The following is a 137718-nucleotide window of genomic DNA, read 5'->3' as shown; positions in this document are numbered from 1 at the left end:
CAGCTAAAGCAAGTGCCCTCTTTCATCCTCAGATAACAGTTTGGGGGGGGGGGGGGGGGGGGGGCGCAGAAAAACACACTATATGTCAGCACCAGGATTATGTATAATTGACAGTAAGAAATCAGGTTAAAAAAAGACAGGGGTGGAATATAAAAGCAAAGGATAAACTGAAACCCAAATAATCAAGTACCGTTTGGTTCATTTAAAAAAAATAATGAATTAAACAAAAGATTATAGATTAAACATTGATTTATAAAAACACCACTCGTCAAAAAAACTCACAAGACAAGTGACAAACATTGTGGGACAGAAATGGGAGCTGCCGGCTGGAGTGGACCGCTGCTCCCTCACCGGGTACAAGACACATTAATGTAATGAGCAGAGGCAGAGGAATCAGCTCAGAACCTCTCTGTTAAAAATGTTTGGAAGAGGTCACAGTCCCAGGACTGCTCGACACAAAATGAAATATTGACAAGTGCCTCAACTACACTGTGAAGTGATCGAGACTACACGTCTTGTTTTATACATCAGAGGTACTGGCCAATACTCACACTTCCAATTTAAAATCATGACTTATAACAACAACAAAAAAAAAGCTCTGTGTTTTTATTTTATTTCAAGCTGTGCTCATCATAGTCAGTGTTAACGGATTAAATATTTTCCTCACTTTCTGCCCTCAGTGTCAGCATCAAGCAAGCCCAAAGCGGTTAGGGTAGGGGTTTGATACCGAATAAAGCTTCTGCTACTCTACCTCAACAACACGCCTTAACCCCCACCCACAAAATATCTCCGACCGCACCAGTGAGACATTTTTCCCTTCCCACATCCTTCCTCATGGCTTTTACGAGCGAGTGCCAATTTGCCACCAATCAGTGCTGGATTACTGGCAGATCTGTGGGCTCACAACCCCATGGAACAAGGTCCGTTCTTATAAATAGAGCAATCATTTTCATTTCTTCTCTTCCCCTCTCCTGGGACCCCTGAATCAAGCACCAGGTCCTCAAGCGCAGTGGCTGGAATGTGTCTTGATTCTAGCCCCTTGTCATCAAAGGGAAAAAAAACACAAAATCAGCACAGCAGAAATTATATATGCGGTTCTACTTTTATGACTGGTCGGTAATGACATCACTGGCATTGACAATACGAAATATAAACAAAATGACAGGTGGGTCACGGCTGTTGGTGTGACAGGTCACCCGTGAGCAGAGATAGTTATCACACCACACAGGTGAGCTGCTACAAACTCCAGGTTCAGTCCTCGGGATCAACGGATTCAAATCCAGGCTCAGCACAAGGGAATCGATTAAAACTGCTTTACGATGTTAATTTATCATTGTGAAACAGGAGTTAATTCTCAAGTTAATTTTCCATGGGCAGGAGGTGGGTGGGGGGGAATTACAGCAAACCTTCGAGTATAATCCAATCTCTCATTGCTCGTTAAAAAATATAAGATACTTGTCAGACTTAGTGGAACTCAAGAAACTGGGCAGAGCATGGTCTGTGTTGGACCTTTTACTCTCAGCCGTTTCCCTCCACACCCCCCTCTGTCATCTCCCCCCCCCACCCCGCTCCGAGAGCAGCAAGGTGCTGGTTCTCGACTGCAGTTTCCCACATGGCAAGTTTCAGCCGTGCCATTATGGGTAGAAGCTGTATGGAGGGGCAAGTACTACTCCCCCATTAAGTAAGGCGAGGGAGTGGAAAAGGAAACAAAATAGATGGACGGATGGTTACCTCAGCCCCCAGCCCCCACCCCCCTTGCTAGTGCTCAGTTACATACTGGCATTGTCAGAAGCTTGGAAACAGGACACCTATCCACCCTTAGCCAGGGAGCTCTGAAGGAGGGAAAGAGGGAGCAAGGGGAGAAATTTTTTTTTTTTAAAAAGGAACTACTAAAAATTCTATGCATGTTGACAATCCACTGGAAAGGTCAGACAACCAATATAGAAAATCCAAACTTCTGACACTTCATTCTCAGTCAGGTACAGTCTGACTCTTGTCAATGTACCTGTAGTCACAGTGTGAAAACAATGCCAGGTCTACAAATTATATTTTAAAAGTTTTGCATTACTTCAAAATGCACACTGCCATTGTCTGGTAGTTCTCTCAATCCCACCACTATTATTTCCCCATCCCAATATTCTGCCTTGCTCCTTCCCCTTAACTCATTAACCCCTTGCTGGGGTGACAGTTTCACAGATGTCAGGTTCTTTACCCGGCCAGTCATTTGTAGACTGAGCACCAGCAGGCTATCTGGCCATGGGTGGCGTCACAGTCCTCACCCAACATTCACACATGTTCTTTCCAGCAGGGGTCACTGGCCATTGACCAGGGACAGGAGTCCCTGACTGATTTCCCTCCCCTCGTCCACCCCACTTTCTCCCTACTCCAGGAAGCACTGTCGTCACTCAATCACTGCCCCAGCTGAGATCGGTTAACTCAGTAGTCGGGGATTGGACTCAGGACTCTCCTAGCCCCGTTGGCTCAGCACCACACCACATGGCTGCTTCACGATTTTCAGCGGGAGAATAACATTTCAGTTCAATGACTGTTCCTGTGGAGGAAGTGTAGCATCAAGCCGGTTTGTCACATCACACCTGTGCAAATAGGGTTTTTATTTGCAGAAGCATCAGCTCCCCGCCTCCCAGTGACATAAAACTCTAACTACTGGGTAAATTGGTTAAGACATTATTTTTACATTTATTTCTTTACTTTTAGTAGTGTAAAATCTATATACTTATCAGCAAGCAGAGAAGCACCATTGAAAATACAATATATATATATAAATTTTTTTTTAAAAATCAGAAATAAGTTAAATGAAAGAAAAACAAAGGAACACAGCACTGTGTACTGGGGAAGCTGCCTCTCTATGTCTGAACCACCTTGCTAGTTCTAAACAACACCCGACAGTGATTCCCCTGCCCCAGGTTTGGGATTTAAAGTGAAGCCTTTTGCTGCAATTAAAACTCACCGGTGTGGTAAACGGTAAGTTGGAGCTCAACACCTTAACTGGAAAGCGATGAACAGCACACAAAACAGGGAGTTTCAACACAAAGTACGACTACTACCCCAACACATTTAGAGGGCAAAAAACACACCTTTCTGGAACTCAAGACAATGCTTGATGAACCCGGTGCAAATAAAAAAACTCCCCTCTACCAACATTTTTTCTATTTCTGCACAATTTCAGACACCTTAAATTTCCAAACGTTTATTTAGAACAAAAAATTTGTTACAAGACACAAATCTTAAATCAAAAAAAAAATCGGGAATCATTTTATAAATTGGGTTTTGAAATGTTAAAAAAAAAAATCATGATTGCACCCAATTACTATCGAATACATTGACAACAGCCCGTCTTGGAAAAACAATTTTTTTTTTTAAAAAAGCACAAGTTTAGAAATAAGTCTTTCACTAGCAATGGTCAGGACATCAAGCAATTCGCCCGTGATTTCAGTCACCACACAGTTCTGTTGGGAACGGTCACTTACAATAGCTTACATGGTCAGTGTCGATTCCCGTCTGTAGACAAACGATCATCCTCCTTTCACAGTTGGGTCACACAAGGTGGCTGCAATCGGGGTCAATCTTATCGACCAACTGGATCAGGGAAATGCAGCACGGTACATCGGGGGGAATGCAGGGATATAGGGATATAGCAAGCGGCCCAACACCATTCGCTGCCGTTTGGTCTGGTTTATATATTCTGCTCCTTGTGGGTATACGGCAGTGAAATTCCACCAAACCGATAACTAAATCAAAGCCCTGTCACTCCTCCTCTAGGTTACTAACCTACAGACGCGGAATGTGATCACCCCATCGCCACCACTGGATTAGCGCCTCTGCTAAAGTAGCAGCAGAAGGAATTTCAGGTGGTTGTGAAGCATTCATATAGGAGCATCCTGCAGCAGAATTCGAGAGCCTATGTGCTATTAGATTAGTTATTCTTGGGCTTTAAAAACAAAACTTTCAAGGTTAGTTTAATGCTTTGTGGTAACTCCTAGTTTAAGTTTAGAGGGTATTTGATTGGGTTTAATATCTGTGTTGTGTGCTGGTGGCGATGGTCACTGCCATCAGTATCTTTGTTACTCGAGGACTGAATGGAAGTCTAGAATTTACCATCGATCGCTGGGAAATTCGATTCCAGTGCATCTCATCAAAAGCGCACTTACTTCCTGCAAAGTAAAAACAGAAGGGTCTCACTGTTATTTTGGGTATTTAGCTCAGCGTTCTGGTGGTCAAGTGTTGCCGGGTGGTTTTATAGGCCGCACAGTCACTCCTATCAAAGTGACAAAGCCAACAATGTCTGAGGGGTAGGTAAACAGAATGCTTTTCTGCTTTTCACCCAGGGACAGTACCAGGTGTGGGTGTAGCATATGTAACACATTGGACTAAACTCGGAATAAAAGCCAACCACCCCCGCCCCCACCCAACCTCGACCCCAGAATAAACTCTCCCGTTTCCAACAGCTCCGCACTTTTATACATCAGCAGCCAGTCTGCAAGATTAGTGTACGAGTTGAGGTCAGTTTTGTACAGGGCGGACTTATGCCCATTGGTTGCAGAAACGAGGCTTCCCCAGACTCCCCACAATTAGGATCCTGAGAAGACCCAATTCTCCTCTACAAGACCCAGGCTTGCTTAGCAACAACCCAGGCCCCAGATAAAGTGACCATGTCCTAAATACACATCATCTGACTGTCAGTTTGTCAAAGGGTTACCCTTTGCACAAAAGATCATCAAATCAAAAGAATCAGACTAAAGGTGCACAGAGCAACAGGAGAGGGAGCAACTGGGGAGGAGAGGGGGAGGGTGAAAGGAAGAGGGAGAGGGATGGAAAGGGGGAGGGAGCAACAGGCTTCTACAATCCCCATTTCCGTTTGGCTCAGTGTCGCTAATGTTAGAATGTAGAATAAAGAATTTCTTTCTTTTTGGAAAAAAAACAAAATGCCAATATCTGTTTGAGTTCTCAAACGAGCCAGTTGTTCATCACAGATCTAACTAACCAGTGAGAAAAATAAAAATCAGCTTTTACACTCACATCACGAGTGTTTTTTTTTAAAAAACGAATTTCTTTTTCTAAAGTGCAACATGATCCCTTATAATCTCTCTGGCTGCTACGGAAGTAACCTTTCCATGTCAAATACCTGACTGTCAATTCCCGAACTCTCTCCTCCCTTCCAATTTTTTGTTTAAACCTGTATCATTAAAAAAATCTCACGCTACTACAATTTGAAAGAAGGTCCCTTTCCGTACTGCCCCTCCCTAAAATAAAAACCAAGTTCCCGAATCAGATGCAATAATGTCACATTTCACTGGCACTGTGTTTAAACTGGTTCAGTCCAGCACCCACACAATTCTAACATGCAGTAGAAAGCTAACAGCAAGCTGCGTCAACACTGACTGTTGTCACAGGGGGGGGTTTCTAGGCTATCGACGTGCCTTTGACAGTCTGCAAAAAAAAAATTAATTGAATTTAAAAAACGTGTTTTTTTTTGTTGTTTCCTTTTCCACTCCTTCGAGGTCCGCACCAAGGTCGTGTCCCCAGTGAAAAATGCCAACTTCACATCACTGCATTTTGGTGCCCAGCTTCCGTTGTCTGTTCCTGAGGATGAAGGCAAATAAAAAAAAAAGGAATTTAAACTCAGCCCTGGAAATCAGGCAGCAATCGTATTTTCTTTTTTTTGATCAAAGCTACAACAATGAGGAGGAAGTCAGGGGAACCTGGAGGGAAATAAACACTCAGAGCATATAAAACTCCTCAACCCTCCTGCCAATTCGAGTAGAAAGGTACGGTATAACAACAACTTACATTTATACAGCACCTTTAACGGAGTAAAACGTCCCAAGGCACTTCACAGGAGCGTAAATCAGACAAAAATGGACACCGAACCACATTAAGAGATATTAGGACGGGTGACCAAAAGCTTAGTCAAAGAGGTAGGTTTTAAGGAGCGTCTTAACTGAGGAGAGGGGGTAAGAGAGGTTTAGGGAAGGAATTCCAGAGCTTAGAGCCTAGCAGCTGAAGGCGCAGGTGGGGCAATGAGAAGAGGAACATAACTTTAAATCATGTGCTTGAGAGTCCAGATTCCTCAATGGCAGTGGTGAGGTGGTCAGGGAGAACAGGACAGCACACCCAACGATACAGAACCCAAACAAACAAATGGGGCTTTAGGACATGGCACAGAAATGCAAGGAGGAAATCAGAAAGAGCGTGTCACATGGCTACATAACCCCAGATGCTACCGTGGAGTAAGAATAACCGATAGATGGGGAATTGGAAAGTTTGGCAAGATGCAGGATCTCACCTGCAATTTCTAACAAAGTGAGTTGTAAACCTCAAACAGTACTGCTGGGAGACCAGGCCTGGCTGGCCTCCCACTTTCCACCCTTCATAAACTTTAGTTCATCCAAAACCCTTTTGCCCATATCTTAACTTGCACCAAGTCCCGTTCACCCATCACACCAGTCAACGCTGACCTACAATGGCTCCCAGTCAGACAACGCTTCGATTTTAAAATTCTCATCCTGGTTTTCAAATCCCCCGTGGCCTCGCCCTTCCCTATCTCTGTAACCTCCTCCAGCCCTACAACCCTCAGATCTCTGCACGCCTCCAATTCTGGCCTCTTGCACATCCCCGATTTTCATCGCTCCATGGCCAGGCCATCAGCTCTGGAATTCCCTCCCTAAACCTTTCTGCCTCTCTCTCCTCCTTTAAGACGCTCCTTAAAACCTACCTCTTTGACCAAGCTTTTGGTCCAACAATGCAGCACTCCCTCAGTACTGCACTGCAGTGTCAGCCTAGATTACGTGTGCAAGTCTTTGGAGTGGGACTTGAACCCACAACCTTCTGACTCAGAAACGAGAGTGCTACCCACTGAGCCACAGCTGACGCTTCTGTTTTGTCCCATTGGAGATCGAGGGTACAGTCTGTAATTGGATAAGTAGAAACACAAGCCATGTTGATTTCTCAGTTGCTTGGTTTGTAGATCCTTAAACGTGGGGCGAGTTTCCATGTGAGTCAGACACCCGACTGACCAAAAACAAAAGTGGCATCTGAGTGATACTGACAATTAAAGTGTACGCCTTTAATATATAAAAGATTCCCCTTCCCAGCAAGAAGAATCTTGCAAGCAACAGTTGGTTTCCTTTACAACAACTTGCATTTAGGTAGCGTCTTTAACATAGTAAAACATCCCAAGGTACTTAATACAAGAACAATGAGTTTATATTATATAAGGGTCACGGAACCAAGGCAGGTGGATGAAGTTAAGATACAGATCAGCCATGATCTAATTGAATGGCGGAACATGCTCGAGGGGCTGAATGGCCTACTCCTATTCCTATATTCAAATCAGCAAGGAGACAGGTGCGCAGAGTTCACCATTCTTACCGTGCTTCTGACCTTGTGACCGTGTACTCAAACCAGAGGATGTTTGGAATCAGACTCGTGTCCCGTATCAGGAAAAACTCAGAGATTGGCCTGAATTGTGAGAAAAGGAGACACGAAAAGAAAGTGTTTGAATCATTGAGGTCTGATGCTAGTCTAAAACGCAGCAAAGAATTCAACCTGATGAAGACAGTTCCAATGAAGGGTTACACCCGAAACATTAAACCATCTTTCTATTTCAGGCGCTATCAACCTGCTGTGCTTTTTGACATAATCAATGTATTTTTCGTGGGAGGGACTTTGACAGTCAGTGGCCCTGAGGCCTGGTTCTAGCCCAGTCCCTTTTATATACTCACTGCAAAGGAGAGCTAAATAAACAAATTCTGGGAAAGGGGGCAAAAGTGTATAAGATTTTAAAAATATATTGTTCTAGTGTGCCAATTTAATCAGGATTTCAAATAAAACTGGAGCAGAACATGTGATTATAATGAAGTCCGAACATCTAAAATTAAGAGCTTCTTATTGTCTCCATGTAATACGTAAAGGTTAAGGACACTTACCATGAAGCTATCCTGGGGAATAGTGGTGTTAGTACCTCTTGTGTAAAGATAAACCAGACTGCTCCCATTACCCCACCTGCTACAACTCCGTATATCACCTGGCTCCAGGAATGGTACATCAAATAGACTCTGCAAGACCAAACACAACATTCCTTTAAAGAATGAGTCATAGAATCTTACAGCACAGAAGGAGGCCATTTGGCCCATCGTGCCTGTGCCAGCTCTTTGAAAGAGCTGCCCAATTAGTCCCACTCCCCTGCTCTTTCCCTATAGCCCTGCAAATGATTCCTTTTCAAGTATTTATCCAATTCCCTTTTGAAAGTTATCATTGAATCTGCTTCCACCACCCTTTCAGACAGTGCATTCCAGGTCATAACTCACCGCGTAAATTTTTTTTCCCCTCATCACCCCCTGGTTCTTTTGCCAATTATCTTAAATCTGTGTCCTCTGGTTACAGACTCTCCTACCAGTGAAAACAGTTTCTCCTTATCTACTCTATCAAAACCCTTCGTGATTTTGAACACCTCTATTAAATCTTCCCTTAACCTTCTCTGCTCTGAGAGCAATCCCAGCTTCTCCACATAACCAAAGTCTCTCATCCCTGGTATCATTCCAGTAAATCTCCTCTGCACCCTCTCCAAGGCCTCAATATTCTTTAGAATTAATATAGACATGGTATGTATGTATGTATGTATGTATGTATGTATATATATATATGCATATATGCTGCATTTGGTCTGTCACCCTCCAGACTGCACACTGCTACAAATGCAAAATAAATCTTTAAACAAAAAGGACAGCAAGAAAGCCAGTCACTTAATGTTGGGTGCTCCTGACCTGGAGCCTGAAACTCCACAATTCCCAGTCTGCTCCCTCACCAAGCAATTGAACTCTGACTGTCCCAAGACTGTGTTTACTTAACAATAAGGCTTTGTGGCCTGAAAGGGACACCACTGCACCTTTAGCTACAGAATAATACATTGTCCATCACATGGTATAACACCCTTACCCTTATAAAACAGTGCGACACCCAACTTACCGTGAGCAACACCTCGGGGAATCTGCTGGTATACAAAAGGAAGCACTACCTACCTACTATACGACACAAGCAAGGCCACAGTCAGCAGACATATGGATAAAACGTGCCTCCACAACAGGTCTAAACATCTGGCGTTGTTTGTTTGGTGCATTCTGAGAAAAGGAACAAATATGTTTTTTTTAAAATGTTGACATTTTTCACCTCATAATTTACAACAACTTGCATTTACACAGCACCTTTAACGTAGTAAAAAATCCCAAGGTGCTTCACAGGAGTGTTATCAAACAAAATTTGACACCGAGTCACATAAGGAAATATTAGGACAGGTGATCATAAGCTTGGTCAAAGGGGTAGGTTTTAAGGAGCGACTGAAAGGAGGAGAGGTAGAGAGACGGAGAGGTTTAGGGAGGGAATTCCAGAACTTAGGGCCTAGGCAGCTGAAGGCACGGCCGCCAATGATGCGCAAGAGGCAGAGGCAGGGTTGTAGGGCTGGAGGAAGTTACAGAGATAGGGAGGGGTGAGGCCATGGAGGGGTTTGAAAATGAGGATGAGAATTTTAAAAGAGGCATTCTGGGACCGGGAGCCAGTGTAGGTCAGCGAGCACAGGGGTGATGGGTGAATGGGACCTGGTGCGAGTTAGGATATGGGCAGCAGTTTTGGATGAGCTCAAGTTTATGGAGGTGGAAGATGGGGGGCCAGCCAGGAGAGCATTGGAATAGTCCAGTCTGGAGGTAACAAAGGCATGATTGAGAGTTTCAGCAACAGATGAGCTTAACTCTTAACTCTTTTCATAGAATCTTACAGCACAGAAGGAGGCCATTCAGCCCATCATGCCTGTGCCAGCTCTTTGAAAGAGTTATCCAATTAGTTCCACTCTGCTGCTTTTTCCCATATTCCTGCAAATGTTTTCCTTTTCAACTATTTATCCAATTCCCCTTTGAAAGTTACTATTGAATTCCTTTCAGATGGTGCATTCCAGATCATAACAACTCACTGCATTAAAAAATTCTCATCATCTCCCCACTGGCTCTTTTGCCAATTATCTTAAATCTGTGTCCTCTGGTTACCGACCCTTCTGCCAGTAAAAAGTTTCTCCCTATCTACTCTATTCTAATTAGTATCTTATACACCTCTACAAAGTCTATTATTCAATTTCTTTCAAGGCTGAAGAGTTCACATTTTTCTAACCTTCATACAAAGCAGAGAACGTGTAATACTGCATCTTAAAACATATGCAAGAGACATACATACCTTAAATAAAGGAAAAGGAGTGAGTAGATGGAAAAGAACCATATGAACTGGGAATGACTGGAGGGCATCCCATACTCTGTAAACACGTTACTATGGCCACCTGCGTGTAAAAGTAATTAAGGAACATTTACAAAATATGAAATAATAGATCCTATCTTACACGTGTGCATAAGTTGAATGCTCATTAGGGAGAGCGCTCAGTTAGGATAAAGTACTCCAAGTACAGACAGGTCCATCCCCCAATAACGTGCCTAAAGCACAATGTTAGAAGACTCCACCCCACACTGCACGATGATTGAATGGAGCAGGGGAAGTAATGGAAGATTGTTCAGATTTTCAATCTTTCCGGTATTTGGTTTCAATAAACATTTTGACAAAAGGTTGTGTCTGAAAAGGCTGCCTGGCTGTAATTATTCTTCACTCTGATTTTACAAGGTCCTTTTTTTTTTAGGATCCCAGGCAACGAAGGAAACAGGCAGCCCGGTTATAATTAGTCTCTGAACACACAGGACACCCACAAAACATGAACATTTGTGTTTTGTGACTTTGATCGGATAATATGACACCATGAAATTCCACTCCACAGATATCACCACCACAAGTAGCAGACTGCCAGCAGCACTGCCCATTCAGTGTGTGTCAGGAATGGAAATTCCCCAGTGTCACATTAGGGTCAGCTGCTCAAACTGCCTCTACACAGCCATTTTTAACAATACAGAAATTTATTACAAGGGGAGGTGATAGAGACACCAAATAGATGCTCAGGCTAATCTTTAAAGGCCCAAGTGTGTTACAGAATCAATCCTAGAAGGGACTGTCCACAGCCAACTCCCAGCCTGGCTGTTGTAGAAACAACCCGTATTAATAACGGTGCTGTTCAGACAGAAGGTGCTGTTCTGCAGAGCAGTTTAAAGCCACCCTTTGCAGCTACTTTTTGTTGAGCACCAGTCTCTTTCGCAATTGCTGGCAGAGATAAGGTGGGAAAGTGGAGTTGAGGTAAAAATCAGATCAGCCATGATCTTATTAAATGGCAGAGCAAGCTCGAAGGGCCAAATGGCCTACGCCTGCTCCTATCTCTTATGGTCTTATATGCACAGGCCTGCATTAGCAAACCAGGAGGTGGCTGAAATCCATCTACTGTGGAGGAACACGGTGCTACATTTGCATCAGGAGTTAACCAACAGCAGTAAACTCCTACTCTAAATGGGGTATAACATTATGTGACAACTCAGTAGAATAATACTTACCCCATTAAACATCCTTTCAAAAATATTTTAATTTGAATATGGATTACAATAGCTTGAAGGAGTTACTAAACCAATTGTAAGGCAGCAGAATTAACAGAACAGTCATGCCAAAGTATGCCAGGTAAATAACTTAATCTCAGGTTAATCTCACTATCACCATCGGACTCAGTATCTACTCTGAGCCAATCATTATTCAGTTTTTAAAACAAAATTTAAAAGGTGAAAACTCTTGGTACCATAAATTCTGGTCTACAAGTCTATCCCGTATATTTACAGTACATTCAAATATGCAAGAAGATGTGACCCGCGCATCAGAAAGTACAACAATCTGATTTTCAACGAGAGCTCATTCCATATTCAGGAAGGATTGCCAACATTAAGTGCAGTGAGTGGCTCTTACCTTGGCACGGTCTGGGCTCTTTGATAATATTCTTAATTACCCAGTTGAAGCCTTCGTTTAGTACCAAACCACAGAGAAATGAAATCTGAAACAAACGAAAGTTGCAAAATGTAAACACTTCCAATGTTTTCAATGCACATGTCTTTGGAAACATCTCATTAGCCAACACCAGATTGATGTATGGCATGGCATTTCTTATGTTATTATGGTTTGGCTGCAGGCAACTTACTCTCTCCCACTGCTACAATTCTTACCATCCACTAATACATCCATAAAGGGAAAGAGACACTTACCAAAGTCCATCAATATCTGTAGGCAAAATAGTGCAAACTAAACAAGCGATTCCACAAAGGAATGTGAAATAGAGGTCACTCAGAATACTGAAATTATTAGTAGCCTTTATCATACACCTCGAACAGCCCCTTTATATTATAGCACTACTCCTGAAGCTTGAGCTTTAAGATAAACGAAGCACACCATTTTATTCCTAGCCGCTGGCAGGCTGGCTGGGCATTCACCCTACACGCAGAGCAGCAATGTGGGTTTTCGATCTCCGTCCTGTGCCGATCATCTCCAGCCATTGGGGAAGGTCCAGTTGCCGGAAAATTAATTTGTGAAATGCATTATTTTCAAACCACGCCCTCAGTTTTGTCTCTTAATGCCACTGCTGGAAAATCTGCCCCACAATGAGAATAGGATGGGAGTCCACATCAGTAGAACCTCTGGAGATTATAAAACAGCTTCTACATAGTTCTGTAGAGTATTTTTGTGTGGAACACTCATCATATTACATTGGAAAATGACCTCAAAGCCTTCATGCCACTATTTTGTTTTAAAAAGTACAGTGTGCGCAAATTTAGATTACTCCAAACAACTATTTCTAGTGCTACTCTTAACCCACTTACCTGCTCTACAGACACTCGACTGATAAGAATTTCCATATGGTTTATTTGGGAAGAGAAGAGCAATATGAACTGGTGCGCTGAATCGTTGAGTGCGGACCCATTCGCTATGAACGCGATATCAGAGACCCATGCACCTTCCATTTCTCTCAGTTCTTCACGTCCCCTCATATATTCCTCCTACAGGGAACGCTGGCAAGTGATCCATCCTCAAGCCTCTGCTGTTCCAAGACCACCCACTAATGAAGTGCAAGGAGGGGCCATTCATTTATAACAGGAGAAAAACGACTCCCACCAGTTTAAGATTGGGAACTCACTGTGTGCAGAAATCAAGTGGAATACAGTATATGAGGGCTATTGGTGACTAAATGAACTACATCATCTGAATAAATCAGATTTAGTAAGCTTTTTTTAAATTATCAAAAATTTATATTTAAGAGTTTATATTAGAAATTGCATTCATAAGATCAGGCATCATGTATAAAAACACAGACAAAAATCATCACTTTTAAGCAATGGTTGGGGAAACCAACATACACGCACATGGGTTGCATGATGCCAACACACACTGCAACAGAGCAATGGAATCAAAGCATTTTCCCTTGGCCCCACAGTGCAGGTTTATGATCTCAGCAGCTTCACAGTGGTGGAGAAGCAACTCGCCCAGACTCCACACCTTCCTCACCCCCTTCCTCCAGAGAACAAGGGAAGAGGGTGGGAACATACTGGAACCGAGACCATTCCATTGGTAACATTCGGAGTAACCATTCCCATTTAACAATGTGAGAAACATTAAAATGCAAGACTTACAGAGTGCAGCTCCCTCTTGAACACAATGAGCGTGATGAAACCAAAAAGGATAAATACTGGTACGAGACTTAAATATGCAAGAACCTTTCCTGTGAAGTCACCTGGAGAGCAAGAAAAATTACAGTATGTTTAGGGTAGTGCAACACAGCAATAAGGAAAAGAGACTGCAACTTTTAAAACATTATTTAACCCCTGCATTTTCTCCCCAGGATGCCTCGGATGTCCCATGACCAAGTGGGTAGATACCAGCATCCAGGGATCCAACAACGCTGCTCTGGGCCAGATCCTAGGAGTGAGACACCGATTTGAGACAACACTTTGATTGCTCCCTCCTCCACACTCTCCAGTGTCAGCCTAGGCTCAGTTGGTAGCATTCTCGCCTGAGTCAGAAGGTTGTGGGTTCGAGCCCCACTCAAGAGGCTTGAGCACAAAATCCAGGCTGACACTCCAGTGCAATACTGAGGAGCACTGCACCGTCGGAGGTGCTGTCTTTTGGATGAGACGTTAAACCGAAGCCCCGTCTGCCCTCTCAGGTGGACGCAAATGATCCAATGGCATTATTTCGAAGAATAGCAGAGGAATTCTCCCCGGTGTCCTGGCCAATATTTCTTCCTCAACCAACATCACTTTAAAAAAAAATGATCTGGTCATTTATCACATTGATGTTTATGGGAGCTTGCTGATGCATTTCCCTTCATTACAACAATGACTACACTTCAAAAAAGTAGTCACTAATAAATCCAATAGGGAATTCAGGAGAAATTCTTTACCCAAGAGAGTGGTTAGAACGTTGAACTCGCTACCACATGGAATAATTGAGGCGAATAGCATTGATGCACTTAAGGGGAAGCTAGATAAGCACATGAAGGAGAAAGGAATAGAAGGGTATGCTGATAGGGTGAGACGAAGTAGGGAGCGAGGAGGCTCGTGTGGAGCATAAACGCCGGCATGGACCAGTTGGGCCGAATGGCCTGTTTCTGTGCTGTACATTCTATGTAAGCACTTCATTGGCCGTAAAGCATTTTGAGACATCCTGAGGTCGTGGAAGGTGCTGTATAAATGCAAGTCTTTCTTTCTTTTCCCAGCACACCACTGCAGAGGTTGTGGGCTCTTATATCTTCCTGCATCAGCACAGCTGAGATAGGGAACTCAGCCAAGGGGGGGGTTCAAACCTTCATCCTTCCACTCTGGTACGCTATATATGCTACCTCACCAACCTCATACTGTAATCCTCTTAAATAACTTCTCAAAAACAATCCCAGTTACTGCAGTACTGATAACCAATTGCAGTGCATTTTTCTCTTGCCTCTGCCCCTTCTCGTATCACAGTTAACTCAGCCCTATGTCTCAAAGACAAAATTAACAGGGCAATTATACTGCTATGCAAAAAGAAAGATGGTGCAGTTGGTAAATGCACATCCAAGGGTGGAACCGAACTTTTCATTCAAGGAAGGCCCCAGGTTTGATCCATGAACTGTACTGAAGGCAACAGGGGTGCTGCAATTGCCTTTGGCAGCCCTAGGCTGGATAAAGGAAACACATAAATTGGCTAATGTTTCCACTTCCGGTCACTATCTAATACCATGTGCTAGAAAGTGTAGATGTCAGATGAGGAGAGGATCGGGCTTGGTTGCAATTCAATCTCCCGCCCCCAACCTCTCCTCCCCTCCCCCAGTGACTCTTGACAGGAGAGGGGAGTGGATGAGAGGAGAGAACTACAGCAAACAGAACTCATGACCAAAACTGCAGCAACTTCTCCCAATAAAAGCACGGCAATTTCTCCAGCAAAATGCAGTGAGTGGAGGATAGTTAGATACAAATTATGTGCGTAAAATCAATCCCAGTCACTTTAAGTAGTAAGCGTGATTGACGGGGGAATTACCCAATCATCTCCATTCTGGCCGGGGAATATTGGTGTCACTATACGCAGTCATCATTTGCTGCACCCCATTACATAGCTGAGAACAGATAACTCAGCACAGACCAGCAATCAACCTGGGGCCTTCCTTATCTTTATGGTTTGGTAGCACACTAGGAAGATGTTTTACCCACTGAGGTACAAGTTAACCTCTTGAAAATGTATATGAGTGCCCAGTGGTTGTGCATTCCTATACCCCATCTTTTAGTCGGCCAAAGCACAGGGAGTTAACAGTGAGGCTATTGCCTCGTCATGGTACCACCCACGGCCTGAGAAACTGTCAGACTGTGCAAGTGGCCGGGAATCTAATGCTGTAATTCCCCTTTTCAGGTAGCAGGCACACTGCTTTTCTTTTAACACTATCTTTCACGACTGCATATAGTGACACCACTATTCCCCGGCCAGAATGGAGATGATTGGGTAATTTTCCCGTCAATCACACTTACTGCTTTAAGTGACGGATTGATTTCACGCACATAATTTGTATCTAACTATCCTCCACTCACTGCATTTTGCTAGAGAAATCGCCGTGCTTTTATTGGGAGAAGTTGCTGCAGTTGGTCATGAGTTCTGTTTGCTGTAGTTCATACTCTTTAAATAGATTCTGTAGACTGTTTGCTGAGTAAATAGACTTTGTTTACTGTAACATAGAACATTTGCTGTGAATCATGCCCTAAGTCCCACCCGCCTCCAACTCGTTGGCTGACACAGTGGTGTCACCAGAGTCTGGCAAATGACCTCAAAACCCCTGTGCTAGGGAAGAGAAAAATCAGGCCCAATGGCTGTTCAGCGACCCTTGCAGGAAAGCATCATGCGCAGATGTTGGGTGAGCAGCCAAACAGCTTCTGACACTCACTGTTTAGGCTCATACCCAAACAATGGTCACTTAGCTGAATTGCTGGCAGCTGCACTGGACCATACCCCAAAGTATTTATCCAATTCCCTTTTGAAAGTTACTATTGAATCTGCTTCCACCGCCCTTTCAGGCAGTGCATTCCAGATCATAACGATGCACTGCTTAAAAAAATTCTCCACATCTCCCCTCTGGTTCTTGAGAATTTTTTTTACGCAGCGAGTTGTTATGATCTGGAATGCACTGCCTAAAAGGGCGGTGGAAGCAGATTCAATAACAACTTTCAAAAGGGAATTGGATATATAGTTGAAAAAGAGAAATGTGCAGGGCTATGGGGAAAGAGCAGGGAGAGTGGGACTAATTGGATATCTCTTTCTAAGAGCCGGCAGAGGCACGATGGGCCCAATGGCCTCCTTCTGTGCTGTGTGAGTCTATGATTCAAAGATGGAATCCCTCAATTAACCTAGATTCTGGCCGTAGTCAAGCTGCTATGGGGAGGCCCAGTGGTTGGGGCTGTATCATTAATTCTGTGGCTCCCACGAGGGCTGGGGAGGAAGTCCAAGGAAATTTCGGAGCAGAATCTGTGTAGACGAGACTACAGGTCACCTACCCTCTCAGGGAGGCCAAAGAGCCGAAAAATAATTAACGGGCAAACAATTTTTTTTAAAAACAAAACATATCCTCTATAGGCACAGCTTCTGAAAATGTTACGTTTCACTTTTTGTTTTTAACCCACTCAATTTTTTAAACTGATACGTTTTCCCCTGCTAAATCAAACCTCCGAGTTCATTCCTTCTCTCTGGGGCAAACAGTGCTAGCTGAAATCAGAGATAGACACACGCACACAGTGAAAAAGGTCCTCCCACACAGAGTGCTACAATGAGATTCTGATCCCTCTTGGCTTTCTCCCTCCACGTTTCCCTTAAAGACTTTTCCTTTGAGCAAGAGAAATAGATTCTCCTATCCTTGCACTTCCTTTCCCAATGGTCTTCAACTACCGTTAATTTAATCAAAGCTTTGGGCCTACTACACAGCACCTCTAATGAAATTTGCAGCTTTGCATTCAGCCTCACAATATATGAGAGGATTTCAAAATAGGATCCCTCTACCTTTTAAACTGTGATTTTAAAAAAACCTTATAAACATTTTATCACCATCACATGATAAGATTTGGATCATTGAGTCTGCCTATTCCTGGATCAGCAATTGTTGCCCAATTACGAACACCAGTTACTTCTTTCTGTGCAGGATTTACACAAGGCTAGGAGTGCTGAACTGAAGGTTGATTGACTCGCTGCCAGCTCCCGCCCTTTGCTAATCATTAAGTGTTAGTCCTGGGCAGGTTTAGAGATTACCCGGTTTGTGCAAGGGAGAAGGCAGGGAGCTTTCTTTAGAACTGTCCATTCCCACATTTGTACTTATTGCTAGGTTCTAGATCACTAGATGGAATGACTGTCAACAGGCAAATGATTAGTCTGTGCGAGTTGAATCTAAAAACCCAGTGAAGAGTAGTAAAATCACATTTGAAAGTCAGGTCATTAACCTGCTACCATTCAAGCTCCAGCACATTAGTAGGATGTGGATTTATGCCAGCAACTCCCCACAGGATGATTCCCTGTATAACAACTAGCATTTATATAACGCCATTAACATAGAAAAATATCCCACGGCACTTCATAAAGATGTAGCAAGACCAGTATTTATTGCCCACCCCTACTTGCCCCTCGAGAAGGTGGTGGTGGGCCTTCTTCTCGAATCACTGCAGTCCATGTGGTGAAGGTGCTCCCACAGTGCTGTTGGGTCAGGAGTTCCTGGATTTTGACCCAACGACGATGCAGGAACGGCCGATATATGTCCAAATTGGGATATTGTGTGACTTGGGAGGGGAACTTGTCCTTCTAGGTGATGGAGATCGCAAGTTTGGAAGATGGTGTTGAAGAAACATTAGGAGAGGTGACCAAAAACTTGGTCAAGGAGATGGATTTGAGGGGTTTGGGGAGAGAATTCCAGAGTGTGGGGCCTAGGTTGCTGAACACACGGCCACCAATGATGGGGCAAAGGGGAGGGGGGAATCCACAAGAGGCCAGAGTCATAGAAGTGGAGAGTTCAGGTGCTAGGTAGTAGTACTGGAGGAGGTTACAGAGATAGAGGGGAGTGATGCCATGGAATGATTTAAACACATTAGCCAACCTGCAGTAGGAAGACACATGAAGGCCAGACAATTGCCCACAGCGAGGGAAGGTTGGGAAGTGGGCAATAAGTCACTCAGCCATTTTCATGCACCTCCCCATGGCCAGTTACAGAACGACGCTGTCAAAGGCCTGGGAATTGGCTACTCAAGTTTGTTCTCAAATAATCAAAGATGGGAAAGGGGGGAAAGAAATGACTTTTAAAAAAAAACCTTTGACTAAATAAAACAAAAACTGACAAAGCAGGAACATTTACAAACTGGACAACTTGTTGAAATACTTCAATATTGTTAATTTTTCTCTGATTGTGTTAAAGGCTTATGAAATACGAGTGTTCTATGGTCTACTGAATCATTAAAAATTACAAAACAGAAGGAGGCCATTTGGTCCACTGAACCTGTGCCTGCTCATCAACTGGAGCTATCTACTCGAATCCAGCTTTCCTCTCCCATATCCTTTTAAAGTCTTTCTTTTCAAATACATGTAGTCTCTGCCAATAGGCACGTGGTGAACTATGCCAAGTTCTAATAACTCTTCGTGTGAATAAAATTCTTCCAACTCCTGCCTTCGATCTGCTCCCATGTTACTGATTTGCCAACCAGCATAAACAATCATTCACTATTTACTGTCCCCTGAAATTCTGAAAAACTCAATTAACCTTCTCTGTTCCACTGAAAATGCCCCAATTTTTCAAGCCTTGCTTCAAAATCATAATCCGTCATTCCTGGCATCATTCAAGTGAACTTTGCAGTACCATTTCCATGGCTCCAATATCCTTCCTACAATGGGATGCCCAGAACTGCAGGCAACTGTGGACGAAACAATATCTTCTACAAATTTGACATCACTTCCTTGTTTTGGTATCTAATGCCCCCATTGTTTTGGATACATTAAAATATACAACGATCTGCTATGCTTTGCTGCGCTTTCACATTTTATCTACACATTGTGTGTACTTATTCTAATTGCAAGGCCCAACTGAAAATATGCCTTGGGGGGGGGGGGAAAGAGAACAGGGGCGGGGGCAGGGAAGCTGCATACAATTCTCTTTCCTTCTCAGGTCGCCTAGAGGGGAAGCATCATCATGGAGAGATATTAGCCAGAATTCCTCCCTCATCTCAAAACTTTTATCTGTTTTGTTTTCAGAATCGTCATTTACTGGGCTCATCCATGTGGGGGGGGGGGGGGGGGGGGGAACAGGCAGACTTCATCCTTCATATCACCATTTTCTCTTCAAAATAACTATTTACTCCCACACACAGCTATGAAAATTAACAGCAGAAATTGGCTGTGCTCTTCTGAACAAAATCTCAATCTATAAATCATACCTGCAGCTGGCTAGTCAGTATATTTATGAACAAGTCAGCTTGCTACTCATTACAGTTTACACCCATAGCATGTGGAGCAGCCTAGAAAAATGCAGGAAAACTGAAGCAATTAGACATCATTGGCGAGCAGACAGAAGTGGTGGATGAATTTGTATACCTAGAACTTTTTATCCCAAGGGGACACAAGAATGAGGTGATCGGATACACTGCTCTGCCTGGAAGTGTTTATGATCAGCTACTGACCCAGAATGCTGGATGCTTTTTGAACATGCTGTACAAGCAACATGTTAGGTATCAGCTGGGAAGACAGAGTAAACAACAATGAAGTAATGACAGGAGTGGCCTGGATCCAACAAAGCAAGTTACAGCAAAAGCAGTGACACAGGTAGGGATGTACAGCTGAACATCAGCACACTGAGGAGGTAATGGAATCGGCCTCAGCTAGCAACACATGGTAGGCTAAAGATGAAATTGTCTATGGGAAGAAAGGAAAAAAACTTGCATTTATATAGCATTTTTCACAATCTCAGGACATTCCAGAATGATTTACAGCCAATGAAGTAATTTGGAAGTTTAGTCACTAGTAACATAGGGAAACACAGCAGCCAATTTGCACGCAGCAAGATCCCACAAACAGAAATTAAATAAATGACCAAATAATCTGTTTTAATGATGTTGGTTCAGGGATAAATATTGGCTAGGACACCAGGAAAACTCCCCTGATCTTCTTCGAAATAGTGGGAACTTTTACGTCTAACCGAGAGGGCAGATGGGGACTTGGTTTAACATCTCATCCATAAGACTGCACCTCCGACAGCACTTCAGTACAGCACTGAAGTGTCAGCCTGGATTATATGCTCAGGTCTCTGGAGTAGGACTTGAACCCACAACTTTCTGACTCAGATGCAAGAGTGCTACCCTCTGAACCAAGGCTGACAACTAGACCGGACAATAGGGAGTCCATAGTGATACGACGTCAAGATCTTGTGTCTATGTTCAGACTGGTTCTAACTGACTGATTAGGTTGGTTGACGAATTTCTGTATTTATTTTGCTTTATAAATAAGATAAAGGCTCTGAATAGGTGTTTTGGGGCGAGTTTTATTTATCTTCCTTCCCTTTTTCAGACCTCTGCCACACTACACTGCTGTGAAAGTGAGCAAGCAACCTACTCCCAAACCTACTCTGCAAATGAATTCTTACTTGGCACTTCTCCCAACCCTCTCCACAGTGCAGCAGAGACTGGAAACTCATGTTGGGGAATCAGTGTGTCGACCTGACCTCCTACTGTTGCTTGGTGTAGCAGATTGTGCACCAAAGCTTTACACCACTTAAAACATTCAAACCCAATTAAGGTGTATTATTGCTGTTTATTCCCTTTTTTTTAAAGCTTCAAGTGTAGTAAAAGCCACTCTCATTTTCAACACCAAGGGCCAACAAATCAATCACTAATTTATGGTCAAAAGATTAAAATTTCAAACTAGTACATCAAGAGTTACATTTGGTTAGACTTCTGCCAGTATCTCAGCCTCCACTGAGATAATACAATTAAGCTCAGATTGTTCAAATGTGTCAGCTGTGGCTCAATGAAAGCACTCTTGCCTCTGAGTCAGAAGGTTGTGAATTCTGTCAGAGGAAACGTCTTGTAGATGAAATGTTATACTGAGGCCCCGTCTACCCTCTCGGGCGAACGTAAAATATCCCATGGCACTATTTCAAAGAAAAGCTGGGGCGTTCTCTCCGGTGTCCTGGCCAATATTTATCCCTCAACCAACATCACTAAAAACAGATGATTTGTCATCATCTCATTACTGTTTCTGGGACCTTACTGCGCGCAAATGGGCTGCCACGTTTCCTACACTGCAACGGTGACTATATGTCAAAAGTATTCAATTGGCTGTAAAGCTCTTTTGGGACATCCTGAGGTCAAGAAAGGCAGTGTAGTTCTTTCTTTCTTATAATTATACTCTCCAAGTCCATAAAATGTTGCAACACAGAAACAGGCCATTTATTCTGCAGGGGGTTTTCTCCACATGATCCAGTTGGGCTAATCCCAGTCTCTTGCTCACTCTCCCACACCTTTTACTGTTCCACTTTATCAAATTCCCTTTTAAAAATTACAGATTTCAATGAGACTAAGGCTTCAATATATTCAGTACAAAACACTAATCAATCTTTTTAAGATTATAATATAAAAGGCAATAACTGACTCCTAAACCTCTAGCAATGTAGTCACTATAATCTCTCACATTTTAAGTCCTTGCTATGAATATTTTCACCATGACAGCTCCTTGCTGCCCCAGCGCTCGGACGCACTGCGCATGCGCCACAGAACGGGCCGCCAGCCCGCGCGTGCGCTATAGGGGCCTGGGCCCTGCCGAGCATGCGCACCTCGGTCTGAGTTCGGGACAATATTCGGCACTGATGCGCGAGTAATTGCGAGGCTGGACGGACAGAAACGAGGAGCGCATTATTTTGCAGCAACCACCCAGCGGAAGCGCTCATTCTTCCTCCTCCTCTTACCCCCCACCCCCCAAACAACAAGGCCTGCAAACAAGGCTGCGATTTCTCCCCTGCACCGCTCGCTCGCTCGCTGTTATTTTTCCTCGCTCGCAGAAATTTCTAAAGGAAGCCGAGAAACGTTCTTGCGCAGCTCCTGCAAGGAGAAGGTATTTTTTTTTTTTACCTGGGGGATATTCGACGTGTGTGAGGGAGAGCGGCTGCCACCGCTCCTTCTCCACAGCAACCGAGCACTTTCCAACCGCCGCCATCTTTACCGCATCACGGCGACCCGCCGACAGCCAATCACGCAGCCCGGGCTCTGCCGGATCCCCACCAATAGCAGCTCAGTAACTAGGGAGGATCGAACCAATCACGGCGCAGGAGAGCGGCTGCTCCCGCCCCCTTGCCGGCCGCTATTGGCCAGGGGAGAGAGTGACTGCAGGATCGTCCAATCAGAAGGGCGGAAGCCCGTCCAATCATAGGACGGACAACGTTTAGAATCAACTTCCAGACAAAGTAGTAGAGGGAAAAACGCTGAAATCATTTGGGAACCAATTGGGAGGGAAGGAAGGAATGAATGAATGAAGATGGGCCCAATACTCCTTCTCATATCTAATTATCTTATGACAAATGCCTAATTTGGAATAAATAAGACAAATATGGAGCAAAACAAAACTTGCATTAGTGTCAGACTTGGCTCAGTGGGCAGCATTCTTGCCTCTGGATCAAAAGGTTGTGGGTTCATAGGCCCCACTCCAGAGACTTGGGCGTATCACCCACGCTAACGCTCCCCGTGCAGTACTGAGGGGGAGCGCTGCACTGTCAGAGGTGTCGTCTTTCGCACAAGACGTTAGACTGAGGCCATGCCTCCCCTTTCAGGTGCATGTAAAAGATCCCACAGCACTATACGAAGAGCGGGGAAGTTCTCGTGACGTCCTGGCCAACATTTCAACATTTATCCCACAACCAACATCACTAAAAGAGATTATCAGGTTGTTATCACATTGCTGTTAATGGGATCTTGCTGTGTGCAAATTGGCTACCACATTTCCTACATTACAACAGTGACCACACTTCAACACTTTACTGTCTGTGAAGTGCTTTGGGACATCCTGAGGTTGTGAAAGGCACAATATAAATGCAAGTTCTTCCTTCTTTATCAAGCTCCCAAAGTGTCCAATGGACTACTTTGGAATGCAATGACTTGTTCTAATGTGAAACAGCTTAGACAATGCAAGAACTTGAATTTATATAGCACCGTGCACATCCTCAGGATGTCCCAAAGAGAGCTTCACAGACTATCAATTAATTGGGAAGTGTACTCACTAGGGTTCCAGGATTGTCCTGGAGTCTCCAGGAATTAAAGATAAATCTCCTGGACACTGCAAGCAACAAATCATTGGGGCATGAAGTGTTTTTTTTTTCATTTTCTTTGAACACTTTTGTTTATTAGTTATAAAGATATAGAAGATGGGGAAATGCTGTTTGACTGGAGGTCATGTGATGAAACCTCCAGGAATATATCCAAAAGATTTGGCAGCCCTAGTATTCACTGTTATATAGGCAAATGCAACAGCCAACTTGTTCATAGCTAGGTCCCACAAATAGCAAATGAGATTAATGACCAGTTCTGGTTGTGTTAGTTGAGGGATGAATGACGGCCAGGCCACTAGGAGATCTCCTTTGCTCCCCATGGGTTATTTTACATCCACCTGACCAACCAGACGGAGTCTCAATTTAACATCTCTTCCGAAAGTTGGCACCTCCCGTAATATATCACTCCACCTGTACTGCACAGAAGTGTCAGTATGGATTATGTGCTCAAGTGAGACTTGAGAGGAGGGGGCTGTTAACATGGCTGTCATGGTAGGAAGAGAGGTAAGGAATGCCAGGGTTTTGAGGAAAGATGTATTACATATAGGACATGGTGATTGAATCATGATTTCAACAGTGAGAATTTAAGGAAGAGAAAATGTGTAGGACAGTGTATTTGGAGCTTGGGAGAAGTGAGCAAAGTTAGAGAAATATTATCCTTCATAATACTGACAAAATAGAGAAATTATGAGCTATTGACAGGTTGGAGGTTAAAAGAGAGAGAAGGATCATATATCAAAGAAGGATTTTCATTTACACAGTGCTTATCACGTGTCCCAATGCATTTCATAGCTAATAAATTATTTTGAAGTCCAGTGGGTTTTGTCAGCAAAGGTAGCAGTGATTTTGTGCAAAGCAAAATCCTACAAATAGCAACGAGATGAATGACCAGTCAATTCATTTTTGGTAGTAGTGTTTGAAGGAGGAATCTTGGCCAGGACTGGGAGGACTCCCTGCTCTTCTTCAAACAGTGCCATGGGATCTTTAAAATCCACCTGGAATAGCAGATGGGGGTTTGATTATTTCTTATTCATTCATGGGATGTGAGCGTCGCTGGCAAGGCCAGCATTTATTGCCCATCCCTAATTGCCCTTGAGACGGTGGTGGTGAGCTGTCTTCTTCAACCGCTGCAGTCCATCTGGTGAAGGTTCTCCCACAGTGCTGTTAGGTAGGGAGTTCCAGGATTTTTGACCCAGCAATGATGAAGGAACGGCGCTATATTTCCAAGTCAGGATGGTGACTTGGAGGAGAATGTGCAGGTGGTGGTGTTCCCATGTGCCTACTGCCCTTGTCCTTCTAGATGGTAGAGATGGCGGGGTTGGGAGGTGCTGTCGAAGAAGCCTTGGCCAGTTGCTGCAGTGCATCCTGTGGATGGTACACACTGAAGCCACAGTGTGCCGGTGGTAGAGGGAGTGAATGTTTAGGGTGGTGGATGGGGTGCTAATCAAGCAGGCTGCTTTGTCCTGGATGATGTCAAGCTTCTTGAGTGTTGTTGGAGCTGCACTCATCCAGGCAAGTGGAGAGTATTCCATCACACTCCTGACTTGTGCCTTGTAGATGGTGGAAAGGCTTTCGGGAGTCAGGAGGTGAGTTGCTCGCCGCAGAATACCCAGCCTCTGACCTGCTGTTGTAGCCACAGTATTTATGTGGCTGGTCCAGTTAAGTTTCTGGTCAATGGTGACCCCCAGGATGTTGATGATGGGGGATTCAGCGATGGTAATGCCATTCAATGTCAAGGGGAGGTGGTTAGACTCTCTCTTGTTGGAGATGGCTATTGCCTGGCACTTGTCTGGCATGAATGTTACTTGCTACTTATCAGCCCAAGCCTGGATGTTATCCAGGTCTTGCTGCATGCGGGCACAGACTGCTTCATTATCTGAGGTGTTACGAATGGAACTGATCACTGTGCAATCATCAGCGAACATCCCCCTTCTGACCTTATGATGGAGGGAAGGTCATTGATGAAGCAGCTGAAGATGGTTAGGCCTAGGACCCTGCCCTGAGGAACTCCTGCAGCAATGTCCTGGGGCTGAGATGATTGGCCTCCAACAACCACTACCATCATCCTTTGCGCTAGGTATGACTTCAGCCACTGGAGAGTTTTCTCCCCGATTCCCATTGACTTCAATTTTACTAGGGCTCCTTGATGCCACACTCGGTCAAATGCTGCCTTGCTGTGAAGGGCAGTCACTCTCACCTCTGGAATTCAGCTCTTCTGTCCATGTTTGGACCAAGGCTGTAATGAGGTCTCATAACATCTCAGCCATAGGAAGGTGCCTCTGATAATGCAACATTCCCTCTGTACTGCACTGATTTGTCAGCCTAGATTATGGGTACCAATTCTGGAGTGGGCTTGAACCCGCAATCATCTCAATGAACTAAGATAACATGTGTTATCACAAATAGAAACAAATGGGTATGATCTCGTGGCCATTACAGAGACGTGGTTTTGTTGCTGCAATTTCGCTAGATGTTTGAAAGATCGAACAAATAGGTTTGCAACCTTTCTTTTTAGGGTTCAGATGTAAGTTTGGGCTGAACAAACACACCAGTAACAGATTTCGCATACAAAGATTTATCTTTAATAAATGCTTAACAAACACCGTTCGTAGTTTAAAGTACAATTCCAAAATATAAGACTCACAACTTATATTGATATTACCCGATTTGGTCCGAGGTGATCAATCTCTGTCCAAACCTCTACGTAGGGTTTCTGTCCCCAGGTCCCTGCTGTCGAGTGTTGCTCCGATCTGGGGTTTTTCCTCCTGGTTTATACTATCCTATAATCTGTCCCATCTCCTTGATTACACATTTGTTCCCTTTTCCTGCGCCCTGATGATTAGTTTATCCTATTCTACAACCTGTCCCATCTCCTTGATTAGTTTACATCTTACTTCATCCATTGACTCATTGTTTGTTTGTTAATTGGCGTCTGTAGTGACCTCACCCATGTCTGATGAGGTTACCTATGAGCCCTCTGTTTCAGAACATTACTGAACCTCTGCATTATTTATCCACTATCCCTTACACATGGTGACTCCTTCATTTTATTTCAGTTTTACACTACTTCTTCCATTTCCACAGTTGCAAGGTGACCAAGGTTGGGAGCTAAATATTCAGGGTTATTTAACATTTTGGAAGGATAGGAAAAAAGGTAAAGGTGGTGGGGTAGCTCTGTTAATAAAGGATGAAATTGGTATAATAGTGAGAAATTACCTTGGCTCAGAAGATCAAGATGTCGAATCAATTTGGGTGGAGATAAGAAATAGCAAGGGAAAGAAATCATTGGTGGGAGTAGTATATAGGCCCCAAACAGTAGGGCAATATATAAATCAGGAAATAAGGGGGGCTTGTAAAAAAAGTAATGCAATAATCATGGGCGATTTTAACTTTCACATAGATTGGACAAATCAAATTGGCAAAAATAGCCCTGAGGAGGAGTTCATAGAGTGTATTAGGGACTGTTTCTTAGACCAATATGTTGTGGAACCAACCAGGGAACAGGCCATTTTGGATCTGGGAATGGGTAACAAAACAGGATTAATTAATGATCTCAAAGTAAAGGATCCCTTGGGAAGCAGTGATCATAACATGATAGAATTTCACATCCAGTTTGACAGCGAGGATCTTTGGTCTGAAACTACTGTATTAAACTTAAATAAGGGCAATTATAAAGGAATGAGGGCGGAATTGGCTAAAGTGAACTGGGTAAACAGATTAGATGGTATGATGGTGGATAAGCAGTGGCAAACATTTAAAAATATATTTTATGACTCACAACAAAAATATATCCCTGTGAGGAGGAAAGACTCCACAAAAAGGGTGAACCAACCATGGCTAACTAAGGAACTAAAGGATGGTATCAGGTTAAAAGAAAAAGCATACAACATGGCAAAGATTACTGGTAAGCCTGAAGATTGGGAAAACTTTAAAAACCAGCAAAGGATGACTAAAAGAATAATAAAGGGAGAAAATAAATTATGAGAGTAAACTATCAAGAAATATAAAAACGGACAGTAAAAGCTTCTACAAGTATATAAAAAGGAAGAGGGTAGCTAAAGTAAACATGGTCCCTCAGAGGATGAGACTGGGGAAATAATAATGGAAAACAAGGAAATGGCAGAGGAATTGAACAGATATTTTGTATCTGTCTTCACAGTAGAAGACACTAATAACATACCAATAATAGTAGAAAATCAAGGGGCAAAGGGGAGGGAGGAACTAAAAACAATCACTATCACTAGAGAAAAAGTACTAGGTAAACTGATGGGTCTAAAGGCTGACAAGTCCCCTGGATCTGATGGCTTGCATCCGAGGGTCTTAAAGGAAGTGGCTACAGAGATAGTGGATGCATTGGTTGTAATCTTCCAGAATTCACTCGATTCTGGAAAGGTCCCAGGGGATTGGAAAACCGCAAACGTAACACCCCTATTCAAGAAGGGAGTGAGACAGAAAGCAGGTAACTATAGACCAGTTAGCCTAACATCTGTCATTGGGAAAATGCTAGAATCCATTATTAAGTAGTAGCAGGACATTTGGAGACTCATAATACAATCAAGGAGAGTCAACATGGTTTTATGAAGGGGAAATCATGTCTGACAAATTTATTAGAGTTCTTTGAGGAAGTAACAGGAAGGGTGGATAAAGGGGAACAAACGGATGCAGTATATTTGGATTTCCAAAAGGCATTCAATAAGGTGCCACATAAAAGATTACTGCACAAGATAAGAGCTCATGATGTTGGGGGTAATATACTGGCATGGATAGAGGATTGGCTAACTAACAGAAAACAAAGAGTCAGGATAAAAGGGTCATTTTCAAAATGGCAATCTGTAACTAGTGGGGTGCCGCAGGGATCAGTGCTGGGGCCTCAACTATTTACAATACAATCAAAGACTTGGTTGAAGGAACAGAGTGTCTTGTGACCAAATTTACTGATGATACAAAGATGGGTGAAAAGCAAGTTGCGATGAGGACACAAAGTGTCTGCAAAGGGATATTGACAGGTTAAGCGAATGGGCAAAAATTTGGCAGATGGAATATAATGTGGAAAATGTGAAGTCATCCACTTTGGGAGGAAAAATAAAAAAGCAAAATATTATTTGAATGGAGAAATACTACAAAATGCTGTGGTACAGAGGGATCTGGGTGTCCTCGTACATGAAACACAGAAAGTCAACATACAGGTGCAGCAGATAATCCAGAAGGCAAATGGAATATTGGCCTTTATTTCTAGGGGGATGGAGTGTAAAAGCAGGGAAGTCATGCTACAACTGTACAGGGTGCTGGTGAGATCACACCTGGAGTACTGCATACAGTTCTGGTACCTTTATTTAAGGAAGGACATACTTGCATTGGAGGCAGTTCAGAGAAGGTTTACTAGATTGATTCCGGGTATGGAAGGGTTGTCTTATGAGGAAAGATTGAACAGGTTGGGTCTATACTCATTGGAGTTTAGAAGAATGAGAGGAGATCTTATTGAAACATACAAGATTCTGAGGGGACTCGATAGGGTAGATGCTGAGAGGATGTTACCCTCACGGGGGAATCTAAAACTAGGGGGCATAGTCTGAGAATAAGGGGTCACCCGTTTAAGACGGAAATGAGGAGGAATTTCTTCTCTTAGAGGGTTGTGAATCTTTGGAACTCTTTACCCTAAAAAGCTGTGGAGGCTGAGTCATTGAATACATTCAAGACTGAGTTAGACAAATTTTTGATCAGCAAGGGAGTCAAAAGGATATGGGGAAAAGGCGGGAAAGTGGAGTTGAGGTAAAAATCAGATCAGCCATGATCTCATTAAATGGCAGAGCAGGCTCGAGGGGCCGAATGGCCTACACCTGCTCCTATCTCTTATGGTCTTCCGCTCTCCTCCTTCAAGACTCCTTAAATCCTACCACTTTGACCAAGCTTTTGATCACCTGTCCTAATATCTCCTTATGTGGCTTGGTGTCTGATTACGCTCCTGTGAAGCGTCTTGGGATGTTTTATTAAGTTAAAGGCGCTATATAAATGCAAGTTGTTGACTCTATCTCTGCCTGTAGCATGCTCATCTAACAACAACTTGCATTTATATATAGTGCTTTTAACACAGAAAAACGTAAAGGGAGTTTTGTGTGGGCAATAGCCATGGTGGGAACCTAGGGACAGGAGGAGGCCATTCAAGCTTCTCAAACCTGTTCCACCATTCAATTAGATCACAGCTGATATGTATCTTAACGCCATTTACCCGCCTTGGTTCCGTAACCCTTAATAACCTTGCCTAATAAATAAATCCATTTAACAGACAATTTTTCTTTCTTACTTTGAACCGTTTTTTTTAATTGAAATGTATTTATGGATACAGGACAGCAGTGACTATTTTAAAAATACTCAAAATTCACAAGGTGAAAAGAAAACATTTTACATCAAAAGCAATAATTAACACAAAAAATTAGAAATAGGCACACACATTTATATATTTATAGAATGACCATTTCAGACACTTGTTTCCCCATCTTTGCTCTTCCCAACCCCTAGCTTGTCACAAACCTCTGAATCTTTGAAAAATCTCAATAGCAGCTGTGAAAGACTGAAATGCAACCCAGCTCCAAATGGGACCAGCCCAAGTGTCAGCAGGAGACAATCTTCATTCAATTTTGAGATAGACCATTACCAAAATTAACCAATAACCCTGGATTGTTCAGTAACCACCAAATCCACTGTCAATCTAAGAAATGGTGGGGGAGGAGTGGCTTCTGAGAATATCTAGATCAGAATGTAATGGTTTTAAGCTAGAGTGAGTTCGGGTGTTTTCAGATGCTGGTGCTGGTTTGGTATCAGTCCAGATATGCCTTTGCTTGGTTGCTGGTAAAGAACAGTCTGGTATCGATATGGTAATGGTTCTGGTCTGTCCTGCAACACTTGCACTGGTAGTGAGCTGGTATTAATTACTTGTCCAGTGAGTTCATTGCAGTCCAGTTCTGTTAAGGCTTCCCCCATCTGCTGTCACAGCAGCACCTTAAGACAGTGTGTGGATCAAAGGGTTTCTTTATACCTTCAGCACCTCCCAAAACTCTCTCCCAATGGGAGACATTCTTTACAGGAACTAAAAACATGGTTCGATGGGAAGGGAAAAAAAACTGGACATGCCCACAGGAAAAAAAACATTAAAATGGGAACAGTAATAAGATCCAATACACCTGCATTGTTAGATTGTCATTTATAGACTCTTTGTTCTTTTCCTTTTAAAGGTACAAACCTCTTTCCCATATTTAACCACCCCCCCACCCCGGGCCATGAACCAATTGAGGGCAGGTGGGTGACTTGCTCCAGACCAAATCTGGTGCCACTCAGAGCCAGTTGAAAGGTGTGCCAAAGGTTCAGTCCTCCCATCGATTTTATTGTATTGCCCCTCCTCTTCCCTCTCCCTGGGCACCACGCCCACTGCCCCCCCACCCCCCGCCAATTTAAAGTTATAAGGCTCTTGGAACTTGGTTCCAAACTTACAGGTTGCATTTTTCCGTTGCGTTCTATAAGGTATCGTTACGACACATACCCTGTTACAAAACCCAATGTGCTCGGCACCCAAGGACCGCATGACACGACGGTGATGCGCACAGACCTATCCCTATCATTAATGCCTAATCATCGTACTCTGGTTACACAGCAAAGCACAATAAGCCTGGACCTGGCATAATTGGTGCACAGGCTAACAGAAGGAGCTACAGATAAGATTAATACAGTACAATATATACATTTCTAAGCACACAGATTGGACAGGTCGTATCTGCTGGTGGACTGTGTGGGTGAATGAGGTTCTTTTGCTTCAAACAAAAACTTAGAAATAAAAAGGAAAAGAAACTTTTGGCTGATCAATGACCTTCATATTTCCTGAACAGAGGTGACCCTAGGTCAATATCTAAAGTAAACACATAATTTCTAACCCTGATTTTCATTGTTTTCTTTTAATTAAAAATCTATTTATTATATTGGAATTTAACAGAAACAAACCCAATGACGTTTGCTAGCTTTGTAAACAAAAAAAAAGTTTGATAGCATTAGGCTAAAGTGTAGAGGCCAGCCCACGATTTGGTACCTTCGGTAGCACCTGGTTAACAGAATAGAGTCCAATACCAGAAGTGCCACTGGCTGTTGTTTTCAGTGTATGGCAGTGTGTGCGTTTTATTTTAAACTCATTTTTCATTGAGGGCTGAAGATTAAAGCAAGGCCTTGCTCAAAGGCCACTCAAAGGAATGCTCCAACTGGCTGCACCAGTTAGTGATGGGATGTAGGTCTGTGCTTGCCGTTCTCCACATGGACAGCAAGGCACGCACTTCACGAACAATATCGAAATAACCACGGTGAAGTGGGAAGAGACCTCGGAATCTTAGCAGACTCACTGCTAAAGATGTCCAACCGAAGCAGGGCAGGAATCAAAGCCAATAGAACGTGAAACTACATGGCCAAAACAGTTGAATGCAAGTCAAAGGATGTTGTGATGGAACTGTACAGGGCTCTGGTCAGACCACACAGCTCGAGCGCATTCAGTTCTAGTTCCAGAGACACAAGGGAGAAGTTCAAAGGCTAGAGAGGCAGTGCAGAGAAGGACCACGAGGCTAATCCCTAGTGTCAGGGGTTTGAGTTATGAGGAAAGACTGGAGGGATTCAGACTTTTCAGCCTGCAAAGGAGGTGATCTTACAGACCTATACAAGATAGTAAATAGTATGGAAAGGGTAAATGTGGAATATTACTTTAAATTAAATGGTAGTAGGACACAGGTTCAAACTAGTAAATGGTAACTTTAAGACTGATATCAGGAAGTTCTTCATGCAGAGTGTGGTCAACACTAGGAAAGGACTTCCCAATGCAGTGATAGAGGCAAAAACACTGGAAAGATTTAAGAAACAATGCTGCATTGTAGGGTGTTTCTTGATGGATAAACACGGGGCCAATGGGCCTCTTCATCCATATTGTCTATTGATCTCAAACATGCCGCCCTTGGTAGTTGCTATGTGGAGTCGTCAGGAAGAGGGGAAGAAGCTACAGGCCTGTGAGATTCACTGTTGGGAGAGCCCTGCTTCCTAATAGTATTCCCCTGCTTTCTCTGGAGGGATCGGTGCCGAATATCACCTCTGATGCCAGTCCACAGCCAGGTAAGCCATGAATGGAAGCAGAGACACATGTGGAGCAGTAGGGTCTACAAGAGATGAAGGGGATGTGGGTCAGAAGTGGCCATATTATGTATGAATCATTGCCATACGCAGATTCTCAGTGCAATAGTAATGGGCAGCTGCCTGACCTTCATCAGGTGCTAGAAGGTATCCTTACTGCCCCACTCCAGAGACTTGGGCAAAAAAAATCCAGGCTGACATTCCTGGTGGATTGCTGCTCTGTCAAGGTGTCGCCTTTCGGATGAGACATTAAACAGAGGCCCCGTCTACCCTCTCAGGTGGACGTAAAAGATCCCATGGCACTATTTCGAAGAAGAGCAGGGGAGTTCTCCCTGGTATCCTGGACAATATTTATCCCTCAACCAACATCACTAAGAAAAACAGATTATCCGGTCATTATCACATTGCTGTTTGTGGGACCTTGGCAAAGCAAATTGGCTGCTGTGTTTCCTACATTACAACAGGGACTACAATTCAAAAGTACTTCCTTGGCTGTGAAGCGCTTTGGGACGTCCTGAGGTCATGAAAGGCGCTGTATAAATGCAAGTTCTTTCTTTAAAATGGATACTGTTTTAGAAGTTCAGAAACTATGGTATGAGGGAGGGAAGGGGGATTTGTTCAATTTGGGCCACAATATTATTTATTTTAAGTGATGTGGGCTAGCAAATCGGATTTCTACTGACTACCTTTTTTTTTTAAAAATGGGAAATTAGACTTTTATTGTGCATAAACATCACATTTTCTGGTACATAATCAAATAAAGCCTTGGTACATGCAGTACAGTTTACAAACTGGCTCAGCTTGGTGAGCACATACAGGCTTGGATTCAAAGTTCTCCTCCACCTTGTCCTGTCAAGTATTCCCAGGTTAGGTATACCTTGCATTAAAATGCAGGGTAAAAGCTCCCTCTATTCCAGTGACACACTTCAACCACTTTCTGCGCTAGTCTGACGTACTATTTCTTGACACCAGCCTCCCTTGTAGCCTCTCTGACCAAGACTGGTAGCTTTGTGCTAAGGACCCCTCGCCCACTAGGGATCCTAGGCTGACATATGCCACTCACACTAACTAACTAACCAGCCAGAGTGCAATTTCATCCCATCAGTCTGAGCTGGGATTCCAACCCAGGAACTGGGGGTGAAAGGATATTGTCCTTGTTGACCAAGTCAGCCATTCCCTCAGGCAGCGGTCTTTTATTTAAAATCAAGAAGAGTCTTCCCTTCATTAACCCTCGCACACTTATAAAGGGAAACATCTTCTAGATTCCAACTGCTGTCTGTAGGCTTTTTAAAAAAAAAATTTTTATTTCTGCATCTCCTGAACACCATGTCACAAACACATTGGTTTGTCCACACCTCCACTATCATAGTGTTTTCCACAACTCACAATTTAGGAAGAAAACAAAACATAAATTTCAACTCAATAGAAATCGCTGCTTAAAAGTCAATTTTTTTTTAACCCTAATACATTCAGGTGTCTCATTATAAGTCCTTCACTCATCAACGGGATGAGATTCTGGAAAAGATATACTGGCTGATTTATAAGTAGCCTCTATGTCACATTGTTGGGAAAAAAAAATGAATCCTTTGATTAAAGTGAGCTTTTCACAGCAGTAGTCAGTAGATTATCTCAGGTCCTGGTTGCAGCAGGGAGCTCGAGCTAGTCCGAACCTCCACACAGGCAAACCTCCAACAGAGGGGCACAAAGCCAACTTTAACCCGCTCAAAAAAAACACTCCACACCTTGCCTTCTTACAGCGAGTAGTCGTGTCAATTTTTGAGAGTTGGCATAACATGCTCATTACTCCAAAAGGAAGAAAGGGGCTTTTCAAGGCTGATTCTGCTCGTGGCAAACAGAATTGTTCCAAATCTCTCTAATACAGTAATTCAAAAAAAAACCTGCTACTGGTTGGCATCATCTATTGATCACAAAACATTGATATCAAGTATCGATATATCAGGCCTCTTTATTTGCAGGGGGTGGGGGTAATCCAATTACCCAAACCTGACTGTTAGACAGTCAGACTTTTAAACAGTCCTGGACCACATTACAGAACTCTCTCCTTTCCCCCCCCCAGCACTTCTGCATTCCAAGATCTTGCAGTGGGCTGTCGCTGCTTGGGCCAATTAAATGTTCTCCCTTAGGACAATGTCTCTTTGGTTTACAATGCTATTCGGGAGCTCATCGTGAGTCTGGGGGAAAAGAGATAGAGTTTGGAATATTCAAACCCCCGCCCCCAAGTGTGAGAAGTACGTTAAGAGAACATAGAGAAGTAGGAAAGGAGATGGGGGGAGAACATGTGAAAATGTCAACTTTTTATAAAATCTGTTAGTAGTGCAAATTCACTTAGAAGTTTGGTTTAGACTTTTGAGTCCGCAGGAAAAATAGTCTCAAGAGTTTTGCTCAATTAAATGGAGAGGCATTGCCCGTCCCTCACAAAATTAAAATAATTACACAAACACACCTTCAAAAAGGAGCTTGAGATCTAACAACTTCATTCTGAGTTATGCCTGGAATCCAAGTCAAGGATTTGGATGGTGAGTCAGTTTGGGGACACGAGGCGTCCACTTGCAAGGGAACCCTAGGAGCGGAAGTGGGAGAGTCTGCCTGAGCAGCACAGCAACATGCAACCCCTTCTAGTGAAGGGAAGGGGGGCAAAATATGAGATTTGTGGTTTATGGCTGTCATGTTAAACGTGAAGTCGTTCCCTGATGTCCACATAGCCTACATATTGTTACCGGAGTGAGTATTGACACTACTGTGTCAGCCAATGAGTTGGAGGCGGGACGGGACCGACAGCAGGACTTACAGTAGAGTCTATTTTACAGCAGAGTGTCTATGAACTACAGCAAACAGTCTATATACTCAGCAGAGTCTGTTTAAACGGTCTCTATGAACTACAGCAAACAGAACTCTCCCGACAAAAGCAGGATTATTTCTACAGCAAAATGCAGTGAGGGGACAGAGAGTTACATAATACAAATTCAAATACAAATGCAGCAGTGATTGACAGGGGAATTACCCAATCAACTCCATTCTGGCCAGGACGAGCAGTGTCACTATTCATACGCAGCCTTTACCTAAAGCCCTAGTGATTATTACCCTCAATTTCCAGAAGGTCCAGGTTTATGGAAAAAATTACTTTCCCCATTATGCAGTTATTTGCTCTCCCTGCAGGGTTCCCTTGTTGAGAAGGTGACGGGGGACGGTGGGGGGCGGGGGGCTGGTGGAGGAAAAGAATCTACATCCAGTCCTCTGCCATTCTGGGCACTGACCAGTAGGAGGAGGGCAAATGTCTCCCCTTTGCCAAGTGCCCCATTGCTTGTGGGAGGGGTAATAAATTTAAAAACTGTGGGGAATTGGTTTACTACAGAATATTACACAAAACACGTACAGCAAATATCAGGGAACATTTAGCTCCTGTTTCACCCAAATTTTATCCTGGTTAAAATACCAAGACATTGGTAGATTTGTAGATTCAAGTGCTAGTCTTGGGTATTAAAAAAAAAAGTGCTTTGAATCGTCACAAATTACAGATGCTGTCCTCCTTGTGCAAGAACGATACCATTTTATTTGGTGGTACTGGGTTGGGTCACGGGACGACGAGTGGGAGTGGGAACACTGGGTACATTTTTTCTTCCCTACTCTAGGAACGCTAAGGCCAATTGTAGTATGCTCTTTACTACCCTGGATATCAACGAATCACAATGTTCTGGTCTATATGGCTCAGTGATAGACCAGGCAGTGTATTTACCCACTACACCAGTGGGAGGAGCTGTTGCATCTGTGTTTAAAGAGGGAGACTGATTCTATGTCCCCTCAACTATAAAAGTGAAGGGAAGCATATTTCCAGTCCTGTGATCCTGGATTATCCCATCAAAGAGACACCCCCGCCCCCCCATCATCCTACATCTCTAGGATGGATTGGATTCTGGAAGAATAAAGTCCCATTATTCCTGTCCCAATACCACAGCAAAATACTGATATCCAACAGAATGAGCCAACCTCAATGTGTGTGGAGTATTCTGATCAAGACTGCTACAACTGTCCTCAATATGGGGTCAGCCAGGAATCAGATATAATCCACTGATTCTCAGTGCCAAGTTGTTTTGATTCGTCTCTTCCCAAAATTAATAATTTTCTTCTGTGTTTTTTTTTAAAAAACATTGTGCCCAGATTTCATACAAGACTGGCCTCTTCCAAAGGTCCATTGTCAGTGGGTATCGTCCCATTCATTTCTGTTATTGCATCAACGCCCAGGTAGCCAAGGAGAATCTCGCTGCGTCGCCGTGACAACTGAACAATGTCGTCTGCCAGTGAACTCACTGTAGTGTATCGCACTTTGTCCACATCAAATATGTCCTTCAAATACTGGAGAATTTGTTGCTACAAGACAGAGCGATAATTGCGTGTAAAACTAGAGTTAAAAAATAAATACATTACACAGCATGCACAAGACCCCCTTCTCCCTTGTCTTTCCTCCTTTAAATTACTGAAAAAAATTCGTATTTCCACGTTAAGCATTCTGAAATTTAAAAAAAACAAAATAAAAAAAGATTTAATTATTGCATTAGTGCTGTAGTATTACCTGTGGGTGGCGATAGAGGGCAACAATTCTAAGAACATAAGAAATAGGAGCAGGAGTAGGCCATACGGCCCCTCGAGCCTGCTCCGCCACTCAATAAGATCACGGCTGATCTTCAACCTCAACTTCACTTTCCTGCCTGATCCCCATATCCCTCGATTCCCCCAGAGTCCAAAAATCTATCGATCTCAGCCTTGAATACACTCAATGACTCAGCTTCCACAGCCCTCTGGGGTAAAGAATTCCAAAGATTTACAACCCTCTGAGTGAAGAAATTCCTCCTCATTTCAGTCTTAAATGGCCGACCCCTTATCCTGAGACTATGCCCTCTAGTTCTAGACTCGCCAGCCAGGGGAAAAAACCTCTCAACATCTACCCTCTCAAGTCTCCTCAGAATGTTATATGTTTCAATGAGATCACCTCTCATTCTTCTAAACTCCAGACAGTATATGCCCATTCTACTCGACCTCTCCTCATAGGACAACCCTCTCATCCCAGGAATTAATCTAGTGAACCTTCATTGCACCGACTCTAAGGCAAGTATATCCTTCCTTAGATAAGGAGACCAAAACTGTACACAGTACTCCAGGTGAGGTCTCACTAAAGCCCTGTACAATTGTAGTAAGATTTCCTTACTCTTGTACTCCAACCTCTTGAGATAAAGGCCAACATGCCATTTGCTTTCCTAATTTCCTGCTGTACCTACATGCTAACCTTTTGTGTTTCTTGTACCAGTACACCCAAGTCTCTCTGAACACCAACATATAATAGTTTCTCACCATTTAAAAAATATTCTGTTTTTCTATTCTTCCTACCAAAATGAATAACCTCACATTTCCCCACAATGTACTCCATCTGCCACCTTTTTACCCACTCACTTAACCTGTCTATATCCCTTTGCAGACTCTTTGTGTCTTCCCCACAGCTTACTTTCCCACCTACCTTTGTAACGCCAGCAAATTTGGATACATTACATTCGGTCCCTTCATCCAAGTCATTCTCATATAAAATGGACAGCAGAGTTTGAATGACGGAGTGCGTGGTGTATTACGATGCATAACTTTCTGGATTCCTGTGTCAAGTTTTCCATGGAACCCATTGGAATTTTCAAATAGTAATTGGATCTCTACTTAAAAAGGAAAATTTTGCAGGGCTATGGGGAAAGAGCAAGGATGTGGGACTAATTGGATAGCTCTTTCAGAGAGCCGGCACAGGCACGATGGGCCAAATTGCGGCCTCCTGTGCTGTAAGATTCTATGAATTCTCAATAGAACGTTCAAGTGCTGCATTCTGGGATCAACAATCACAACCTGGTCACCTGAAGTAGGGTCAGAGTGGCAGCAAGGCACCTCTAACTCACAGGGAGGATAACTGGACATTGAATCAACTCAGGCTACTCTTGGGCATCTCCTGGTGATCTGACAGCACTGCCAGGAACAAGATTTGGTTATTCAGACACCTTACCAGCCTGTCTGGCTCAGTACCACACTGAATGATGCATTTAGTCACCACACCATCCAAGTAATTTGAAGGTGCTGAGCTAAGTATTACTGGAAATACTGTAATTAACCCAGAAGTGCTTCACTGGGTCTGTTAATTCAGCTCCTTTGCACAGTGAAGGCTCAGTAACTCTTCTAACCAGTTCAATATCAATACATTAATAACAAGTACTTCCCATATCTCCAGCACCTAGAAGGACAAGATGGCGCACGGGAACACCATCATCTCCAAGTTCCCCTCCAAGTCACACACGATCCTGACTTGGACATATATCGGCCGTTCCTTCATCGCCACTGGGTCAAAATCCTGGAACTCCCGACCTAACAGCATTGTGGGAGCACCTTCACCACGTGGACTGCAGCGGTTGAAGGCGGCTCACCATCACCTTCTCAAGGGCAACTCGGGGATGGGCAATAAATGCCGGCCTTGCCAGTGACGCTCACATCCCCAGAATGAATTTTTATAAAAATTATCAATAAAAAGCGAAAAAAAAGATTTCTTTATACTCAGTATTTGAGAGGTCCTGGGGGTAAGTCCCCTGCCCTCACCCGCGATACAATGGGGGAGCAAAGAGGTTTTAAAAGGAGCAGCTCACCTTAAAGATAGTGCAAACTTCACACAGGTGCTGCTTCGGCCCGAGAAAGCCCCAGGCAAGGACAGGACTGACGTGCTCCGAAATGGAGTAAAAATGGGAAATGAAGCCATCAGGGACCTAAGGTCACAAGGAAACACAATGTAACCGCCACAAGTTAAACCAAGCTCAAGAATATCCCCCGTTTCAAATTTTACAATTTATTTTGTTCCGTTCCAGCCACGCTGGCAGCGTGTCCCACACATTGCGTGTTAAGGTCTTTATAATCACTGGATTCCCCCAACACCCTCATCCCTTTTGTTTACTGACCTGTAGAAGTCGCCTTTTCGCTTTCAACACTGACCAGCAAGCGGTGGCAAGGGCCTACGGAGTGCGGGGAAACAAGAGGAGTCAAAACACTGGGAGTTTAAAAGGTGCGCAAGAAAAGACTAATGTATCCCATTCAGACTTCACAAAGCAGAGGATACGTGATGGCTGTCAGTGAGTTACCTGTTCTGCTTCATACTAGCCCAAGTCGTGCAATGAGACCCTCAATATGCAGAATAAATGGACTCAATAGAGATGCTTAATTTTATGCATCATTAAAAGTAACTAAACCTCTTTTGACCTGTCAAAGTGTCTAAAATATTAAAAATGTTACATCTGCACACACTTCCTATCGACATTTCCTGTGTCCATATTTATTGCCAAGTAAACTTGTCACGCTGTAATTACATCCTCTAGCCACTGGAGGCACTGCAACATTCCCACTGGCCCCAGGGGGGTAATTACAGTGTGACAAGTTTACATGAGCAGCTTCCATTATAAATGTGGACACAGGAATTTATAATGGAAATATAAAAATAAAAAATCTCACTTCAAAATGGGGACTGAATTACATCTGTGCACCCTGGTTCCATTATTCCCCATCCTCTAACCCCATTTCACCTGCAGACTACACTTGGTCTCGACTCCCTGTGCAATGCAATGGGAGATTCACTATATATGAAATATATCTACAAGAGAGGAAGACGGTAAAGCTAGTCCTGAGCACCTTCAGCAGCCCCTGACAGAACTGCACTGACACAGCCTGGGCCTCAGCTCTCTGGAGCTTGTCTCATGGCCAGGGAGACTAACGGGAGCTGTGAATCATCTCTCCCCACCCCCACGGTTACCAGAGCGCACCAACGCAGATCGGCGCGACTTACCGTCTCCTTAAAACTATCCGAGAGCCAGCGGTTCCGCAAAACGGCAACCACAGACGAAGGCGGGTTTTCCAGATCCTCAAAGGCATCCATCAGAATGAAATCCAACACAATGTCAAAGAAGTTCATGCACACAACCTGTGGATACAAGGCCTCTCCCGTGAGTGAAAGAAAGAACTTGCATTTATATAGCGCCTTTCACAACCTTAAGACGTTCCACAGCGCTTTACAACCAGTTAAGTACTTTTTGTAATGTAAGAAACACGGCAGCCAATTTGCACATAGCAAGATCCCCTGCAAACAGCAATGTGATAATGACCAGATAATCATTTTCTTGAGATGTTGGTTGAGGGATAAATATTGGCCCCAGGACACTGGGGACAACTCCTGTGCTCTTCTTCGAATAGTGCTGTGGGATTTTTTATGTCCACCCGAGAGGGTACATGAGGCTTCGGTTTAATGTCTCATCCAAAAAACAGAACCTCTGACAGTACAGCACACCCTCAGTACTGCACTGGGAGTGTCAGCCTGGATTATGAGGCTCCAGTTTCTGGAATGGGTCTTGAACCCACGACCTTCTGACTCAGAGGCAAGAGGGTTACCAACTGAGCCACAGCTAACACCAGGGATATGCACCAAAATAATAAAAATTAGGTTTCCAGAGAGTGGTGGGACACACTGAGCTTCTGATCTAAGCTGTTCTGCTCTACAGGAGCCCACGTCCATGCTAGAGAGAGTCATCTCGGGATATTCCTTCAGCACCTCTTGCAGCTGGTTTAAGAGTGGACTTTGCAGCAGGTCACCTGCTCTTTCTTTCTATTCAAAAAAACTTCCTCAAACAAAAATTGTCAACATTTTTGGGTTTTGCTCAGAACCTGTTCTAATTTTTGGGAATTAACAATAGCAGCAGCTTGCATTTATATAGTGCCTTTAACATAGAAAAACGTCCCAAGGAACTTCACAGAGCCGTGAAGAAAAACAAACAGAGTCAAAGAAGCAGAGATTAGTGGAGGTGACCAGGCATTGGAATAATTGAGTCTGGAGATGACAAAAACATGTATGTACGAGAGTTTCAGTGGCAGAGGGACTGAGGTAGAGGCGAGTGAGAGAGCATCTGATAACCCAGTTTAGCACTCATGACTAATAAAACACTGAAATGATAACCCACTTCCACTCAACCAAAACTCTGCTGCCCGTATCCTAACTCGCACCCCAAGTCCCGTTCACCCATCACCCCTGTGCTCACTGACCTACATTGGCTCCCGGTCCGACAACACCCCGAATTTAAAATTCTCATCTTTGTTTTCAAATCCCTCCATGGCCTCGCCCCTCCCAAACTCTGTAACCTCCTCCAGCCCTACAACCCTCCAAGATCTCTGCGCTCCTCCAACTATGGCCTCTTACGCATCCCCAATTTTCATCGCCCCATGATTGGCAGTCGTGCCTTCAGCTGCCTAGGCCCTAAGCTCTGCAAATCCCTCCCTAAACCTCTCTGGTTATCTACCCATCTCTTCTCCTTTAAAACAGCCCCCAAAACCTACCTAGTCTTAATATTTCCTATGTGGCTAGAAAGCACTTCTGCGGAGCTCCTCGGGACATTTTACAACGTTAAAGGCGCTATATAAATGCAAATTGTTGTTCAATGAAAATTCACTTCCTACCCTCCCCAAGCAGCTGCTGAAAAGATCTCTGGACCTACCCCTCGTCCCTCCAGCTCTCTCTCCGTCGTCTCCCAGGTTGCTTCTCTTCCTGCGTAGTGCAGCATTTCTTTGTAGGTCTCATGGAATCTATTTACATTCTGTAAGATGGGGAGAGAGAAGTGGAAAAGAAAATATAATTTTTTTTTCTTACGTAACAGCGATGGGAAGATCTGATCTCAACATTGTTCCTGCCCACGTTCACCACCTTCTTCAACCAGTCTAACTCTGCAGCATCGTCTTTCGACCCAAGACATGAAGTTGAGCAGCGAGCACCTCTACAGATTTAGAGTATGGTAGTCACTCGGCCATCAGACTGGGCTCTTTCCGCTTCGTAACAGGACAGATCCACCCAGGAATGGGGGGGGGGGGGGGAATTACAGCTGGGATTTTCCACCTCTCTACTTGCCAGCCTGCGATTTTCTGTCCGTTTCACGTTTACGGATGGAAATCACAAGCTGGCGGGCGAAGAAGCGGAAAATCCCAGGCCCATATCGTTTCTATTCCCTTCCAATTTCCTCACCTCCCCTGCTGAAGTTGTTATGAGGGGTTTTGATAAAGTATAGATAAGGAGAAACTGTTTCCACTGGCAGGAAAGTCGGTAAACCAGAGGACACGGATTTAAGATCACTGGCAAAAGAACCAGAGGGGAGAAATTTTTTGTACGCAGCGAGTTGTAATGGTCTGGAATGAGCAGTGGCAGCTGATTCAATAGTAACTTTCAAAAGGGAATTGGATAATTACTTTGAAAATTAAAAAGATTTGCAGATCTATGGGGAAAGAGCGGAACTAATTGGAGAGTTCTTTCAAAGAGCCGACACAGACACAATGGGCCGAATGGCCTCCTTCTGTGCTGCAAGATTCTATCCCCCCTGCTGAAGGTGTTGTCTCTCACTGGGTTACGGTTCCATAAGAACATAAGAACATAAGAACATAAGAAATTGGAGCAGGAGTAGGCCAATCAGCCCCTCGAGCCTGCTCCGCCATTCAATAAGATCATGGCTGATCTGATCCCAACCACAAATCTAAAGAACACAAGAAGTTGGAGCAGGACCCGGCCACATAGCCCCTGGGCCCTCTCCGCCACCCACAGGGCATTGACCGATCCGAACTCAGCTTCATGTCCAATTTCCTGCCCGCTCCCCATAACCCCTAATTCCCTTTACTTCTAGGAAACTGTCTATTTCTGTTTTAAATTTATCTAATGATGTAGCTTCCACAGCTTCCTGGGGCAGCAAATTCCACAGACCGACCACCCTCTGAGTGAAGAAGTTTCTCCTCATCTCAGTTTTGAAAGAGCAGCCCCTTATTCTAAGATTATGCCCCCTAGTTCTAGTTTCACCCATCTTTGGGAACATCCTTACTGCATCCACCCGATCAAGACCCTTCACAATCTTATATGTTTCAATAAGATCGCCTCTCATTCTTCTGAACTCCAATGAGTAGAGTCCCAATCTACTCATTGGAGTTCAGAAGAATAGATACCAGGTGCCCTCCAATACTTCAACCGACTGGCCAATCATTGTGTTTGAGCCTAGACATGGTGAGCCGGGGGAGGGGGGATAGGGAAAGTGCACCACGTTCAGGCTCTATCCTGCCCACCTGACACTTACACAGCACTGCATTTTCCAACAGGAGTCACTGGATAGTGGTCAGGGACCCTGGCTAGTTTATCTCCTCCCTAGCTAAGAGAAACTGAAGCTAGCTGGAGCACTCCTGTTACAAGCTTCGGGTCTACCTTAGATATACTTTTGGGTAGCGTGGTGCTGGTCAGTCCAGTAAGCGGTCTGAGCATCTTATGTTCAGGAGTGTGCCCATACTGGCTTATATCTAACTATACAATAGCGTCACCCAATGTGATCTAATCTGGATGTTGTGTCTTTCACACGTGCCCTTACGTGCAGTTCTCCAATTGTTTTAAAGGCGAACTGAGAAACACTCAGTGAAACGACGTCAGATAAGCTGCTTAATTCCACAGACAGCAAGTAACCACAGAGTAAGAATCAATGCAAGTTCCACCTGAACAGGCAGATATCTCGGGGCAGATTTTCCGCGCATGCGCTGCCGTCAGGAGCATCATTTGCCGGCCACGCGCATCAGGAAGTCTCAGGCAGTGCACCTGCTCTTTCCCGACAGGCACAGCAAATCAGCCCCCTCACCCGAAAGACGACACCTCCAACAATGCAACGTCTCCCCTCGGTACTTAACTTGAGTGTCAGCCTATATTATGTGCTCAAGTCGTGATATTTAGTCGATGATTCCATAATTTACTTATAACCACACAGTTTGTGAATTACAGTTTGTTTGGGGGTGCGTAGAGAGGATGTTTTACCTTTCCTGCGGTGGACATCAGGCCTGTGATCATCTGCTTCCCAATTTCACTGAAGTATAGCCTGTTTGCCTCATCCTGCAGCAATGTCTGAGACAACAATAAGCCTTCATTAGAAATGGAAACAGCGCAAGATCCCCACAGCTCATAAGGTCCAACTCCCACCCCATCAACATCACCGACTAACACACCGAGAAAGAAGCAGCTATAAGCTGTGCCTGGGGTAGACAGGAAAGAATCCGATATAAATAATGCCTTACTACTCATCTTTCCCCACCCCTCAACAAGTTAGAGGGAGAAATTTACTCTTTAATGAAAGATACTTTCCTCCTGGGTCCTCCTCATCAGAACGGAGCGTGTTCATACCTTTAACATTTCTTCCCTCCTCACCTGAAGCCACCGACTCATGGTGGGGTATAGCTCCAACAGCACCAGCATCTGGTACCTCATGTGTGAGCCTTGCTTCGAGTGCCAATATTCCACCACAGAGGGCATCACAGCCAAACCCACCCCCTGCTTCCCCCGCCCCCCCAACCCTCACTTGAAAACTACACACATGCACGCACCATCCGGATAGTGACTGGTTTATCATCTTCCCAGCCCTTTGTAACACAGATTGCACAGTAACATAGTAATGTTTTGGGCAAGAGTAGGCCATTGGTCCATCTAGCCTAGCCTTCCAAACCTCTCATCGGTTCTTACTGAGATTCTAGAACTAGTAGCTTTGTGTCCCTTTTCCTTTTTAAACCCTGCCATGGCCCCCTGTTCCACTATCGCTGCTGGTAATCAACTCCACAAACCCTTTTACAAAAAAAAATTGCCTGAATTTCCTACTTTCTTTTGACTCCCTTAACTTAAATCCTGTGTCCCAACAGAAAACTTGCTTTAAAATACTTGATTCAAATTATTGTGTCTTCCCTCGCTGTCCCTAATCAGAAATAAATTAGAATTAAATCCAGAGACAGGAATACTCTTTCAGCCCCCTTCCCCCCACCTCCCAATCCAAGGTGGCGTCATTTTTTTTTTAATGTATTTCCTCTCCTATCCCTTCGTTCATCCCTCTGCATACATTGTCTTCCAGCCAGCATCCTTCCTCCAGCCCTCTGCCAGCGCTACTCTTATCCGCTGTTAGTAGGTAAGCGATGTCAACTCAGGAGATCTCACTGTAACCTTTCCCCCTAACTGTGGCACTTCTCCCTATTTCACCATTCTGTGGTGCAGTCTGCCAGGGCTCCATCACAAGGCACAGTCTACTTAAAAAAAAAAATTAAATTAAATATAATTTACTTCTTCCTCTCTCCCCAAGCCCCCACATCCCCTCTCTCCCCTTCCGCGCTACATTGCGCACTGTTCCCTGACCTGCCCCCTGTAACCAGCCAGGTAGAGGCAAGCATACCCGCTGTGACCCTTCCCTTCAATTATTTTATATAGAATTTTACAGCTCAGAAAAAAGGTCATTCAGCCCAACTGGTCTATGCCAGTCTTTATGCTCCAGATGAGTCTCCTCCCATCCTACTTCATCTCAATATATCCTTCTATTCTTTTTTTCCTCATGTACTTATCTAGCTTCCCCTTAAATGTATTTACGTTATTCGCCTCAACCACTCCATATGGTAGCAAGTTCCACATTCTCACCGCTCTCTGGGTAAAGAAGATTCTCCTGAATTCCCTATTGGATTTATTAATGACTATCTTATATTTATGGCCCCTAGTTTTGGTCTCCCGCACAATTGGAAACATCTTCTCTACATCTATCCTATCGAACCCATTCATAATTTTAAAGATCTCTATCAGGTCACCACTCAGTGTTCTCTTTTCTGTCATGCAGCAGAAAGAAAGCAGGTACTTGGCATTTTACAGACAATTTATGTACTGGGAAATTCCCCCTAGCACATGCTCAACACTCACAAATCACTACAGCACTTGTTTCCTTCACCCATTGAGCAGCCTCATCAACAGGTTTACCTCGAATGCCTGCCGCACACAGTGTAGCTTCGCCAGAAAGTCCTCGTCGTTATAGCACTCCAGGAGCTCAGTTCTGAAACACACATGATGGCATCAGCTTTACGGTCAGTGACTAGAAAAAAGATGGATCTTACACAGATCGACGAAAGGTTCAATCTCCGGACTGGGCTCGCAGCTGGGGGAGCCCTTTGGGCTCAACAACTCACATCAGCAATCAACAACAACAACTTGCATTTATATAGCGCCTTTAATGTAGTAAAATGTCCCAAGGCACTTCACAGGAGCGTAATCAGATAAAATTTGACACCGAGCCACATAAGGAGGTATTCGGATTGGTGACCAAAAGCTTGGTCAAAGAGGTGGGTATTAACGAGCGTCTTAAAAGGAGAGGTAGAAAGGTCTAGCGAGGGAATTCCAGAGCATAGGGCCTAGGCAGCTGAAAGCATGGCCACCATTGGAGGGGGCGAAGAAAATCAGGGATGCGCAAGAGGTCAGAATTGGAGGAGCGCAGAGTTTTCGGAGGTTTGTAGGGCTAGAGGAGGTTACAGAGATCCGGAGTGGCGAGGCCACGGAGGGATTTGAACACAAGGATGAGAATCCTCCTGAGCTAGAGAGGACCTGAGGGAAATCAGCCAGTATTCCCACTCATGATAACCATCCAGTGACTCATCCTGAAAAAAAGTATGAGCGGGGACAGGATGGAGCCCCCGGCCTGCCGACATTCCCTGTCCAATCTCACACTGTAACAGGGCAGTGGAGAGCTGCTGACATCACCCCCTAGAACTGTACGCCTGCAAGAGGCAGCACTTACAGAGCAGGAGGAGGCATGGAGAATGAAGAAAGAAAGCAAAGGAGTTGGTCACCCACCTGAACGATCGGCAGGAGACCCTGTTGTCTCCAACGATCCTCATGGCTTCTTCGTATAAAGCAGATGGTCTGGACGGGTGAAATCTCTCCTCATCGAATGATAAGGAATCAAATAGCTGCAGATATAAAAGAAGCGTGGATCATATTTAAATCTCTTTTTCGCAGGGGACACATGCTGGCATAAATGTTGCAATAAGACACAAGTTCCATGAGTCAACATTCCTCTTCCTCAGCATGTCCTTCTATGTCCAGTGTTGACCGGTGAAGTCTGCAGCATTGTAATTTGAATCTGACCTGGAAGCTTCTGGCAGACCAAACATGCAAAAGGGGACTGGCCCTTCTCACACTCTGCTTACAGCGGCAGGATCTATTTTAGGCAGTTTTTTTTTTCTATGGAAGTCCCTTATAAACTCCCCCAATGGCCTAATGGGTAACGGTAGCATTCAGCCACACAGACGAGAAGGTCCCAGGTTCAATCCTTGGTCAGAGTGACAACTGGAGTGCTACAATTACCTCTAGACTCAACTATTCCAATGCTTTTCTGGCCGGCCTCCCACCTTGCACCCTCTGTAAACTTGAGCTCACCCAAAACGCTGCTGCCTTATCCTAACTCGCACCAAGTCCCGTTCACCTATCTCCCCTGTGCTCGCTGACCTATACTGGCTATCGGTCCGGCAACACCTCGATTTAAAAATTCTCATCCTTGTTTTCAAATCCCTCCATGGCCTCGCCCCTCCCTATCTCTGTAACCTCCTACAACCCTCTGGGATCTTTGCGCTTCTCCAATTCTGGTCTCTTGCGCATTCCCGATTTCCTTCGTCCCACCAATGGCGGCCCTGCCTCCAGCTGCCTAAGCCCAAAGCTCAGGAATTCCTTCCCTAAACCTCTCCTCCTTTAAAACTCTCCTTAAAACCTACCTCTTTGACTAAGCTTTTGGCCACCTTTCCTAATATCTTCTTACGTGGCTTGGTGTCAAATTTTGTTTGATAATAGCTCCAGTGAAGCACCTCGAGACGTTTTACCACATTAAAAGGCGCTATATAAATGCAAGCTGCTGTTGTCTGCGCCTCTGGGCTAGGAAGTGGAGAAAGATTGGCCAGGGTTCCAGCTTCTAATCGCTATCAGTAAAAGCTGAAATCGGACGTAGGAACAGGAATAGGCAATCAGCCCCTCAAGCTTGTTCCGCCATTCAATTAGATCATGGCTGATCTGCATCTTAACTCAATCTATCCGCCTTGGTTCCGTAACCCTTAATACCTTTGCCTAACAAAAATCTATCAATCTCAGGTTTGAAACTTTCAATTGACCCCCAGCCTCAACAGCATTTTGGAGGGGGCAAGTTCCAGATTCCCACTCCCCTTTGTGTGAAGAAGTGCTTCTTAACATCACCCCATGAACGGTGAAAGGTTATGCCCTCTTGTTCTGGACTCCCCCACCAGAGGAAATAGTTTCCCTCTATCTTCCCTATCAACTCCTTTAATCATCTTAAACACCTGAATTAGATCACCCCTTAATCTTCTATACTATATGCATCCTGCTCTCGTAATTTAACCCTTTTAGACATGTGGATATCGGGTTCAGGCTCAGCTGCAATGCTCTCCCACAGAGCACCGACGCTAGGTTCAGAAATGGGAAATGGCCATTTGGGCTACAAACCAGAAGAAGTGCAGCACAACCACAGCCAGCGCCTTCAGGAGAGAAGGCAAGAAAAATTAGGGCATGGAGGCGGGGGAGAAAAAGAGAGACAGTGATGGCAAACAGCTCACTTCATTCTTTAATGGGGAATCTGCGCACAGAAAGCTCCCGCAGTCAGCAATGAGATAAACGACCAGATAATCTGTTTTTAGTGATATCAGTTGAGGGATAAATACTGGGCAGGTCGCCGGGGAGAACTCCCCTGCTCTCTTTCGAATAGTGTCCTGGGATCTTTTATGAGTACTTGAAAGGGCAGATGGGACCTTGGTTTAACGTCTCATCTGAAAGACAGATTGTAAACAACTGTTACGCACATCCATAGCCCTGCAAAATGTGATGAAAAACTGGTGCCGGCTCGTCTTTCAATTCAGTCAATCAAATCCCTCTGGACAGGGCTGCTAAAATGGTCCCAAACACAGGGTACACATTTCTGACATTGGTGTTGGAAGAGGAAGGCTACTCAGAATTTGATTTTCTGACTGATCTTGATCATTCTAAAGCTGCAGTAATGCATCATCAAACCATGCAATTTCACAAAGCTTGGTATATTCCATCTCCCGTTGATCTTCCAAGTGCCCAAGCACATTGGCCTAAGCAAACGGTTGTTTGGCACTGGCCGGCCAGAAAACAGTCAGTCAATCACATCCGGCAGACTTGCTCACTGCTGTAAGCTATGATACAGTTGAAATTGCTGACACAAGAACTGCAGAGAGCCAGCTTTTCCAAGCAAAGGGAAATAGTAATTGCATCGAACATTAAACTTGGTGAAACTGTTCTGTTGCAGGGAAAACGAATAGATGCCATGACCTTGGTGTTATTTCAGAATTGAACATTTGGCTGGTATTCTGTTACACTAGATTCCACTAAACAATTAGTGGCTCATAAAAGCTCTTTGGGGAGTTTCCCAAGCCCGTATAAAATTCTCGAGATAGCAGCCATGTCTGGTGACCTGTGAAGAACTACATAGGAGCTGTAGCTAGTTTTTCTGACCTAACAATAACACTCCTTACATTACTTTGCCTGAATGTGGCCAAACTCTGAGGTAGAGCAGAGAAGATTCTCCTTACAGCAGAGAAAGATAAAGGGAAATTTAACAGAAGTGTTCAAAATTATAAGGGGTTTTGATAGAGTAGATAGGGAGAAACTGTTTCCACTGGTGGGAGAGTTGGTAACCAGGGGACACAGATTTAATTGGCAAAAGAACCAGGGGGAAGATGGGGAGAATTTTTTTTACGAAGTGAGTTGTTATGATCTCGAATGCACTGCCTGAAAGGGTGGTGGAAGCAGATTCAATAGTAACTTTCAAAAGGGAATTGGATAAATACTTGAAAAAGGAAAAATTTACAGGGCTATGGGGAAAGAGCAGGGGAGTGGGACTAATTGGATAGCTCTTTCAAAGCTGTCCGGTCAGCACCTGCTGTTAGATCATAACCACTGCTCTCATTTTTTTTCTCAGACAGCAGGTGCTGGTAATGGCTCTGCTGTAATCGTTTACACAACAACAAAAGCAAAATACTGCGGAAGCTGAAAATCTGAAATAAAAACAGCAAATGCTGGAAACACTCAGCAATTTCAGGCAGCAACTGTGGAGAGAGAAAAGTTTCAGGTCGATGACCTCTTTCTCTCTCTCCACAGATGCTGCATTTCTTTCTTTCTGTGGATGCCCACTCACAAATTGTGCTTCAGGGCTGGCGTGAAGGGTGAAGCAGGATAAATTCCAATACACGAGTGCTAACCCAGTTTACATCTAGTTTCCATGCAGTAACTGGATGTAATTATTGAAATTATGCCATCCCTGCAGGTTGTGATGGGGGGTCTGTGTCTCTGGATCTACTCTGGCGGAGCAGGAATCCCAGAATTTCAGGACCTTTGTCTCCAACTTCAGATACCACCAACTTGCACATTCAGAAAGCAAATTACAAAATGCCTTTTGCAGAGTCAGCAAGTGAAACCTTCCCGACATCGAACTGCAAAAGATTGGATTGAATAGAATAGCTCAAGCCTTTTTTTAAAAAACGAAGACGCCTAATCATTAGTCTTACTGCTTGCAACTTGCAGCTGTTCAGCTACAAATTGAAGTCTTGAGTCATGTAGCGGCAAAGATAACAAGATGCCGTTTATAGATTCTTGTGGCTGCATGGGAGAACTGCTGCAGAATTCATTCAAGTGAGTAACTCAGCTAACAGGTACCTCTAATAAAGGCACTGGACACTTTGGCATTAGCTGAAATAGATATGGAAAATGTTATAAATGGACAATAAGTAAAAAGTGATTAAATTTGCTATAATGTAAATATTTATTTGTTAAAAAGAGGAATATGAGAAAATATATCTTTCATATGAGGTGGATTTTTGTATTATAAAAACGTTTAGAATCTTGTCAACTTTTCCTAATAGAAATTCCCATGTCCACATATATAAAGAGCCTACGTAAACGTCAACATTGCACTTTGCTTCCACTAGGGGTGCTGCAGCGCCACCACTAACAGGAGGTGGTAATAACAATGTGAAAAGTTTACGTAGACTGTTCCCACTGTAAATGTCGACAGAGGAATTTGTAATAGAAAACATATAAAAATAAGGACAGAATGCATGACTTTAAACTGGGGACTGAATTATGTCTGCGCTCCCTGGTCCAATTACATTCCCCCCTCCCTCCCTCTCCCCACTTTGCCTGAAGATTGCACTCGGTTATGACTCCCTTTGGGCAATGCCAAGGGAGATAACATAATTTAAATAAACTAGTTAAAGTGCAAACAATTGAATTTAATCAAACATTTACTTCCTGATTTTACTACCTATTTGATCACAACTAAACAGACTAGAGAACAAGGACAAATATTTATTAAACCATGTAGAAGGCAGCCATTGATTGGTGTACTATCCCTAACCATCCCCACAAGGAATATTTATGTTTTGCAGGCCAGCTATAAATAGGATGCAAAAAAAACATTCATAAGATTTAAAACTTATTTTCCGCCCTGTAACTTGTTCTCTATTCTGAGGGGAGAGGGAGCAAGGAAAGAAGTTCACAAGTCCGTGCGTGCGTGCGTCCGTCCCTCCCTCCCTCCCAACATAAACAGAACATTTTAAAACACGCACATGCTGTAAGGTAACTGCAAAATATCCTACCTGTGTAAAGTGTTCAGACAGAAGGTCAGTTGTGATAGTCTTGAAGTTATTCTGTCACAAGGCACCCCCACATATAAATCAACCATTGTGGCAGACAGTTCAAAACTGGACAGAGCCAAGGGCAAGAGATGGGACCATGGAAACATTAATAAACAAAAACACCGTACACCACAAGGCACATGGAGGGTGTGGTGGGGAGAAGGAGTGTCTTGCAGGTGCGTCACATGACAAATAAACTAGGTGCTCAAGTTGGTAGAACGAGAGGAGGAGCTAATGGGATCAGGTGCAGGGGGCTCATCACTGGAGAATCACAGAGATGGCTAATGTGTGGACATTATAAGGACAGAGAACAGGCGACAGACACATGCTCATGGCTCAGTGACATCAAGGTTTGAAGTCAAGGTCAACGGCTGGTTCGGTATCGAGGGACGTGTGTCATCAAGGCCGCCTGCCCCTGGGTGAGGAGCTGAGATTCAAAAACCAACTTCTTGTGTCCAGTTTACATTTCTATAATTTCTGGACAGCATACTTCCAAAAAATGGACTGGCGGGACTACCCCGCTTCTCGGTGGGTAACGAAACCGAACGGTAGAGCATTGCACCGTAGATACCATGATTTCAGCCATGGTAGTAGTTTGGGTGCTAAGATTACCATCAGCATCTCTGAGCTAAGGAGGAGAATGTACAGCACAGAAACAGGCCATTCGACCCAACAGATCCATGCCAGTGTTTATGCTCCATGTAAACACTATCCTGAAGATGCATGTGCGAGGGCATCTGGATCGAATAGGACTGGGCTTGGCTGTGATGCCCCCCGTTGTCAAATAGCGTGCCAACTTTCAAATGTCTTGGTCCACTCGTGAAAAGTGGCCACTTAGACGAGGTACCAGTACCCCCAAACATGAGTCAGCACTTTCACAAGATATGGGGGGAGGGGGGGGGATGGAGAGGGGAGAACAAATGAAAAACAAAAGAAGATTGGTCCAAAACTAAACAATGGCAAACTCACTGCAAGTTCAAGGAGCTCAACAGGAGGGCGTCTTAAACCAGGTTTTAGAGTAGGTACGGCTTAGATAAAGCTCACCTCTGCCGCTGAAAAGAATGAGTCCTCCGAAGTCACACTGGCATCGTCATCGAGATAGTACCTCCCGGAATCCTCTCCGTAGGGGAGGGCCAGAGCCCCAACACACTCTGGGTGGGGGAGGGGGGGGAATAGAAGATTTTCTTCCATGAAACTCTATTGAGTAACGCCCATTGAAAATCATCAACAATTATTTAACCTGTTTACAATATAAACTGTTCTCTTCCGCAGCTTAAAGAGTCTGAACTTACCAAAATCAGCCAGCAGGCTGTTGGAAGGCACCGTCTCCCCAAACTCCTCCTGCAGTCGGTATGCTCGGTGCAGCAGGGCTTCCAGCTTCTGGGCAAACTCCTTGTTTCTCGATTCCTGATAAATTATTTGCAGTTGAGGGTATTTCTGCTCCTTGTTCATTTCATCCTAATATCAATTTCCTCTTTCGCCCCTAAAACAGCATCTCAGCTCCTGGCCATGTTAATCTATAAGAGCCACATTTTTGGCACTAAGACCAAATATAAGGGCTCCTACGGTCAACCCAGCTGAGACCAGCTCACTCAGATAAGGCTGAGGATGCAGAAAGTTCCATAGAACCCTTCATTTCAGCACTCTTCCCCGCTTGTAGCTCACTGAATTTATCTGGCGAGTCACAGAGCCACATACTGACCAGGAGGTCCCAGCTGATCTTGACCGGGTCAGTGGTACAATTGGCCTCAGTGACCCTCAGTTAACAAGGGGAAAATCAGTCCGGGATCTTGCCCCTGATCGCCACCCAGTGACCCCTACTGAAAAATGTGCTTCCCTCTCAATCTAGTGGGGCATTTCACTCTTTTTAAACTGTGTCAAACTGTGTCGAAACACTCATTTCTTGTCAAAGTAAGGTTCTGATTACAACCCCAGATATATGAACCTCACATCCCCTTCGTTATTGCTTCTCTGGGGCACTGTGCAGAACAGCACGACAGAAAAATCACAACACATAAGGAAGTTAAACTCAATGTACAAGGCAAGCATTTGTCTAAACCGTTCAGGGCAGCCGGCTTGATCAGTACCGCCTGTAAGATGCAGCAATGTTTGACGCACTTTCACACAGAAACGCACTTGCTGCAGTTACATCGTCACACTGCCAATCACGGGCTGAAAAGTTCAGCTCGCCTCTATAGGCTGTTTTGCAACCGCAACACAGACATTCCCCCAGTCACGGGGAAGGCACCGCAACTTTAAACTGTCCACATCTCTGCTCGGTGTACCTCACAGCTGTCCCCAGTCCCGCCGCTCGCTCCAAGCTTCATCAGACAATTCTTTCTTTCCGTTTCAGAGCCGCTCCTTTGCCGCTGGGTCAGGGCGAGTTCCCACTTCTGCAAAGCTTCTTCAAACAGCTCCATCCCTGATCATTACATAGAATTACATAGAAAGTACAGCACAGAAACAGGCCATTCGGTGCAACTGGTCTATGCGTTTTATGCTCCACACAAGCCTCCTCCCACCCCTCTTCATCTAACCCTATCAACATATTCTTCTACTCCTTTCTCCCTCATGTGTTTATCTAGCTTCCCCTTAAATGCACCTATGTTATTTCCCTCAACTACTCCTTGTGGTAGCGAGTTCCACATTCTCACCACTCTCTGGGTGAGGAGGTTTCTCCTGAATTCCCTTATTAGATTTGTCAGCGACTGTCTTATATTTGCGGTCCCTTTAAAAATGAAACACTTTAAAAAAGAAAATTGGCTTGGATTCCAACCCCCCGCCCCTCCACCCTGCCACCCACCCTCTCCCAATTCATTCCTGACCTCAGGGCAACCTGCTCCATGGCTTCTGCCAATGCATGCAGGCACTCTGATCTCAAGAATGGCAGAAGTTGACTCATCCCCAGTCTCTTTCCTCATTGGCCAGGGAGAAAGAAAGGGAGCACCTAGTTGCCAAACAAGCAATCCAGCTGATTTATCAGTGAATGTCAGAATCGAAGTCAGGTTAAATGCTGAACAACAATCCCTCTATTCTACCCCAACATGCTTTAAACCTCCCTACTGCAAAAATGTGACATTTCCATTTCTGACATTAGAAATCTTACAGCCTCTCCATTTTCTTGTGTTTTTTTTTAATTAACTGATTGGTTGTATTAACTATTCAGTTCATTAAAACTTCATGAGACACTGGTTAGGCCTCAGCTGGAGTGTTGTGTCCAATTCTGGGCACCACACTTTCAGAAGGATGTCATGGCTTTGGAGAGGGTGCAGAGGAGATTTAACTAGAATGGTACCAGGGATGAGGGACTTCAGTTATGTGGAGAGACCAGAGAAGCTGGGATTGTTCTCCTTAGAGCAGAGAAGGTTAAAGGGAGATTTAATAGAGGTGTTCAAAATTATGAGGGGTTTTGATAAGATAGGGAGAAACTGTTTCCACTGGCAGGAGGATCGGTAACCAGAGGACACAGATTTAAGATAATTGGCAAAAGAATCAGAGGGGAGATAAGGAGAATTTTTTTAACGCAGCGAGTTGTTATGATCTGGAATACACTGCCTGAAAGGGTGGTGGAAGCAGATTCAATAATAACTTTCAAAACGGAATTGGATAAATACTTAAAGGGGAAAAATTGCAGGGTTGTGGGGAGAGCAGGGGAGTGGGAATAATTGGACCCCTCTTTCAAAGAGCTGGCACAGGTGCGATGGGTCAAAGGGCTTCCTTCTGTGCTGTGTGATTCTATGAACAAGTGGATAGAAAGCAAGCCTGGTTAATATCTTGCCCTCACAGATGATTATCCAAACTTAGCTCATCCGCCGCTTCTGTGCTGGGCCAACCAAATTGAGGCTTTTAAATAGGATCCAAAGATTAGAAATGGCTCATGGATGAGTAGTTATTCTCTCCCATGCCTTCCATCCTCCACTTTTAGTCCAAATTTCATCTTTCGATACAGAACCAACAATCCCCACCCACAGGGGCAGTTGTGGCCACCATGTACATTGGATCTGTGGGCAAGCGCACTCCTCCGTACCTATCCGGCACTGCATAGAATCATAGAAATTTACGGCACAAAAGGAGGCCATTCGGCCCATCGTGTCTGTGCTGGCCGAAAAAGAGCTATCCAGCCAAATCCCACTTTCCAGCTCTTGGTCCGTAGCCCTGTAGGTTACGGCACTTCAAGTGCACATCCAGGTACTTTTTAAATGCGACGGGGGTTTCTGCCTCTCCCACCCTTTCAGGTAGTGAGTTCCAGATCCCCACCACCCTCTGGGTGAAAAAATTTCTCCTCAGCTCCCCTCTAATCCTTCTACCAATTACTTTAAATCTATGCCAACTGCTTATTGACCTCCCAAGTAAGGGAAATAGGTCCTTCATATCCACTCTATCTAAGCCCTTCATAATTTTATACATCTCAATTAGATCTCCCCTCAGCCTCCTCTGTTCTAAAGAAAACAACCCCAGCCTATCCAATCTTTCCTCATAGCTAAAATTCTCCAGTCCTGGCAACATCCTTGTAAATCTCCTCTGTAGCCTCTCTAGTGCAATCATATCCTTCCTGTAATGTGGTGATGAGAACTGTATGCAGTACTCTATCTGCGGCCTAACTAGTGTTTTATACAGTTCTAGCATAACCTCCCTGCTCTTATATTCTATGCCTCAGCTAATAAAGAAAAGTATCCCGTATGCCTTCTTAACATCTTATCTACCTGTCCTGCTACCTTCAGGGATTTGTGGACATGCACTCCAAGGTCCCTCTGTTCCTCTACACCTCAGTATCCTCCCATTTATTGTGTATTCCCTTGTCATGTAATGCATATGGGGAGGGCAAACCTCACACGTCTCTGGACTGAATTCCATTTGCCGCTTTTCTGCCCACCTGACCAGTGCATTGATATCTTCCTGCAGCTTTCCTCCTCACTATCAACCACATGGCCAATTTTTGTAACATCTGCAAACTTCTTAATCATGCCCCCTGCATTTAAGTCTAAATCAGTGATATATACTACAAAAAGCAAGGGACCTAGTACTGAGCCCTGCAGAGCCCCACTGGAAACAGCTTTCCAGTCACAAAATACACCAGTTGACCATTACCCTTTGCTTCCTGCCACTGAGCCAATTCTGGGTCCAACTTGCACTTTCCCTTGGATCCCATGGGCTTTTACTTTTCTAACCAATGTGCCATATGGGACTTTGTCAAAAGCCTTGCTAAAATCCAGGTACACTACATCAAATACGCTACCCTCATTGACCCGCCTCAAAAAATTAAATCAAGTTAGTCAGACACGACCTTCCTGTAACAAATCCATGCTGACTGTCCTTGATTAATCCATGCCTTTCTAAATGACGATTAATACCGTCCCTCAGAATTGTTTCCAATAATTTGCCCATTACCGAGGTTAGGCTGACTGGCCTGTAATTACTCGGTTTATCCTTTTCTCCCTTTTTTAAAGGACGTTTAGCAGTCCTCCAGTACTCTGGCACGAAGCCTGTAGCCAGAGAGGATTGGAAAATGATGGTCATGGGCCTCCGCTATTTCCTCCCTTGCTTCTCTCAACAGCCTGGGATACATTCGCCCACTGATTCACGTGCAGGCAAGTAATGTAAGATTGTAATGAAAGCACAGTATATAAAAGCTTCCTACCAATAATGTATAGGTTCTCAGCATTGGAATCCTCTGCCACCTCATTCTCTTCCCGAACGGCTCCCGCTTCCCACGGCTCGGCTGGCGTGCCTGCTGGACTCGGCGAATTCGCTGGTCGTACCTTTCAGTAATCATTTAATAAAAAGAAACACAAGCAGTTCAGATTTTAAAAAAAGGACAAGAAGAACCTTCATTTATATAGCACATTTCACGACCTCAGGACTTCCCAAAGCGCTTTACAGCCAAACAAATACTTTTTTGACGTGTAGTAATGTAGGGAAACGTGGCAGCCAATTTGCACACAGCAAAGATCCCACAAATAGCAATGAGATAACTACCAGATAATCTGTTTTATTGATGTTAGTTGAGGGATAAATATTAGCACCAGGACACCGGGGAGAACTTCCCTGCTCTTCTTCAAAATAGTGCCATGGGATCTTTTACGTCCACCCAGGGGGGCAGACAGGGCCTCGGTCTCACGTCTCATCCGAAAGACGGCACCTCCAACAGTGCAGCACTCCCTCAGTACTGTGCGTGTCAGCCTGGATTTTGTGCTGATGGCCCTGGAGTGGGGCTTGAACCCACCATCTTCTGACTCAGAGGCGAGAGTGCTACCCACTGAGCCACAGCTGACTAGTGTCTGAACTGATGACTGCGCCAGTGTTACACACTACCGGGGTGGGGGGGGGGTCACAAGCACAGGGTTGTTGCACAGTCGATGTGATTCAACATGCAAGGTGCAAGCGAGCAAATGGAATTTAGAAAACGGAACCCACAGCTGCCCAGGGTCTCAGTGGGTAAATGCATTGTCCTGTATGGTATTAAGTCATACAGCACAGGAAGATCCCAGACTCAATCCTCCGTCTGTACTGAGTTTGTTGATCTCAGCCCGTGCATCTACGATTGAATTCAATGGTCGTGTGCTGGTGGGTTTGGGGGGGGGGGGGGGGGGGGGGAAAAAAGAGTAGGAAAATAGCCAGATTTTTAGCAGGGACCACTGGTATCAGGAGCAAATCTGCTCTGCTAGAAATTACATGCGTGCGTGCGTACATCAGGTGAGAACAGGATTGGACCGAACAACTCTTAGGACATTAAAATTGGACATAGAGTCATAGAATCTTACAACATAAACTGAGGCCATTCGGTCCATTGTACCTGTGCTGGCTCTTTGAAAGAGCTATCCAGTTAGTCCCACTCCCCTGCTCTTTCCCCGTAGCCCTGCAATTTTCTCGTGTGGGAAAGACACAGTGAAAAAACAACACACGGTTTGAATGTTCCTTACCGACGTGAGACTATGGGAAGAGCTGGATCGCCTGCCAAGCACGCTGGAGGAGACTGCACTGAGAGTGTCATTGCTCTTACTCCCCGGGCTCTGCACTCTTTTAGGGGGTTGTCCTGTAAGGAAGAGGAGAGATGTCAGGCACGTTCGGTAACGGCTGCTTGGAGGACGCAGGCCTCTCATCACAACACGGGAGGATTAAGAGAGGAAGGAAGGAACTAGGTTCATAAATGCACCTATAGTCAGGTGTCTCTCTGTGGTTTGTCTATGATGTCGAGCAGCAGGTTTTATTTCCTTCAGTCTGTGTAACCCGTGGGGGGTGGTTGGAAGAAAGAGAGAGAGAGAGAGAGAGAGAGAGAGAAGTTACTGAAAAAGGTTGTTTTGTCAGCAAGAATGGTATAAGAGCAGCCAGTCTAAAGTCAAATTACACAATTTACCGTGGTAGGAGTTGGATAGGAAGCATGCGCATGCACAAGATTCTACAAAATAATTAATTTCTTCAACAATAAAAGATATTTTTCTTCTTCCCGATTTTACCTTTCTTTCAGGCCTCCATTCCTGTCCCACTCCCTGACTAAGTCCTTCTCTCAGGGCTCTGCGTAACCTGTCATCAAGCTCGAGGAAAATCCAGGGACGGGGCACAAAAGTTCCTTGTCCCCAAGATTAGAAACCCCTTGTTCTTCACTTTGGTTGGTTGAGGCCAAAACTTGCATTTTTTTCCCCCCTTTATCGTGTTTCTGTCCCGCTTCCCTTTTTAATTGCTTGCACTCCATGTTCTGCACCGCCTGCAGCTGAGAACAGGCAAGATCCCCTCAGGCTCTGCCAGGTAAATGCCAGGCACTCGGATGTGCTCAACTGTGCACCCAGCAATGGCAAAGGCTCAAGGTGGGGGGTGAAGGTGGCTGAGCCAGACCTAAAAAGCAAGGAGGATTTTTGGATTGTACCTGAATCACCTACTAATAGGAGCCGAATTTGGTTAAAAAGAACTGTTCAACTGACTGTTCAAGAAGGCGTGCTGAGAAGCTTGACCACAAGTGAAAAGTGTTATACAGAGTGTCTGGAAGAACATCAGATAAGGAGACCTTGAGAGACTGTGGGAATTGCAGTCTGTGTAACTGGGGGGGGGGGGGGGGAAAGAGAGAGAGCGAGAGAAAGAAAAGTTACTGAAAAAGGTTGTTTTGTCAGCAAGAATGGTATAAGAGCAGCCAGTCTAAAGTCAAAGCAATGCACATTGCACGAGACAGACCAGAAGAACACGAAGCAGGAAGTCGATGGATTATTAACCTTTCAGTGTTTACGGAGCAGAAGAATTGGCCAATTTTGTGTTTCGTGTTGCACCACTGACTTAAAGATTGTATGCATCTCTATCTGTAACCTGTTGTGTATTAATGTTAATAAAATCATTATCTGGAAAAGTTTAAAGTCTTGGATGATCTCACCTCTGATTACCCTAAAGAATTAAGAGGGTTAAAACAAATACCTTACACCTTGCCCAACCTTGCCAGTTTATATTTGCTGAAGGTGGCATGTAGCAGTCAGAGGTAGCAGGCCAAAGCTCCACGTCAAGGGAAGCCTCCGGACATCGGAGGCAACCCCGTGACTTAATGGTGCAGCTGCAGCTGAGAACAGGCAAGATCCCCTCAGGCTCTGCCAGGTAAATGCCAGGCACTCGGATGTGCTCAACTGTGCACCCAGCAATGGCAAAGGCTCAAGGTGGGGGGTGAAGATGGCTGAGCCATGCAGACCAGGACGATCCCAGGTTTGATTTCTGGTCTGTGCTGATGTGCCTCAGCACCCCTAGGATCCAGAGCGGAAAATCAGCTAGGCCACCAGCTCCCGATTATCGTTTAGTGACTCCTGCATGTGAGAGAACTTAGGGCAAGAATGAGATCAGGCCTCCACAGTTGAATACCATACTGACGCTCACATGTCTGGGCTCAGTAAGAAGAATAGCCCCTTGGGCCTGCACCACTGGTATCCGTGGCTAGAGCTAGAGTCAGCTCCTTCCGGAGAGAAGAGGAGAATATTGGGAAACCTTTTTTATATAAAATAAACAACGCACAAACAAATGCTGACATTGCTTCTTTACCTCTCTTTAAGGGCGGAAGTCTCCCCAGTGTAGGGAGCTGAGACTCCTTGCATTTCTCTACGCTTTGCTTTTTCCTCCGTCGTCTCCTCTTCAAGTGGTGTGCTGTGAGTGCCAAGGCTACTGTGCCCAAAGCTGTTGCAAAAAGCACCTTCTTCAGCCCCGGAGACAGCCTCAGTTGCGAGAAGATGGACTTTAGATGGTATCAAATAAAGAGTATTTTAGAATTCATTACAGTATGTTACATAGAAATTACAGCACAGAAACAGATCATTCAGCCCAACTGGTCTATACCGGTGTTTATTCTCCATACAAGCCTCCTCCCACCTTACTTCATCTAACCCTCAGTATATCCTTCTATTCCTTTCTCCCTCATGTACTTATCTGGCTTCCCTTTCAATGCAAATTACAAAACAACAGTAACTGGTAGAAGGCATAAGCCCCCCCTCCACCCAATTAAAAGGGCACTAACCTTCTGCTCCACCCACCCCAAGTGGGTAAGAAGTACACATCATCAGGAGACGCAGCAGTAGGTTCTACAGTGGGGTTTTATTTCAATTTCATTCAGTGCTGATGTTGAGGGAGCAGGGACATCGCATCCAGCACCTACCTAACTCTTTATTATAGAGCACAGATCCCAGGACAGGCAATCATGTAGATAAGATGCAGAGTTGAGACTGAACTGTTTCTACTCCCCCAGTGACTCAGTTGGTAAATGCACTAACCAGCAAGAGCTCTGAACCATACAGACCAGTTAGGTCCCTGGTGCAGTCCCTCATCTGTGTTGAGTGATCTCAATTGGGCCAGCACTGAGTACAGCCACTGGCCTTGCTCTATGGAGGGGGGAGAAAGGTCAGCCGGGTTTTCCCGCTCCTGGTCACTAGACAATGACCCTTGCTGAGTGAAGTCAGCATCAGGTTCGATTGTGATCCCCTTGAGCATCCTGCCAACGCTCGCTGTCTAAGCTTGGAAGGGAAGAGTGACCAGAGTGATCAACTGGGCAAGATGACCAGATGCTGGTACGTGTGGAACCCAGCATGAGCCAGCCGCTTCAGGGCAAGGAGGGACGGGACAAAAAACACAAGGGACGTCCGGCTAACAGGTGCAGGCTGTCGTGCAATTTCTGTGAGCCACGGCTGGCCTGCTGCTTTAAACTACTGCCGCTGCCAACCCCCACCACCAACAAAATTTCATCTGTTGGGAGTCAAGTGCTTTCAAGTTATGATTCTAGAAGATGCCCACACTTTTAGTGTCTGTCCAATAGGAGACTAGTAAGCCTGTTCTGCTCATACAAGTGTGAGCGTAATACTGTGACAGGGAACACATGGAATATATCACCCATACAGGTACAACATTTTGTGAGATGAACACACAAAGAATTTTTTTTTAAAGTTAGATTTTCATTTTATTTTCTTTCCTTGCTAATTTTCTCTTCTTTCCCTGAAGGCCCTTACTGGGGTAGAATTTCACAAACACTGGGTGCCCTCTAGTGCCTTGCACAAATGGCCAATATTCACACACAGTAGGCTATTTGACTGAAGGGACTGTCACAGCCAAACCTGATCCTGACCTAACTCGTTGTCCACACACAGGGGTCAATGGATAGCAATCACGATCACGAACCCTGGCTGATATCCCCCCTCCTAACAAAGAGGCACTGATCGCAGCACCCCTATCACTACTCTGCCCGAGATCAGGGTCGAACCCGAGAGCTTCCTAATCTGTATGGCTCAGCGACTCACTGGGTAAAGTTGCTGAGCCATCAGGAGCACATTTTAACCTTTACTGATTTGCGATTACAGGGGCGTGGGAGTTTCCAAAACAACACCCAGTTTCAGAACTTTTCCTTATATTTAAAATTCAGTGTATCTTCCAAATGAATATCTGTACAGGTAACACAAAGCCACTTTGCTCAAGTTCCTTTGTTTTACATCTCACAGAGATAAAAGGTCACCTTTAAAGAAAAAGTTTGCATTTATCCTCAGGACATCCCAAAGCGCTTTATAGCCAATGAATTACTTTTGAAGTGTAGTCACGGCAACCAATTTGTGCACAGCAAGCTTCAACAAACAGCAATGAGATAAATGGCCAGTTAATCTGTTTTGGTGGCGTTGGTTGAGGCACAAATGGCAAGAACTCCCCTGCTCTTCTAATAGTGCCATGGGATCTTTTACCACCTGAGGGGGCAGACGGGGCCTCGGTTTAATGTCTCATCCAAAAGACGCACCTCCAACAGTGTCGCACTCCCTCAGTACTGCACTGGGTTGCCAGCCTGGATAATGTGAGCAGGTCTCTGGAGTGGGACTTGAACCCATGACCCTGTGACACAGAGGCAAGAAAGCTACCACCGAGCAAAGGCTGACCCCAAGTACAATTTCCCCTCTTCTCTCGAAAGCACCAACTCCTGCTGGAGGACAGCTCACCAGCACTAGCAGCCCTTCAGTACAAACGCTCATTGTGTATGCAAAGTGCGTACAACATTCACAAAGACAGGAGTAAAAGGAGTGGAAATTTGTGGATACAACGGTCCATGACCTGAGAGTTTCAAAATGATCAGGTTCTCTGGTATTTTACACAGGATTGTCTGGTATAGAACTGCAATGCAGTACAGCCAGTGGGGATCTTCAGTGAGCCAGGAAAGTAGTGGGGAATCCCTGTAGTGGCAGAAACCAAGCACTGCAACATTTCAATCTAAAAGAAAGACTTCATTTATATAGCGCCTTTCACAACCTCAAGACGTCCCAAAGTGCTTTTGAAGTGTAGTTACTGTTGTAATGTAGGAAACACGGCAGCAAATTTGCACACAGCCAAGTCCCACAAACAGCAATGTGATAATGACCAGATCATCTGTTTTTTTTTTAAAAGAGTTGTTGGTTGAGGGATAAATATTGGCCGGGACACCGGGAAGAACTTCCCCTGCTATTCTTCGAAATAGTGCCTTGGGATCTTTTACGTCCACCTGAGGGGGTTAGGGTTAGGGTTAGGGTTAGGGTTAGGGTTAGGGTCAGGGTCATCCGAAAGACGGCACCTCCGACAGTGCAGCGCTCCCATAGTATTGGCACTGGGAGTGTCAGCCTGGATTATGTGTTCAAGTCTCTGGAGTAGGGACTTGAACCCACGACCTTCTGACTCAGGCGACAACGGTACCCACTGAGCCAAGGCTGTCATCACAGGTCTCACATTCTATCTTTCCCCAAATTGTCTCCTCCTCCAAAAGTGGTGAATCAAGCTTACGTTTCCCCAAGCAACAACAGCCCATGCCTGAGTGACCATGTGAGTGGCTATTTGACAGTGGGATAATTGTCCATATGAATATCTGACTTTCAAAAGGATCACAATTTTGAAACTCAAAATCTTTAAAATATGCTCCTGAAACTTAGTGAAAGAAATGCATATAGAGAAATAATCCATGTTTTACATTTTCTTCACTATAACATCTTCGTTTTATAATCCCTTTTGCAATTTAAAGAAACACAGCGTGAAACATTAGGGATAGGAATTAAAAATAAAATCACAGCATGCACAATAATAGAGTAGGTAAGCCAAGTCTTATTGGTGAGTTTGGAATTTTTGATTACATTTAAATCAATTTACAAGAATGCAAGTCACAGCAGAAAGAAGATTTGCAGAATTCAAAGACCCTGTTCTAAATAAACAGAAACTCTCAGTTCCCATCTTTATTCAATAATAACCCAGTCCACCACTCATTTTAATCTGCGACTCCAGGCCCCATCAACTCCAATCAGTGGAATTACTTTTATATAAATTACATCGGTAAGATGGCACCATAAACAACTAACGTAACACTAAGAATCGAGTTATAAAAATAATATAAAGTTTACCCTGCTAAAGACTCAGCTAAGGCAGTGAGTTGTTGAGCCAGAGAGACTAGGAAGCCCCCAGGGGTGGGGGACTGGGTGATACAGTGGGTTAAGTCACTGGTCTATCACTTCTGGAATCTGGGTTCAAATCCAGCTCCACACCTGGAGTACTGTGTTCAGTTCTGGGCACCGCACCTTAGGAAGGATATATTGGCCTAGGATGGAGTGCAGCATAGATTTACTGGAATGATACCTGGACTCCAAGGGTTAAATTACGAGAAGAGATTACACAAACTAGGGTTGTATTCCCTGGAATTTAGAAGATTACGGGGTGATTTGATTGAAGTTTTCAAGATATTAAGGGGAACTGATAGGATAGATAGAGAAAAACTATTTCCTCTAGTCTAGGACTAGGGGACATAGCCTAAAAATTAGAGCCAGGACTTTCTACCACGCAAAGGGTGGTAGAAGTTTGGAACTCTCTTCCGCATACGGCAGTTGACACTAGCTCAATTGTTAATTTTAAATCTGACATTGATAGATTTTTGTTAACCAAAGGTATCAAGGGATATGGGGCTAAGACAGATATATGGAGTTGGGTCACAGATCAACCACGATTTCATTGAATGGTGGCGGAACAGGCTCGAGGGGCTAAATGGCCTACTCCTGTTCCTATGTAAGTTGTCTCTCTCCCTGCTTGCTGTCAGGATCCTATGTGAAATTACTTTGGACAATCCCAATCCAATTGCATAATTGGGACTCTCAATCAAGGATGGCTGATGTGGGTAATGGAAACATGGTAGGGGTGGCTGGGATTGATACCTATTGTCAGGGCAAAGTATAGGAAACTTTGCGTGGTATAAAAGGATCTGGGAATGCTTGTTACTATCATGTAGGTTGTTATGATCTGCAATGCGCTGCTTGAAAGGGTGGTGGAAGCAGATTCAATAGTAACTTTTGAAAGGGAAAGGAACAGGAAAAGGAAAAGGAAAAATTTGCAGGGCTCTGGGAAAACAGCAGGGAGAGTGGGACTAATTGGATAGCTCTTTCAAAGAGCCGGCACAGGCACAATGGGCCAAGTGCCCGCCTTCTGTGCTCTAGGTGCCTGAAGTGGAAAGTGTTCCATTTTCCAGTTCTAACATGCCTCTCCTTGATGAGCACAAAGCCTCACACAAAAAGTTAAGAAATTTCTGCAGTATGTTGAGTCAGTCATATCAGCTGGGGTGATATAGGGACATTGTAATTAGCTTTAGAGAGAGGAAACTTGACCAGGGTTCCCACTCCTGCTTGCAATCCAGGAGTGGAAGTGTATGTGTGATCCAGCAGCCTGCCAACACCCACTGTCTAGGCCACTTGGACAAGTGACCACAAGCTAACCAGGAACCAAGGAAACGAACCCCCATCAAGGAGCCAATGCAGGGAGGGGAGAAAATAGTTGGGGGAACAAATAGAGAAAAACTATAAAAATAAAGTTTGCAGATTAATAATCCTTATAGAATGTACCATTGAAAGGGACAGTCCCCACAGCAGTCTTACCCTCAAGTATTTGTTCTTGAAGTGAGAGGCTTTGAACTGAACAAACATCAGTGGGGTTGAGCAGAACATGAGAAAACTGTGAAACCTACACACCGGTTGCAGGGACTGACTAACTCCAACCAGACTCATCGCCCCACGTAGGACTCACTAAAGAAAGAGCTTGCATTTATATAGCACTTTTCACGGCCTCGGAATGACTCAAATTGCTTCAGAGACAACAAAGTGCCTTTGAAGTGTAGTCACTGATGTAATGTAGGAAACGCGGCAGCCAAATTGCAAACAGCATGGTCCCACAAACAGCAATGAGATAAATGATCAGATAATCTGTTTTTTGGTAGTATTGGTTGAAAGATAAATATTGGCCAGGACACCAGGGAGAACTCCCCTGCTCTTCTTCCAATAGTGCCATAAGATCTTTTATGTCCACCTGAGAGGACAGACGGGGCCTCGGTTGAACGGCTCACCTGACGGACGGCACCTCCCACAGCGCAGCGCTCCCTCAGTACTGCACTGAAGTGGCAGCCTAGATTACGTGCTCGAGTCTCTGGAATGGGTCTTTAACCCGCAACCTTCCAACCTTGAGGCGAGAGTGCTACCCACTGAGTTAAGGGTGATATTTAGTCACCAGTAGATGCACTAGAAGATCTGAGAAACTTCTCCAGTCATTCTCGATATAGGTGACAACCATATATTTGTTCAAAAAATACCCCAATTTGCTTTAATGTTTAATTTTTGGGACAAATATTCAAGGATAGTGCTTTGTCTTGGAGTATCCCTTTAAGCGGTCACAGAGCAGTTGCACGGCAGTGCAGTGGTGCTAAGCATTAACACCGAGTGCCATGGGGCAAAGAGGACATAAAATCAATCCCCTACTCTGCTCAGTTTGCTGAGCTAGAAGTTTACAACATGGAAACAGGCCCTTCGGCCCAACATGTCCATGTCGCCCAGTTTATACCACTAAGCTAGTCCCAATTGCCTGCACTTGGCCCATATCCCTCTATACCCATCTTACCCATGTAACTGTCCAAATGCTTTTTAAAAGACAAAATTGTACCCGCCTCTACTACTGCCTCTGGCAGCTCGTTCCAGACACTCACCACCCTTTGAGTGAAAAAATTGCCCCTCTGGACCCTTTTGTATCTCTCCCCTCTCACCGTAAATCTATGCCCCCTCGTTATAGACTCCCCTACCTTTGGGACAAGGTTTTGACTATCTACCTTATCTATGCCCCTCATTATTTTATAGACTTCTATAAGATCACCCCTAAACCTCCTACTCTCCAGGGAAAAAAGTCTCAGTCTATCCAACCTCTCCCTATAAGTCAAACCATCAAGTCCCGGTAGCATCCTAGTAAATCTTTTCTGCACTCTTTCTAGTTTAATAATATCCTTTCTATAATAGGGTGACCAGAACTGTACACAGTATTCCAAGTGTGGCCTTACTAATGTCTTGTACAACTTCAACAAGACATCCCAACTCCTGTATTCAATGTTCTGACCAATGAAACCAAGCATGCTGAATGCCTTCTTCACCACCCTATCCACCTGTGACTCCACTTTCAAGGAGCTATGAACCTGTACTCCTAGATCTCTTTGTTCTATAACTCTCCCCAACGCCCTACCATTAACGGAGTAGGTCCTGGCCCGATTCGATCTACCAAAATGCATCACCTCACATTTATCGGCCCACTGGCCCAATTCATCAAGATCCCGTTGCAATCCTAGATAACCTTCTTCACTGTCCACAATGCCACCAATCTTGGTGTCATCTGCAAACTTACTAACCATGCCTCTTAAATTCTCATCCAAATCATTAATATAAATAACAAATAACAGCGGACCCAGCACCGATCCCTGAGGCACACCGCTGGTCACAGGCCTCCAGTTTGAAAAACAACCCTCTACAACCACACTCTGTCTTCTGTCGTCAATCCAATTTTGTATCCAATTGGCTACCTCACCTTGGATCCCGTGAGATTTAACCTTATGTAACAACCTACCATGCGGTACCTTGTCAAAGGCTTTGCTAAAGTCCATGTAGACCACGTCTACTGCACAGCCCTCATCTATCTTCTTGGTTACCCCTTCAAAAAACTCAATCAAATTCGTGAGACATGATTTTCCTCTCACAAAACCATGCTGACTGTTCCTAATCAGTCCCTGCCTCTCCAAATGCCTGTAGATCCTGTCTCTCAGAATATCCTCTAACAACTTACCCACTCCGTCTGCCAGAGCTGCCAGAGCTCCGTCAAGCAAGGGGCTGACGATGGGGAGGAAGAAAAATCAGGCACAGTTGTCCAGTTGGGCGATAAACTCACGCTTCCCAGCAGACAGCTAAAGTGGTGCTGGGAACCATCCTACCACCAACAGACTAGGAACCCAGGTGAATGAAATAACTTGGAAATAAACATTTTTTATAAAGATAGTTAGATGAGTGCTAAATTTTCATGCTAAATTTTCAAGCTAAATTTAAATATTTCCTACTGAAAGTATAATATCATGTCTCTCCCCCCACCTCCACCCCCAAATTCAAAACTAAAATTCAAAGAACCACAGAGGTGATCAGTTCTGGTTAATTTAAGGTACTGAAGTTTTCTACAAGATACAAGAATGAGGAACATACAGAATGATACCAATTGGTCTTTTTTTTTCTTTTGTTAAATAAGTGCCAAAATGCAAATCAGATTTTGCAAACTTTGAGTTGAAAAACATTCCATCGTGCTTGTGCCGGAGTCGTTACATTTGGTGTGAATGTCAAGTAGAGAAGGGAACGATTAGACAGAGATCTGGCCCCTAATGGAAAGCGCCAGAGTGCAGATAAGGAGTGTGGAGGATGGGATATCTGGCTGCGACACTTCTTTTAGGAAATTTGTTTTTTGAAAAACACAATTGAAGCACAAGATCACTAAAAAGTCAAAAAGGTGAAATTACTTGGCGTACCTACTTCGAAAACAGAACCACGTACAGTACGGACAAGGGGTGGCACAGAACCAGGTCTCTCCTCCACTACCTGCCTCTCTCCCCAAACAAGAGGTAGAAATGGAATCTGCCACACTGGATGCAGACATACCTGCCCGAACGTAGAGTACAGGAATACTGGAATCTCGGCCACAGTCATCGCCAGGGCTTGGATAATGGACGCCCCGTCTGTCCTCCTCATCGACATCGCGCACTAAGGTCAATTGCTCCTGTGCGTCCGCAAGGCAAGCAAGATTCTGTTCGCCGAGGTTCCCGTGCAGTCAACCGTCAAGGGTCAGCGAGCAGAAGCGTTTCAATCGCTTCTCATCGCATTTTTCAAATTCTGCGGCGAGGCCCCTGGGGGAGAGGGGTGGTGGGGGAGGAGGGGAAGACAGCAGCAGCAGTCCCGACAAACTGAGCCGTCTCCTGGCCCCACTCTGTTTCTTTCCGATGGCAGTGGGTCAGCGATTAATCCCGGTTAATGTGCGGTTGCAATCAAAACTGCAGCCCTAGCCTCAGTGCTCTAACAACTTGTTCCTTCAAGATTAATAAAAGCCACAATTAAAAAAGAGCTGACGACAAAAAAAAACACACAACAGTGGCTCGATGCAGGTTCATGCCTCTGACTCCACACTCAGGAAAAAGCCAAACACTTCTCCGTAGGAGAGGCAAAAAAAAAGATGGTGACTCACTCAGGACTGCTACGTGATACCTCCTTGCAGTCAACCCCCACCCCCCTACCGCCGCCCCCGCTCCCATCAAGAGGAATCAGCGGAAATCATAGAGCAGGTCACCAGTCCTTGCAGCTGGAGAAAGTGGTTGGCTTTGAGGGTGGTGTGGTTGGGGGGAGGGGAGGGGGGGGGGGGGGGGGGAAGAGCGGGAGCGGAGAGAAGGGAGGAAAAAAGTCTTCGAGAAAATAAAATGAGCCAATAAGAGAGTAGCCCCAACTGGTAGGAGCATGCCTGTAATTCCCATTTACCCCCTAAGAATCATAGAGACTAACAGCACAGAAGGAGGCCATTCAGTTCATCACGTCTGTGCTGGCTCTTTAAGAACATAAGAAATAGGAGTAGGAGTAGGCCATACACCCCCTCGAGCCTGCTCCGCCATTCAATCAGATCGTGGCTGATCTTTAACTTCAACTCCACTTTCCTGCCCGATCCTCATGTCCCTTGATTTCCCTACAGTGCAAAAATCTACCTATCTCAGCCTCGAATATACTCGATGACTCAGCATCCACAGCCCGCTGAGGTAGAGAATTCTTAAGATTCACAACCCTCAGTGAAGAGATTCCTCCTCATCTCAGTCTTAAATGGCCGACCCCTTATTCTGCGACTATGCCCTCTAGTTCTAGACTCTCGAGCCGGGGAAACAACCTTTCAGCATCTACCCTGTCAAGTCCCCTCAGAATCTTATATGTTTCAATGAGATCACCACTCATTCTTCTAAACTCCAGACAGTATAGGCCCATTCTACTCAACCTCTCCTCATAGGACAACCCTCTCATCTCAGGAATTAATCTAGTGAACCTCTGTTGCACTGCCTCTAAGGCAAGTATATCCTTCATTAGATAAGGAGACCAAAACTGTGCTCAGTACTCTAGATGAGGTCTCACCAAAGCCCTGTACAATTGTAGGTAAGACTTCCTTACTCTTGTACTCCAACCCCCTTGCAATAAAGGCCAACATGCTATTTGCTTTCCTAATTGCCTTCTGTACCTGCATGCTAACTTTTTGTGTTTCTTGTACCAGGGCACCTAAGTCTCTCTGGACACCAACATTTAATAGTTTCTCACCATTTAAAAAAATATTCTGTTTTTCTATTCTTCCTACCAAAGTGAATAACCTCACATTTCCCCACATTATATTCCATCTGCTACCTTTTTACCCACTCACTTAACCTGTCTATATCCCTTTGCAGACTCTGACCTCCTCACTGCTTACTTTCCCACCTAGCTTTGTATTGTCAGAGCAATCCAAAACTATTCCCACTGCCCCACACTCTCTCCTCCATAGTCCTGCATCTTCCTCTGCTTCACATATTATCCCCTTTTCCCTTAAAGATGCAATGGTCTCTGCCTCAGCCACTCCCTCTGGCAAAGCATTCTATGGTCCTACAACTCTCTGCATAATGAAATTTCTCCCAATCTCTCTCCTTATTCTCAGTGACAATTTTAAATTGATGACCGACTCCCCAATCAAAGGGAATTGTCTTTTCCTATTCACCCCATCATCATTTTACTATCCTCTCCTAAAATTTCTCTGCTCTAATCGAAATAGTACCCCCAGTATCTCAAGTCTCTTTATAACTAGTTTCCCAATCTGGCATCATACTAATGAATCCACGCTATACGCTCTCTATGACTTTAGTGTCCTTTCTATAATGAGGACTGCACACTATGGCCTAACCCAATGTTTTATACAAATTTATCATTACCGCTTTGCTCTTGTACTCTATGCCCCAAAATGCTGTTGGCCTTTATAATAGATTTATCTACCTACACTTACACTTTCAGGGAGATTTGAATCTCTAATCCCCCCTTTTTATCCACAACCTTCGTGTCTATCCGTTGAGTGTATACTCCCATTCCTTGCTTTTCCTCGCAAAATGAGATGGCCCCAGACTAATTTTATGTGGGACACTCACAACTAGCAGAGATTAAGACCCAGGTCCCAGATTTGAATGGGACCCCCAGCAGGGTGATTCCAAAGCTCAATGGAACACTGCATTGTACAGATGGGAAAGCTCTGTGTATCATCAGCCCTTTAAATGTCAGGATAACAGAGAGAGAGGCAATGTCCCAATTTCAACTTCTCTGGAAAATAAAGCAGCACCCAACACAACACAGTCCGTATTTTAACAGGATCACTGCACAAACAGGAACAATGAATGCAGGGACCAGTACTTCAATGCAGTATGATCTTCCCCTGTTAGTACAGTCAGAGAATGTTTCTCTCTATCATCACAGCATTCCAAAGCGTTTTCAGTTTTAAACATAGCACCTAGGCCGGTAGCTGCAGGTCCGGCAGTGAGCGTTTCCAAATGTGTTCAGCACACAAATCAACATTAATCTCGGCTCAAGTGGTGTACAACAACTACAACGTACATTTATATCTAGCGCCTTTAATGTAGCAAAACGTCCCAAGGCACTTCACAGGAGCGTTATCAAACAAAATTTGACACCGAGCCAACACAAGGAGATATTGGGACAGGTGATCAAAAGCTTTTGTCAAAGAGGTGGGTTTTAAGGAGCACTTTAAAAGCAAGAGAAAGAAATGGAGGGGTTTAGGGAGGGAATTCCAGATCTTAGAGCCTAGGCGGCTGAAGGCACGGCCGCTAATGGTGGAGCGATGAAAATTGGGGATGCGCAAGAGGCCAGAATTGGAGCGGTTCAGAGATCACGGAGGGTTGTAGGGCTGGAGGAGGTTACAGAGATAGGGAGGAGTGAGGCCATGGAGGGATTTGAAAACAAAGATGAGAATTTTGATTGTGCCAGGATTAAAAGCAGACCAGGAAGTATAAAAAGATCTTCACAATCACAAACATTAGACAGGACCTCACATATGCACTGCTCCAACATGTCCACAGTACACGTGAATACCAGCTTATTCTTGTCTTATATCACTTTTCCAATAGTTCTACACAATCACATACATGACACTAGACTCGTGCACAACTCACAAACAGTGGTTTTAATATTGTGAAACTGTGTCCTTTCACACCGTCCCCTCAAAAAAACAGAAATCTTCCACCTAACACTCCAATCCCAATTCTCCCATGACCTGTGCATTCTCCGCATTTCAATACAATTGCTGTAAAGATGCTGCTCAGGCAATCACAAGACTGACTGACTGACTCTCAAGTCAGTCAACCAAGTACAAGAAAGATGATTACCCGAAAGCTTACATCGCCCCAGACATCCAGCAGAGGGGCCTTTTTGAAAGGGGGGAGCCGGGGGGGGGGGGGGTTGGGAAAGAGAATCTTTCACTAGTTACAAAAAAAAATGCTCATGGCAGTTGGAAGTGTGTCCCTTTTATTTAAAATGTTATTTCTTGCAAGTACAGTGTGGGTGACCTTGCCACTGAAAGGATGAAACTATTCAGTGCTGGAGACCGACTGCAGCTCTGCTGTGGACTTAATTAGAGGGGGTTAGGCTAAGTCTATGGCCCACAGAGAGCAACCAGAAAGGAAGATTCCCGTTATCCATATCAGCTATTTTAAAAAAGGGTGACAGGTACACCATGTTTTAATTTATAAAATCGTTTTTCCAATCTGTCATTATTTTTGAGACTTTCCGGTTGCACTGCGAGAGAAACAGGGCTTGATTTTTAACCGAACATTTCAGCTTTGTGATTCAGTACGCTGCAAGTAATGAAACGTATCCCCCTCTAGGAGTTGTCTGAAGGAAAGACACCCTGTTAACAGTCAGAATGATGGTTAATTAGGTTAAAACCAGGGCTGTAGTGCGAAGGGTCAGGGCCTATAATACTGAAAAGGAGACAAGGTAAATCAAGAAGCTGTAATAAGGAGATATCAAGCTTGGGGTTTAAAGGACTGTAAATATTAGGAAGAAGGGGAGACTGATGGAGGTAAGAAGTTGCCCAGTTCTAAAAGGCATGGAAAAGTGTGAGTTACAATAGATGAATCAGGTAGAAATTAAGATCAACACTGTTTTTCTACATTCAGGGGGCAAATGCACAACCTGGTACAGAACCAAGCCACACCAAAGGGTCAATCCCCAACGCGTGTCAAGCTAGCTGGTTCCAGCCAAAGCAGAGAGCCATCATTGGCTTCAGCACCCCTGAGGAGGAAAAATTCAGCTCGGATTTCTGCCCCCGATTGCCACCCAGTAACTCCTGCTGGAAAGTGAAAGTGAACGAATGAATGAACAGATGTGGCATAGAATTTATAGCTCAAAGTGCTGCCTATAACTAACATAGGATTTTGTCGCTCAGAGTTATCAGCTCAGCCCATTAGTGGAATGTAAACTGTATCCCACAGGTGCGTACAATCAGGTATCCTGGAATTAGGAAATGTTCCACCGGAAAGTAACACGAGTATTTTTGAAATGTAATATTGCGGGTAAATAACTCTCAAATTTCCCCCTCCCCTTCAGGGCTCCCTAGGTCAGGGGGCGGGGGGGGGGGGGCAGGTGACCTGCGGCCAATACCTCTGCCATTGCGGGTGCTGAGGGGGCTGATAGGAATGCTCTGGATCAACCCAGTAAGGACACACCCTCCCCATAGCGATGCAAGCTGAGATGAGACACCCAGTGGGAAGGATTGAACCTACATCTGTCCCACTCTCAATGGTGCCACGTACTGGTGCTTGAATGCATTACGCCACCAAACGACAAAATCAGAAGAGTAGGTTTCTTTCTTTGAACAGTTCGCAGTTACTGGCCCAAGCAAAAGGTACATGTTATATTTGGTCAGAACTGCTGTGAAGAAATGTTTTAAATTATCAGATAAAAGCACCTCTCCTGTCTCAGTGTATAAATGTAGCACCCAGTGTAGTATTGAGCCACAGGGGCAGATTTAGCTGTTTTTGCATCTGGGCCAGGAACATTTAAATTCACGGGCGGAAACTTGGGCAGGATCCCTTACAGTCGAGCACCCAAGCAATTCGATGCTCCCTGGTACAGGAGAGGGAAAACCCGCCCCCTAGAGACCAGAAAGGTTTGACAGCCAGTCTGTACTGAGTTAGCTGATTTCTGCTGTGATTGTAAACCTGCCCTCAGCACCTCTGAATTGCAGAAAGGAAAAGGCAACTCACAGCTCCATGGAAAGCATCCCTAAAAGTATTGATCTGGGCTCTCAAATTAATTTTCCCTCCTTCTTCCCAAATTTCTCTGTACTCGCCTAAAGGTGCTGAATGTTGCTGGGATACAGAGACGCTAAGGCTCATGGTAGCTTCTTATTTCATTCTCAGAATGTGGGCATTGCTGGTATTTATTGCCCATTCCCCTAGTTACGCTGAGAAGGTGGTGGTGGGCCTCCTTCTTGAACCACTAGATAGTGGATTGACACAACTGGGTGGCTTGCTAGGCCACTTCAGAGGGCAGTTAAGGGTCAAGAGTGTGGGACTGGAGTCACATACAAGCAGGTAAGGACAGCAAGTTTCCATCCCTAAAGGGCATTAGTGAACCATTTGGGTTTTATGACAATCTGACAGCTTCATGGTCACTTTTACTGATACCAGCCTTTTATTTCCAGATTTTTAAAAACTGAATTCAAATTCTCAAACGGCCGCGATGGAATTTGAACTTGCGTTCACTGGATTATTAGTCCAGGCCTCTGGATTACCAGCCCAGTAACAGAGACGCTACACTACCGTACGTACCTGTGCTCCAACTGAGATCAGGTAACAGCACAGGCCAGGGATGGAACCCGGGACCCTCCTCTTATGTTCTGTCTCAGTGCCATTGTGGGTGGTACATTTAGCCACTGAGCCATAAGGGGGTGATATTGCTTCAGTTAATCATATTACTATCAATGACCTTGAAATAATTTGTCACTTAAACAATACGAGGAATGGGCTTAAAAACCTTAAAGGAAAGTACCTTGGACACAGAGTGAGGCTCACCTCCCACAATTCCACCAGACATCTTCAGCCCCAGGGTTGGGGGATGCAGGATATGGTTTGGTAGAGAATAAATCCTACTTCCTGTTAACAAAAAGAAACAAAACTTATCAAGGAGATTTGTTGCAACCTCTGCAGCGTTTATATTGAGGGGCAAGGACTGAACATAAAGGAGCGAGCTATGGATGCAGGGGACTGAGGAAATGTCAAAAAAAGCTATTTCTATCCCAATAGAACATATTTTACTCAAGTTAAAAAGGTTAATTTCTAGCGAAAATGCTAACTGTAGTGATTATTGCGCTATTAAAGAGGTACAATGTTATAACTACAACAACTTGCATTTATATAGTGCCTTCAACATAAAGTAAAATGTCCCAAGGCACTTCACAGAGGCGTAATCACACAAAACAGGGTGCTGAGCCAAAGGAGATATTGGGAGTGGTGGAAATGGCTTTTATGGATGATTTAGGGAGGGAATTCCAGTGGGACCTAGGTAGCTAAAGGCACAGCCGCCAATGATGGAGTTTCCTGCTTAATCTAAAATTAAACAAGAAAAATACATGAAATGATTCTCCCCCTCATAATTTTTTCAAAAATAAAAATGCTAGCAGCGTTTGTGAATACATTTTTATATTTAAAAATAGTAAAAACGCAAAGATGAAAATCTAATCGCTAACTAAATGAAGCAAACCAGCCCTAGTTACACAGATTACTACTACTGGCCAGTGGGGTCACGTTGCTATAATTCAATCCAGCAGCTCGGATAACATCCTGAGCAGTGAGAAGCAAATGTCAGCTGATCCCTGCCCTTCATTGTAGACTGAATTACAGCATAAAGGAGAATGTCTACGACCTTTGATATATATTACAGCTCTGCCTCCAGCTCGTAAAGTGGCACATATCACCTCGCAGGTGGTTTTTTCCCCTGCCTCCAGATGCAAAACACTTCCAACAGTAACCAGACATAACTGCCTTCGTTGGCTGACATTTTTGCTCTTGCAATTTTTTTTGCGCTGCACAGGCCACTGCTACAGGTTGGACCAGACTGTTTGTAACCTTGGCATCCTATATGACCCCAAGCTGGGCTTGCAAACCCATATCCACGTCACCACAAAGACCACCTACTTCCGGCTCAGACCATCTGCTCTGAAAACACCTTCCATGCCTTTGTCACTTCCAGATTAGACTATTCCAATGCTCTCCTGGCCGGCCTCCCATCCTCCATAAACCTCAACTCTTCCAAAACACTGCTGCTCGAATCCTGTCCTGTACCATGGGATCACCCATCACCCCTGTCCTCACTGATCTACACTGGCTCCTGATCCCCCAACGATTTGAATTTTAAATTCTCATCCTCGTGTTTCAATCCTTTCATGGACCTGCCCCTCCATGTCTTTGGAGCCTCTTCCAGCACTACAACCCCCCCAGAACTCTGCACTCCTTTGACTCTGGCCTTTTGTTCACTCCCCAAGCAACCCTTGCCACCACCATCGGTGGCCATGCCTTCAGCCATGTAGGAATCCCCACCCTAAATCTTTAAGGCCCTCCTTAAAACCTACCTTTTTAACCAAACGTTTAGTCGCCCCTCCTGATATCCCCTTCTTTGGCTCAATGTCCATTTTTGTCTGATTACATTTCTGTGAAGCACCTTGGGAAGTTTTACTATGTTAAAGGCGCTATATAAAAGCAGGTTGTTTTAACCAGCGGGTTGTCAGCATGGAATGCTTTGCCACAGGGAGTAGCTAAAGGAGAAACCAACTCATCTTTTAAGGGAAAATTGGATAAACATTTGAAGCAGGCAATGATACCGGGTTATGGGGAGAGAGCGGGGCAGTGGCATTAGTTTCAGATTGCTCTAGCAAAACGTCAGCACAGACATGACAGAATGGCCTGTTTCTGTATTGTAAATTGCTACAGTTCTATGTTGCTACTAGACAAAAAGGGAAAATAAAGAGGTGGCTTGTGATAGTCCTTAAAATGGACCAAACTTCCAGACATCAATGGGGAAGAATGGACACAACATGAGAGGAGTTCCCTTTGCTGACATCATTGCAGTACCTCTGCTTCATTGCTGCAGGAGTTCCTCAGGGCAGTGTCCTATGCTGTCCTAGGCCCAACCATCCACAGCTGCTTCATCAATGACCTTCCCTCCATCATAAGGTCAGAAATGGGGATGTTCGCTGGTGATTGCAAAAGTTCAGTTCCATTCGCAACCCCTCAGATAACGAAGCAGTCCGTGCCCGCGTGCAGCAAGACCCGGACAACATCCAGGCTTGGGCTGGTAAGTGGCAAGTAACATTCGTGCCAGACAAATGCTAGGTAATGACCATCTCCAACAAGAGAGAATCCAACCACCTCCCCTTGACATTCAACAGCATTACCATCACCGAATCCCCCACCATCAACATCCTGGGGGTCCCCATTGACCAGAAACTTAACTGGACCAGACACATAAATACTGTGGCTACATTATTCTGCGGCGAGTGACTCACCTCCTGACTCCCCAAAGCCTTTCCACCATCTACAAGGCACAAGTCAGGAGTGTGATGGAATACTCTCCACTTGCCTGGATGAGTGCAGCTCCAACAACATTCAAGAAGCTCGGCACTATCCAGGACAAAGCAGCCAGCTCAATTGGCACCCCATCCACCACCCTAAACATTCACTCCCTTCACCACCGGCGCACTGTGGCGGCAGTGTGTACCATCCACAGGATGCACTGCAGCAACTCGCCAAGGCTTCTTCGACAGCACCTCCCAAACCCGCAACCTCTACTACTTAAAGGACAAGGGCAGCAGGCACATGGGAATACCACCACCTGCACGTTCCCCTCCAAGTCACACACCATACCGACTTGAAAATATATCGCCGTTCCTTCATCGTCGCTGGGTCAAAATCCTGCAACGCCCTACCTAACAGCACTGTGAAAGAACCTTCACCGCAAGGACTGCAGCGGTTCAAGAAGGCGGCTCACCACCACCTTCTCAAGGGCAATTAGGGATGGGCAATAAATGTTGGCCTTGCCAGCGATGCCCACACCCCATGAATGAATAAAAAAAATAGCGTTTTTCACAACCTCATGACATCCCGAAGCACTTTACAGCCAATTAAATACTTTTCTGAAGCGCAGTCACTGTTGTAATGTGGGAAACACGGCACCCAATATGCGCCCAGCAAGGTCCCACAAACAGATATGAGATATACGACCAGTGTTGGTTGAGGGATACGTATTGGCCAGGACACCCGGAAGACCTCCCCTGCTCTTCTTCAAAAGAGTGCCATGGGATCTTTTACATCCACCCGAGAGGGCAGGCGTTTAACGTCTCATCCAAAAGACAGTACCTCTGACAGTGCAGCTCTCCCTCAGTACTGCAGTGGTGTGTGAGCCTAGATTTTCTTTCCTCCAATGAAAACAAGTTAATATATTGAATACGTACTAAACAATTTCAAAGTGCTAAAAACATTAAAGAGTCTGAGAGGCACTCTAAAAGCAAAGGAGTCGAGCAATTCAGCAAATGGGTCAGAAAGGAATTAGACATCAGTTATTCAGGAGCCAAAGGAATGCAATAACACCTCACGCTGTAATATTTTTGCTTAGGGAGAGAATCACTAGAAACCAATCTATTCAGTGTTCATTCTAGAGAACACAATTGCTGTAAGCGAGTTACATGCCAGGAAGAAACTCAAGGGGTTTAGATATTGCTATAAATAACAAAAAACCAAGCTTGAGTAGTTTACAGAGTCAGGTGATCCCCCAGTGTGCGCTCATCCATTGAACATACCCGTCAATTTTTTCCACATATGCATACTGCGTCACTAAGATATAACACTCTTGTATAACTCAAAGTAAATAGCCTGTTACCCAATATAAGGCTGCTTTATACACATTGCAGTCGTGCTGTAACAAACAAGTCAGGCACACCCGATATATTCATTATAGCAAGCTGTTCACTGTACTAATTTACTGTACTTCCTACATTAAGTCGCTCCTTAAAACCCACCTCTTTGACCAACCTTTTGGTCACCTGTCCTAATAGCTCTTTACGTGGCTGGTTGTTAAAGGCGCTACATAAATGCAAGTTACAACAGTGACTACACTTCAACAGTACTTCAGCGGCTGCAAAGCGCTTTGGGACATCCTGAGGTCATGAAAGGCGCTATATAAATGCAAGTGCTTTCTTTTTACTTGCCAACTGTATAAGTCATGCTAAAATGCCTATTGTATCTCAAATACAGCCAATAATTACAAACTGCCTGATTCCTGCTGGGATCATGATGCTGACACCAGGAGGAGCTTTGTGTTTGGGCAAAGCACTGCGATTGGACCACGAACTGTACTTGCGATGCTGTGGCCAAATGTACGTCTCACCTTAAATGTGTCGACAGCATCGTAAATCATCCATCGTGCTTTAACCCATCATCTGTTCAGTTAAATCAAGCTGATTTGTCAAACAGCCAACTGTTGCTGTACTGATATGAAATACTACCATCACCAACAATCAGGAACCAGCAACCCCCAAATAACCAACCAAACTGCTCAAATGTTTTTTTCAAAGTTTGCAAACAGCAACTATCACAAACCAATCATCGGCCTTAAAAATATTTCTCCATGAGCTTTGAGTGGCCAATCCTACTTCCCAGAAAGCCACACACATGCACTTTCAAGCAGGAGTCACTGCATAGTGATCAAGAGCTTGAACAGCAGCTTATCCAACCCCCTTCTAGCATAGGAACCTACCGTCTTACCTACTGCTGCCCCAGATGAGATCAGCTAGCTCAGCACAGACGAGGGATCACGCCTGCTTTGTATATTCCTAGATGGGTGGTAAACAGCAACAAGTGCACCTGCTAATGAAATACTATCGGGAAAAAAAGTCCTTTAAAATCAGCCAACCGTCTTTCGGCATTTGGAATACAGTTTCAGTACTTAATATTTCACAGGAGATACCAAGACAATTCTGTATGAGATCACCAACATGCTACACCACAGAGGGTGGTGCTCAGTTCAAACCGATGAACCATAGAAATGGAACCATAGAAAAGATACAGCACAGAACGGGGCCATTCAGCACCAGCTTGAAGAACAACCAGGTGCCCATTCCAATCCCACCTTCCAGCACCCGGTCCGTAGCCCTGCAGCTTACAGCACTTTAGGTGCAGGTCCAGGTACTTTTTTTTTTTTAAAAAGAGTTGAGGGTCCCTGCCTCTACCTCCAATTTGGGCCGCGAATTCCATACACCCACCACCCTCTGGGTATAAAAGTTTTTCCTCATGTCCCCTCTAATCCTTCCGCCAATCAGCTTAAATCTATGTCCTCTACTTCTTGAACTCTCCACTAGGGGAAACAGGGAATACTTCCTGTCTACTCTATCTGGGCCCCTCATAATTTTGTACACCTCAATCAAGTCACCCCTCAGCCTCCTCTGCTCCAAGGAAAACAACCCCAGCCCATCCAATCTCTCCTCGTAACTGCAATTTTCAAGCCCTGGCAACATTCTCGTAAATCTTCTCTGCACTCTCTCCAGAGCAATTACGTCCTTCCTGTAATGTGGTGACCAGAACTGCGCACAATACTCCAGCTGTAGCCTTACCAGCGTTTTATACAGTTCCATCATTACATCTCTGCTTTTGTATTCTATACCTCGGCTAATAACAGAGAGCATTCCGTATGCCTTCTTCACAACCTTATCTACCTGTACTGCCACCTTCAGGGACCTGTGTACATGCACTCCAAGGTCTCTCACTTCCTCTACCCCTCTCAATATATCCCCGTTTACTGCGTATTCCCTTTTACTGTTTGCCCTCGCTAAGTGCATTACCTCACACTTCTCCGGGTTGAACTCCATTTGCCACTTTTCCGCCCACTCCACCAACCCATGGATATCTTCTTGGAGTCTACAGCTATCCTCTTCACTATCAACTACACGGCCAATTTTTGTGTCGTCTGCAAATTTGCCAATCATGCCCCCTACATTAATATATACCACAAACAGCAAGGGACCCAACACTGAGCCCTGTGGCACACCACTGGAAATGGATTTCCATTTGCAAAGACATCCATCAACTTTTACCCTTTGTTTCCTGTTACTGAGCCAATTTCGGATCTAATTCGCCACATTCCCCTGTATGCCATGGGTTTTTACCTTTCTGACCAGTCTGCCATGTAGGACCTTGTCAAATGCCTTACTAAAATCCATGTAGACAACATCCACTGCACTACCCCCATCAATCCTCCTGGTCACTTCCTCAAAGAATTTAATCAGATTTGTAAGGCATGACCTTCCCTGAACAAATCCATGCTGACTATCCCTGATTAAATCATGCCTTTCCAAGTGACAGTTTATCCTATCTCTCAGTATTGATTCTAATAATTTGCCCACCACCGAGGTAAGACTGACCGGCCTATAATTGTTCGGCCTTTTTAAACAACGGTACTATGTTTGCAGTCTTCCAGTCCTCCGGTACCTCCCCTGTATCTAGTGAGGATTGGAAAATGATCCTCAGAGCATCCGCTATTTTCTCCCTGGCTTCCTTCAATAGCCGAGGAAACAATCCATCCGGTCCTGGTGACTTATCAACTTTCAAGGATTCCAGTCCCTCTAGTACTTCCTCTCTCGTTATGTTTACCTTATCCAATATTTCACACCTCTCCTCTTTAACTACTATGTCCGGATCATCCCTTTCCTTTGTGAATACGGAGACAAAATATTCATTTAAAACCCTACCCACATCCTCTGCTTCTACACACAAGTTACCTTTATCATCCCTGATAGGTCCCACCTTTTCCTTAGCTATCCTCTTGTTCTTAATGTACTGATAAAACATCTTTGGGTTTTCTTTAATCTTACTAGCTAATATTTTTTCATGCCCTCTCTTTGCTTTCCTTATTTCCTTTTTTACACCATCCCTGCACTTTCTACACTCTTCTAGGCTTTCTGCAGTATTTAATTTTCTGTGACAGTCATAAGCTTTCTTTTTCTGCTTTATCTTGCCCTGTTTACTTCTAGACAACCAGGGAGCTCTAGATTTGGCAGTGCCACCCTTTTTCTTTGAGGAGACGTGTCTGCATTGTACCCGTAGAATTTCACTTTTTAGTGCCTCCCACTGATTTCTCAAGTAGTTGTGTCCAGTCCACTTCTGCCAAATCACCTCTTAGTTCTGTAAAATTTGCCTTCCCCCAATTTAAAACGATTACCCCTGATTTAACTCTGTCCTTTTTCATAATAATGCTAAAACTACCTGAATTGTGGTCACTATCCCCAATGTGGTCACCCACTGTCACTTCACCCACTTGCCCATCTTCATTTCCCAGGACTAAATGTAGAATTGCATCTCTTCTTGTTGGGTTTGTCACGTACTGGCTAAAAAAGTTCTCTTCAACACTGATCAAGAATTTTGCACCCTCTGTGCCCCTCACACTGTTTGAATCCCAGTTGATGTGAGGGTAGTTGAAGTCCCCTACTGTTATTGCCGTCTTATTTTTGCACTCAGAAATTTGCCTACATATTTGTTCTTCTATCTCCCTTTCGCTATTCGGGGGTCTATAGTACACTCCTAGTAGTGTGACTGCCCCTTTTTTTTTACTTCTTAGCTCAACCCATATGGCCTCAATTGATGATCCATTTAGCATATCATCCCTTCTCACAACTGTAATTGATTCTTTAACCAATAATGCTACCCACCCTCCTTTTTTACCACCCACTCTATCCTGTCTGAAAACTCTATATCCAGGGATATTGCGCTGCCAATTATCCCTCTCTTTAAGCCAGGTTTCCGTTATAGTAATGATATCATGCTGCCATGTGTCTATCTGTGCCCTTAGCTCATCTGCTTTGTTTGTAATACTCCTTACATTGAAGTATATACCCTTTAACCCCGTCAAATTCCTGGGCTGAACACTATTTAACCTTTGCTTCTTTTGTCTTTTTGAGTTGCTAACTACGTCACTAACTGCTTTTCAATTTCTGGTTTCCTGGTCTGAATTTGTCCTATCTGTACCTGCCCTTTGGTTCCCATCCCCCTGCCATACTAGTTTAAACCCTCCCCAACAGAAACAGCAAATGCCCCTGCGAGGATATTGGTCCCGGTTCTGCTTGGGTGCAACCCGTCCAGCTCCCGCCTTTCCCAGAATCAGTCCCAATGCCTCAGGAATTTAAACCCCTCCCTCCTACACCATCTCTCAAGCCACGTATTCATCTGGTCTATTCTCCTATGTCTGCTCTTGCTAGCACGTGGCACTGGGAGTAATCCTGAGATTAATACCTTAGAGGTCTTGCTTTTTAATTTATTTCCTAACTCCCTATATTCTGCTTGCAGGACCTCATCCCTTTTTTTTAAACCGATGTCGTTGGTACCGATATGGACCACGACCTCTGGCTGTTCACCCTCCCCCTTCACCAGGGAGGCAACATACCATCCTGGAGTCACGTCTGCGGCCGCGGAAACGCCTATCTGTTCCCCTTACGATGGAATCCCCCATCACTATTGCTCTCCCATTCTTTTTCCTCCCCTCCTGTGCAGCTGAGTCACTCGTGGTGCCACGCTCTTGGCTCTTGCTGCATTCCCCTGATAAGCCATCTCCCCCAACAATATCCAAAGCGGAATATCTGTTTGAGATATCACTTCAACAATAACTGATTTCATGATACCAGACATGCTGCTGAGATGAGGCTAGTAGGGGGGAGCAAGGAGAGGAATCAAATCCGTCATCTCCTCTACTACCTATGGAGGCTGATTTTAGAACAGAATTGGTGGGTGCCTCCTGCCCACCCTTCCGGCCAGGGCTGATGTGTCGCTCAGAGACCCAAGCATGGTGAAGGACAGTTAAGGTGTCAGCCGTGGCTCTGTGGGTAGCACTCTCACTTCTGAATCAGAGGATCGTGGGTTCAAGTCCCACTTCAGAGAATTGAGCACATAATCCAGGCTGAACACTCAGCGAAGTACTGAGGGAGTGCTGCACTGTCGGAGGTGTGGTCTTTTGGATGGGACGCTAAACCGAGGTCCCGTCTGCTCTCTCAGGTGGACGCAAAAGATCCCTTGGCCACTATTCGAAGAAGAGCAGGCGAGTTCTCCCTGGTGTCCTGGGCCTATATTTATCCCTCAACCAACATCACTAAAACAGATTATCTGGTCATTATCACATTGCTATTTGTGGGATCTTGCTGTGCGCAAATTGGCTGCCATGTTTCCCTATACTTCAAAAGTACTTCATTGGTTGTAAAGAGTTTTGGGACATCCTCAGGTCATGAAAGGCGCTATATAAATCTCAATCTAGTTCCTATTATGCATCAGCCCACAGCACAAAATGACCCCAATGCACCATTAATTTACAGTCTCACTCGCTAAGGATGGCCTGTGTGGGACAAGAACAACTGGCTGCACCAGTCGCTCTCCTAAAGGTGGGCTGAGGAACATTGCTGGGGCGGTGAAGAGGGAGCTTTACTCCCCAACTAATCCACGAACAGAGAGAGACCAAGTGGATCAATTACATAGAACTTCCTTAAAGTGTAAGCAATGGTCGATAACACCATAAAAAGACCAATAGCATTTTAGATTTATAAATAGGGGATAGAGTACTACAGTAAAAAAGTAATGATCAACTTGTAGAAAACATTGGTTAGGCTACAGTTAGAGTATTGTGTGCAGTTTTAGGCACTTAATTATAGAAAGGACATTAAGAACCAATGAGGAGAAGAGAATTTATTTTACGCAACAAGTTGTTATGATCTGAAATGCACTGCCTCAAAGAGTGGTGGAAGCAGATTCAATAATGACTTTTCAAAAGGGAATTGGATAAATACTTGAAATGGAAAAATTTACAGGGCTATGTGGAAAAGGCAGGGAAGTGGGACTAATTGGATTGCTCTTTCAAAGAGCTGGCACTGGCACGATGTGCAGAATGGCCTCCTTCTGTACTGTATCATTCAATGATTCTATTAAAGCCATATAGTGAGGACAGTGTAGAAGACGATGAAAGGGATGGGAAACTATAGTTATGAGGGGAGACTCGAGATACTGGGACTATTTCCATTGGAGCAGAGAAGGCCAAGAGGAGAGTTAATAGAGGGTTTTTTAAAAATTATGAACAATACTGATGGAGTGAATTGAGAAAGAGTACTTTATTTGGTTGGCAAGACAGTGATGAAGTGACATTAATAAAATTGTCATTAAGAGTAAGGAGAGAGGTCAGGAGAAATTCCTAATGCAGTGCATGGCTGGAATATTTTGTTACGGGGAGTGTTTGAGGCAGAGACCATTGCATCTTTTAAGGGAAAATTGGATAAATATTTGAAGCAGAGGAAGATACAGGGCAGAGAGCAGAGTAGTGAGATTTGTTTTGGATTCCTCCAGGAAAGAGCCAGCATAGACTCAATGAGCCAAATGGCCTCTTTTTGTGTTGTAAATTTCTGTGCTTTAGCTGATTGTTTGATAGGGCAGAATAAAGGATGTTTTACTGTGACAGCCTTTGTTCAGTGGTAGCACTCTCACGTCTGAGTCAGTGTTGTGAGTTCAAGTCCCACTCCAGGAACTTGAACACATAATCCAGGCTGATGTAGTACTGAGGGAGTGCTACATTATCAGAGATACTGAAACACTGAACCAAGGCCCTGTCCACCTGTTCAGGTGGACACAAAAGATCCCACGGCAAGAGCCAACATTTCCTTCTCAACCAACACCACCAATTGTTGATTTGCTGTTTCTGAGACCTTGCTGAACGAACAACAGTGACTTCACAATAACAATAAATCAGTGGCTGTGAAGCAGATTGAAAGACACTATATAAATGTAAGTTCTTTCTTTCTTGTAAGATCACTATGCTGCATCTGACCTGGGAATGATCGATGCTGACAACGGGTGCACTAAATGGGAAAGTGTTCCATCCACCAGCACTGACAGCCCTCATCCACCAACAAACGACGTAACAGGATATCAATACTGCCCCACAGACAGGGAGATAGATCCAGGTGCATTGAATTACAAAGAATTTTACAGCACAGAAACCGACCATTCGGCCCAACAGGTCTATGTCAGTCTTTCTGCTCCATACAAGCCTCCTCCCACCTTACTTTACCTCATCCTATTGGTATATCAACAACAACTTGCATTTGTATAGTGCCTTTAACGTAGTAAAACACCCCATAGTTCTATATATCATAAGAACATAAGAAATAGGAGCAGGAGTAGGCCAATCGGCCCCTTGAGCCTGCTCCGCCATTCAATAAGATCATGGCTGATCTGATCCTAACCTCAAATCTAAATTCATGTCCAATTTCCTGCCCGCTCCCCGTAACCCCTAATTCCCTTAATATCCTTCTATTCCTTTCTCCCTCATGTACCTATCGAGCTTCCCCTTAAATGCATCTATGCTATTCGCCTCAACCCTTCCACGGGGCAGCGAGTTCCACATTCTCACCGCCCTCCGGGGTAAGGAACGCGAGACTCAGCTCACAGTCTGGCTATCCCCCCCCCCCCGGTGCCGCGAGTGGCTGATCTCAGCCAGGTCGCCGGTTACAGACCCCAGCGGAGGTGAAGGTGACCCCAGCCAAAGGGGGGAGGGGAGGGGACCCTCAAAAGCACACCGCCCAACAATCTTCGCCCCCATTGGTCGGTCGGCCGGCGTGCGAGGAAGATGATGGCAAGGAAACCGGGACAAAGCCCCTTTTACCGTCCCCCTCACAACAGAACATAAATCTCACACAACTTCAAGTAAGAAAGATCTAATTCTGATATGGATGGTGGTTTGTATTTTAATATTTAAATTGTTAAGCTGCTGCCAACCCCTCCTTATAACTGTGGAGTGGGAGGATCTTATTTTTTTTAAAAACTCCACATCTATTTTTAAGAAAGGGTTTATTTTATCGTTAATAAGGATTTTTTTTAAAAATTGTTAATCTGCTAACAAGGTGTATTTTTCCTCACTCACCAGCCCAGGCCGCAGCCCCTCCTCTCTCCTCATCGCCTCAGAGGACAACTTCTCCCCACACAGCGCAACCTAACCCGCTCACCGGAAACTCCCCCCCCTCCCCCTCCCCCTCCCCCTGACTGACGGCCCGATCCGCCAATCGACTGGCCGGAACTCGGCCCGCGCTGACGTCATCGCACCATTTAGGGAGCGCCGTGGAGGCGGGGACCATGCTTAACCAGGCTTGGTTGAGAGTGCAGCCGGGCAAAGTTCGCTGGACGTCATGGGTTTAAGGCGGGACAAAGCTGCCCATTGGCCAACAAGAGATTGATTAGCAGGCGGTCAACCAATCATGATACAGAGATCAATAGGTCCTGTCCTCTGGGTGGGGGGGGGGAAATTCATTGAATATTTTCCAGGAATACCAATTTTGGGGGTCAATTATTTAAAATGTTCATAAATCATTCATAATTTCTAGTGCCACTCAATGTAACTTTTATATTAAAGGAAAAAACACTTCTATAAATATAAACAAAATGGTACAATTTTAAAGGGGGTGCAGGAACAGAGAGACCTGGGGGTGTATGTACACAAACCTTTGAAGGTGGCAGGACGAAGTTGATAAAGTTGATAGAAAAGCATACGGGATCCTGAGCTTTATAAATAGAGGCATAGGGTACATAGGAACATAGGAACAGGAGGAGGCCATTCAGCCCCTCGTGCCTGCTCCGCCATTTGATAAGATCATGGCTGATCTGTGATCTAGCTCCATATACCTGCCTTTGGCCCATATCCCTTAATACCTTTGGTTGCCAAAAAGCTATCTATCTCAGATTTAAATTTAGCAATTGAGCTAGTATCAATTGCCGTTTGCGGAAGAGAGTTCCAAACTTCTACAACCTTTTGTGTGTAGAAATGTTTTCTAATCTCGCTCCTGAAAGGTCTGGCTCTAATTTTTAGACTGTGCCCCCCGACTCCTAGAATCCCCAACCAAATCCCCAGTACAAATGCAAGGAAGTTATGCTAAGAACATAAGAACATAAGAAATAGGAGCAGGAGTAGGCCAATCGGCCCCTCGAGCCTGCTCCGCCATTCAATAAGATCATGGCTGATCTGATCCTAACCTCAAATCTAAATTCATGCCCAATTTCCTGCCCGCTCCCCGTAACCCCTAATTCCCTTTACTTCTAGGAAACTGTCTATTTCTGTTTTAAATTTATTTAATGATGTAGCTTCCACGGGCAGCAAATTCCACGGACCCACCACCCTCTGAGTGAAGAAGTTTCTCCTCATCTCAGTTTTGAAAGAGCGGCCCCTTATTCTAAGATTATGCCCCCTAGTTCTAGTTTCACCCATCCTTGGGAACATCCTTACCGCATCCACCCGATCAAGCCCCTTCACAATCTTATATGTTTCAATAAGATCGCCTCTCATTCTTCTGAACTCTAATGAGTAGAGTCCCAATCTACTCAACCTCTCCTCATATGTCCACCCCCTCATCCCCGGGATTAACCGAGTGAACCTTCTTTGTACTGCCTCGAGAGCAAGTATGTCTTTTCTTAAGTATGGAGACCAAAACTGTATGCAGTATTCCAGGTGCGGTCTCACCAATACCTTATATAAATGCAGCAATACCTCCTTGTTTTTATATTCTATCCCCCGAGCAATAAAAGCCAACATTCCGTTGGCCTTCTTGATCACCTGCTGCACCTGCAAATTAACTTTTTGATTTTCTTGCACTAGGACCCCTAGATCCCTTTGTACTGCAGTACTTTCCAGTTTCTCGCCATTAAGATAATAATTTGCTCTCTGATTTTCCTGCCAAAGTGCATAACCTCACATTTTCCAATATTGTATTGCATCTGCCAAATCTCCGCCCACTCACCCAGCCTGTCTATATCCCCTTGTAGGTTTTTTATGTCCTCTTCACTCTCTACTTTCCCTCCCATCTTTGTATCATCTGCAAACTTTGATATGTTACACTCGGTCCCCTCCTCCAAATCGTTAATATAGATTGTAAAGAGTTGGGGACCCAGCACCGACCCCTGCGGAACACCACTGGCTACTGGTTGCCAGTCCGAGAATGAACCATTTATCCCAACTCTCTGCTTCCTGTTAGATAACCAATCCTCCACCCATGACAGAATATTACCCCCAATCCAGTGATTCTTTATCTTGAGCAATAATCTTTTATGTGGCACCTTGTCGAATGCCTTCTGGAAGTCCAAATACACTACGTCCACTGGTTCCCCTTTATCCACCCTGTACGTTATGTCCTCAAAGAACTCAAGCTAAATCTTTATAAATCACTGGTTAAGCCCCAGCTGGAGTATTGTACCCAATTCTGGGCACTGCACTTTAGGACGGACGTCAAGGCTTTGGAGAGGGTGCAGAGGAGAATTATGACAATGGAACCATGGAGGAGGGACTTCAGTTCTGTGAAGAGACTAGAGAAGCTGGCTATTGGCCAGGACGTCGGGGAGAACTCCTCTGCTCTTCTTCAAATTGTGCCGTGGGATCTTTTACATAAAAGAGAAGCTGGGATTGTTCTCTTAGAACAGAGAAGGTTAAGAAAGAAAGACTTGCATTTATATAGCACCTTTCATGGCCTCAGGACATCCCAAAGTGCTTTACAGCCAATGAAGTATGTTTGAAGTGCAGTCAATGTTGTAATGTAGGAAACACAGCAGCCAATTTGCACACAACCGGCACAAACAAACGGCAATGTGATAATGACCAGATAACCTGTTTTTAGTGATGTTGGTTGAGGGATAAATATTGGCCAGGACATTGGGGAGAACTCCTCTGCTCTTCTTCAAAATAGTGCCATGGGATCTTTTACATCCACTGAGGTCTCAGTTTAACGGTCCATCCGAAAGATAGCACCTCCAACAGTGCAGCACTACCCTCAGTGGGAGTCTCAGTCTGGATTTCACATTCCAGTCTCTGGAGTGGGACTTGAACCCATAACTCTCTGACTCAGAAATGAGAGGAGCTACCCATTGAGCCATGGCTAGCACCTAGTCTGAGTTTCAATCCCTGCCTTTTAGAGCAGTACTGTAAGTGGGCCTAGCAGCTCAACATAGCAGAATGGCCAAGATTGGGAACTCAGCAAATAGGGTATCAAGGGCATGATCCACCATTCCATGATGCAATGCTTGGGTGCCTCAAAATGCATTTTATTGGTTAAAGCAGCCTTCAGCAGGGCACATTTTGGGGGATCAAGGACAAGCCCCATTAAATGTTATGTTTGTGGAGTGAGGATGAGGTGGCATTTGTGAGGTGAGAGAGGTATAGTATGTACTGCCCAATAACCTCACAGAAATTCCGTTCTGCACCATGCCAGGTTTGAAGTCATCCTGCCAAGTTGTTGCTCTATTTGAGCAAGACTCATCCTTTTTTTTCTGGTTAAAATTTAACTTGTGCTTCTAAACATTTCAACCTTCAGATGGAAGGCAGAAGTGAGAACAGCGAATTCAGACCAGGGCTGCAACAGACCATGGGTGACATTCAGATTGTTCTCAATAACCCTGGACTAAGGATGGGAAAAATCAGCCAGCGTTCCTGCTCTTGACCTCTATCCTGCTGAATGTACATGGATGTGTGAGGCCAAGATCAGTCCCAGCTGTGATTATCCTCTACCTCCCCACCCCCCGCCCTCCACCCCCCACCCATGGTCAAATACATTATTACTACTCACTGTCTAGGCTCTTACATGAAGAATGGCTCAGATAATGGAGGAGAGGAGAGGGGAGGGGAGGAGAGAGGGAGGGGAGGGGAGGGGAGGAGAGGAGAGAGGGAGGAGGAGAAGGAGAAGGAGAGGAGAGGAGAGTGGAGGAGAGGAGAGGACAGGACAGGACAGGGCAGGAGAAGAGAGTAGAAGGGAGGAGGAGAGGGCAAGTGAAAACATTATTAAAGACGTCACAAGCTAGGGTTTGTCTACCAGCGGTGTGAAACACAAGAGCCAAAAACATTAGAATAAAAAAAGAACAAAAGAAAGAACTTGCATTTATATAGCGCCTTTCACAACCTCAGGATTTCCCAAAGCGCTTTACAACCAATTAAATATTTTTGAGGTTTAGTCACTGTTGTAATGTGAATAGGGTATAAAAGCCTAAAAAGCTCCTCCCAGCTCTCTACCAGTGTCCCGTGTAGATGACAAGCAGAACCAGAGTATCGATTCCAGTGTACCCCTGCCCTTTGTGATTAACCCTCTCCTTTGGGAGGAGAAACAACAACAACTTGCATTTATATAGCGTCTTTAATGTAGTAAAACGTCCCAAGGCGCTTCACAGGAGCGATTATCAAACAAAATTTGACACCGAGCCACATAAGGAGATATTAGGACAGGTGACCAAAAACTCGGTCAAAGAGGGAGGTTTTAAGCAGCCTTCCTGCTGAAAGAGATTCAAAGCAGATCATGAACTAACATCCAGCAGCAGTGTGCCAGTACAGGAGCGGAGATCTCAGCCTCAAGCCCTCCTCCTACCTTGAGTGCAGGAGATGCAAAGGCCTTGCCATCATTGTGCAATTATTTTATTATTATTCACCCTCTCCCCCCTTGCCCCCAGGGTTGCCAACTCTGGTTGGGTGTATTCCTGGAGGTTTCATCACATGACCTCCCACCTTGAACCGCCCCGCCCCCACACTCCCGCCATTGGTCCATCCTCCAGGGGCCACCACCTTCCCAGGCCAATTGGAAAGGGAACAGACTCTTTGTTACCCAATTGGTTCAATCTCGACTGTGAGTGAAACAGCCTTTTTCCCCCCATCTCCGTTATTTTTATAGCTAATAAATTAAAGTGTTCAAAGAAATGAAAAAACACAAAGTTTTTTTAATGCCCCTATGACTTTTCTCCAGGGTTTTTGCTCGCAGCAGTGTCCTGGAGAATAATCTTCAATTTCTGGAGACTCCAGGACAATCTTGGAGGGTTGGCGACCCCACTCCCCACCCAGCTATCAAGAAAAATACTTTGAGCCTTAACACCAACACCAAAGCTCAGTTGCCCTTTATCCTGTCCTGTGCTGTTCGCACATCACCCCTGACCTCACTGACCTACATTGGCTCTCAGTCCCCCAATGCAATAGTTTTAAAATCTTTGTCCCTGTCTTCAAATCCCTTCACAGCCTGGCTCCATTATATCTCTGTAACCTCCTCCACCCTTATATCCCCTCCCACACCCTTCAGCCCTCCCACCCTAGCCTTTTGTGCATATTCCCTGCCCCCTTCACTGCACCATGGCAGAGCCTTCAGTCACCTCAGCTCTACTTTCTGGACCTCCCTCCCTAAACCACTCTGCCTCTCCTCTTCTCTCTCAAAAAACCCATCTTTTTGACCTTGCCTTTGGTCACCCCTCCTACCCTCTCCCTCCATGGCTCAGTATCCATTCGTCTTTGCTGACGGGAGGGTCGGTAACCAGATAATTGGTGAAAGAACCGGGGGGAGATGGGGAGAATTTTTTTAATGCAGCGAGTTGTTATGATCTGGAATGAAAGGGCGGTGGAAGCAGATTCAATAATAACTTTCAAAAGGGAATTGGATAAATACTTGAAAAAGAAAAATTTGCAGGACTATGGGGAAAGAGCGGAGGGAGTGGGACTAACTGGATAGCTCTTTCAAAGAGCTGGTACATGCATAAAAGGTCGGATGGCCGTCTTCTCTGCTGTAAGATTCTATATAATTATCAGTAATTGTGGGTTCAAACTCCACTCCAGGGATTGAGAATATTTACTCAGTTCAACCCTCCAATGCAGTATCATAGAATCATAGAATCATAGAAGTTACAACATGGAAACAGGCCCTTCGGCCCAACATGTCCATGTCGCCCTGTTTATACCACTAAGCTAGTCCCAATTTCCTGCACTTGGCCCATATCCCTCGATACCCATCTTATCCATGCAACTGTCCAAATGCTTTTTAAAAGACAAAATTGTACCCGCCTCTACTACTGCCTCTGGCAGCTCGTTCCAGACACTCACCACCCTTTGAGTGAAAAAATTGCCCCTCTGGACCCTTTTGTATCTCTCCCCTCTCACCTTAAATCTATGCCCCCTCGTTATAGACTCCCCTACCTTTGGGAAAAGATTTTGACTATCTACCTTACCAATGCCCCTCATTATTTTATAGACTTCTATAAGATCACCCTTAAATGAATTGTGGCATTTTTTTAAACAGTACTGAGGGAGTGCTGCGATGTCAGAGGTGAGCTGTGTCTTTCAGGGCGCGTTGTGAAGTTGAGGGCCTCTCTGGATATTCCAGTGGTCTATTGATGTGATCATGAATGGCCCTTCAGCTGGAACGTTCCCACTCCCCCAAAACGTGATTTCTGCCGCACTCCCGGCAAAGGTATGGTGCCGGAGTGGGACTGGAGCAACTCTGAGGAATATCCCAGCCTACGCCGCTATATGAAGAAAAACACGGAATTTCCCCCCCAGGCTCCTGGCTGACATTCCTCCCTCACACAGCACCACCACCAATAGACGAGGCGCTCTCTCATCGCGCTGTGTGTGCATATTTGCTGCACGCGCAAAAAAGCGGCCGCTGTATTTGTCTACATAACAACGGTGAACGTCAATCGAGAATTCATTTTGAGATATTTCTGGGGGATCTGTTAAGGCACTGTATAAATGCAAGCCTTGCTTTCTCTACAGGTGTCAGGCTAAATGGGGAGGGGTTGAATTGAGCCACTCATTAAAACATACAAAATTCTTACAGGGCTCGACAGGGTAGATGCAGGGAGGATGTTTCCCCTGGCTGGGGGAGTCCAGAACCAGGGGTCACAGTCTCAGAATAAAGGGTAGGCCATTTCAGACTGAGATGAGGAGAAATTTCTTCACTCAGAGGGTGGTGAATCTTTGGAATTCTCTACCCCAGAGGGCTGTGGAGGCTCAGTCATTGAGTACATTCAAAACAGAGATCGATAGATTTCTAGATAATAAAGGCATCAAGGGATATGGGGATAGTGCAGGAAAATGGAGTTGAGGTAGAAGATCAGCCATGATCTTGTTGAATGGCGGAGCAGGCTCGAGGGGCCGGATGGCCCACTCCTGCTCCTATTTCTTATGTTCTTATGTTCACTCCCGTGAAAAAGTAAAGGTGGAAAAGAAAAAGTGGAACCAGTATGACCAGAGACAAACTGCGACTCGAGGGAGGAGAAACAGTCCAGATCACTCCTGTGTACCTGGGGTTGCCAACCCTCCAGGATTATCCTGGAGTCTCCAGGAATTAAAGATTAATCTCCTGGATACTGCTGCGAGCAACACCGGGGTGGGGGTGGAAATCATAGGGGCATCAAACAATTTTTTCATTTTCTTTGAACACTTTAGTTTAATAGTTATAAAAATATTGGAGATGGTTGGGGAGAAAGGCTTTTTGACCTGTTGGAGGCAGGAGGTCACATGATGAAACCTCCAGGAATACGTCCAACCAGAGTTGACAGCCCTACCTGTAACTCCCAGTCACAGACCAGGGCTGGGACAGCACCTCACCCCCAAACAACGCATTAGGCAACAGAAACCAAAAGACCAAGAATATTAACTTTTTAAAAATTGGACATCAAATAAATAGTAGTAGCAAGAATACACAAGTGAGTTGGATTTACACTGGGATCGCCATTTGCAATGTTTATTTTTGAAGCAGCTACTTGTCTAGCCACCGGAGGGCAGCATAGCACCATCATTGATTTTAAATTGTAAACAATTTTACAACACCAAGTTATAGTCCAGCAATTTTAAAATTGCTGGACTATAACTTGGTGTTGTAAAATTGTTTACAATTGTCAACCCCAGTCCATCACCGGCATCTCCACATCATTGATTTTAAAAGCATTGAATGTGGTAAAAAGGCTCTTTTCTTGCTGATGTCCCCTCCTTTTCTAAAATCATTGATTCCCTTTTTGTCAATAGTTTGACAAGACGAAAGAAAAGGAAGACTGGCGTTTATGTAGCAAATCAGAAACATCCCAAAGCATTTCACATGAATTACTTTTGAAGTCCAGTCACTTGTAATGTAGGCAAACGATTTGCGCACAGAAAGATTCCATAAACACTAATGAGCTGTACGACCAGTTAAAGAAACACTTGCATTTATATAGCGCCTTTCATGACCTCAGGACACCCCAAAGAGCTTTACAGCCAATTAAGTACTTTTTGAAGTGTAGTCACTGTTGTGATGTAGGAAACGCGGCAGCCAATGTGCGCACAGCAAGATCCCACAACAGCAATGAGATAATGATCCGATAGTCTGCTTTTAGGTGTTGATTGAGGGATACCAGGACACTTGGGTGAACCCCCACTGCTCTTCTTCAAAATAGTACCATGGGATCTTATACATCCACCTGAGAGGCAGACAGGGCCTCAGTTTAACATTTCATCCAAAAAACAGCACCTCCAGACAGTGCAGTGCTCCGCCTCAGTACTGGCACTGGGAATATCAGCCTAGATTTTGTGGTCAAGTGTCTAGAGTGAGACTTGAACCCACAACCTTCTAACTCAGAAAGCGCAAGAGAGCGACCCACAGAGCCACGGCTGACAATTAAAGAACCCAGCTGTGCTGGGTCGCAGTGGCCAGTGAGAGAATGGGGTTCGATTCCAGGCAAAACTCCTTATGGTGACAAAAAAAAACTCCAAAAATTTTTTTATTTCCAGTAAAAAGAAAAAGGACCTTTTTTTGGGATTTGCCAGGATTGCTGCACTGTCCCTGATTACATGCGGAGGATAGAATTCAGTCTTATCTCAGAGCAGCGAGAGAGAAAGAGAGGGCAGGGCTGTTGTTTATTCCTGGGCCCAGTACTTCCCTCCTCTTTTTCTGGTAGAACACGGTGCTCGAGTGATTGTGTCGCATTATCCCGGGTCCCTGGGCTTGATTGACATCCCCTGAAGCGGATAGAGGGCGGGGGATGAATCTTACACGGGTAGGTCACATCTGTTAAGCGGAGCAGGATTTGACACATCCTGGGCTAGGTGAACCCCTCAAGCCTGGCGTGCTTGCGCCCAGTGGCCATAAATGCGTGTCACGGCACGACTCCAAAATAGGCCGGGGGGTGGGGGGGGGTGGTGATATTTGTTGATTAACGTGTGATGGATGGCACACTAACCACAGGGTTTTTATCACACTCGCGCAGCGAGACCCAACCCCCATGACTGGGCAGATTCATCGAAAAAAGAACGCAGCCTCAAGAAATCAGAATGTCAGATTAGAGGCAGCAACTGAAAAATAATTGTCCGGGAAAAAAAAACACAAATAACATCGACTGCTTTTTTTTGTTTCTAGACAGTGTAAAACTTATCCGGTTTTTATCCCCCCCTCCCTGCTTTTGAAGGCTGTCTCCTCAAAAGGGTGAGATCCAGCAGGGATGGGGAGAGCAAAGGGCACAGGAACACAGGAGGGGTCAGCCATGGTTCAGTGGGTAACACTCTCGCCTCTGAGTCAGAAAGTTGTGGGTTCAAGACCCACTCCAGAGACTTGAGCACGTAATCTAGGCTCAGTACACTAGTGCAGTACAGAGGGAGTGCTGCACTGTCTCTCAGATAAGACATTAAACCGAGGCCCCGTCTGCCCTTCGAGAGGAGACTGTGTCCGGAGGCAGATATTCAGACCGTCTGTGTCTGGACTTTCCTGGGCAAACCATCCCAAACAGAGGTCATCAGTTGAGGTCAGAGGCCAAGAGGTGGCAAAGCACCATAGAGGTCAGAGGTCACTGAATACAGTATTCCTGCAGGCTCGTGAAGACCAGAGCATCTTCCATTAGAGTTTTCAGAATTTAATGGCCCAAAGAATTTATCATGAGAAGACCATTGATTTCCCTCTTGGAATTCCATTGCTCCTACACTTTGAGGAAGAGGGTGATGAGGACTGACTGGGAAGAGAGGAGGGAATCTCAGCGAATCCGGCATCATGTGCACAGTCCCCACTCGACATGTAGATAGATACACACGACACAACTGGAATTCCCCCACAGGCCGAGTTATGCCAGCTGTAGACCCCAGGGGGAGACTGCCCCAGAGGGAGATTGTAGCCACATTTACAGACAGGCAGCGACGATGTAGAACGAACTACAGACTATCCCAGACTCAGAGTTGTGCCATCAAAAAAAAAAGTGATGACAAAGGTTCAGCAATAAGCTCAAAATGTTGCTGTAAATCTCACTAAGGGGTCCTTTAAGTGCATTTCAAAGAGCCAACCCGAGGACCCCTGCCCACCCCATTCATACGGAGGGGCGATGACTGAGTGCTGGTAAGCGGGGTACGCGCGCACTGGCTGAAATTCCTGGGGGTGGATGGCCCTTGGAGTGGGGGGGAGCAAGAAACTGGGAGCCAAACGTGGGATCTTGCCCTGACCTAAATTCCCAATGAGTGAGGGTGGGAATAGTTGGATTGACAGGACTTGGGGTTGACAAGGATACGGATTGACGAGCCCTGATCTATACAATGCGATGGTGTGAGTGGATGGTTCAGACAGTGATTTGGGAGGGTGAGATCATCACAATGGAGCGATTGTTGAAACTTGCAAATGATTTTGTGGCAATGATTGTTTAACAAGAAAACTGAAACAGCAGCTAGTCTGACTTATAGATTTATTCTATTTATAGTTCAACGAGCTCTCGACTCTCCCGTGCTGTGCCCCTGTGCGTTTAGGGGTCGCCAACATGACCTCCCACCATCCGGCCAACTCCCCCTCCCCCCCCCCCCCCCCCCCCACCACCCAATCACACACTCCACCATTGGTCACCGGACACATCAATCCCCATGGGGACTTGGACAGCAATGGCGGCTACCATACCCACAATCCTCTGAGTCCCAGAAACCACTCTATCCGTCACATGGTTTTTGCCGGTTACAGTGCATTGCATCCTGGGAGCGCTGCGGCCCTCGCCGTTTGTGAGTCTGGCGGCAACGCGACGGGAGGAGAAAGTGTCCGGTACGATTTTTACTCCCGTGTTTGTCGCAAGGAGTGTCCGGGAGATTAATCTTCAATTGCGGGAGACTCGTCAACAACAACAACAACAACAACTCGCAATTAAACAGCGCCTTTAACTAGTAAAACGTCCCAAGGCGCTTCACAGGAGCGTAAATCAGACAAAAATTTGACACCGAGCCACATAAGGAGATATTAGGACAGGCGACCAAAAGCTTGGTCAAAGAGGTAGGTTTTAAGGAGAGTCTTAAAGGAGGAGAGAGAGGCGGAGAGGTTTAGGGAGGGAATTCCAGAGCTCGGGGCCCAGGCAGCTGAAGGCACGGCCGCCAATGGTGGAGCGATGGAAATCGGGGATACGCAAGAGGCCAGAATTTGGAGTAACGCAGAGTTCCAGGAGGGTTGTAGGGCTGGAGGAGGTTACAGAGATAGGGAGGGGTGAGGCCATGGAGGGATTTGAATACAAGGATGGGAATTTTAAAACCGAGGTGTTGCCAGACTGGGAGCCAATGCAGGTTATTGTAAAGATCCAATTGAGTAAGAAAATTCTGAGCCAGTTACAGGATCGGAATGTTCTGTTTGTGGGCGAGAGACTGGCAGCTAATTAGGGGTCTTTTTCTGAAATGATTCCTGGATCTTGGATAGGAACAGGAGTCGGCCATTCAGCCCCTCGAGTCTGTTCTGCCATTCCATTAAATCATGGCTGATCTGTACCTCAACTCCACTTACCCGCCTTTGCTCCATATCCTTTGATACCCTTACCCAACAAAAATCTACCAATCTCAATCTTGAAAGCTTCAATTGACTCCTAGCACCCACAGTCTTTTTGGGGGGAGAGAGTTCCAGATTTCCACTACCTTTTGTGTGAAGAAATGCTTCCTGAATCACCCCTGAACGGCCTAGCTCTAATTTTAAGGTTATGCCCCCTTGTTCTGGACTCCTCCCGCCAGAGGAAATAGTTTCTCGACCCTTTCGAATTCCTTTATCATTTTAAACACCTCCATCAGATCACTCAACCTTCTACACACAAGGCAAGTTTATGCAACCTCTCCTCATAATTTCGGCCCCAATAATGTTCTGGTGAACCTGCGCTGCAACCCTCTTCCAAGGTCAATATATCCTCCACGGGGTGCAGTGCCCAGAACTGAACGTGACGATTGTTAATTAAAATTAAAACAACCGGAGTGTGACGAGACTCAGTGGACACCCTGCACCAAAAGTCGCTGGGTCTGCGTGCCTCTGTTGCTGGGCAACGTGAAGGGAGAGCGGCTGATGACAGGGGAAGGTCCTGGTGGTGCCAGATAGCTTTATCAGATGCCGCCTCACTGCCAACTGCCAGCTCTTCAGCGTCACATGTCAGGGAGGAGAAGTGGTTTTCATGGCAAAGATAGAGCCGTATTAACAACTGTGACCAAAAAGTGCACTCGTTTATGAGAAACCTGCCTGCAAACAGCACCCAGAGCTCTTGGTTACGGCCAATGAGTGACCCACACTTCAAAACATCTCCCAGCACCTCCTACCATCCTACCATCCCCCCACCCCCACCCCGCCACCGCCCCCCCCCAACCCCTCCTCGTCTCCTGAAAGCCTTGATTTTTGAGGGGGTTCTCGATCTGACTGAGGGCAGACCCACAGCACGAACATCCCCATTTTTAGCACAGATTAACAACAACAACTTGCATTTGTACAGCACCACGAACGTAGTAAAACGTCCCAAGGAGCTTCACAGGAGCGTAAATCAGTCAAAATTTGACACCGAGTCGCATAAGGAGATATTAGGGACAGGTGACCAAAAGCTTGGTCAAAGAGGTAGGTTTTAAGGAGCGTCTTAAAGGAGGAGAGAGAGGCGGAGAGGTTTAGGGAGGGAATTCCAGAGCTCGGGGCCCAGGCAGCTGAAGGCACGGCCGCCAATGGTGGAGCGATGGAAATCGGGGGATGCGCAAGAGGCCAGAATTGGAGGAGCGCAGCGATCTCGGAGGGTCGTAGGGGCTGGAGGAGGTTACAGAGATAGGGAGGGGCCAGTTTCCGTAAGCGAGGGCACAGGGACGACTGGTGCGGCCGTTGGGGGCAGGGGTGGGGTACTGCTGCCGTAGAGAGTGGTCTTCTGATGTCGGATATAAGGACACAGCAACTTCCTCAGGATTTGTTTCCTCTGGTATTACTCAGGCTTTTAAAACAGAATCTTGGTGTCGCCCATTCACCTCGTGCTGGCTTATATCGTGTTGTCTTTAATCCTTTTCGAGCTTGATGTTCGCCTGCACAGTCGACCTCAGGCCTTTGTCCGGGTTCCTCAATAAGTAAATGCAATTGGGGTCATTGCAACAAAAGAAAGGGCGACAAACACTTTTTTTTTGTGTGAAATGAAGAAAAGGGAAGGACTTGCATTTCTACAACTTCTTTCAAGACCTCAGGACGTCCCAAAGAGCTTTACAGCCAATGAAGTACTTTTTTGAAATGTAGTCACTGTTGTAATGTAGTCAACACGGCAGCCAATTTGCGCACAGCAAGATCCCACAAACAGCAATGTGATAAACGACCAGATAATCTGTTTTTTAGTGATGTTGGTTGAGGGATAAATATTGACCCCAGGACCCCAAGGAAACCTCCCCTGCTCTTCTTTGAATAGTGGCTGTGGGATCTTTAATGTCCACCTGAGAGAGCAAACAGGGCCTCAGTTTAACATCTCATCCGAAAGACGGCACCTCCGACAATGCAGCACTCCCTCAGTACTGCGCTGGGAGTGTCGGCCTGGATTTTGTGCTCAAGTCTCTGGAGTGGGACTTGAACCCACGACCTTCTGACTCAGAGGCGAGAGAGAGTGCTGCCCACTGAGCCACAGCGGACACCGAAGATGTGGTTTTCCCCTGAAGGCGCCGACTCTTGCAGGGTTCCAAGCGCTGGCCATTTCTCACGTTCGAGGCTGGTCAGCGAATTCGGCTGGCTATTTGACCGTGGAGGGCGTCGCAGCTGAGCCCGGTGTTATCCTCACGCACACTCATAGGGGGCTGGGAGTGGGAGAGGAGGGGGTGGGCACTGGATCGCGATCGGAAATGGAACTCTGGTCGATGTGGTCATTCCCGGGCCCAGGGGGAAGGAATGGAAAGGTCACGGGTGCACGGAGAACCGAACCCAACGTTGGTCAGTGCCTTGACCAGAAGCCGGGGAGAAGAAAAACGGACCCAAAAATAAATACGAAACCCGTCTGGAATCTGTTGTGTTGAAAGAAATCTCGACAGGCCCATCTAAAGCAGCTTCCCTCTTATCAAAGGATCTCATTCAAAGCTGAAAAGAAGAAACAATCCTCTCCTCAGTCCGACTTTGATTAACAAATGAGCAAAATGCAAAGTCTTCCTGGGCCTCACCTCGGTGCCTGTAAAATGCTCGCTTATGTTATGACAAGCCGCAGGAGGGGTCCCCGCCACAAGGTGCCAAGTGTATCTCAGCACAAGGAGCTGAAAGGAAAAGGGACTGTCGTTCCCCGCTCCCGCTCCCGCTCCCACTCGGACCCTCGGACCCTCGCTCTGCCTGTGAAGGTGTGAGCTGTGGCTCAGTGAGTAGCAGTCTCTCGCCTCTGAGTCTGACTTGTGGGTTCAAGGCAACCGTCTGCCCCTCTCGGGTGGAGGTAAAAGATCCCACGGCCACTATTCGGAGAAGAGCAGGGGGGAGTTCTCCCCGGTGTCCTGGGGCCAATATTTATCCCTCGACCAACATCACTAAAAAAAAACAGATTATCTGGTCATTATCACGTTGCAGCTTGCGGGATCTTGCTGTGCGTAAATTTGGCTGCCGCGTTTCCTACATTACAACAGCAGTTACACTTCAAAGGTACTTCATCAGCTGTAAAGCGCTTTGGGAAGTCCTGAGGTTGTGAAAGGCGCTATATAAATGCAAGTTCTTTCTTTCTTTTACCAGCTGCTTGGTTTTTATTTCTAGTTCCCCACTCGGCTCCTTGCCATCGTACCATCTCACCCAAGTGGCCATTGTTCGTGTGGGATTCGAGGCAGGGGGGGTGGGGGGCTGCCGGGCCATTCTAGTAGGAGGGCATCACAGGCGAGCCTGATCTTACTCCCCACCCCGCCCCTCGCCAATGTCCCCCCACCGCCACCTCTCAGCGTTCACACTTTCCAATAGTGTAGGGATCAGGAACAGGAACCCTGGCTGATTCTTCACCCACCTTTCCCTAACCCAGGAGCAGTGAGGCCATAAGAATAGGGGGAGGCCATTCAGCCCCTCGAGCCTGCTCCGCCATTCAATCAGATCATGGCTGATTTGTACCTCAACTCCATTTACCCTCCTTTGCTCCACATCCCTTGATTCCCTTACCCAACAAAAATCTATCGATCTCAGTCTTGAAAGCTCCAATTGACCCTCAGCATCCTCAGCCTCTTTGGGGAAGAGAGTTCCAGATTTCCACTACCCTTTGTGTGAAGAAATGCTTCCAGACATCACCCCTGAACGGCCTGGCTCTAATTTTAAGGTTATGCCCCCTTGTTCGAAGAACATAAGAAATAGGAGCAGGAGTAGGCTGTACGGCCCCTCGAGCCTGCTCCACCACTCAATAAGATCATGGCTGATCTTCGACCTCAACTCCACTTTCCCGCCCGATCCCCAGATCCCTTGATTCCCTTAGAACCCAAATATCCATCGATCTCAGTCTTGAATATACTCAACGACTCAGCATCCACAGCCCTCTGGGGTACAGAATTCCAAAGATTCACAACCACCTGAGTGAAGAAATTTTGACCCTTTCTTTCTTGACTATGAGGTTTCAGCCTTGCCCTGAGGTTTACCCAATTAAAAATGAAGCTGCCAACAGGTGAAGCATTGCACGCTTATGAGGCCCCAAATCTGTATCGCTGGTTTAATGAGTAATTTTCCAATGAAAGTATCTGCACTGTAGACCATTGTACGTGGCCATTATTTGATTTGTCGAGGCACAGAACCTACATACGTTTGTCCGATTATCAGAAATCAGGAGCTGCACTTTGTGTTTCATTTTCATACAGTTGTCCGTGATCAGCACTTGTGTGTGCGAGCCACTGAACTTACCGCCGGAAACTTGTGAGTCAGTTCATGGCTCTGGCTCCTGCTCCTGATTTGCATATTCGGCCCTGCAGGTATCTCAACCATGTTTTAACTCTGAAAGAATATATCGCGCCTTTCACGATCTCAGGACGTCCCAAAGCGCTTTACAGCTGATGAAGTACTTTTTAAGTGCAGTTACCGTTGTAATGTAGAAAAATGCGTCAGCCAATGTGGGCACAGAAAGCTCCCACAAACAGTGATGTGATAATGACCAGACATTCTGTTTTTTTTAGCGATGTTGGTTGAGGGATAAATATTGGCCAGGGCTCCGGGGAGAACTCCCCTGCTCTTCTTCGAAATAGTGCCATGGGATCTTTTGAAGTGTGGTCACTGTTGTAATGTAGGGAAGCTATAAATGAGGATCTCTCCCCGGCTGATGGCTCCGACTCGTAACGTTCCGCAGGCACCACCGCCTCGCCCGACCGCCCGTTCTTCACGCAGGAGCCCAGACCGCGAGTGTTGGCAGGGTATTCAACCGAGCGGGGCATCACAGCCGATCCCGCGCTCTCCCAACATCCGCACGCACGCTCTTTCCCGCACGGATCACCGGACAGCAATCAGGAGCGGGAGCTCGGGCTGCTTGTTCCTCTCCTCAGCCCAAGGATACTGAGGCCAGGTGCAGCGGCCCTATCACCTTCCCCAGCTGCGATCGGTAATTCAGTAACCACCTTTTGGACGAGACACGAGAATGTGAGTGGCCCTCCCACGTGTCAATAATTATAATAAAAGGGCAACTGTTATTAGAACTTCCTAAATCACAACAGTGACTGCACTTCAGAAGTACTTCGTCGGCTGTAAAGAGTTTTGGGACGCCCTGAGGTCATGAAAGGCGCTATATAAATGCAAGTTCTTTCTCTCTTTGAACTGTCAAACTTGGGCATGTTATCCCATTCGTGGCACGTAAAAGGGAGCGGGTCATGATCCACAGAGGACTGTTCATGAAGAGGCAGTATCCGCTAAGATAGATCATCTGCTCATCATCTCGTTGCTGTTTGTGGGATCTTGCTGTGTGCAAATTGGCTGCCGCATTTTCTACATTGCAACAGTGACTACACTTCAAAAGTACTTCAGTGATTGTAAAGCGCTTTTGGGACGTCCTGAGATCGTGAAAGGTGCTACGTAAACTGCAAGTCCTTTCTTAGAATTATGCTCACCCCACTCTCCAGATACTAGTCCATAGAAAGTTGCAGCATAGAAACAGGCCGTTTATTCTGCAGAGGGTTTTCTCCACATGATCCACTTACGCTAATCCCAGTCTCTTGCTCACTCTCCCATACGCTTTACTATTCCACTTTATCAAATTTCCTTTTAAAAATTACAGAATTGAGAGGATGCAACTATCAGGAAAGATTGAGCAGGCTGGGGCTCCTGTCTCCGGAAAAGAGGAGACTTGATAGAGGTCTTTAAAATTACGAAGGGATCCGATAAGTGGATGCAGAGAAACGGTTTCCATTTGTGGTTGAGTCCAGAACAAGGGGGGGGGTATCAATAAGATCGTCACTCACGGATCAAATAAAGAATTTAGATGGATTTTCTAGTGAATGTTGAGGATGTAGAACTCGCTGCCACATGGAGGGGTTGAAGCAGCTCGCACTGATGTATTTAAGGGGAGGCTTGATGCTTACATGAGGGAGAAGGGAATAGAGGGATATGGGGGACAGAGTGGGAAGAGGTTATTAGGGTGGGAGGAAGCTCGTGGTTGTTTCTGTGCTGTAGATTCTATGTAATTCTGTGCAATGTATTTTTCAACAGGAATCACGGGATAGCAATCGGGGGCAGGCACTGGGACTAAATGAAACACCCAACTGCCCCCTTTGCTGGAATCAGCTTACACTGCACTAGTCAGTGACTCAACCTGGGGGCCACCCTGGTTTGCATGTCTCAGTACCACACTGGCCGGTGGGTAAGGTGCATTTAGTGCCATTGCATCACCTTCCCGTAAACCTGCTGGTTAAAGTCTCCTTAGAAAGAAAAAACTTGCATTTATATAGCGCCTTTCACAACCTCAGGGTGTACCAAAACGCTTTACAGCCAATTAAATACTTTTTGAAATGTAATCATTGTTGTAATGTAGGAAACACGTACAGCAAGGTCCCACAGACAGCAACGCAATAATGACCAGGTAACCTGTACTTTAGTGATGTTGGTTGAGGGATAAATATTGGCCAGGACCCCAGGGAGAACTCCCCTGCCCTTCTTTGAAATAGTGGCCGTGGGATCTTTGACGTCCACCTGAGAGAGCAGTCGGGGCCACGGTTTAACGTCTCATCTGAAAGACGGCACCTCCTACAGTGCAGCACTCCCTCAGTACTGGCACTGGGAGTGTCAGCCTGGATTATGTGCTCAAGTCTCTGGAGTGGGGCTCGAACAACCGTGTGACTCAGGGGCGAGAGTGACACCTTTACTCCCTACAGCTTAGTGTTTGTCCATTTAGTAACACGCTATCGTCACAGAAACGGTGACCGCAAGTCCTAGTATCTACGGAGAATAGTGAGTTATCAGAACTTGCCAGTTAGTGATTGCAGTCTTCAAACAATGGAGCGAGTCACTCAGCCATTTGCATGTTTAGCGTCAGAGCTCCCAGAACCTGTTTAACACTCAACCAGCAGCTCCGATACTGATTTAGGTTTTTTTAAACTACCCAATTTGACTTGGGTTGAAACTCAATGCCTGTTCTCCACTGAAATCATGACTCCTTCACAACAATCAACTCCCTCACCACCGGAGCAAATTTGCTTGTCAAATGAGGGCCCTGCTCTCTGTTCCCAGATACTCGCCCGCCCCCCCCCGCCGGCTGATTGGGGGGGCGGGCAGGGGGAGGGGTGTTTCATGAAACAACTGCGCAGTTTAAAGGTCACAGGCAAATCTGCCTACAGCTGCAGGCAATGTCCATCACTTGGCTCTTCCCTGACAGATTACAGACGAGGCGGCAAAATGAGGTTTTAACTCCTTCAGTGCCAGCTTCATTATTCTGTATTGGCTCTGTCCATGGAGCACACGCCTGTACCAGTGCACATCTGTAGCAGCTCACACCTGGAGCAGTGCACATCTGTATCAGCACACTATGTATCCACACACACCTGTTTCACTGCACACATCTCACACTCCTGTATCACTGAACATTCCTGTACTCACACATTCCTGTACCCACACTCCTGTACCCACACTCCTGTACCCACACTCCTGTACCCACACACTCCTGTACCCACACTCCTGTACCCACATTCCTGTACCCACATTCCTGTACCCACACACTCCTGTACCCACACTCCTGTATCCACATTCCTGTACCCACACACTCCTGTACCCACATTCCTGTACCCACACTCCTGTACCCACACACTCCTGTACCCACACACTCCTGTACCCACACTCCTGTACCCACACTCCTGTACCCACATTCCTGTACCCACACACTCCTGTACCCACACTCCTGTATCCACATTCCTGTACCCACACACTCCTGTACCCACACTCCTGTACCCACACTCCTGTACCCACACTCCTGTACCCACACTCCTGTACCCACACACTCCTGTACCCACACTCCTGTACCCACACATTCCTGTACCCACACTCCTGTACCCACACTCCTGTACCCACACACTCCTGTACCCACACACTCCTGTACCCACACTCCTGTACCCACACACTCCTGTACCCACACTCCTGTACCCACACACTCCTGTACCCACACACTCCTGTACCCACACTCCTGTACCCACACACTCCTGTACCCACACTCCTGTACCCACACTCCTGTACCCACACACTCCTGTACCCACACTCCTGTACCCACACTCCTGTACCCACACACTCCTGTACCCACACTCCTGTACCCACACATTCCTGTACCCACACTCCTGTACCCACACTCCTGTACCCACACATTCCTGTACCCACACTCCTGTACCCACACTCCTGTACCCACACATTCCTGTACCCACACTCCTGTACCCACACTCCTGTACCCACACTCCTGTACCCACACACTCCTGTACCCACACACTCCTGTACCCACACTCCTGTACCCACACACTCCTGTACCCACACTCCTGTACCCGCACTCCTGTACCCACACTCCTGTACCCACACACTCCTGTACCCACACTCCTGTACCCACACACTCCTGTACCCACACACTCCTGTACCCACACTCCTGTACCCACACACTCCTGTACCCACACTCCTGTACCCACACTCCTGTACCCACACACTCCTGTACCCACACACTCCTGTACCCACACTCCTGTACCCACACACTCCTGTACCCACACTCCTGTACCCACACTCCTGTACCCACACTCCTGTACCCACACACTCCTGTACCCACACTCCTGTACCCACACACTCCTGTACCCACACTCCTGTACCCACACTCCTGTACCCACACACTCCTGTACCCACACACTCCTGTACCCACACTCCTGTACCCACACACTCCTGTACCCACACTCCTGTACCCACACTGCTGTACCCATACACTCCTGTACCCACACACTCCTGTACCCACACACTCCTGTACCCACACTCCTGTACCCACACACTCCTGTACCCACACTGCTGTACCCACACACTCCTGTACCCACACACTCCTGTACCCACACACTCCTGTACCCACACACTCCTGTACCCACACTCCTGTACCCACACTCCTGTACCCACACTCCTGTACTGATGTACCATCTGATATACACACACATGCTCTTTCCAACCGATCAGGAGCAGGAACCCTGGCTGATTTTTCCTCACCCTATCGATGGGCACTGAGATCAATCGTAGCACTCTTACCACCGGCCGAGGCACCTCACTCATACCAGGGACCCCACCTTTGCCCGTTAGCCTCCTCCCCTCTGGTCTCTCATGGCAGGGGAATGGTGCAGTGTCTTAGGGTTAATTGTCAGGCAAGGAAGCTGCAACTTGTTGGGTCATAGGTCATGGGCTATTCTGCAGTAGCACCAGGGATGGTTCAGAAAAATTAACATTTAAAAAAAAAAGATATGGAAAAACACTCCACTGACACAAAACCGGCTAATTCAACAAGATTTTATTCTCAGTAAACTTCATCCGGTATCAGAAAAGAGAGAAACAACAGCAGTGGAAAAACCCCTTATCACAACGCACTAGGGGTTGCCAACCCTGGTGGACATATTCCTGGAGGTTTCAACACATGACCTCCTGCCTCCAAACACCTTGCCCCCACACTCCCACCATTGGTCGCCCGACTTGTCCATCCTCACAGTGTCCCGCCCCCACACTCTCACCATTGGTCGCCCGACATGTCCATCCTCGCAGTGCAATGCCTTCCCATGGCCAATTGGAAAGCGAACAGACTCCTCGTTACCCAATTGGACGATTCTTGGCTGTCAGTCAAACAATCTTTTTCTCCCCATCTCCAATATTTTTATAACTAATAAACAAAAGTGTTCAAAGCATACCACACACGCTTGGAGGGTGCGGGGGAAAGGACCAGTCTGCTTGGAGCATCCTGAGCACGTACCTTGATTCTGGTCCCCTGCAGTCACAGCCCCTCGGCTGTTCTCCCGCCAGCTCGGGGCCGCGATTGGGTCCCCGGAGACGCATGGGGGGAGGGGGGAAGAAGGAGGAGGAGCAGGGGGATGGAGGAGGGGGTCGGTAATCCGGTCCTCACAAGGTGCTACAGGCTCTGCCGCAGGTCAGACCCTCTGCCAACAGCAACAATAACTTGCCTTTAACGTAGCAAAACATCCAAAGGCGCTTCACAGGGGTGATTATCAGATAAAAACTGTCACCGAGCCAACGAAGGAACTATTAGATGGGGCGACTAATAGCTTGGTCAAAGAGGTGGGTTTTAAGGAGGGTCTTAAAGGAAGAGAGAGAGAGGTAGAGAGGCGGAGAGGCTTAGGGAGGGAATTCCAGAGCTTAGGGCCTAGGCGGCTGAAGGCACGGCCGCCAATGGTGGAGCGAAGGGCGTGCGGGGCGCACGAGAGGCCAGAGTTGGCGGAGCCGCAGAGATCTCAGAGGGTTGTAGGGCTGGAGGAGATTACAGAGATAGGGAGAGGGCGAGGCCATGGAGGGATTTGAAGAGGAGGATGAGAATCACTCGGTGGATTCCCCCATCAGGGGGGATCCGATTAAAGATCTTACAGTAACGTTATTTCAGAAATAATACGCAGGTTGTCTCTGAAACGGCTTAGATCAGAAGAGGTGAGGAGGACCAAAGCAAACAGGGACCCAGATGTTCTTTCCCGTTGCGTGGTGCGCATTTGCTTAGCATGTTAACCGAGGCGCCCGTCGAATGCCCCCCGTCCAGCGATTAGTTTGTTTTGGTATCGGGTGGGGGGGGGGGTGGCGGTGGGGTTCGGCCTTGAGAAAGGCTTGCGATTGGTCCTGGAGCATTGCTGGTTCATTGTTCGCTGCCTGTCTTCCTCCTCCACCCCCCGCCCACCCCACACCTCAAGTATTGAATCGCTGCCAACTCCTAATGCTTCAGGCTGTGCTGAGTCTCGTGGTGACGCCGGAGGTCCACCTTGCGCTGGAAGCCCTTGGCACACAGCTCGCAGCCGAAGGGTTTGAAGCCGGTGTGCTTGCGGCTGTGGGTGATGAGGTTGGAGCTCTGACTGAACGATTTCCCGCACACCTGGCATTTGTGAGGCTTCTCGCCTGGAATTTAAAAAAAAAACCAAAACAAAAAGGCAAGTTAACAAAGAGAAGAACTTGCATTTATACAAAAACCTTTCACCACCTCAGGACGTCCCTTTACGGCACTTTTTTGAAGTGTAGCCACTGTTGTAACGTAGGAAATGCGGCAGCAAAGTTGTGCACAGCAAGATCCCACAAACAGTAATGTGATACTGATCAGATCATCTGTTTTTTAAGTGATGTTGGTTGAGGGATAAATATTAGCCCCAGGACACCGGGGAGAACTCTCCTGCTCTTCTTCGAAATAGTGCCCTGGGATCTTTTACATCCACCCGAGAGGGCAACAGGGCCTCGGTTTAATGTCTCATCCGACAGCGCAGCACTCCTTCAGTACTGCACTGAATTGTCAGCTTAGGTTTTGTGAACTGGCCTCTGGAGTGGGATTTAAACCTATGACCTGCTGACTCAAATGGCAAGAGTGTTAACCACTGAGCCACGGTCGATACCAAAGTGGGGACTGCGTCATCGGGTACTGGTAACATTGCCGGCTGCAGGAGGGAAGCAGGTTATCTGAAGGGCTTCCGCACTCTGTGATGCGTCACCGTCATTAAACAACATTGATCTGAAATTTTATACCACATTGGGATTAAAGGGACAGTTGCTGAGTGAATACGAAATTGGCTAAGGGACAGGAAGCAGAGAGTAGTGGTGGACGGTTATTTTTCAGACAGGAGGGAATTGTGCAGTGGTGTTCCCCAGGGGTTGGTATCAGGACCACTGCTCGTTTTGATATATTTAATGACCTGGACTTGGGTATAGAGGGCCATAATGTCAAAGTTTGCAGTGTCTCAGTCTCTGTCTCTCGCTTTTTCTCTCCGTCTGTGTCTCTTTGTCTCTGTTTCCCCCTTTCTCTCCCTCTGTGCTCCTGCGTACCTGTGTGGATATAGGTGTGCTCCTGCGTACCTGTGTGGATATAGGTGTGCTCCTGCGTACCTGTGTGGATATAGGTGTGCTCCTGCGTACCTGTGTGGATATAGGTGTGCTCCTGCGTACCTGTGTGGATATAGGTGTGCTCCTGCGTACCTGTGTGGATATAGGTGTGCTCCTGCGTACCTGTGTGGATATAGGTGTGCTCCTGCGTACCTGTGTGGATATAGGTGTGCTCCTGCGTACCTGTGTGGATATAGGTGTGCTCCTGCGTACCTGTGTGGATATAGGTGTGCTCCTGCGTACCTGTGTGGATATAGGTGTGCTCCTGCGTACCTGTGTGGATATAGGTGTGCTCCTGCGTACCTGTGTGGATATAGGTGTGCTCCTGCGTACCTGTGTGGATATAGGTGTGCTCCTGCGTACCTGTGTGGATATAGGTGTGCTCCTGCGTACCTGTGTGGATATAGGTGTGCTCCTGCGTACCTGTGTGGATATAGGTGTGCTCCTGCGTACCTGTGTGGATATAGGTGTGCTCCTGCGTACCTGTGTGGATATAGGTGTGCTCCTGCGTACCTGTGTGGATATAGGTGTGCTCCTGCGTACCTGTGTGGATATAGGTGTGCTCCTGCGTACCTGTGTGGATATAGGTGTGCTCCTGCGTACCTGTGTGGATATAGGTGTGCTCCTGCGTACCTGTGTGGATATAGGTGTGCTCCTGCGTACCTGTGTGGATATAGGTGTGCTCCTGCGTACCTGTGTGGATATAGGTGTGCTTCTTCATGTCTGACTTCTGGTGGAAGCGTTTTCCACAGTACTGGCAGGGGTAGGGCCGGGTGTCTGAGTGAATCAGCAGGTGAGTGGATAGTGTGGACGATCTCTTGAAGGTTTTCCCACACATTTTACATTCAAAGATTCTTTCCTGCAAAAGAAAATAGCATGAGTGAGTCTGAATCTGGACCTGCCACAGCCCTTATTAAAATAAATAAAAACAGGTCCATACAACTTAACATACAACTACAGATGCGAATATCGCAATACGTTTTCCCTAATTTTCTCCCCTCCTCTCCTGAAGGTGCTGACTCTCACTGGGGTACAGGTCCCCATCTCTCCTGAAGGTGCTGACTCTCACTGGGGTACAGGTCCCCATCTCTCCTGAAGGTTCTGACTCTCACTGGGGTACAGGTCCCCATCTCTCCTGAAGGTGCTGACTCTCACTGGGGTACAGGTCCCCTCCTCTCCTGAAGGTGCTGACTCTCACTGGGGTACAGGTCCCCTCCTCTCCTGAAGGTGCTTACTCTCACTGGGGTACAGGTCCCCTCCTCTCCTGAAGGTGCTGACTCTCACTGGGGTACAGGTCCCCTCCTCTCCTGAAGGTGCTGACTCTCACTGGGGTACAGGTCCCCTCCTCTCCTGAAGGTGCTGACTCTCACTGGGGTACAGGTCCCCTCCTCTCCTGAAGGTGCTGACTCTCACTGGGGTACAGGTCCCCTCCTCTCCTGAAGGTGCTGACTCTCACTGGGGTACAGGTCCCCTCCTGTCCTGAAGGTGCTGACTCTCACTGGGGTACAGGTCCCCTCCTCTCCTGAAGGTGCTGACTCTCACTGGGGTACAGGTCCCCTCCAGTCCTGAAGGTGCTAAAAAATTAAATGTTTTAAAACGCCCCTTTTGTAAGGGGAGGCCACTGGTGGTAGCTCCAACAACCCCCCTCCCCTCACTCTCCCACCAACCGAGCCACCCCCACCAGACTTGTCAGCCTGTAGCCGTTGGCAGGTGCCGCAGACATGCCCCATGGTGGCATAGACACCCGTCACTGGCCTTTGTAGAAGGGAACCCCCCTAAACCCCACGGAACCCACAAACGTCAGTCGAAATGCACCTCTCCCCTCCTCGCCACCACCACCCCCCACCGCAACTCCGGGTTTTTTGGGACCCTGTCGTTTTAAAGACCTGGATTGCTGACCTTACTGCGGAGACTGGGAGGGACCGGGGTTACCTGTGAGTGGATGTTCATGTGCTGCTCCAGGCTGACCGCGTGACCGAACGTTTTCCCACACAGGTCACAGGAGAAGGGTCGCATCCCACTGTGTGACCTCCTGACGTGGACCTCCAGGCCGTGGGGGGTGGAGAAGACCTGTTAATGCAGGGATCACAAGCCCTTCCCAGTGAATTAAGGAACTCTGACTGTACTTCGATGTCACATTCAATACTTTCCCATTCCCATTCCCATTCCCATTCTCATTCACATTCCCTTTCACAGTGGGACCTGGTATAAGTACGAAGGCCAGTACGCCCAGTGAGATGAGATGTATCGGCCTCTTGATAGGTGCACATGGGTCCCACGAGTGATGGCGGCCAAACCAAGGAAGCGTCAGGACCCCCAGAGATGAGGTAAGATTTATTTTTTCTTATAAAAATTCTCAGCCCCCTTATAGAGAAGGAAAGAACTTGCATTTATATCGTGTCTTTCATGACCTCAGGATGTCCCAAAGTGCGTCAGGGCCAATGAAGCCCCTTTGAAGTGTAGTCATTGTTGTAATGTAGGAAACGTGGCAGCCAATTTGTGCACAGCAAGATCCCACAAACAGCAATGTGACATTGACCAGATAATCTATTTTTAGTGACGTTGGTTGAGGGATAAATATTGGCCAGGACATCTGGGAGAACTCGCCTGCTCTTCTTGAAAATAGTGGCCGTGGAATCTTATACACCCACCTGAGAGGGCAGAAGGAGCCTCGGTTTAACATCTCATCTGAAAGACGGCACCTCCGACAGTGCAGCACTCCCTCAAAACTGCACAGGGAGCGTAAGCCTGGATTAGGGGGCTTAAGTCTCCGGAGCGGGACTTAAACCCACAATCTTCTGATTCAGAGGCAAGAGTGCGACCCACTAAGCCACAAAGTCAGTGCTGGAAGGTTCCGCAGGGCTCCATCCCGCTCTAAATGCTGGGATTGCGGCGTGTGCAAATTGGGCGGGCGGGCGGGGAGGGGGGTGTCTCCTCTCTCGTCTCTCTCTCTCTCTCTCTCTCTTTCTTTTTGAATTACTTTCTGCCGCAGTTACCTTGTTGCACTTTATGCAGTGGTAAGACTTCAATTCTGAGGTGTAATGTGTGCTGTAATCGATAGGCTGGTCAGTCTCCAACGAACTTGAAATGCTGGACCTGTACAGACCCGTCGCGCCCACCAGGAGGGTAGACTGGAAGCTGGAGGAGAGGTGGCAGAGGTCGTACACATTCTGGAACGTGTCCCAGGGGAAGCTTGGTTTGTAGGCCGGAGTCAGCAAGCACTCTTTACTGACAGACGATCTTGGGAGAAGGGAACCTGAAGAAATAGAAATGAATGTTAAAATACACAAACAATCATTTTGACCCCTGCACCTCCCGCCCCATCTGTGCGAGCCCATCGCTTCCAATGGAAAATCCCAAAGGCCGTGAAGTTTCGGCCTCTGTCGGGAGCTGGTGTGAGTTGGGTGGAAAATCTAGGCCATTGTTTGCAGGCTTCCAGCATTGAGGTACTCTCAATATACAGGCGTCAGCTGTGGCTCAGTGGGTAGCACTCTCGTGTCTTAGGTTGTGAGTTCAAATCCCACTCCAGAGACATGAGCACATAATCTAGGCTGACACTCCCAGTGCAGTACTGAGGGAGTGCTGCGCTGTCGGAGGTGCCGTCTTTCAGATGAGAAGTTAAACCGAGGCCCTGTCTGCCTTCTCGGGTGGATGTATAACATCCCACGGCCATTATTTCGAAGAAGAGCAGGGAAGTCATGGCCAATATTGATCCCTCAACCACCAGTAAAACAGATGATCTGGTCATTAGGACATCGCTGTTTGTGGGACCTTGCTGTGCGCAAATTGGCTGCCGTGTTTCCTACATTACAACAACGACTGAACTTCAAAAAGTACTTAATTGGCTGTAAAGTGCTTTGAGACATCCTGAGGTTATGAAAAGCGCCATATAAATGCAAGGTTTTCTTTTCATACTCTTGCAAGCTTTGCTCATAAGTTGCTATCATACTTGCAAGTGAAAAACTCCCTGTTGGGCCCCCTTTTAAATCGGGTAAGCTGGTGATGTTGCTGCTCACAAACAGTAAATGAGGTCCTGGTACCTGGAGAGAAGTTGTGGGCAGCGGCTTTAGTCACGTGACACAGGGGCGTCCCCTCATTGGCTGTGCCATTCTCCCAAGCAGCTTCCTCCCGCCCACGCTCGGCACCATGACCTTTCACCCCCGCACCGGGGGCCGTAAACTGCGCTGGAGACCAAGAGGGCGAATCTGGGGAAAAGCAATAAAAGTTATTCATATTGTATTAAAATCTTACAAGGAAGTAAAAAGGGGAAGGGAGAGTGGTGGGGGAATGCTTGAGGCAGTGTTGCTGGTGTCGGCGATGGTGTCAGAGTGTGCCATGGCATTTGGATCTCCCATTGCTGCCGGTGGGATATTTTGCCAGCAGTTTAGAGAATTACATAGAGTTTACAGCACAGCAACAGGCCATTCAGCCCAGCTGGTCTGTGCTGGTGTTTATGCTCCACACAAGCCGCCTCCCTCCTTACTTCATCTCACCCTATCAGCATATCCTTCTATTCGTTTCTCCCTCATGTGTTTATCTAGCTTCCACTTAAATGCATCTACGCCATTCACCTCAACCACTCCATGTGGGAGCGAGTTCCACATTCTCACCACTCGCTGGGTAAAGGCATTTCTCCTGAATTCCCTATTGGATTTATTGGCGATTATCTCATATTAATGGCCCCTAGCTTTGGCCTCCCCCACAAGTGGAAACATCTTCTCTGCCACTGCCCGAATCAAAACCCTTCATAATAGAAACTAAAATGGAAAGCGGGCGGGGAGAGAAGTCTGGGGTTGAGACGAGAGGGAGAGCAGGATTAATAAAACCTCTTGGTTTCACGTAAAGAGTCCCCTCCCTCCACCTCTGCTTTATTCGCCCTCTCCGCGAGGAGGCTGATGCGGATCTGATTCAGATGCGGCCTCCCCTTCTTCCTGAACTCACTCCAACGCCCCCAGTGCTGAGTGAATCACCTGCTCCACTCAACTGCGAAAGGACCCTGATTTGAATGAAACTGATTTGAATATAGAGCCTTGGTTTAACCACATTCTAGCATTTAGCACAGCGTGAAAAAATCCACACCATTTTAATCTTTACACTAAAAGGACCTTCCTTTTTCCACAATTATAGTAACCGGGGAGAGGGAAGAGGGGAGACAAATAGAAGAAAGAACGTGCATTTCTATAGCGCCTTTCACAACCCCAGGACGTCCCAAAGCTCTTCACAGCTGATAAGGTACTTTTGAAATGTAGCCATTGTTGTAATGTAGGAAACGTGGCAGTCAATTTACATACAGCAAGGTCCCACAAACAGCAATGAGATAATAACAAGTGAGAACCAGGCAGAATATAGAGAGTTCAGAGGGGAAGTGAAAAAGGAAATAAGAGGGGCAAAGAGGGCGTATGAGAATAGACTGGGGGCCAACGTAAAAGGGAATCCAAAAGTATTCTACAGGCATGTTAACAGTAAACGGGTAGCAAGAGGAGGGGTGGGGCCGATTAGGGACCATAAAGGAGATCTAATCATGGAGGCAGAGGGGATGGCCGAGATATTAAATGAGTACTTTGCATCTGTCTTTACCAAGGAAGAAGATGCTGCCAGAGTCTCAGCAAAAGAAGATATAGTTGAGATACTGGATGGGTTAAAAAAAGATAAAGAAGAGGTACTAGAAAGGCTAGCTGTACTTAAAGTAGATAAGTCACCATGTCCGGATGGGATGTATCCTAGGTTGCTGAGGGAAGTAAGGGTGGAAATTGCGGAGGTACTGGCCGTAAACCTCCAAACATCCTTAGATACAGGGGTGGTGCCAGAGGACTGGAGAATTGCAAATGTTACACCCCTTTCAAAAAAGGGTGTAAGGATAAACCCAGTAAATATAGACCAGTCAGTTTAACCTCGGTGGTGGGGAAACTTTTAGAAATTATAATTCGGGACAGAATTAACAGTCACTTGGATGAGGGTGGATTGATTAGGGAAAGCCAGCATGGATTTGTTAAAGGCAAATCATGTTTTGCTAACCTGATGCAGTTTTTTGATGAGGTAACAGAGAGGGTAGATGGGGGCAATGCAGTTGATGTGGTGTATATGGACTTTCAAAAGGTGTTTGATAAAGTGCCACATGGTAGGCTTATCATCAAGATTGCGGCCCATGGAATAAAGGGGGCAGTAGCAACATGGATACAGAATTGGCTAAGTGACAGGAAACAGAGAGTAGTGGTGAACGGTTGTTTTTCGGACTGGAGGGAGGTGTACAGTGGTGTTCCCCAGGGTTTGGTGCTGGGACCACTGCTTTTCTTGATATATATTAATGACTTGGACTTGGGTGTACAGGGCACAATTTCAAAATTTGCAGATGACACAAAATTTGAAAAAGTATTGAACAGTAAGGAGGATAGTGATAAACTGCAAGAGGATAGAGACAGGCTGGTGGAATGGGCGGACACGTGGCAGATGAAATTTAAGGCAGAAAAATGTGAAGTGATACATTTCGGTAGGAAGAACAAGGAGAGGCAATATAAACTAGAGGGCATAACTTTAAAATGGGTACAGGAACAGAGAGATCTGGGGGTATATGTGCACAAATTTTTGAAGGTGGCAGGGCAGGTTGAGAAAGAAGTTAAAAAAGCATACGGGATCCTGGGCTTTATAAATAGAGGCATAGAGTACAAAAGTAAGGAAGTCATGATGAACCTTTATAGAACACTGGTTCGGCCACAACTGGAGTATTGTGTCCAGTTCTGGGCACCGCACTTTAGGAAAGACGTGAAGACCTTAGAGAGGGTGCAGAAGAGATTTACTAGAATGATTCCAGGAATGAGGGACTTTAGTTATGTGGATAGACTGGAGAAGCTGGGATTGTTCTCCTTGGAACAGAGAAGGTTGCGAGGAGATTTGATAAAGGTATTAAAAATCATGAAGGGTCTAGACAGAGTAGATAGAAAGAAACTGTTCCCATTGGCAGAAGCGTCAAGAACCAAAGGGCATAGATTTAAGGTGATTGGCAAAAGAACCAAAGGCGACATGAGGAAAAACTTTTTTACACAGTGAGTGGTTAGGATCTGGAATGCACTGCCCGAGGGGGTGGTGGAGACAGATTCAATCACCTGAGAGGGCAGACAGGGCCACGGTTTAATGTCTTATCTGAAAGACAGCATCTACAACAGTGCGGCACTCCCTCAGTACTGCACTGCGAGTGACAACCTGGATTTCATGCTCAAGTCCCTAGAGAGTGATTTGAACCCATGACTTTCTGACTCAGAGGCACGCATGATACTAACTGAGCCACAGCTCACACCTCGCTGGGGTACTTTCCATTAGAACAAAGAAGGTTAAGAGGAGATCCTGATCGAGGAGTTGAAAAGTCTGATAGGTTTTGATAAAGTAATTCGGGAAAATTTCCACTGGACGGTAAGTCGGCAACTAGAGGGAAGAAAATTAACACCATCGCCAAAAGAATGAAGTAAGAGGTTGGGAGAATATATTTTACACAAAGGGTTTTTAGGACATGTGATGCCCGACCAGAAACAGTGGGGAAGCACAGGGACGCTGGGCCGAATGGTCTCTTTTGTGTTGGAAAATTCTATTATTCTCAATTTATTCAAATTATGAGCAGTTTTGTGCTTTAGACTCGTAACTCCCTAAGAAATGGGTTGACACTGTCCCAAGTTCGGTTGATGTCGCACCCTCAGATAGAGGAGCCTCTCGTCCAATCAGTTTGGGCTAGGTTCAAGCCCTAAGTTAGAATTAGAGGTAAATTCTAACAATCAACCACCCCCAGTCCCAACTCACACCCTCTTTTTCCCACCGTTATTTAATGGGACGGTTTTGGAGAATTGACAGTAAGGTCGATTGGGCACAGTTAGAGAAGGTCACGTTTGTACTGTCACCTTTCTGGCCCGTCCCTATCTCTGTAACCTCCTCCAGCCCTACAACCCTCCGAGATCTCTGCATTCCTCTAACTCTGGCCTCTTGTCCCTCCTCCACTCCCTTCCCCCCACCATCAGTGGCCGTGCCTTCAGCCGTCTAGGTCCTATGCTCTGGAATTCCCTCCCTTAGTCTCTCCGCCTCTACCTACCTTCTTTAAGACCCTCCTTACAACTTACCTCTTTGACCAAGCTTTTGGTCACTTGTCCTAATATCTCCTTCTTTGGCTCGGTGTCAATTTTTGTCTGATTTACGCTCCTGCGAAGTGCCTTGGGACGTTTCACTATGATAAAGGCGCTATATAAATGCAAATTGTTGTTGCTGACTCTCCCCGATGCTGGGGATGGGGCCGCACAGATCGGCAATGTAAGAGTCGTATTGCTGGTGTACGCAGGCAGACTGAGAGGTCAGCTCACCCCTCACCCCTACTCCTCCTCCCCACCGCCCCCCCCCGATCCGTTCACAACATTGAGAGGAAGACCCCAGCATCCAGCGTAGGGTTGCCAACCCTGGTTGGACATATTCCTGGAGATTTCATCACATGACCTCCTGCCTCCAACCTCCCCGCCCCCACACTCCCGCCATTGGTCGCCCGACACGTCTATCCTCACGGTACCCCACCTGCCCACGGCCAATTGGAAACCGAACAGACTCTTCATTACCCGATTGGATGATTCTTGACTGTCAGTCAAACAGCCATTTCTCCCCCTCTCCAATATTTTTACGACTAGTAAACAAAAGTGTTCAAAGACATTTTTTTTAAAAACACAATTTTTTTTAACGCCTCTATGACTTTTCTCCTGGGTTTTTGTTCTCAGCACTGTCCTGGAGATTAATCTTTCATTCCTGGAGACTCGGTTGACAACCCCTAATCCAGCGCCCGGCAACAGCGTTGTGGAGCTGGAAAGTGGAATCAAAGGTTGGTACAATTTCTGCTTTTCCCATTCCACATGCCCCCCCCCCCCGGACCCCCGCTCTCCCCCCCAACCTCCCTCCCCCCCACCCCCCCTGCTGTTGATGAGCCAGTGCTCTCTTCCTCTGGGCATCTGCACGCTTGCCTTGTTTATACTGCCGAATGGAGCTTCACATCCCAGGTTTATGCAAATCACTTTGTTGGGAGTTATGGCTTTCAGTCTCTTTCCTCATGAAAGCACTGCTACAGGTACTGATCACGGAAAGATAATGATCCCTGTGTTTACTGTTAGCAACTTCTGACTGCCTAAACCCCCGTCTCCCGCCCTCTTTTGAAAAGAGATTAAAAATAATAAGAATGGAGTTTATATATCAATTCTTCATCCCTGCCTGGTTGAGATTGCTTTTCCTTGTTAGTTTTCTCTTCCCCTTCCCCCCCACTCCACCCCAGGGCATTAACTTCTGGTTGGGGTACAATTTCACAGTCGCTTGGCAACCAGCTATCCCCCCTCCTCCTCTGTGAACCCACCAAGCAGGGCTGCCAACTCTGGTTGGAAGTGTTCCCAGAGGTTTCATCACATGACCTCCTGACCCCAACTGCTCCGCCCCCACACTCCTGCCATTGGATACCCAACATATCCATCTTCATGAGGCCCTGCCCCGCACCCCCATGCTACAGCCATTGGTCACCCGAGTTTTTTTTTATTCGTTCATGGGATGTGGGCGTCGCTGGCGAGGCCGGCATTTATTGCCCATCCCTAATTGCCCTTGAGAAGGTGGTGGTGAGCCGCCTTCTTGAACCGCTGCAGTCCGTGTGGTGACGGTTCTCCCACAGTGCTGTTAGGAAGGGAGTTCCAGGATTTTGACCCAGCGACGATGAAGGAACGGCGATATATTTCCAAGTCGGGATGGTGTGTGACTTGGAGGGGAATGTGCAGGTGGTGTTGTTCCCATGTGCCTGATGCTCTTGCTCTTCTAGGTGGTAGAGGTCGTGGGTTTGGGAGGTGCCGTCGAAGAAGCCTTGGCGAGTTGCTGCAGTACATCCTGTGAATGGTACACACTGTGCGTCGGTGGTGAAGGGAGTGAATGTTTCGGGTGGTGGATGGGGTGCCAATCAAGCGGGCTGCTTTGTCCTGGATGGTGTCGAGCTTCTTGAGTGTTGTTGGAGCTGCACTCATCCAGGCAAGTGGAGAGTATTCCATCACACTCCTGACTTGTGCCTTGTAGATGGTGGAAAGGCTTTGGGGAGTCAGGAGGTGAGTCACTCGCCACAGAATACCCAGCCTCCGACCTGCTCTTGTAGCCACAGTATTTATGTGGCTGATCCAGTTAAGTTTCTGGATAATGGTGACCCCCAGGATGTTGATGGTGGGGGATTCAGTGATGGTAATGCAGTTGAATGTCAAGGGGAGGTGGTTAGACTCTCTCTTGTTGGAGATGGTCATTGCCTGGCACTTGTCTGGCGTGAATGTTACTGCTACTTATGAGCCCAAGCCTGGATGTTGTCCAGGTCTTGCTGCATGCGGGCACGGACTGCTTCATTATTTGAGGGGTTGCGAATGGAACTGAACACTGTGCAATCGTCAGCGAATATCCCCATTTCTGACCTTATGATGGAGGGAAGGTCATTGATGAAGCAGCTGAAGATGGTTGGGCCTAGGACACTGCCCTGAGGAACTCCTGCAGCAATGTCCTGGGGCTGAGATGATTGGTCTCCAACAACCACTACCATCTTCCTTTGTGCTAGGTATGACTCCAGCCACTGGAGAGTTTTCCCCCTGATTTCCATTGACTTCAATTTTATTAGGGCTCCTTGATGCCACACTCGTCAAATGCTGCCTTGATGTCAAAGGCAGTCACTCTCACCTCACCTCTGGAATTCAGCTCTTTTGTCCATGTTTGGACCAAGGCTGTAATGAGGTCTGGAGCCGAGTGGTCCTGGCGGAACTCAAACTGAGCATTGGTCAGCAGGTTATTGGTGAGTAAGTGCCGCTTGATAGCACTGTCGACGACACCTTCCATCACTTTGCTGATGATTGAGAGTAGGCTGATAGGGCGGTAATTGGCCGGATTGGATTTGTCCTGCTTTGTGTGGACAGGACACACCTGGGCAATTTTCCACATTGTCAGGTGGATGCCAGTGTTGTAGCTGCACTGGAACAGCTTGGCTAGAGACGCGGCTAGTTCTGGAGCACAAGTCTTCAGCACTACAGCCGGGATGTTGTCGGGGCCCATAGCCTTTGCTGTATCCAGTGCACTCAGAGCGTTTCTTGATATTACGTGGAGTGAATCAAATTGGCTGAAGACTGGCTTCTGTGATGGTGGGGATATCGGGAGGAGGCCGAGATGGATCATCCACTCTGCTCTTCTGGCTGAAGATGCTTGCAAACGCTTCAGCCCTGTCTTTTGCACTCACGTGCTGGACTCTGCCATCGTTGAGGATGGGGATGTTTACAGAGCCTCCTCCTCCTGTTAGTTGTTTAAGTGTTCACCACCATTCACGACTGGATGTGGCAGGACTGCAGAGCTTTGATCTGATCCGTTGGTTGTGGAATCGCTTAGCTCTGTCCATAGCATGTTGCTTCCGCTGTTTAGCATGCATGTAGTCCTGAGTTGTCCATCCTCATGGTGCCCCGCCTTCCCACGGCCAATTGGGAAAGCGAAAAGACTCTTTGTTACCCAATTAGATGATTCTTGGCTGTCAGTCAAACAGACTTTTTCCCATTTCCAATATTTTTATAACTAATTAGCAGAAGTGTTCAAAGAAACGAAAGAAAAAGCACACAATTTTCTTTTACATGTCTATGACAATCTGGTAGCTTTTCATGGGTTATTTTTCCTGGTGCCAGCCCATAAATGGCCAGATTTCTCCGATTCAATTTCATAACTTTCTCCGGCGGGATTTGAGCTCAAGACCTACACAAAGAATGGTCACTTGGTTCACCCGAACACCCACCACCCACCCATCCACGGTTAAAATCGGGGCCCCTAGGGTTCCACATAAATAAAGTGTACGCTTGGAGCATGTGACTGGGGATTCCATGAGCAGCATGCACAATTTTATAAACAATGGTTGTCCTACGTCCTTTATCCATTACGAGAGAGAGGAGAAGCAGACAGGACAGATGGAGAGACAGAGAGGAAGAGGGAGCATCGGAACATAGTAATCGGAATTAGGCCATTCAGCCCCTCGAGCCTGCTCCGCCATTCAATGAGATCATGGCTGATCTCGTTGAATATCCTAACTCCATCCACCCGCCTAGGCTCCATATCCCTTAATACCCTCGGCGAGCAAAAATCTATCGATCTCAGATTTAAAATTATTAATTGAGCGAGCATCTGCTGCATTTTGCGGGGGAGAGTTCCACACTTCCACCACCCTTTATATGAAGTAGTGTTTCCTCACTTCTCTCCTGAATGGTCTGGCTCTAATTTTAACGTTATGTGCCCTTGTCCTAGAGTCCCCCCACCAGCAGAAATAGTTTCTCTATATCTACTCTATCAATTCATATCAAAATCCTAAAAACCTCAATCAAACCACCCACTAACCTTGTATATTTTAGGGAATACAAGCCTAGTTTATATAATATCTCCTCATAATATACACCGTTGGAGCCCTGGTAACATTTTGGTGAATCTGCACTGAACTCCCTCCAAGGCCAATATGTCCTATCCAAGGTGCGGTGCCCAGAACTGTACACACTACTCCAGGTGTGGTCTAGCCAGGGCTTTGTATAGCTGTAGCAAAACTTCCTCCCCTTTATATTCTAGCCCTCTAGTTATAAAAGCTAACATTCCATTAGCCTTTTTGATTAATAAGAACATAAGAAATAAGAGCAGGAGTGGACCATACGCCCCCACGAGCCTGCTCCCCATTCAATCAGATCATGTCTGATCTTCGGCCTCAACTCCACTTTCCCACCCAATCCCCATATTTCTTGATTTCCTTAGAGTCCAAAAATCTATCGCTCTCAGTCCTGAATATACTCAATGACTGAGCATCCACTGCCCTCTGGGGTAGAGAAGTCCAGAGATTCACCACCCTCTGAGTGAAGAAATTCCTCCTCATCTCAGTCCTAAATGGCCGACCCCTTATCCTGAGACTATACCTCCTAGTTCTGGACTCTCCAGTCATGGGGAACAGCCTCTCAGCATCTACCCTGTCAAGCCCACTAAGAATGTTATACGTTTCAACGAGATCACCTCTCATTCGTCTAAACTCCAGAGAATACAGGCCCATTCTACTCACTCTCTCCTCAAACGAAAACCCTCTCATCCCCAGGAATCAATCTAGTGATTCTCGAATGATGCAGGCAAATGGTGCCGAGAGACCTAAACAGAGTGCTGGAAAGTCAAAGTAGAGAAAGAGAAACAGGAAGAACATCAGCGACGGGAAGGAAGGATAAAAGATAGAAATGTAAATAAAAGATAAGAGAGAGGTGGAGAGACAGAGGGAGTAGTTGATAAATCCCCTCTTCACCATTATTAAACGCACACTTCCATAGTTACACGGGATAACACACCTCGCGTTGTCTGTGTCCTGTAGGAAACTCACCGATAGGAGGTGATGGCACTGGCTCCAGTTTGGGAAACACTTCATCATCGGTGTACCGAGGCTGGTGATAGGTGTTTGCTTTCTTTATTTTCACCAAGAACGATCGCGGCATTATGAAATATCTCTGGGGCATTGGGAGGGGAAAGAAGAGAACGGAGAGAAAAATAAATCATAAATTGAAACTGCCAAACACAAAACTCGTTCGCAGGATCGCAAGATGGTGAGGAAGCCATTCGGCCCATCGTAATTCATCCATCCTAACCTCCCGCCCACTGCAGCATCCAATTGGCTCTTAAAAGATTCCAGGGTTTTTGCCACCATACCCTCCCCCCTGTTCTATTTGGGAATCAATTCCAAGTGTTGATCACTCTTTATCTGAAGACAAACTTCCTGATATCGGTCCTAAAATTTGCCTTTGACTAGTTTGAATCTATGTCCGCTTCTTCCACTCCCATGATTTAATTTGAAGTAATATTCCAGGTTTACTTTTCCATTTCCTTAACTATCATAGAATCATAGTATCTTACAGCACAGAAGGAGGCCATTCGGCCCATCGTGCCAGCTCTTTGAAAGAGCTGTCCAATTAGTCCCACTCCCACCTGCTCTTTCCCCATAGCCCTGCAAATTTTTCCTTTTCAAGTATTTATCCAACTCGCCGCGTTAAAAAAATTCTTCTCATCTCTCCCTCTGGTTCTTTTGCCAATTATCTTAAATCTGTGTCCTCTAGTTACCGACCCACCTACCAGTTTAGGAAATAGTTTCTATCTACCCGATCAAAACCCTTCATAACTATCTTGTCGACCTCTAGAAGATCACTTTTCAGACTGCGGGCTAAGAAGCCCGAGTTTCTCCGATCTTTCTTCCTTATTCGAATGACATTGCTTACAGCAAGTCTCCTCGATGTACCGATAACTCTCTCCTATGGGGGCGAGCAGTGTGAAGCCAGGTGAAGCGACTGCCTCCCTGGCAACTGGTTTGTTGTGAATAAAATGGTGACATTTGGTCGGAAAGACGGCAGGAAGAGCTTGCATAGGCCAACTAATTCCGGAGAAGAGCCAAATGTCGCACGGTGGAGTGTGAATGTACATCGCCGTAGCAATTGGGGTGGGGGGAGTGCAGAGGGGAACGCAAGTTCAAAGACCCTCCCTCAAACCGCTGAGTTCCCAATCTCGGCCTGGTCACTGCAAGGAGGCCCCGAGTACAGATGACCTCACACAATCAGTAGGGTTGTTCCTGGGCTGCTGCTAGACGTCTAATATGGGCAGTCGGTAGCAAAAACCAGAGAGCAGGTCACAGGACATGCATGTCTCCCTCGGAGATTGGAGTGAAGCACACGTGAAGCGACAAAATTAAAATCTGGCCAACAAAAAAAGACAGTTTTTTTTAGGGTGGCTGTTTCTGTTAACAACCCAGTTTGGATATGTGTTGGTTAAACTAATCATTTTGTGGGTGGACAGATATTGGGAACTAAGATTTCACATTTATGAATGGAGCAGATTTTGTAACATTCCAAAATGTGATATTATCCCTCAGCTGTCACCAGGTGTAAGAGAAAACCAGTGAATTAACTGCACTGACTGGGGTTTAATTCCCTCATTCGTATTAACTTATGGGTACGGTCATCTAGTGGTTATGTTACTGGACTAGTAATCCAGAGAATGTGAGTACAAATCCCACTGTGGGCAGTTTGAGAATTTGAACTCAGTTTCAAAAATTTGGAACTAAAAAGCTGGGATCAGTAAAAGTGACCATGAAGCTTTGGGATTGTTGTAAAAACTCAACTAGTTCGTTAATGTCCTTTATGGAAGGAAACCTGCCGTCCTTACCCGGTCTGGGCCTATATGTGTCTCCAATCCTACACCAATGTGGTTGACTCTTAACTGCCCTCTGAAGTGGCCTAGCAAGCCTCTCAGTTGTATCAAACCCGCTACCAACGGTTCAAGAAGAAGGCCCATCACCACCTTCTCAGGGCAACTCAGGATGGGCAATAAATGCCGGCCTTGCCAGCGATGCCCACATCCTGAGAATAAATTTTTTAAAACTTCCTGTCAGTGCTATTTTGATGCAATTATCCCATTTAACTCAAACAGGTTAACTGTATGCACACAACAGCAACTTACATTTATATAGCAGCTTTAACATAGAAAAATGTCCCAAGGCGCTTCACAGGAGAGTTATCAAACAAAATTTGACACCGAGCCACGTAAAGGGAGTGGGGGATACGCAAGAGGCCAGCGTTGGAGGAGCGCAGAGATCTCGGAGGGTTGGAGGGCTGGAGGAGGTCACAGAGAGATAGGGAGGGGCGAGACCATGGAGGGATTTGAAAACAAGGATGAGAATTTTAAAATCGAAGCATTGCCAGACCGGGAGCCAATGTAGGTCAGCGAGCACAGGGGGTGATGGGTGAACGGGACTTGTTGCGAGTTAGGATACGGGCAGCAGAGGTTAGGATGGTTGCAAGGTGGGAGTTGATACAAACAGGTTAACCAGCATGGTAAAAATAGCACAGAGAGCGAATTAAACCTCTTAATATCAACTTAATTTAATACAACTGACAAAATCAAATTCATGGCTCTCTACTATCTGCTCTCTTCCTTAAACTATACCCTGGATCCACCAGTGGCTCGAGTAGTGAAATGAACTATGTGCTGTGATACTGGGACTTACAGATCAGGAAGATCCCAGATTTGATTCCTGGTCTGTGATGTACTACAATTGGTCTCAGCACCCCTGAGCTAATAGGGAGAAAATTGACCAGGGTCTCTGCTCCTGGATTTTATCTGGTGAGTGCTGTGGAAATGGATGTACATCAGGTGAGTGCAGGTCAAGGCTTTGGTGTGATGCCACTGTGGTCAAAGAGCCTGCTAACATTCACTATCTAGACTCACTAATGGCTACTGAGGCAAGGTACCAGAGGGAGCCTGGCACCCTTTGGTGAGGTGTTCAGGATTGTGAAGGGTTTCAATAGAGTAAATAAGGAGAAACTGTTTCCACTGGCAAGAGGGTCAGTAACTTGAGGACATAGATTTAAGATAATTGGCAAAAGAACCAGAGAGGGGAGATGAGGAGAATTTGTTTTACGCAGCGAGTTGTTCTGATCTGGAATGCGCTGCCTGAAAGGGCGGTGGAAGCAGATTCAATAATAACTTTCAAAAGGGAATTGGATAAATACTCAAAATGAGGACATTTGCAGGGCTACGGGGAAAGAGGAGGGGGGAGTGGGACTAAATGGATAGCTCTTGCAAAGAGCCAGCACAGGCACGATGGGCCGAATGATCTCCCTCTGTGCTGTATGATTCTATGATTCACCCATAGACTGCGTCTAGAGCCAGACTCAATGCCATCGGGAGAGGAAAGAAGAAAAACTGGTGGAGAATATTAGCCGGAAAAAAATTATATTTAAATTAGATTTCATCCTGGTGCTCCCTTTCTCTTCAACTTCCTTCCTTCTTCCTTTCACCCGCCCCCGCTCCCCAACCCCATCTTGGCGGAAGCTGATTGACAGAATGGGAAGGTTCCAAAAGATGCTGATATTTTTCTGGGAATTTCTGACACGCCCTCATTTTAATGTATTTCAGGATTATTCGTGGTTTCTCAGCTCAGATGTGTGTCAGAGGCTGGAGTGCTGGTAAAAATAACCGGGCAATCTATTGCAAGAATAGAATTTTCCCGTAACACACGGCAAACTATGTTATAACTAAAATGCATTAATAGTTTCACAAACGGGCATCGATCTTTTCTGTGGAATTTCACTGAGACCCTGGAACATTCCCCAGCCAAAAAAAATCAACAACCCAGGAAACTTATACACAAGAAAGTGGGAACAAGAGATATCTGAATGGGAACGGGAATGTTGGTTCTGGTAAGGTAGGAGGCCATGATTGGGTCGGAGTCTCTGATTGGATAGGAGTCTCTGATTGGAAAGGAGTCTCTGATCGGTTAAGTCTCTGATTGGATAGGAGTCCCTGATTGGATCAGAGTCTCTGATTGGATAGGAGTCCCTGATTGGATCAGAGTCTCTGATTGGATAGGAGTCTCTGATCGGGTAAGTCTCTGATTGGATAGGAGTCCCTGATTGGATCAGAGTCTCTGATTGGGTCGGAGTCTCGTATTTGGTAGAGGGCCATGATTGGGTCAGAGTCTCTGATTGGGTAGAGGGTCATAATTGGGTCGGAGTCTCTGATTGGTTAGAGGGTCATAATTGGGTCAGAGTCTATGAATGGATAGGAGTCTCTGATTGGGTCGGACTCTCTGATTGGATAATTCATGATCGGGCAGGAGCTCCCCCAGCACAGCCTCTTCTCTGATGTTAGGAATGGAGACTCCCATTGTGTCCCCATCAGCACTGTGTGAGCAGAGGTCAGTGTGCCCAGATTAAGTAATGGAAAGAAAGAACTTGCATTTAATATAGCACCCTTTATGACTTTGAGATGTCCCAAAGTGCTTTACAGCCACTGAGTACTTTTTGAAGTGTAGTCCCTGTTGTAATGTAGGAAACACGGCCACCAATTTGTGCACAGCAAGATCCCACAAACAGTAATGAGATAACAACCAGGTAATCTGTTTTAGTGATGAATATTGGCCAGGACACTGGGGAAAACGCCCCTGGTCTTCTTCAAAATAGTGCCATGGGATCTTTTACATCCACCGGGGCCTCAGTTTAACATCTCATTTGAAAGATGGCCCCTCTAACAGTGCAGCACTCCCTCAGTGCTGTACTAGAGTGTTAACCTGGATTATGTGCTTAAGTCTCTGGAGGGGATTTGAACCCACGACCATCTGACTCAGGGGTGAGTGAGCTACCCACTGAGCCACGGCTGATGAGTAATGGATAGAAAATCGTGCAGACACCTATATTCCCGATAGATATTCCCTTCGCAGCGAGCTATGAACTGGGAGAGCTAATTCGTAAAACCTTGATTACACCTCTGTGAAGCCCTTTGGGATGATTTTCTATGTTAAAGGCACTATATAAATGCAAGTTGTTGTTGAGTGAGCTGTTACAATTGGCCCGAGTGCCCCGGGTTAGTGAGGAGGAAAATCATGCAGTGTTCCTGCTCCTCGATCACTGTCAGTGACACCAGCTGGACAGAGTGTATCATGGAATTGTGCTCTCCTATGACGGACCTCACGGTCGAAGAGCCAGCCAGCATTCACTTTCTAAGTGAGGAGTGACTGGCTGGCGCTGGGGAACTAGGTGCAGCCTGTGGAAGTGGAATTGGGGAGAGGAAAGAAGTAAATGCTGACTCCCTCTGTTCACCTTTATACCTGTCCTGCACTCGGAGTGAGCTGTTCGTTTCTGGATCCCTTTTTTTGTTCCTTTTCTGGTTCCCAGTGATTTCACACGACGTAGAATCGCCACAAACAGCTTCACACCTAACAAGCTTCGGGCCTTATTCATCCACATCATAAGTAATCCTTGTCTTTATTCAAATAGGAGGGGGAGAGGGGGAGGTTAAATGGGGTGGAGACTCACACAGATTCTAACAAGCTCCAGAAAGTCCATCCATTTGGGTTACTGTTCAATTAAAGTGAAAAAGAAATTGCCAAACAGTTTTTTTTTCAATAGAAAACACGTAACACAACAATTCCAATCCCATCAAAACTCATCATTTCTGCCATTGATTCTGCCCAAAAGATTCAACATTCACCTCTTCAAAATAAATTGACACTGTTCTTGTGAGGACAGGACCCCTTTAAAAAGTTACATTTAGGGTCAAAATGAAGTGGGAGATATTAATATATTAATTTTTATTTTCGTTTCTTTTAACTCAAAGAGTAGGAATGGGGAGAGACCAGGACTGGGGAGAGACCAGGATTGGGGAGAGAGTAGGATTGGGGAGAGCCTTGGATTGGGGAGAGTAGGATTGGGGAGAGAGTAGGATTTGGGGAGAGAGTAGGATTTGGGGAGAGAGTAGGGATTGGGGAGAAAGGAAGGATTTGGGGAGAAAGGAAGGATTTGGGGAGAGAGTAGGATTGGGGAGAGAGGAAGGATTTGGGGAGAGAGTAGGATTGGGGAGAGAGGAAGGATTTGGAGAGAGAGTAGGATTTGGAGAGAGAGTAGGGATTGGGGAGAAAGGAAGGATTTGGAGAGAGAGTAGGGATTGGGGAGAAAGGAAGGATTTGGAGAGAGAGTAGGGATTGGGGAGAGAGTAGGGATTGGGGAGAAAGGAAGGATTTGGGGAGAGAGTAGGATTGGGGAGAGAGGAAGGATTTGGGGAGAGAGTAGGATTGGGGAGAGAGGAAGGATTTGGAGAGAGAGTAGGGATTGGGGAGAAAGGAAGGATTTGGAGAGAGAGTAGGGATTGGGGAGAGAGTAGGGATTGGGGAGAAAGGAAGGATTTGGGGAGAGAGTAGGATTGGGGAGAAAGGAAGGATTTGGAGAGAGAGTAGGGATTGGGGAGAAAGGAAGGATTTGGGGAGAGAGTAGGGATTGGGGAGAAAGGAAGGATTTGGAGAGAGAGTAGGGATTGGGGAGAAAGGAAGGATTTGGGGAGAGAGTAGGATTGGGGAGAAAGGAAGGATTTGGAGAGAGAGTAGGGATTGGGGAGAAAGGAAGGATTTGGGGAGAGAGTAGGGATTGGGGAGAGAGTAGGGATTGGGGAGAGAGGAAGGATTGGGGAGAAAGGAAGGATTTGGGGAGAGAGTAGGGATTGGGGAGAGAGTAGGGATTGGGGAGAGAGGAAGGATTGGGGAGAAAGGAAGGATTTGGGGAGAGAGTAGGGATTGGGGAGAGAGTAGGGATTGGGGAGAGAGTAGGGATTGGAGAGAGAGGAAGGATTTGGGGAGAGAGTAGGGATTGGGGAGAGAGTAGGGATTGGGGAGAGAGGAAGGATTGGGGAGAAAGGAAGGATTTGGGGAGAGAGTAGGATTGGGGAGAGAGTAGGGATTGGGGAGAGAGGAAGGATTGGGGAGAGAGGAAGGATTTGGGAGAGAGGAAGGATTTGGAGAGAGAGTAGGGATTGGGGAGAAAGGAAGGATTTGGGGAGAGAGTAGGTTTGGGGAGAGAGAGTAGGTTTGGGGAGAGGGGAAGGATTTGGGGAGAGAGTAGGATTTGGGGAGAGAGTAGGTTTGGGGAGAGAGAGTAGGTTTGGGGAGAGGGGAAGGATTTGGGGAGAGAGTAGGGATTGGGGAGAAAGGAAGGATTTGGGGAGAGAGTAGGTTTGGGGAGAGAGAGTAGGTTTGGGGAGAGGGGAAGGATTTGGGGAGAGAGTAGGATTTGGGGAGAGAGTAGGTTTGGGGAGAGAGAGTAGGTTTGGGGAGAGAGAGTAGGTTTGGGGAGAGGGGAAGGATTTGGGGAGAGAGTAGGGATTGGGGAGAAAGGAAGGATTTGGGGAGAGAGTAGGATTGGGGAGAGAGTAGGGATTGGGGAGAAAGGAAGGATTTGGGGAGAGAGTAGGGATTGGGGAGAGAGTAGGGATTGGGGAGAGAGGAAGGATTGGGGAGAGAGGAAGGATTTGGGAGAGAGGAAGGATTTGGAGAGAGAGTAGGTTTGGGGAGAGAGAGTAGGTTTGGGGAGAGGGGAAGGATTTGGGGAGAGAGTAGGATTTGGGGAGAGAGTAGGTTTGGGGAGAGAGAGTAGGTTTGGGGAGAGAGGAAGGATTGGGGAGAGAGTAGGATTTGGGGAGAGAGTAGGATTGGGGAGAGAGTAGGATTGGGGAGAGACCAGGGTTTGGGGAGAGATGGAGGATTGGGGAGAGCCTCGGATTGGGGGACTATTACTTGGACTGTAAACTTTGGGTCCAGGGGCTGCGCAGTATTTAGGGCTCCCTGTTAGGTTTGGGATTCGGATCATTTTTACACGTAATTGGGGATTCGGAGCAGAGTTAGGGCTCGCACCAGCCCGGGCTGGTAGAGGGGCCAGGATGAATTTCCTACCCCTGTGTGGTTATCACTGAAATCCGGTGTGTAAGAAGCCCCGGGGCACAATAAACAGACCAGATACAAATTAGGAATAACCTACACCACGTCCGACCACTTCACTGATTATTTTTAATATGAATTAATAAATATTTATTAAGTACATTGCAAACACATCTGGTCAAAGTGTTAATTTCACAGCTTGATGTTTCACCTTTTCTTTAAGACTGTTTATTATTTCTATAATTTATTTACAAAATATTGTCCCGCCTGGGTTTTTAAATCCTCCAAGACTCACCGAGTCTGCAGACTTCAACTGGGACCCGTTCCTGACCCGGGCCGGCTGGTCCTGTGTAAACTGGACCCGGAGTCCCAACTCCCGGAGCTGCGGCACTTGTTGCTCCTGAACTTACACAAACTCCTCTCCCTCGCCGCCTCTCCGCCGCAGACTCTGTCCGTTAAGCTCAGCCTGGTTCTCCCTCTTTTGCTTTTTCTCTCTCTAACCCGCCCTGATTTTTCAATCTGATAATTATTTTTTCCGCAAATCTGTTTTCTGGGAGCCACGCATTGGCCAATAGAAAAAGAGTGAAGTGCAAGACTTTTTTTGACAGAGAGAGAGACACACAGAGACAAAGAGAGAGACAGAGAGAGACACACACAGAGACAGAGAGAGAGAGACACAGAGTGAGAGAGAGACAGAGAGACAGACAGAGAGAGAGACAGAGACAGACAGACAGAGAGAGAGAGAGACAGACGGAGAGAGAGAGACAGACAGACAGAGAGCGAGAGAGACAGAGACAGACAGACAGACAGAGAGAGACAGACAGACACAGAGAGAGAGACAGACAGAGACAGACGGACAGAGAGAGAGAGACGGACGGTCAGAGAGGGAGAGACAGACGGACAGAGAGACAGAGAGAGGCACACACACACACAGAGTTACAAAGAAATGCAGAGAAGGGGATAGAAAGACACAGAGATAGAGATGGAGACAGAGAGAGACACACACATATACAAAGTCAGAGTGACACATACAGAGGGACTGAAAGACAGACAGAGATAGAGACACACACATGGGAGGCGGAGATAGACACACATAAAAAGAGAGACAGAGTGAGAGAGAGAGAGAAACGCACACGGAGAGTGACAGAGACACGCAGAAGCAATAAAAGAGAGAGGGACTGAGATACACAGAGGGAGAGGGAGAGAGACAAACACATTGGGGAGATAAACATACACATAGCTGGACAGAGAGACACACACACACACATAGTGGAACAGAGACACACATACAAACACACAGGGAGCTATATATGGACGCACACACAGAACCACAGAAAGGGACAGAGAGTGAGGCACAAATAGGAGACTGGACAGAGAGAGATACACACACATAGAGGGACAGAAAGTGACACATGCACACAAGAATGAAGGGAAAAACACTCGGGAACTGAAAGGCAAATAGCGGGTCAGACAGAGAATTGTACACAGGGACAGAGACAGAGGGTTGGGCAGACAGAATCAGAGACAGAAAGATCCCCTCAGATATTACCATCAAAACTGCCATCTTCACCTCCTCCGATTCGCACCCCTCCCCCAACTGCCCCCTCTACTGTAAAGTCATCATCCAACTTCTGCCCAGTGTCCAATCTCTCCGTAAAGTGCCTTGGGACATTTCATTATATTATAGATGCTGTATAAATGCAAATTAATGCTAAGAGAGAAATAGAGAGAGAAAAAGAGACAAATATACAGAAAGTCAGTGAGACTAGTAGTGACAGAGAAAGAAAGAGGGATAAAGAGAGGGATAGAGAATCGGGCAAACAGAATCAGAGGGAACTAGAGAGGGGGACAGATAGACAGTGAGAGGGACAAAGAGGTAAAGAGGCACTCAAACATGAGGAATAGGATGAAAGGATCGATGTGAGGCTGAGGGACAGGCAGAGAAACAAACACACCCACAGGGGAAGAGAGAGACACACACAGACAGACAGACACACCCAGAGAGAGAGAGACACACACAGACAGACAGACAGTGACACACCCAGAGAGAGAGACACACACAGACAGACAGATACACCCAGAGAGAGAGACAGAGATACACACAGACAGACAGACACACCCAGAGAGAGAGAGACAGAGAGACAACACAGACAGACAGACACACCCAGAGAGAGAGAGAGAGACACACACAGGAAGAGACACACGCACACACCCACAAGGAGAGAGAGATAGTCACAGACAGACAGGCAGTGACACACACACACAAACACAGCAAGAGAAACAAACACACCCACAGGGAGAGAGACACACACATAGACAGACACACACACACCCAGAGAGAGAGAGAGACACACACACGCAGGGAGAGAGACACACACTCAGAGAGACAGACACACACATAAACAGAGAGACAGACACACACATCAATAGAGAGAATTAATACACACACCGATACAAGGCATGCACTAAAATGATAGGAACTTACAAAACAACATCTCAACACACCTGCAAGTAAAATTAGGAGTGTCAATCACATTTTATTTTAAAATAAAAATGCCTAGATATATAATGTTCCTAATAGTCCCCCAGTTCTGTGTGTGTAATGGTGTCTGCAGTCTGTGCCACTCATTCACATTTGCCCAGTGGTGGCTGCTCTGGTTTTACAATGTGTGGACAGTTTGCACTCAATATCTGTTACAATGAAAGGAGTTTATTTAATGTACAGATACCAAGTCACTGGAAGCACAAGGTTTCAGAATATATTTAATGTGCAGATACTCTGTTAGAGGGTGCACACAGTTTTGGAGTATATTTAATGTACATATATCCTATCACTGGCAGTGCACAGTTTTACAGTATATTAAATGTAAGGTTGTCCTGTCCTGCCAAATATGTTTATCCTATTTTTCTCATCAGAATTATGATGTATTTTTTAATTGCTTCTTCTTAAGCACCACATTTACATCTCACAGATAACAGAATTATTATCTAAGTCGTACAGAAAAAGCTTCGTGTTTGGTGAGACAAAAAACCGCCCTGTTTCACAGATACGGAGAAAACAGAGAGATAGAGTGAGTGAGGGAGGGAGATAGGGCAGAAAGAAGGAAGGAGAAAGCAAAGAAAGGAAAATAGCAAGGAGAGAGAGACAGAAGGAAGAAGATATGATGGAAAGAGGAAGAAAGCTTTAAAAACAAGAGGAGTTTATAACATACGGTGTCCAAGATCTAATTTTACATGGAATGCCTTATTTAATCCATGCTCAACATAAACTGTTCCTGTGCAATCCCACCCAGAGTTCACTAACCGTTGTGTAATATAATATCTGAAATACAAAGAATATTCTACAGGTTCACACAGAGCTATAGGGGAATCTGTATAAAGTACAAAAAACACAGACACAGATAGAGGCACACAGACCAAGATATACACACACAGACACAGACAAACAGAGATATACACACAGAGACACAGACAAACAGAGATATACACACACAGACACAGACAAACAGAGATATACACACACAGACACAGACAAACAGAGATATACACATAGGGACATCACAGATATTGACAAACAAACAGGGATATTCACATAGGGATATGGATACAAACACAGAAAGAGATGTACACACATGGGGACATATACAGACCCCACAGATATAGACACACAGACAAGCAGAAACATACACACACATGCACAAACACACAAACACACACAAACAACATACACGCATATACAACAACAACAAAAACTTGGATTGTCCTAAAGCACTTCGCAGGAGTGATTATCAAACAAAATTTGACACTGAGCCACATAAGGGGATATTAGGACACATGACCAAAAGCTTGGTCAAAGAGGTAGGTTTTAAGGAGCGTCTTAAAGGAGGAGAGAGAGGCGGAGAGGTTTAGGGAGGGAATTCTAGAGCTTAGGGCCCGGGCAGCTGAAGGCACGGCCGCCAATGGTGGAGCGATGGAAATCAGGGATGCGCAAGAGGCCAGAATTGGAGGAGCGCAGAGATCTCGGAGGGATGTAGGGCTGGAGGAGGTTACAGAGATAGGGAGGGGGCGAGGGCCACGGAGGGATTTGAAAACAAGGATAAGAATTTTAAAATTGTGGTGTTGCTGGACTGGGAGCCAATGTGGGTCAGCGAGCACAGGAGGTGATGGGTGAACGGGACTTGGTTGCGAGTTAGGATACGGGGCAGCAGGAGTTTGGATGAGCTAAAGTTTACAGAGGATGCAAGGTGGGAGGTCGTCCAGGAGAGCATTGGAAAAGTCAAGCCTAGAGGTAACAAAGGCATGGGTGTGGGCTTCAGCAGCAGATGAGCTGAGGCAGGGGTGGAGACGGGTGATGTCTTGGAGGTGGAAGTAGGCAGTCTTGGTGATGGAGAGGATATAGGGTCGGAGGCTGAACTCAGGGTCAAATAGGACGCCAAGTTTGCAAACAGTCTGGTTTAGCCTCAGACATGGCCAGGGAGAGGGATGGAGTCAGTAACTAGGGAACGGAGTTTGTGGCGGGGACCGAAGACAACGGCTTCGGTCTTCCCAATGTTTAATTGGAGGAAAT

General features: G+C 45.9%; 3 protein-coding genes across 6 annotated transcripts; all 3 read right to left on the bottom strand.

Annotated features, from left to right (window-relative positions):
• Positions 1 to 3192: 3192 nt before the first annotated feature.
• On the bottom strand, positions 3193 to 22667 carry dolpp1 (dolichyldiphosphatase 1). 2 transcript variants are annotated; one of them, XM_067969973.1, is made up of 8 exons: positions 22569 to 22667; positions 13596 to 13696; positions 11884 to 11968; positions 10237 to 10336; positions 9039 to 9137; positions 7947 to 8075; positions 7390 to 7479; positions 3193 to 5601 (listed from the first exon to the last, which is right to left on the bottom strand). In XM_067969973.1, the coding sequence occupies exons 1-8, from the start codon at positions 22651 to 22653 to the stop codon at positions 5565 to 5567; spliced, it is 726 nt and encodes a 241-aa protein (XP_067826074.1). In that variant the 5' UTR covers positions 22654 to 22667; the 3' UTR covers positions 3193 to 5564. The 2 variants fall into 2 exon arrangements, with proteins under 2 accessions (XP_067826074.1, XP_067826075.1); XM_067969974.1 differs by lacking the exon at positions 22569 to 22667 and adding an exon at positions 12789 to 13101 and having other exon boundaries at positions 13596 to 13686.
• A 10928-nt stretch (positions 22668 to 33595) lies between these two features.
• Positions 33596 to 88399, bottom strand: miga2 (mitoguardin 2). 3 transcript variants are annotated; one of them, XM_067969972.1, is made up of 16 exons: positions 88315 to 88399; positions 76372 to 76475; positions 61499 to 61688; positions 59413 to 59525; positions 58131 to 58251; positions 54778 to 54914; positions 53785 to 53899; positions 53537 to 53643; positions 47628 to 47743; positions 46761 to 46833; positions 44799 to 44885; positions 42469 to 42567; positions 40773 to 40907; positions 39895 to 39948; positions 39589 to 39705; positions 33596 to 37294 (listed from the first exon to the last, which is right to left on the bottom strand). In XM_067969972.1, the coding sequence occupies exons 2-16, from the start codon at positions 76414 to 76416 to the stop codon at positions 37088 to 37090; spliced, it is 1716 nt and encodes a 571-aa protein (XP_067826073.1). In that variant the 5' UTR covers positions 76417 to 76475; positions 88315 to 88399; the 3' UTR covers positions 33596 to 37087. The 3 variants fall into 3 exon arrangements, with proteins under 3 accessions (XP_067826073.1, XP_067826072.1, XP_067826071.1); XM_067969971.1 differs by lacking the exon at positions 88315 to 88399 and adding an exon at positions 69922 to 70346 and having other exon boundaries at positions 76395 to 76463; XM_067969970.1 differs by lacking the exon at positions 88315 to 88399 and adding an exon at positions 69922 to 70346 and having other exon boundaries at positions 76372 to 76457.
• A 20923-nt stretch (positions 88400 to 109322) lies between these two features.
• On the bottom strand, positions 109323 to 135275 carry gfi1b (growth factor independent 1B transcription repressor). Its single transcript, XM_067969969.1, has 7 exons — positions 133447 to 135275; positions 125289 to 125412; positions 115942 to 116106; positions 114898 to 115157; positions 113834 to 113971; positions 112595 to 112760; positions 109323 to 110932 (listed from the first exon to the last, which is right to left on the bottom strand). Exons 2-7 carry the CDS (start codon positions 125398 to 125400, stop codon positions 110751 to 110753), a joined length of 1023 nt encoding a protein of 340 aa, XP_067826070.1. The 5' UTR covers positions 125401 to 125412; positions 133447 to 135275; the 3' UTR covers positions 109323 to 110750.
• Positions 135276 to 137718: the final 2443 nt, after the last annotated feature.

Source organism: Heptranchias perlo, chromosome 31 (assembly GCF_035084215.1).
Source record: "Heptranchias perlo isolate sHepPer1 chromosome 31, sHepPer1.hap1, whole genome shotgun sequence".
NCBI classification, from domain to species: domain Eukaryota; kingdom Metazoa; phylum Chordata; class Chondrichthyes; order Hexanchiformes; family Hexanchidae; genus Heptranchias; species Heptranchias perlo.
The sequence above is the reverse complement of the archived record's forward strand: the minus strand, read 5'-3'. Positions and strand labels throughout refer to the sequence as shown.

Bases quoted from the DNA above. Each gene is read 5' to 3' on its own strand.
- gfi1b (XM_067969969.1), bottom strand. From the start codon at position 125,400: ATGCCGCGATCGTTCTTGGTGAAAATAAAGAAAGCAAACACCTATCAC. The intron at 115,158-115,941 runs GTACCAGGACCT...CTATTTCTTCAG, and splicing joins TGCCCACAACTTCTCTCCAG to GTTCCCTTCTCCCAAGATCG. The intron at 112,761-113,833 runs GTAACCCCGGTC...TTTCTTTTGCAG, and splicing joins ACATGAACATCCACTCACAG to GAAAGAATCTTTGAATGTAA.
- dolpp1 (XM_067969973.1), bottom strand. From the start codon at position 22,653: ATGGCGGCGGTTGGAAAGTGCTCGGTTGCTGTGGAGAAGGAGCGGTGG. The intron at 11,969-13,595 runs GTAAGTCTTGCA...CGTTTGTTTCAG, and splicing joins TCAAGAGGGAGCTGCACTCT to ATTTCATTTCTCTGTGGTTT. The intron at 8,076-9,038 runs GTAGGTAGTGCT...TTGGTCTTGCAG, and splicing joins TTGCTTGTGTCGTATAGTAG to AGTCTATTTGATGTACCATT.
- miga2 (XM_067969971.1), bottom strand. From the start codon at position 70,017: ATGTCGATGAGGAGGACAGACGGGGCGTCCATTATCCAAGCCCTGGCG. The intron at 54,915-58,130 runs GTAGGAAGCTTT...TGTAATGATCAG, and splicing joins TGAGAACCTATACATTATTG to GGATGGAGCTGTTTGAAGAA. The intron at 37,295-39,588 runs GTGAGCTGCTCC...TCTGTCTTGTAG, and splicing joins AAGTTTGCACTATCTTTAAG to CAACAAATTCTCCAGTATTT.